The sequence below is a fragment of the Strigops habroptila genome, chromosome 4 (genome assembly GCF_004027225.2).
Source record: "Strigops habroptila isolate Jane chromosome 4, bStrHab1.2.pri, whole genome shotgun sequence".
Lineage (NCBI taxonomy): Eukaryota > Metazoa > Chordata > Aves > Psittaciformes > Psittacidae > Strigops > Strigops habroptila.
Window position 1 is genome coordinate 51,242,075 of NC_046358.1, and position 119,908 is coordinate 51,361,982.

The 119,908-nt window shown below is 48.5% G+C and overlaps 3 protein-coding genes across 5 annotated transcripts; 2 read left to right on the forward strand and 1 right to left on the reverse strand.

The window, feature by feature from the left end:
• Window positions 1-37,274: 37,274 nt before the first annotated feature.
• ASCL2 (achaete-scute family bHLH transcription factor 2) lies at window positions 37,275-38,968 on the reverse strand. The gene is made up of 2 exons (XM_030483009.1): window positions 38,181-38,968; window positions 37,275-38,072 (listed from the first exon to the last, which is right to left on the reverse strand). The coding sequence occupies exon 1, from the start codon at window positions 38,723-38,725 to the stop codon at window positions 38,192-38,194; it is 534 nt and encodes a 177-aa protein (XP_030338869.1). The 5' UTR covers window positions 38,726-38,968; the 3' UTR covers window positions 37,275-38,072; window positions 38,181-38,191.
• A 6,861-nt stretch (window positions 38,969-45,829) lies between these two features.
• TSPAN32 (tetraspanin 32) lies at window positions 45,830-82,522 on the forward strand. 3 transcript variants are annotated; one of them, XR_003990799.1, is made up of 10 exons: window positions 45,830-45,947; window positions 48,004-48,118; window positions 49,411-49,508; window positions 56,290-56,364; window positions 68,587-68,688; window positions 70,210-70,302; window positions 71,921-72,004; window positions 74,232-74,355; window positions 78,127-78,221; window positions 81,718-82,522. XR_003990799.1 is itself a non-coding variant. In XM_030481318.1 (9 exons), the coding sequence occupies exons 1-8, from the start codon at window positions 45,882-45,884 to the stop codon at window positions 74,325-74,327; spliced, it is 729 nt and encodes a 242-aa protein (XP_030337178.1). In that variant the 5' UTR covers window positions 45,830-45,881; the 3' UTR covers window positions 74,328-74,355; window positions 78,127-78,472. The 3 variants fall into 3 exon arrangements, 2 of the variants coding, with proteins under 2 accessions (XP_030337178.1, XP_030337177.1); XM_030481318.1 differs by lacking the exon at window positions 81,718-82,522 and having other exon boundaries at window positions 78,127-78,472; XM_030481317.1 differs by lacking the exons at window positions 78,127-78,221; window positions 81,718-82,522 and having other exon boundaries at window positions 74,232-74,564.
• A 2,435-nt stretch (window positions 82,523-84,957) lies between these two features.
• On the forward strand, window positions 84,958-119,299 carry CD81 (CD81 molecule). Its single transcript, XM_030481319.1, has 8 exons — window positions 84,958-85,147; window positions 95,586-95,700; window positions 107,822-107,919; window positions 110,848-110,922; window positions 113,590-113,697; window positions 114,636-114,734; window positions 115,088-115,177; window positions 115,854-119,299. Exons 1-8 carry the CDS (start codon window positions 85,082-85,084, stop codon window positions 115,914-115,916), a joined length of 714 nt encoding a protein of 237 aa, XP_030337179.1. The 5' UTR covers window positions 84,958-85,081; the 3' UTR covers window positions 115,917-119,299.
• The last annotated feature ends 609 nt before the right edge of the window (window positions 119,300-119,908 follow it).

Here is a 119,908-nt window from a genome sequence, read left to right on the forward strand (position 1 = left end):
GTTCACCTGAACGGTTTGTTCCCAGACACGAGCCCATGTGTGAAGGCTGCTGACAATGATCTAAAATGGAAACGCTCCTTCCCTCTCTCCAAAATCAGGCTGCCATCTCTCATCCTGACCCACATTGGCAACTTCTGCACGCAAAGCTGTGGGGTTGCAAGTGCTCAGGCGTACCTGCAGCGTGGCTGCTCAGACCAGCATGCCTGCCTGGGCAGAGCCGTGGGCCAGCAGTCAGGGCTGGATACCGAAAATCCCCTCCTTGCTTCATCATCTGGCTTTGCATGCCCCTGCCACTGCTCATCCCCAGGCAGACCTCACTGAAGAGCTTAAAGTGTGTCAGTTTTTGTGCTCATGCAGACTGTGATGCCCTCGATGGCAATGCACCAGGCACATATACATGCTGTGTTGCTTTGCCGGGGGATGCGGAGCTTTGCTGCTTAGCCAAACATATACCTGGAAGCATGTACTGTTTCCATATGCCATGTATCTACACTCTTTTGATGCAGGCATGGCATGCTTAATGAGGGAGGTAAGCAGTACATGGATGTGATGCTGTTGGTATCCACAAGATAAGCAGCTGAAAGGGAGATAAATCACAACTTACATGTCAACAGCACTGTGTCCAGCACATGTCTTCTCTGGGATTTCTATCACTCCAGATCTCTGAGATGTTTGATGCAACTTACCACTTGAAAACAGGATAGGGCTTCAAAACTTTCTTAAAAAAACCCAAAATTTGCGTCTGTTTAAAGCATGACAGAATTGTCAAGATTGCTTTCAAATATTCAGGATCTTACATATTTGTAATATATTTGTAGAAATAAGAGGTTTATGTTTTGTTCTGTTCTTTAACAATGAAGATAGATAGTGCCGGTGTATTGGTTTGTACCTGGATATGATAAAGCCTGTGCCGTGCTCAGACACAAATGTATTTGGGAGTGGGTCAGGCTGCAGGAGTTGGTGAGCCCACAGGTGAGGTCAAGTGTAATCCCTGTTTGCTGGTCAGGATCTGGCCCCTGCCTGGTATGAGTAAGATGTCTGAGCAGTTGGCCAGAAAATATTTTAAAACCCACTTAAAGTGGCAGTGGGCAGTTACATGTTACCACACCTTGTTTTCTTCTGCGAGTCCCTGCGACTCCTCTTGGAAAAGTGGTTTTAGCCCAAGTACAGATACAGAAGTCCTCTTGTGCGCACACAGGCACGTACAGAGGTGAAGCCGTAGGACTTGGCACCCGTGGAGAGGCAGCGTGCAAGGCTCGGTGGATCAACACGTGCCCGAAACGATGCCAAGTGCCATCACCTTTTGGTAGTGGCAAACAGAAAGCCAAGCACCCCGGCCACCCAACAGGAAACATCTGCAATCACTGAATCATAAAGCAAGCCGGTCGTGTTTTATCCCCTTTCTTTTTTTTTTTTTTGTTTTTATGACAAAAATAAAACGATAAGTTCACTTTGAAACTCATTCTTGACTTTAGAGCCTAGGAACTTAAAACAAACTGGTTTATGGCCCCCCCACTCTGATATCTCTTCTTGCAGGTGGCAGAGGCAGGCTCAGCCTGATAAGATTATTGATACAGGGGCAATGCCGTACTGAGCAAATGTGCTCATTAAGCAGGAATCTTAAGAAGTTGGTGATATTTGCCTAATGCCCTCCTCCTCCTCCTCCTCTCCCTCCCCATTGTCTCAGGGGCCAGGCAGTGGCCAGTCACACAGGGAGGGAAGCAGAGGGGCTAGGGGCAGAGCCAGGCTTGGCCAAAACTCAAGCAGGCACAGGGGGAGCAGGATTCAACTGGTCCCTTGTCATCAGGATTGCAGTCCAGGCTGGATGCAGGTTCCAAAAGGTCTTCAGGGCTGTCCGGTGAGCACCTACATCAGGCTGGTTTTGGGACTGCGGGTCTAAAGAGACCACTGCAGAGTACTTCCAGATTTAGGATCATTGTTATTGCTCATGGAGAGCAATAACTTGCTCTGGGGGGTAGCGCATGATAAAAGTCTTAGTCATCGGGAGCAAAGATAGGGGAACAGGCATGCAATGAGCACGGCTCTGTTCCACCTTTATTTGAAGACCAGCAGTTAGGCAACCAACTTTTGTTGGCCTTTTTAGTGGTTTAGTGGTTGCAGTAGGCATGTTTCGCTCTTGCCTTTTTGTTTTCAGGAGGGGATAAAACTGCCACTGTGAAAGGAAATCAGTTCCTCGAACTCATTTCTCTCTTGTTTTCTGCTTTTTGGCCAAGCATTTTTATATGCCTGGATTCAGAACTTCCTTCTTCCTTATTTATTGCTAATTAAAATAATAGTAACTGCCAGTTGTTGGGGTGGAAATAAGGCGGGAGAGGCTCAGAATGACTGCCCATGAGGGATGGGGTGTCCTCTTCCTCCTTGCTCTGCTCATTCCCTCCTCTGATGGAGCAGGTGAGACAGCCAAGTATGCCAGGGCTCCAAGGCTCCTTCACCTTCTTCAGTTTGGGGTTGGAGTTTTACATGACATTGGTGATATATACCCCTAAAAAGCATAAATGTGGAAGGTTTCAGCTGAGCTAAAGGATGATGGGGAGAACATCTCCAGGTGAGAGAGGGCACAGATCTGGGAAACTCAAAGTCCTTCATGAGAGGATTTCTGGTATCTGTAAGAGTTTGTTTGCTATCCAGCAACAGTAACACCACGAAGAGAGAGACATCTGGAAATGTAAAGTGGGACTGCTATAATTTGACGTATCTATAATTTGGTTTGATTATATTTCTCAGCTTGGCTCCAAACTTCCTTTGGGAACTTACCGAAGGGAGAGGATAGGTCCCAGTCTCCATGGCTGCACCCATCTGCATGCAGCATGTCCTCTTTCCGGAGAAGCCTTATAGAATCATAGAATCATAGAATCGTAAGGGTTGGAAAGGACCTTAAGATCATCTAGTTCCAACCCCCCTGCCATGGGCAGGGACACCTTGCCCTAAACCACGTGGCTCAAGGCTCTGTCCAACCTGGCCTTGAACACCGCCAGGGATGGAGCATCCACAACCTCCCTGGGCAACCCATTCCAGTGCTTCACCACCCTCACTGTAAAGAACTTCTTCCTTATATCTAATCTAAACTTCCTCTGTTTAAGTTTGAACCCATTACCCCTTGTCCTACCACTACAGTCCCTAAGGAAGAGTCCCTCCCCAGCATCCTTGTAGACCCCCTTCAGATACTGGAAGGCTGCTATGAGGTCACCACGCAGCCTTCTCTTCTCCAGGCTGAACAGCCCCAACTTTCTCAGCCTGTCTTCATATGGGAGGTGCTCCAGCCCTCTTATCATCCTCGTGGCCCTCCTCTGGACTCGCTCCAACAGCTCCATGTCCTTTTTATGTTGAGGACACCAGAACTGTACGCAGTACTCCAAGTGGGGTCTCACAAGAGCAGAGTAGAGGGGCAGGATCACCTCCTTCGACCTGCTGGTCACGCTTCTTTTGATGCAGCCCAGGATACGGTTGGCTTTCTGGGCTGCAAGTGCACACTGCCGGCTCATGTTAAGCTTCTCGTCAACCAACACCCCCAAGTCCTTTTCTGCAGGGCTGCTCTCGCCTCGTCTCGTCTGGCAGGACCATTGCAATTACTTAGGGCAAATGCAAACACGTTGTTAGTATTCAAAACACCCTGCAATATCAGCTCATGTAACCACTATATAACAAAGCACAAAGACCGCAGATTACAGCCCGTGACACAGGGCATTGCCCAGCCCTGTGACTTGCAGAGGGAAGCAATACCAGATCTAAACAAGAAGGCAGCATGATCTCTTTTGCATGTTAACCGAGCAGCCAGTGCAATCACGGACACAGCATGCCGGCTCGGTTTCAGTCAGCCTCCTGGTTTGATCCCAGGGCCTGTACTGGGCGATGTTTCACCTCTATGTCCTCCAGAGTTGGGAGGCTTATCCTCATACTGGCTCAGGTACTTCTTCTCCTTCACCCGCACAATCAAAACTACCAAGATTTTCCCCATCACCAATTTCTTGGTGAAATGCATGGCAAAACTCACCTCCACTAGCAAGACATGGCTTGAGTGGACAGGGGGAAGATCTTCATGGACCCCTTGCCAAAGAAAGAGTGGCACCTCTTTATATGCCATGCTGATGATTGCACAACTGAGTTGCAGGTGACAAAGCAAGTTGTCATCTAACATGATAAAGCACAACCCTGCAAAGATATGAAGCAAACAGGGAAGGATGTATGGAAACAGAGAGTGCAAGTGAAGGATGAGAAAAGGAGTTGGTGTGGCCTGCAGGGATGGAGGACCAGATGAAGTTGCTCAGGGAGCACATGGCAAGACAGGATAGGAAGTGCAAGGAGGAATGAATGGCACAAACTGGCTCCTTCCCTTTCTAGAGCCTTGACTGCTGCCTCCACATACACGGGCTGGTGGGGGAAGTGATGTACATCCTGCAGCAGCGGAGATGTGGCAGAGAGCACTGCAGAAGCAGATCCCTTTTGCCCAAAAGAGCGCAGTGTGGTAGCCATAAACAGGGTATCAGTTGGTCCCTTCTAGAAAACAAACAAAAAATCACCCTGAGTGAAACTGACATTCCAGAAATAACAAATCTGCATCCCTCAGTGTCTAAATCACACAGATGGGAGCTCAAGCTGGAACACGCTGGCTGGTTTCTGCCCTGTGCTGTTTTAGCCAGCTCTCCAAAGCAAACCGAAAGCCCTGGCTCCTCCTCTCAGGGAGTTGAACAGCCAGCAATAAAGAAAGACACCCTAAATTACTGTGAGCAGAAGAAGTCTTGCTCAAGGCTGTGCAGTGCCTCGGCAGGGATCCATATAAAGCAGCCGGCATGAGAGGACGTGACACAACCTGCCGCAGGAATTGTACTGAAACTCGAAGCGTGTCAGAGCAGGAGAGCATCAGGGCAATGACTGATGAAGATTAGCCGAGATAGCGAGGAGGAATGGTATGTCAAAGAAGGAGGGGGGAAGCAATATGGCTATGGGGAAGGGAAGGCAGGGTGGAGCCAGTGATTTGGGCTGGTGCCCTGCCAAGGTACATATATGTTAATTGAGCAATCCTGTTTCTCCGCTTCCCTGGCAGCTAACAAAAGGCATGCACACCTCTATGGAAAGGGTAGATGAGGAATGTTCCACCTGCAGCATGGATCTGGTCCCCAGTAAAACCCTCACCAGACAGGATCCCCCAGCCCCAGGAGTGGCAAGGGTTCATTGCAGATGCTGCCAAACCATAGGGGAGCTGCCTAGAGTAAAATGAAATGAAATGAAATGAAATGAAATGAAATAAAATAAAATAAAATAAAATAAAATAAAATAAAATAAAATAAAACAAAATAAAATAAAATAAAATATCAATAAAGGCCAGTAAGCTGACAGCAGGTGTGTATGAGAAGGGCTCACAGCCGCTCATGGAGGGATGGGGATGGAAGGGCCCACAGGGGTTTCTGGGTTGCTGAGGATGAGGGAGCTGGCCAAGCAGTCATGCTGCATCAAGGAGATGCTGGCTACTGCCTTGGCAAGGGCCACTGTTTCACCCAGCCACCTTTACACCCACAACTGTCCCCATCACTGTTGCACAGCAGGACCCTGCCATCCTCCTCTGTGGTGGCCTTCAGCTGCAGAACTGCTGTCTCTATGTATTAGCTTTGGCTCTCCAGTCCAGCATCTCACCAAGCAATGAGTATAACTGTGATTTTTATGGCATAGAAGAGGAGCTCAGCAATATGCCTTCTCTAAGTAGAAGCTGTGCTCTGCTGTACCAGCAGGCTCAGTGCTGCACTCTGGCATAAGGAGTATTATCCTGCCAGTGCAGCTTGGTTCACCTGGCTGCAACACTCCTGTCACACACCTTTCTCTGTAGGTTGGCTGCTGATATGTAGAAATACAGCAAAGCTGCTTGAATATCCCTAATAAGTGAGAAAAAGCAAAGGAAAAGGTAGGGAAAGGAAAGGAAGAGAAGGCTAGAGAATCATGATCTAAAGTTAGGGGTTTATCAAGACCAGGATAGGCCATTGCAATCCATTGCACCCCCCTACAGACCCAACTCAGCCAACTCAGACTCACAAGCCAGCACATAAAAGATAGTGAGGGAACCTTTTCTTGCCTTCATAACTTCTGTCTCTACCCACATACTCAAATCTTCTTTTCAAAGTCTTTCTTCCTAATCATCTTGGCTTAAGCAGGTCTTCACATGGCCCCTAAAGTTGCCAAGTGCCTGGTAGAAAGGTGTAAGAGAGGACCAACACCTCTCTATCGCAAAGCTGCAGTGTTGGTGCCCTTTGGGACCCAGGCTGTCCTCCCTAGAGGACCATGAATGTCCCCAGGTGTGGCTTAGGTCTAGGGGTGTCTTTGAAGGGCTCTCACAGACTGCAGTGGCACATAAGCCATGTTGTCAGTTCTCCTTTAGGCATGCACTGTTTTCTGTTGCTGTTGGCATTGTTAGGTTTGTTTTCTTATAGCAAATCCTGATGGCAGCATTAGGATGCTAGGAAAAACTCACCAATCTGAGGCAGTGAAAAGAAGGGTATTAATTTGCTGTGTTGCTTGCCCACAGCCCACACATCACTGCTGATTCTTTCTGATAGAAACCCAGGACTGGGAGCCATGGAGCAACCAGAGGAAGGTCCTTCTGCCAGGCAGCAGCCCTGCCTGCAGGAGGAATGGGGCTGGGGCCAGCTGGTGGGTTAGTGAGCACAGGGAACCCCCAGGACCACTGCTGTTCATCAGGGAAACATGCCACAAAGCACAAATTAATCCAAAGTAGCAAAGGTTCGGGTGGCAGCTCGCTCTCCATCTTCCCAGGGATTTCTGTGTGTGTCTGCAAGCTCTTATCAGCTCTTAAAAGCACTTACCAAATAGGAAGCACTTGTATCTCTCCACACGAGCATATATTCCTGACAAGGGGGCTCTAGAAGCCTCACTGCCTTTCTGTGCTGCTGGGAAGCACTGGGAAGGCTTTCAAGGAGAGAGAATGAATGCATCAGGCTCAGTCTCTGCTTTGTTGTTGTCCCTTGCCCAAGGAGTGCTAAAATACAATTAGGGCACCCAGAAATAAGGAATCCTCAGGTTTGCACTGCTCCATTCCTAGAAACAGTGTAAATCACTACTTTGCTGGTGCCTGGCACGGGGAGAGTGAAATGCATAACGCATTGAGCGGTGCCACCGTAGACCAAGAGGCATCCCAGGCTGGAAGCTCCCTCACTGTGGTGAGATACCAGTGTGGTCCCTAGTCCCACCTCTCGCCCTGTGGGAGTGTAGACTACCAGCTCACTTGCACCCAAATGCTACCAAAAATGTATCTCTTGGGGGAACAGAGAGATGGATGTAACAGCATGAGTTGTGCTCAGAATAAGACATGACCAACGTGCGTGCTACATGACCGGGTATTAAGTATAGACTGCATTGGGCCGCTGGTACCTTCTCAGCTAGCCCAGGTCCACCCAGAACAACATCAGCCAGGAGTAACACCCGGGACTGCAAACAGACTTCCCACTGTCCTTCATCAAAGCACTGTGATCTGTGATGTCCAGGCATGCAAAATGTACCTTTTGCACATGCGTTGCAATTCTTGGGGTTGCCAGCAGGTCATCCATAGGTTACAATGTACAGGTGCCTTTGCATGTTTCAGCAAACAGCACTTTGTCCTTCTGTGAAACATCCATAAAGACATAGCTGACACCCAGCATTTGCATGGATTTGATTATATGGAAGAGTAGACTCAAGACAGAGGACATCTCATTTGCCTTCTCCTCCTGTTCACTTCCTGCCTCTGTGCAAACTAAGGTTTTTACTGATGGTGCAATGAAAGACCCCCTTGGCAAAGCATGGCTCAGAAAGAGGGCAGGCCAGGGGAGATCACAGGGTTGCCATTCATGACATTTCCTCACTGTGTCGTGTTGTGCTCAGACTCCTAGGTGTGGCGTGCAAGGCAGCTGGCAGCCCAAGTTCACAGGGTCCGTGCCCAGCCACCAACATTTCTGCATTATCCTGACCCAAAAGCAAAATGGTAACGATGACTTGCCAAGAAATAATTGCATGAATTTTCATGAGCCCTGTTTTCTTTCCGTTCTTGCCTATCTCCACTATGCCTTGGGGAAGAGGCATAAATGAAGATCCCTTAGATAGGTCTGTCATGCTGATGGATCTATTTTGCCATTTGAATGCAGAAAAGAACTGATGTTTTCACATTAATGGGGTGAAATATGCTCTGTTCTTTGAAGACTAATGCAAGAGCAAAGCCTCTGAGCTTTCTGCTTTCATCAGCTACACAATGCCAAGACCAAGTGTAAGTGACCCTCAATGCAAATTATTTGATACTGGAAGAAAAAACCACTTCTACCAGAAAGATTTTAGCTATAAGTAGGAGAGAGGCTTGTTTGCTGGGTGGAAAGCATGAATATGAGAAACCAGGTGCAGTGCTTAAGCACCATGTGTCTACTCAGGTCTTGCTTTGGTTTGACACCACCTCTGCTTTTGCTATCTGAACCTTTGACTTGCCACATGCACATCTTCTCTCTCTGTTTTATTTTCAGCTGAGATGAACAACAGCAAGTGGTCATAAACCAGCAAGATGGGAGGGGAGAAGGAGAGAGGACATGCACACTCATGGGTAGTGAAACAGCATTAGCATGAAGGAGAGTGCAAAAGGCACCACTGCAGACCTAGTAGAGGGAAATCATATTCTGGGACCTGTTTAGGCTTAGAGAGTTGTTTTTAGCATCGGTGTCATTGTTAGCCCCACATGTCCCATAAACAGACAAATAATGTGGAGCAAGATGTTAGCAGGTCACCATTGCAGGGGGTAAATGCAGCGGGACAAATAACAATTGTCCGCATCTAGGGACACAAACAGGCGAGTCATCCATACAGCAAGTGCAACAGAGACACAGAATCAGTGAGAGAGCCATTTGATCTCTTATTACAGTAACATTCAGTCAAACTGTATGAAGCTGGATTTCAAAAGGTAACTTAAGTGGCACCAGACTTTGGGCAATCAAAATATGTACTGTTCAAGCAATGTAGGTAGTGTGTTCACAGGGCCCAGTGCTTGCTGCACAGCTCTCTTTTGGGATGTCCATATTTTGTGACCATATTTGAGGCACCTGTTTTCGAAAACGTAGCCCCAGGGCTTTATTTTATAGCTGCCTTCAGTGATAAACACTACCTTCAACCAGCTGAAGAATGCAGCTACCAGCGTGGCCAGCTGCGAGCAGAGCAATAGCTCATGAAGTCTTTCATACTTTGCAAAAAGATATCAGCCTCATCATCTCTGTTGGTATTAAAAAAAAAACCAAGGCAGGGGAAGGTGGAGTCTCAGGGATTGTGCAATAAATCAGTGGTGTAGTGTGGCACCTTGGTTGCAGACATTTGCTACACCACTGATGCGTTTGCAGAAAAGGTCTCAGAAGCCACCCATAGGGCTGGATATTTCACTGGGCACATACTGTGGTTTAAACCCCAGCCAGTAACTAAGCACCACACAGCTGCTTACTCACTCCCCCCTCAGTGGGATGAGGGGAAGAGAATTGGAAGGGTAAAGGTGAGAAAACTTGTGGGTTGAGATAAGAACAGTTTAATAACTGAAATGAAAAACAATTATAATGATTATGATAATGATGAATTGTAATGAAAAGGAAAATAACAAAGAGGGAGAAATAAAACCCAAGAAAGACAAGAGATGTAAATGAAAACAGTTGCTCACCACCAACCGACTGATACCCAGCCAGTCCCTGAGCAGCAGCCCCACCACCAACCTTCCCCCTAGTGTTATTGCTGAGCATGACATCGCATGGTCTGGAATGACCCTTTGGTGGGTTTGGGTCAACTCCCTGTGCGGCCTAGCCGACTTTCTGGTGGGGAGGTATGAGGAGCAGAAAAGATCTTGATTCTGTGTGAGCACTGCTCAGCAATAACTAAAACATCCCTGTATTATCAACAGTTTCCAGAACAAATCCAAAACACAGCCCCATACTAACTAGTGTGAAAAAAATTAACTACCCCAGCCAAAACCAGCACAGCAGCAGAGCAAGTGCAGGGATCTTTCCAAAACTATCCCATTGGGAGGGCTTGAGTGCATTTATAATACAGTTCCTCACCGCCCCTGTAGATGAGGTTTCATCCACCGAATTGCACCAGCCCAACCAAGCTGCTGGGACCTTTCTTTAGGAGATTTAAAGAGGCTCAAGGAGGGAGCAGAACTGGAGCTGCACCCAGGCGGGCAGCACTGTTGCCCTCCAGCCCCCTGCCCCGGGATATGTCTGATGCCCCCTTAGCCCAGCAGGACACATGTGCAATGGTAAATTGCCTGGGTTTGGGGTTAATAGGAGGGACATTGTTTTAAAGGACTTCTTAAAATTATAAAACTGAGTCACATAGTAAACTTTGTATATATGCATACATACAACAAAGCTTTAGAAGTCTTTAGAGGATTCAAAAGAGGTTTAAAGGCTGAGGTATTGACTTGGGTGCCTAAAGACACAGACAAGTCAGTACCTAAAAATGTAGATTATAATCTAGTAGGCTTCTGAAAAGCTCAGTAGGTGCTCAGCTGCAATATGGGCCTGAATCAGTTAGCAAACCCAGCCCTGGGTCAGCATTGCTAATATGCACTTAGCCAATATAACATGTCTGAAGAAACATTTTCTCCATGTTATACTCAGTAAAATTTTATAGCATCAGTATAGCTCTGAAGAGAAAATTTAAGCATACAAGTAGCATGGAAGCAGAAAACTTATCTCTTATTGCAGAAGCTAAAAATGACAGGTTCTTGTCATGGTCCTCTGCTGCAGCTGGGGGTGACAGATTTTTCTTCTCTGAATCATTCGTGGGTCAGGTTTGCTGACATCCCGAATCAGAGAAGCAGAAACTCAGCCCATGGTGAGGTTCCTCTGTTTTCTTTGATTTTGTTTCACTCACACAACACAAATCAAAACTTCAGCTCCTGCCCAGCAATGCTCCTAAGAGCAGGCCTGGAAAAACGGCATGCTCTGCTTTGAAGTGTTTCTTGTGAGTAAGCTTTATCCACTTTGGCAATGGGGATGAAAAGTATGCTTATTCTGGTCTCGGTGTAGTCTAAACTGAATACTAATTTCACAGACCAGTTATTATGGTAGATTTGTAAATGCAGTGGAAGAAGCTGTTTTGAATGAGCGGCTTATGGTATTCATGCTTTCAGTAGGGCTTTCCCCTTCTGTTCCCAAAGACAGCTCTCAGGATAGGTTAAGGTCTGGGCATTTTGGGGTTCAACCTTCATCCCTTCTCGCAGAGGTTGGCACCAGGCTTGTAAAAAGCCATGTTGCACACATGAATCAAATTATAAACATCTTCACTGAAAATTGATGGGACCACAGTGGTCCAGCATCACTCCAGCAGGACATAGCTGAAGTAAGAAAGGCCTCTGAGACAGCAGGACAGGGCTTAGCCTTCCCACTGCAGAGTGGAGTGTACCATGTGGCTCAGGGGTGACAAGCAGCATGTCCCTGAGGGAGAGCTTATACTACTATGTGCCAACATTGCAACCCATTCTCCTCCTGCCCAGGATGGAGGGGACCTATGAAGCCTGGAGGCACCTGCAAACTCAGGGGAGTGGTGAGGAACATGGGGACACCAAAGACCATGTCCCCTCACCTGGGCCAGGAAGGATGAGCGGTCAGGAGGGCCAGTGGTGGGGAGGGCCAGCCAAATAAGTTAAAAACACATGCTCTCCCCAGTCTGACTCGTGTTTCCTGGAAGAAGTTTTATTGCCACTGAAATGCTGCATGTTCTGTGAAGCCTTTGCCAGCTGGAATCGTCTCTTTGCACCTGTCTTTTTGTTTGCACAAATCCCTTCTCTAATAGAGCTAATCACTCCGCTTTGATAAATCTGCCAGGCCCCCGATATGAGCTCCCTCGGCACTAAACAAACAGACCATTGTCTCGCCAGGGCCAGCCAGTCTGTTAATGGTTAAACTGGGAGCGGGCGGGATGGGGGGAAAGGCTTTGGCTGCAGGCGGGCTTTTTTTTACCCCAACCCTCAAATCTGCAGGTTTCCCCATCCTTTGCTGGGGCTTGCAGCTCTGCATGGGTTCCTGCTGCCAGTTGGGGGTCCCAAGTGTGGTCTCTAACTGCTTAGGGATGTGCAATTCATTGGGAGCACCTAGTGCCAGGCTCTGGGGTAGGATGGCCATCCCTGAAAGAGGAGTGATGGGGCAGGGAGAAGTGCTTTAGGATGTACAGAGCAGGACATTAGGAGGGAAACAAAAAGTTAAGGCAGGCTGAGAACTAGGCCAAGAAAGTGAGGTCTAAGAGTGTCTGAAGTAAGGATGGGTGACTGTCAAGAGGAGAAAGTTGGACACAGAAAACAGATAGCTTGGGTGTAAAATAACAAAACCTAGTTTTGAAGCAAGGGACGGGATACATTTGACTTCAGCAGCACTTCTCTCCAGCAGCACTTTCCTTCAGCAGCTCTCCTGCAGCTTTGTAGACGTGATCAACGCTGAAACCTCCATCTAATGCAACACCAACAGAGCATCGCTTTGATCCCAGTGCTCTGCTGCACCCACATAATCCTAGTGTAAGGTGGGTGATGCCACCATGAATACAATTTTGCTGCAGATTTTCCTTCCCTGAGGATGCCCTACAAGAAATGCTCCATGTCACAGGGCTTTGGCTGGTCATTTCTCAGCTTGTGCTGCCAAACCAGCTTTTTTGGACAGTTAGACAACCAACTACCCAGACTCTCTGCATGCATAAGATGAGCAAATGCAGCAGTTTTGATGTGCTGCTTCATGGGAACTGAGCAATGCCTACAAAATTTGGTCTTGCAGTCCAGCTCCAAGGTAGAGCAGCAAACAAACATTAGCCACCAGTCCTTACTGGTATTAGCTGCATCTCTAGGAAGATCTTTGAATGTAACAACCAGGAAAGCTCTTTAGCAAGTTGTAATCAGCTCCATGGTATTCACATGAAACCAATATACCCTTTACACCAGCTAACAAATCCATCAGCACCCGCAGATGATTTCTTGATTGCTTTGCTTGGGCCTGCTGTGTGCCTCAGGCAAGTGTTATTTGTTTGAGCAGGGAGACAGTAGGTGCCCTGGAGGCAGCTCTGGCAGCCTTAGTTACACTCCAAGCACCAGACAAGGATTCAGCCTCTGTCCCATCTGCATCTGTGTCCTGTCCAGCCCATTCACAGCCCCACTGCCATCACATAACCCTGTGTGCCTTGTTCTCCTCCATGGCTAAGAGGGAAGAAGCAGCTCCCAGGCTATTGTTGCTTGAAGATGCTGTGTATAACTGGTGCCCTTAGGGTCTCAACCTAAATGCATGCACTGGTGCATCAGTACTTTAGGTCCTCAGAGCCACGCGCATGAGAGGCAGAGAGCTCTTCAGCCAAGGCTGGCGCAGGTTTCAGGCTGGAAAGGAGGAAGGGAAATGACACCAGAGTTGCCACAGCATCATCTGTCCCTGAGCCCCTGCAAGCACTGGTGCTGCTCACTGGAGGTGCGATGCACTTGAGACCCAGAGAGAAACTCCCCACCAGGAGGGGTGAGGTGGATTGCCAAACCGTATGATTAGGGACTTGTTCATACACAGCCTAATCCTTCACCACTGCTTGTGTGGGTGCAGGAACCTTCCAGCTCCTTAATACCCACCCCCAGAACAGGACAAAACTTGCGCCTGAGGAACCTGGCAATGCAGCAGAGCTGCGAGGTCAGAAGCCTGGCAGCACCCAGCAAGGGATTACACATGGTACACAGAGAGAAAATAATAGCAGGAACCAAGTGATACAAGATGCTAGGAGGTTTAAACCACCAAAAGCTTTAGAAAGCAGGCAGGTTCTTCCTCATGCATCACTCAGGAATGAAACAGTAAGGGGAAGGTGGAGCAGATGCAGGGCTGGCTCCCGGAGGGTTTGGGTGCAAGGGCTGGCTTTGTCACAGCACCCATGGACTCGCTCCACACCCTGCACCCAGGATCGCATCCCCTCCTGCCTCCGCAGGCGCGCAGCACCCACCACGACACAGCCCCAGCCGGCTCGGCTCCCTGGCTGCTTGGGGCACAGGCACACGGCCGCACAGGCGGCAAGAGGAGTTCTTTTTCTTCTCCTTCCCCAAACAATTAATGTCAATGTGGAGAGGCAGGTGCTCCTGGCACGATGCCCTCCGTTTGATTTACAGAACGCTCCTTGAAGATTATTTGTGTTGAAATCTTTCAGCTTTTTTCTCTCTCTCTCTTCTTTTTCCCCTCCTTTTTCCCTCCCCCTGTCTTGTTCGTATTCTTCCAGCCAGTTTTCGTGCCCCGCGGGCCCTGGGCGACAAGCCCGGCTGCAGCCTGCAAAGCGGTGGGGAGCCCTGGCAGGGCTCGGCCCCTCGCTCTGCCCCAGCCCGGGGGAAAGCGGAGAGGGCGTCCCGGCAGCATCCCCCTGTTTCTTTGTGGCTGCTGGGAGCAGAGCAAAGGGGCCATTGTCCAAGGGCTGCTGCTGACCCCACTATTTCCATCTGAAAAGCCTCTTGTGAAAGGGGCAGCTCCACATCCCCTCCATCCCCTCTGCTTTGCTGCAGACCCCCTCCTTGCCTCCTGGACCCCTTCCACCCTCCTCTCCCTCCCTGTGTGCTCAGACAGCCTGCACCCTCCTCATCGCTCCTGCCTGTCCTCTTCTCCTCTTCCTCCAGCCTCACCCTGTACGAGCATCCTACTCCTCTTCCCCCTCTTCCTCCAGCTCAGGGAGGACCAGCACAGCTTGTCCCCAGTGAAAGAGAGGAGAAGGAGGTAAGAACAAGTCAGGCAGCTCCAACCAAAGCCTTTGGGGGGCTGCAAGATGCTCGTCTTGCCCTGGAGCATGAAAAATCCCAGCTGTGGCTCTGCAGAGCCTTTCACTTGCCTTTGTTATCCATCTGGGCCATAGAAATCTTTCAGCAATGTTTATAAAGGGATAGCACGGGGTCAATGGAATAAGCACAGCCTCCTTTCTTCAAACCCTCTTAAAAAGCATGCCTTTTTAATGGTAAAATGCATGAAAAATTAGGTAGCTCACTGTACCACCTTCCTGACAGATATGTATAGCAAAACCAGGGATTAAAAAAAAAATAATCACCCAAGTTCCTGCATTAAAAGCCTTTATTGCCTTTCAAATCCATTCACTTGGGTGCATATACTCATCACTCCCACCAGGTTCCAGGTGGATGGGGGAGAGGCTTTGGGAACACCCCTCACTCCTATCTGCCACTGCCTCATACTTGCTTGAAGTCCTGCTTGGGGGCCACAGGGCCACTGTCACAGGCCTGTGGCATTTTGGAGTGAGTCACCCAGGTGAGACAGACAGATTATAGGGAGCTTTATGGTCATCTTCTCACCATTTCAAAACAGAAAGCGGCCAAAACAGGTTTGAGGCAGTGTTTGAAGGTTGCAAAAGACTGAGACAAAAGGAAACAGTGCACTCATTTTTGTTTAAACAAGGAAAGAAGAAGTTGGCGGCACTGAAATCTGTCATAAAAATTCACATTGACTTCACCCCCACCAAAATTTTGCCCCACGTGCTGGGGATGGCTCTGCTCAGCAGCAGCCTGTGCTCCTTGCTGCAGTGAAGAGGGGGGCTTCTGGCAGCTCCCCGTCTGAAGGAGTCCATCACAAAATGCCAAGAGAGCATCCCTATTACCCACTCAGAGAGAGAAGGTGACCTTGAATGGCATCTGCATCTGCTCAGCTCCTCCTTCAGGCTCCCAAGCAGCGATCACTGGGCTGAACTCTGTTCCACCCAGTCACTGAGTTCTGGTAAACAATGAAGGATGCTCTGGATAAACTGTTGCTGCAGCATAGCTCATCCAAATATTTCTCTGCAATAAGCAAACAAACAACCATTTAAGTTGATTGGTAGGAAAAAATGGCACATTACAGAATAAACTCCCCAGGCATTAAGAAACCACATGGAGGAACTGCCCAGCACAAAATGAGGCATGCAAGTTTTTATGCTTTGCAATGTATAGCCACCACGTTAGTGGGACATCTGGGTGTAGTGGCAGTGGAGAAGAGATTTACACAGACTGGTGTGATAATTCCAGCTGGGTCTTTAGCAAGAGAGATGTTTAAATCTTCATCTCAGAATGACAAGCCCAATGACTTGCTGTCACTTCCTTATGGTCATGCCGCTGTCTCTGTTGCTGCTGTTGGTCGTAGTCCAGCAGCAAGCACTTCTGCTGGTGAAAATAGGTCCAGCTATGTTGTTTTGGTAGCACTTTATCCCATTTACCCTGCTGAACTGGGTTCAACATCTCTGGCAGGTTTATCATGGCAGAAATAGTCCAACCAGCCAGGCAGAGAGAGCAAATGCCCCACAAGCCCCTGGGCAGCAGCCCAGCAGCTAAGGCAGCCAGCAAAGAGCTGCCCAGCAACCTACAAGTGGCTCCTCCGCTTGGCCGAGTCTCTCAGATGGCCTTGCAGGCAGAAAAAGAGCTCTCGAGGCACCAGCAGCTCCTGGAGCCATGGTTCCCCCCTGCCAATGCCAGACAGCGCCTGCACCTGCAATTCCATGGGTCAGATTGTTTCCTTTGTTTTTAGCTCCAAGTTTCTTTTCTTACTCGTCCTGGAGCACCGTGGGCTGTGCCTTTGTGGGGGATTACTGCACAGCTTCTATGCTCAAAGTCACCCTGTTCAGGGTAATGTGAAGCCCTGGTAGCAGCGTGCTGCTTGTCAGGTTGCATTGCTCACACGAAGCACACAGTGCTTCCCCTCACCACCGCCAGATTTACCCCAGCAAAAGCAGCACTGCTATACCACACTGCGCACAGCCACAGCATCCCTCCTCATGCCAGAGCCATCGGTGCCTGCCCATCATTTATGTAACCTTACTCTTGCAATCCTCACCCTCTTTTTCAGAGCTGAGTTTTGATACATGCTGGTTGCAATGCAGAAATATTTCTTGCTGAGCAGATAGCAATGAAGACCAAGATGTTGGTCTTCATTGAGGAAGGCAGCTATAGCACCTTGAAGAGAGGCCAACAAGGCATGCAGCTACCATGTCGCAGCTTCCACCTCCTCAGCTGGTCACAGCCATGCCAGCCCTGATAGTTCTGCCCATGCAAACACATCAAGGGAAATGAGACTCAGCCTCGTCCATACCCTTGTGTGACAGTGCAGTGGGGACAGAGACTGTGCCCACAACACAGGGTCTTCTTTGCCTGTCAGAGCCAGGGAAAGTGCATTGCATTACATATAGCGTGTGCATCCATGTGCTTGCTCATTTGCGTGGCTCTCAGGGGTAGATATTTTCTAGGAAGAGAAGCTGTTGATGTTGGAAGGTTTTTCAGGGAGCTCCCTCCACCTTCAGCTGGACCATAGTGCTCATCCAGCCTGCACCCCACAGGCTTTAACCCTGGGGCCAGACAGTTGGGCAAGTTGGATCTGTGCTTTCAAGTAGCCATCCTGCAACTTCCTTCTTCAGGCATCTCCATGCCAGCACCAGGACAGGGCAAGAGAGGTTCCCATTGCAAGGCTCTCCACAACTAGGCAAGCAACTGAAGTGTTTCAATAGCGGCTTCCTTTTGAAACCAGAATAAAAGCCAGTGAGCAGTTTGAGCTAATCCTTCCCTTGGCACGTATGTTGTTTGTGTACATGCACGGCTGGCTGGCTCTCCACGTGTGCACAGGGGAATGTTAACCCCCCCCCAAAAAAGAAGAAAGCAAGGCAGAAAACCAATCCCCCAAGGAGCAATGGAAATCAGTGGATGGGTTTTAGCTGTGCATTCTTTTTACCCAAGAAAGGCGGCTTTGCAAAGGACTTTCTAACTCATCGTCTGGCCCAAGACTTCCTTGTACAAGGCTGTTGGGCTTGTTGCAACATATTCCAGGTGTGTAAGTGATGCCCTGCCTTGCGCCTTTCACAGTATGGAGCCTGGGGCCTCGAAATGAGCAGGGAGGAGGAGGGAGGGAGAGGTGCGTGTGTTCAAATTAAATGAAGCAGAAAGAGAAAGCTGGAACCCGCAGCGCCTGAGGCACCACTAATTGAACAGGTTGAACCTGATAGCAGTGCAAAGGAGGCAGCAGGAGGAATCTTCCAGCTCCTGGCTGGTGGTGCGGAGCCGGGCATGGTTCAAGAAGCCAAGCTTGAGAAGCTGAGGTGGTGGGAGAGGGGGGACAAGGTGAGGAGTCAGCCGGTTTATTTGGGGCTGGAGGAGGGAGACTTCAAAAGAAAAAACAAATTATTCATTAGCATGGCAAAGGGAGGCAAATGAGAGAGAGGGCAGGCACGTTCTTACTCCGCTTCCTCCTGAGGTCCCTAATTATCGCCCAGGACTTGATGGGTACCCCCGTTGCTGGGATCAGCTATGTCACACCAGGGTACCTGGGGATGCAGAGATGTGTGGTGAATGAGCAGAGAGCCACTCGGCTGTCCAGTAGTCTGTGGGTCTGGGGGCTCCTCCCTGGCCTCATCCTCCACAGATCCCAGCTAACACTACCTACAGAATCCACTCCCCTTCCTTTGTCAGCGGTGCCCCAGCTGCAAGGATGTCATCCATAAGCAAGGGCACAGGGACAGCTGTATTCTCCTCTGAAGCCTGAAATTAAATTAAAAAACACCAAAACCCAGGAAGATTCACATTTTCAGGCTTTTTTTCAAGACAGCCTCACTAGACAGTTGCCTGAGGTTTGCCAGCTATTCATTCTGGAGGGACTGAAGGTACAGGCTGATAACGTTTTCCTTCCGGCTCTGATTTGAAGAGGCAGCCAAAGAGGGTGGGAGGACCCTGTGGGACAGAGAGGTCCTGGAGCATGAGGGCTTGCCCTGGAGGATAAGGAAAGGTGGGGAGGGCAGTGGCAGCAGGACTTGCAAGTGCCTGCAGAGCTCCAGTGCTGAGAGCGGCCAGTGCCCTCCGCATCCCTCTGCTGTCCTGGGCACACCACAAAGGCTGCTGCCTGCTTTTTAAATAGTGTCAGCTCATTGCAAAGTGGGATGACAGGGGGAGAGGTGGTCAGAAATGCAGGAGCTTTGCAATTCAACAGCAATTCACCACCACTGCTCAAAGATGCCAGGCAAGGGCTTGACTGCCTTTGCAGCTGTGATGGACGGTGGCTGGAGGAAATACCCCTGTTTAAGTAATGATGCTCAGGAAATTAGAGAGCTGCAGGAGCTCTGCAGATGGGCTTTGCCATCTCCCAAACTCTGGGATTGCTGTTTCAACCCCCAGAGGCTGCAGGAGCTGTCACCCATTGCCACTGCCCAGGGCTACAAGCCACAGGCTGTGGGGCTTCACTCGCTCATCCCCTGGCTGCCTCCTGCCCTGCACAAGAGCCACATTGACACTCTCACTTGAAAGGTGCTCCCTATCACCCTGTCCTGCATGGGAACCAGAGGTGATGGAGGGCTGCAGAGGACTATGCCCACACTGCTGTTATGCCCTCGTATCCACTTCCACGTTCTGCTCCTGTCTCAGCCGTGTTTGGAAAGAGAAAAAGCTCCCTTGGTGGGAGAGAAATGGCTCCTAACTGCAATGCTTGCAGGGCCTAGAAGGTCATGCCTCTTTGGTTTTTCCTTTTTTCCTTTTTTTTTTTTTCCTGCTGCTCCCTTTCTGTGGCCTCTGCATCACAACCCAGTGAAAAATAGCCAGAGGGGAGAAAACATCGCATTGAGGAGACAAACCCTTTGCTACTAATAACTCTGGCAAAAATAGGTGATGGGTAATTCATTGTCCTTTCTGGACTTGATTCCAAGCTGCTTCATGAGCTCTGCAGGTCTCCTCACCCTGGGTCCCCATTGGTGGCCCCATGGCAGAAGCGGTCCAGCATGCTCCTCCGGACAAAATTCACCAACACACCTCTTTCCCCTGCTGCCTAAAACAGGGCAGTCAGATGCACCCCAAGGTGCAAAGAATTGTTTTGTTGGGACTTGGGCTGAAAAGCCGGGATGACTTGTGGAGTTTTTGTGGGTGATGTTTTCAGGGCAGGGACTCTGCCCGCCTGAGTGCTTGCTCACCGGACAGTACAGTGACTCCATACTGCTAATTCAGACCTGTAGGCATTACTGCAATATAAATTGTGAATAGTCATAATAATAATTAATAAACATGCTGAAACAAAACTGTTCTCCTTGTTTAATTAGCATCGGACTTCAGCAGCTTTATCTTGAGGTGAGTGGCTACTTGGTTGGCGTTCTGCCTTCACACCATGTCTTGCCCTCCGTGGCTGGGACAGGCAAGTCTTTGCTGTACAAATGGGAAGGTCTCTTTTTCACTCCAGCTCCTACTGAATGACTTTGAACCAGCGTCTTGTGGACTGTCTCTCACCTGAGACAAAGGCTACAGAAAGAGAAACAGCAGCTGTAGAAGCCCGGTAGCTATCTTCACCTTGCTGGGAAAAGAGGCTGAACACATCCAGGGACAAGCATTAAGAAGCAAAGGAAAATAAGAAGTGGAAAGCTTTTGGGTGAGCAGGCTTAGAAAGAGGCTCATACATGGCTTGAAGCGAGAAACTGGCAGTCCCCTGGAGCAAGGGACACATGTTTGTACACTGTACGTGATTCCCCTAAGGAGGAGTGCTGCAGGAAGGCATTGCAGATTCAGGAGCAGTTTACCTGGGGGCTGCAGAGCCTCCTTAGTATAAGCCAGGCATTGGCTGGTGACATCCAAAAAACCTTCAGGTATAGCTGGGGAGCTACAAGCACTGGGTGTCAAGTCCTCACCCTGAGGTGACAGCCAGGTCTCTGAGAAGCGCTGAGCAGCACTTGGGCGAAGTCTCCGGAGCAGGAGACCTGCCATCCAGCCACCCCATGCAAATGTATTCCTGGCCGGAGACATGGTGCTGGCCGCACTGAACACCAAGCTGAGGCAGCTGGAAGCAGGCAGCAAGTTCCAGCTTTGCTCGTGGCTCCCTCCCACCCCGCTTGTCGGGGGAGCTAAAGGCTCAGCCCTTGACCCCTCGCAAGCAGATGAGGAAGAAAGGCATCCCTGAGGGTTCATGCAGCCCCAGTGGGAGCAGAGTGAGCATTCTCTGCCCCACACTTCAGTCTCTGCCGCTTTGAAGAAGCACATCTGTAATCTTTATGAGGCCTTGGAGATAGGAGCACCCTGGCTACATGCTAAACCACACCAGCCATCTGTTCCACTCTCCCTCTGCCTTCCCCCCAGATCACTCCTTGCTGACCCAATCTGAGCCACAGCTATTGCCATCACAGTGAAGATTTATAGGGCTGTACCTGCCAACAGCGAGCCAGGTAAATTCAAGGTCCTGGGCTCCTTTCTAAAGCAATTGGGAAGGAAGTAATGGAGGGGTGGCTGTGCCAGGAGCCCAAGCAGCATTCACAGCTGAAAGGGTGGCAGGACAAACAGACAAGCAAGGCCAGTGCCCGGATGTCTCCTGCTTGGCCTTAAGCTGCCATCACCCTAATGCTTTGCACCTCCAATAAATGCCCTGCTCTGCTGTGGGGCTTATTGGGGAAGTATGAACCAGGGAGGCCATCAGAGGTGGTGCCAGGGTCCAGGAGAGCATCTAATTCCCAGGGTCCTGTTGCTGTCTGTTCAAAAAGGGATATAAAATGTTCACAGCATGCCTTGCAGAGGGCAAAATGGGGAATATAAGGGAAAGTAGAGGGCTCTTGACTTCTGAGCTGCCTGGCCGCGTTGGGCTCTTCATCCAAGCTGGACATCGTGGTGGCCCCGGAGGCATTTCTCAGCAGAGGTCACCCTGGGCAGCATGAAGGGTTTGGGCTTGCCTAAACAGGGCCGAGCCGGGGGTACTGTGGACCGGCATGGTACGGGCAAGCTCCACTGGTCCGCTGGCCATGCCCCTCTGTTGAGATGCAGGAGATAGGGCTGCAGCTCACCCAGCTGCCTAAATACAGTGGGGATGCAGACATACATGCAGGCTCTTGCAGGCTCAGGCTTCCTGATGGTGATCTGCTGTCCTTCTGTTTTTTTAATGAGAACTTCTTGTAATCACCCCTGTAAAACTCAGGGTGGGGAGCTGTTACTTATTAACGTCCGTTGTCTCCAGGGAAAGTGGAACTCCAGGGACCTGCTAGCAAAATCAGTCAAATGGGCTGCAGCATGGTATAGTATGGCAGAGAGTTACACACCCTGAATGTGCATGTACCCACACACACGCGCACATGCTCATCCTCCACCTGCCTGGTATGAGATGCCATCACAACTCACCTCTGCTACCATGTCCTTGGGTCTCTGCAGGTCCTCAAAGTTCTTTGCAGCAGCCTGCAAAGCAGGAATGATAGAAGAGGTGCAAAAGTCCTTTCTGGTGATTAATACATCATGTGTACAAAGAAGGTCTGTGGTGAACGGAGGCTGGAGCCGGGATTAATTGCATGCCTTGAAGTGGAGAGATTTATGTAAGGAAACAGACTTGGCGGGCTGCCCCACTCCAGGCTGTGTTTACCTGCCTGTGCCTCCACACCTGTCATGCTGCAGCAGCAAAATATTATTTAATAACATTTGAAGGCAGATCTTAATAGCTGAGCACCCTCTCCACCTTGCCCCACCTCCCCGGGTGCTGTCGAGAAGCTCCGCCTCACTTTTCCAGCCTCTTCAGCAGGCTCCTTGGGCAGGGGGTCAGCCCACTCCCCTCCAGCACTCATCTGCAAGGAGGCAGCCCCACAGCACTCTTCAAGCACCCACGATCCAGGGTGAGGAGGGATGGGGTGGAAGATGAAACAGGCTAATGCTGGAGGCTGACCCCTGAACTGATGCTAACTCAAGTTGCTTCCCCAAAAATCCACAAGCAAAGTGAGCTTTCCTCCTCCTGAACTTGAAAACACCAACTGGACACCCAAACATTTGCATGCACGCAGGACTGCATGTGTGGCTTATACACATATATATGTGAACGACACATTTCAAAATGTTCATAATGTCCATTCAAATAAGAGACAAATGTTGGATAAAATCCCATTCAGAAATGCTCAAGCGTGAGGCTGTTTCTTGAAAGGGATTTGGCTATTGATTGCAGTTCGTTTGTTAATTTGCATATTTATCACCAAAGGGCAAGACCAGAAAGTGCACTATGGGCCTTTATGGGAGCACACACAGCTTTATTTCTTACCAACAAAGCCTCTTGGTGATTATAAGCAAATGAGGGAGCACTAAGGACTGTTGGAGGAGGGAAAGGAGAAGTGCATCCCACCTGGGGGAGCATAGTCTTTTCTGCCAGAGCTTCCCTACTGGGATTACAAGCCCTGGGTTGGTCTCCACTGAAGGTGCTGGCTGTTTCACATACTCCCCTGCTGCAGCAGCCGGTGTGTGACCCATCAGATGCTCACCTTGACTCAATGGCTTTGCCTGCCTGAGAAATGCCAACCCCAGCAAGGAGCCACCAGCACACAGGCAGGCAGGCCAGCAAACCCTCTCACCCAGAGGAGTAAACTTTGGCCCTGAACACCTTCAAGTAGAAAATACCCTGCATTAGCACGCAGCACGGCAGTGAAACACTGGGTGTTAAGTGCAGGTGTAGTTCAAACAGTCTTGTCGGCTTTTCCTCCTCAGCCTGCTGCAGCGTGCCAAACCGCAGTGCCCGGGAGCCCCATGCATGCTGCTGAAGCTGATCCCAGCTCAAGTCAGTGCCTCCATCTTAACCAGAAACCTGAAAAAAATCACAGGAGACTTGTTTTCATATCGGTACACTACTTCTGTACTGAAGGCATGCAAGGTGCACAGTGTCGCACCAGGGCAAGCCACGCTGATGTTTGCAAGGATGTCAGTCTAGGTTCAGCTGAGCAATCCCAAATATAAGCATTTGGCATAGGCAGAAATGGGAGAACCTTCCCTTTCCACCCCCCTCCAGTGGCAGGGATGAACAATCCCAGCTGAAGCAAATGAATTATATTGTAATACACTAAGAAATCATTGCCATCACTTCTTGAAAGCAAGGACTATATTTCATCTGTGTTGCTACAGCACTAGCAGAACCAGAGTTGCCTGATGCTGCCCAGACAGGAGGCAAAATGGGGAGAGGTCAAATGAAACTCTGTCCCCATGATAATTGCCCCACGGTTTCACACTTTCTTTTCTCGCAGAACACAGGCAAGCTGATTCCTTTCAGCACCGTCATTGCCACTAACCCCAGTTGTCCCAGTCCTGGTTCCCTCCTGCATTATTGAAGGAAAACACTGGGGTTTGGGGATATTTTTACCGCTGCAGAACAAACTTCAAAGCAGCGATTGAGACCTTGCCATTTCAATATGAAAAGACCAGGAGACCTGTTCTCCAGGGCCCCGCATACATACGCATCCCGCCTCATTTCACCCGATAATCTCAGCAGGGGGCTCTGGAGGGGGATGGCTGGCAGGAGCAGGGGGACAAGGTTCCCCAAGGTTAATCGCAAACTGCCCGCCGCATTCATCACAGCAGTGCCTGATTGATGGACACCATTAATCACTGCCCAGAGAGGCTGGAGGTAAGGCAGGAGCACTGGGAGGGCCGTGGGGACAGGGAAAGGGTGCCAGGATGGGAGGACTGACACCCAGCCAGTGTGGGTTGGGAGACATGCAGCTGCACATCTGCTTGCCTATGGAAAATATATATGACAGGGCTGCTTTGAAGGCAGAGAAATGTATCTGTCCGTTCACTCGCTATGTTGTATATACGTGCCCTCCTGCAGTGCAAAGGGCAGAAGCAGAGGAAAAGAGAAGTCTCTCCAGCTCTTTGAAATTGCCCGTGGCTTTCAGTGGGGGATAGGATTTGGGATTCTAGCAAAGAGGAGGGCTCAAGGTGAGGTAGGGGTGGACTTGTCTCACAGCTGTAAGGCAATTAATAGAGTTTCCATTTTCTTTATGGACTGAAATCCATCTAAGTTTTTACAGGAACAATGAAGGCAGTTAAGCCACCCAAGTGGGGCCAGATAAGGAGCTTATGTAGGCAAGTGACTCCATTTAGAGGCAGGATACCAGCATGTGCATTTTCTATCAATCCCAACAATTTAATACACTTTTTCTTTCACACTGGTCTTATCTGATGCTCACATTTCTAGACAGGCTGAGCCTCTGCCTATAGTAATGAAATCTTCATCAGTGTTAACTATCTGGCTTCAAATGGTAGCAAGGCCCCAACAGGGCTTGACACACTGCAACAGAACGTGCTGCGTTACAGAAGCATGCCATGCTTTCCACTGCAGAGGTATGAGCCATGCCCACACAGCTGTGCCAGGAGGCTTGGGATGATTTGCTTGTCCCACTGCCATTGCTTCTGACATGGGCTGCAGAACAACCTATGTTGATCTGACATTTCTCAGTTGTCCTCTTTATCCCACCTCCTGATATTCCCTGCATTGGCCACAGGAGTTAGTGCCTCAAGAACATGTGCACATACCAGTCGTTCTCCTAAGCCTCTTGTCCAAAGCAACAAGAAGGGAAGTGTGGTTTCTAATAAAAATATCCTGCAAGCTCAGTTTTTAAATTTCTTTCCCATTAAAGTGTGTGACATTTTCAAGTTTTGCTCTTGCAATGTCAAAGGCAGTGGCATTTGAATTCCATACAACTGCTAGGACAGGCAAAACGTATTATCCAGCTTTTGCTAGATGCATTTAGTGTCACTTAAAGATGAAGACTTGATGGCCAGTGGATGAGACTGTGGGCTGCTTCTTGTCTTATCTATGTATCACATCAGGTATGGTCACCACCAGCAGTAAAGCGTGGTCCATTTCTGATACTGCCTCAGCTAGTACAGACATGATGCAAAGGCTACTGAAAGCTACAGCAACCTGGACTGCAGTGATGAATTCATTTGGGATGAATAGGTGCTATTTCAGAGATGACTTCTTGAATGGGTGGAAGTGCTTCAGCCTCCATGAGCACTGAGGTACATAGGGCAGGAGGCAACTCATCTACCTGTGACCACTTAAACCTGGCTATGACTGGTGCATCTACTCAACCACGGACCCACCTACAGCCATCAGGAGGGACAGGCATCACCCAGGGGTGGCTGATCCCACGTCAAATAGTCATCCTACAGCAAGCAGAATGAATTGCTCTTAGAAAATGCCTCTGTCTTCGTGGGCTATTAACATAGATGAATAGTCAAATGACTAACTTAAAGTAGACACCACAGTACTAGATGGCCAAAGGGAGATATTTGGGCTGGTTTTTTATCCTCTCCCACTGCACCCAAGGATGCCTTTTTCACCACAGGCTGTTGACTTTCAAATGGAGTTTCTGCAACATCCACTGGCAGAGAAGAAATCGTCATAAAACGTTGTTTTCTTTGATCTTTTTCTTTCTATAACTAAGGCTGTCAGGCTTGTGGACATGGTCATTATTTTAAGTATAGCTATCTCGGATCCCCAGGTAGGGATTGTAATTCAGGAGTTATGCTGAATTAATTTACTCTACATCAGTTATCTTCTCCCAGAAGCACTTCCTCCCTTCTTTTTGCTCCTGGCCATGACTACATTTAGTTCTTTCACAAAGAGCATCTTTTAGTATAAGAGTTTTTCCCTAGAGAGTTAATAATCAAGAGCTACCTTACTTTAAGCCCCTATTTTAATCTGAATTACATTCTCTGTGTAGACCAGCGTTAAAGAAAAAAAAGAGCTATAAATCCTTGTTAAAGTGAGTGTCATTGCCCAGTCGCGCTGTGTCTGGGCATTTCCATGATGGTCCACAGGTCTTTGAGTGTCTATGGAAAAATTCAGCTCCATTGGGAACCTGCATTTGCTCACCAGCTTTGGCAGCCTGGGTGAATCAACATTTTTTACCATCACAGTCATGCTATTTTACTCCTGCCTTACAAAATCTGCCTGTTGAACTGCATCAACAGGGATGAGGATGGGCTGGGCATCTTGGAGCGTGTAGCTTCTTTGCGTGAAGGGAGGCATGGTCCTTGGGCCTGAAAACATCTCTAAGTCATGGTTGTTTTGCCATCCTGGGTGCATGTTTCAACGGCAACATTATTGTAAAACAGCTTTGTGTTTACCTTGTGTACAGAAAAGATAAAATCAGCATTTATATACAAACATGAACCAACAAGGAATTTCAAAATCCTGCCATTTCACTCCTCTGCGAAGGAAAGCCAGGGTTATTGTGTAACCAGACACATCTGAAAGCCAGGGATTTTCTGAGTCTAAATTCAATTTAGATTATAAGAGGCTAATTTAGGATCTGACTGTATCATCTTGGGCAGCCAAAATAGGATCTGAAACACGTGGAGACAAGGACTTTGGGGTGGAGAGCTCTCTGTTTCGGACAACCTGGGGCATTGCATGGATCTAAGCTCTCTCTGTACAAATAAAGACAGTGAAGTAACACTGGACAGATGCTCAGCCAGGATGAGCCACTCAAGCCCACTCTGATGTCCCCATCTGCCCCAGGGGATGAAGGGTGTTCATGCTCCCACCTCAGCCCTGCCTTTCCAAGGCAGCCAGCATGCACAGCTGGAGCAGAGCTTGGCAGAGGTGTGGCTGCTTGAATGTCATGGCCTGAAAGCATCAAACATGCAGAATAAAGGATTTTACTGGGATTTCATAGCTGGAGTGCTGTATCATGCCTCCATGCATTTGTGATTGACGAGGGACACGTGTCAGGCTGAGTGGGTGAAGGAGAAGAAGCTGGGAAATAGGGGGCTCACAGCAGAGAGCTGTTCATGGTTTTCTAAAAGAAAATAGCCACTGTGAAAACTTCAGGGCACAGGTTTATCCATCTCTTGGAGGTCTTGATGTCTTTTAAGTACCCTGGAGAAAAAGGCTGACTCCATTTAATGCAGAGCTTTAGCCCTAGATATGTAGTCTCAGCAGTGGGGAGCATGGCCCTGCCACTGGCTGGTCAGAGCCATGTGCCTCTTGCTCCTCCAGTGCGGCTACACCAGGCCCAGGGCATCATTTCTAAATACCTTCACTGGCTTTAAAAATTAAATCTAATGAGAGCCCAATGAAATAGATGCTTACTTTCAAGGAGAAAAACAACCCTATGGGAAACACTTGTGAACACAACCACCTTCCTCATCTCATCCAACACCGTGCCACTGGTGCCAGTGGTGGGTTCCCATGGGCAGAAGCCCCCATGCAGGAGCACAGCTCCAGCAGGTGACTTAGCTCTGCCAAAGCAAGCAGAGACTAATAAAGATTGGTAAACCAGCAGGAACTGAAGGGAAACAAATGCAGGGGGGAGAAAAGCCAGGAGAGAGCAACCCACAGGCTCAACAGGACAAGCTGTGGGTAGGCTCTTGCTGCAGCCAGACCAGCATGTGTTTTTTCCCTCCCCTAGCGAACATCCCCGGTGCAGGCTGTGGCTGGATATTTGCTCCTCAAAGGCCCCTGTGCCCATGTCTGAGTGCCCTCAGCCACCCCAACCTAAACCTGGTTCTTTCCCCTCCCATGGGGCTGGCTGCTATTGGCATTTATAAAGGGTGAAAAAGGGGACATACTGTCTTTTGGGGAAAAATCTGCAAAACTTCTCTGCAACTCCACCTTGCTGCAAGATGCTGGGCAGATCAATCCACCCTTGGGCACATGCCACCCTGTAATAACTTCCCTATGCTCATGCTCCTGGTTCTATACCTGCCTCGAAGGGGCTAGTGGGGATGTAAAAGGGAGCATCTGCCCAAGGGCCAGCAGTCTCCCTCCCATCTTCCATCCTCCCCTCACCCCGGGGTTTATTTACCCGGGGTCACGGGGATAAATGGGGATAAGGAAGTAGAAAAGGTCGCCTGGGTGGTGGCCACAAAAGGGGACATTGTGCCTCCAGGGAGGGGGCGGAAAGTCCCGAGGAGCCGGGAGCACTTTGATGCAGTCTGGATGAAAGCGGGGAGAGGGGACGGGAGGGAGGAGGGGGAGCAAACAGGGGGAGGGGTTGACACCAAAACCCAAAAGGCAACAAAACCTCTTCCAGCTGGGACGCAAGTCAGGACGGTCCGTTTATTTAGATGGATAGAGCTGGGCACAATGTGGGGTGGCTGGGGGCCACCCTGTCCCTGTCCCCCACCAGCTCTTTCAAGACCTCCCTCCTCCCCTCCCTCCTCAGCCTCTCACTTTACCCTGTTTTTTCCATTTTCTTTCTTTCCTTTGCTCCCCCCACTCCACCTCCTGCTTCCAGCTTTCTCCCGTGGTGAAAGCACCGAGAAAGAAAGTGAGGTTATACATGATGTAAAATTTAATTTTAAATAGAGGTGAGGAGGGGAAGACCAAAGGGCAGCGGTGGAGAAAAACTGGCTCAGGGAGCCTAAGAGGAGACCCTCTCCATACACACGAGCCATGACATCTGTGTTTCAGCATGGTTTTTTTTGGTCCCCGGTGCAAGCTGAGCACTGCAAATATATGACAGGGCCGAACCCTGGGCAGAGTGCTTGGGGCTGCTACACCATACAGACCCCTGCCCTCTGAGATGATCTAGGAGCATAAAGCTAGACCTTAAAGGCTACCCCAATGGCTGGAGGAGTTCAGAGACAAGCTGTCCCACGCATCCACACCTCTACAGATGCTCTTTCAGAGTTTGCTGGGGACAATTTCTTGCCATGGGGTGGCTGCAGCCTGGGGCATTGCCCCTCACATGCCCAGGCTCATTCTTGCCTTGAATCTCCTTCATGTTTTTAGCCCCTCAGTAAAGAAGGAGGTCCAAAGTCCTACTGCCTCAGGTCAAGACATGAGGCATGGAAACAAAACCAAAACCCCACCACACATGCTGCTTCTTCCAACCTGCTGGCTTTCAGCTGGCCACCTGACTTTTTCTAGCACAGACTTCCTAGCACTTGGTCAAGTAGAGGCAGAGGGAGGCCAGGATTTTGCTGGTAGCTCAGGTATCATCACTGTACTTTGATTCAGAGGTGCTTCAAAATTTCCAGAAAACTGAAATTTTAAAGTAAGTTGACCCAAAGTGGAGTCTTTGCTTCTGCAAACAGCCTGTTGCACATCTTGACCATGCAGAACTTTGGAGATTTCAGTAAAATGTTTAACATTTTGGAATTAAAAGACATTCCATTAAACAACTTCCAAAATGAATCATTCTGTAACCCAAATGCTAAAATCCTTCTTAGTCACTACATCTGCTTTTTTACTGAAGAAAAAATGCTGTATGGAAAACCCCCTCAATTCAGACAATAAATTATCAGGGGAAAGAAAGCAGCAATGAATCCTCCACTTAGTTTATTTTCAATAAATAACTTTATCAGCTCTGGCAAACTAATAGGTTCCGTAAGGCTAAGCTCAGAACTTAGTTGGAAGTTCCTTACTTGCTTTGTTGCCCACTAGCAAGCAATGTTTGAAGTGAATTATTTTAACTTTCCAACAGAAGTTTCAACTTCTCTTATTAAAATAGAACAAAACAAATAAAAAATAAATTAACACAAGAAATTTACTTTGCACTTATCCTAACTCTTCTGGCTCATAGCAATTTGCTAGAAAAGAGCTATACAGCTGTTTAGATTGTTCGTGTTCAAGCAGGTGTGTGTCACAACCCACTGCCCGGCTGTGCAGAAGCCCACTCTGGAGCCAGGGCTAATCCAGCTGTGCAGTGTGGCTTCGTAGCAGGATGAAGTAGCTTATGCTGAGCTCCTTCAGTGTTGCGTAAACTGTTCCTTTTCATCTCTGTACCAAGTGCCCTCCTCAGTGGCTGAAGAGAGCAGCCGCAAGACCTCATTATTGTAACTTGTACAAGGGTGCAGTGATGATGCTACTTCATTGAGTCAAGGCTGACAGTGGTGAGAAGCTGGGACGGGAAAGAAGCAGCACAATGAGGGTGGCTGTTTGGTTCACTTGCAAGGAATAGTCCCAGTCCTGTCCCCCCAAATGCAGTAGAAGCAAACAACTTGCAGGCAGCCTGTCTTGCCTCCTGCCCCAGCCCGTCCCCCCAGCAGCCCAAGCAGCTCTCTTCCTCTGCTCCCTGCACAGCTCTCTGCTCCTTCCCTAGCTGATTTCTGCCATGCACGCATCAAGTACAGCCCCTGTCCTATACCCCAGATCCCACCAAGGGCCCTGTCCATGTATCTCAGGCCCAAATGGCTATGGGATGTGCAAGACATGGACACCGCCTTTGCTTTCTCCAGCAGGTTTTACTGCACAGATGGGGTTAGTTATGATTTCTGCTGGGCCCAAAAGAGTGCTCAGAGGTCCCTTTAACACATTGCGTGCTTCTGTTTAATGGCAAGTCTTGCCTGCCAGCAACCATTAGCTCTCTTCAGCATCATAAACAGAGTCAAGTTCAGCTTACACCAGGTCTGAACTTGGCTTAGGCACCGGTTTTTCTGCCAGTACATCACTGTTTTCAACTCCAGTCAGTACTGTTTTGAAGTTATTACTGTCTGGTGGTTGGGGGTTTTTTTGTGGTGTATGCGTCCTAAATGAGCTTTGTGGTCTCCCCACTTCAAAAGCGTCTCTGCTCTCACCCCTCTTTACTGGCTGTCCGCTAGCAAGACCAAAGACCAAAGGATTATAAACTATCTCAGCAGCATCCCAGCTCCCTGCAGCATGCAGGGGATACAACCTGCAGGACAGTCATACAGGCTGCTGGACAGGGTTTTTGGAAGAGTCGGGCAAGGAGACAGTGCAGAGCTGTGTTGCCAGGGAGCACCCAGACCTGGTCCCCATCCTTGCCTCTATTCAAACCAGACCCTAACACATTGTGCACTGAAAGCTTCAAGCTTCTTGAAGCAGGTTTCACCCTCTTTGTTGGCCAGTTTGCTCTGATGCCAGGTGTCCTAGGTGAGGAGAAGCAGCGATGGGAGCTGGCTGGCCATGCTTCACCAAGGCAAGCAGCTGCTTCCACTGACACCTAATGTCTTCCCTTCATTAGGAGCAAGGCCATAGTTGTAGGCAGACTGGTGCTAGGGATGTGGGAGTTGGCATTTGATGAGGAGGGTTTTGCAGGTCCTGTGCAGGTAAGAGGATGATGGTATTTACTAATACTTCTACACTAGATTTTTATTTACATAGTGGGTTTCACCTGCCGTTTCTGCAGGTTTATGGTTCTGCTAAAGGGACTGTGGCTCTTTTGTGAAGCCTTGAAGGAATTATGTGTGGGAAACGGAGAGAAAGGGAAAATGTGTTGCAGTATTGCAACACTTCCTACTAGTATTTAATATGCTGACAAAATTCATAATTAAAAATAAAAAAAATAAATCTTGAAGTACTTCACTCAAGGGAAAGATATTTATTGTGTTGTAAAAGTGTCAACATTTCGCTTACAAATTGGTCATTCTATTAGCAGTGACTTTAACAGAAAATTCCCCTTGGGCTATCGTGCCTCTCTGTTGGTTTTTCTTCTCCTTAAAAAAAAAAACCCACCAAAACAAACAACTTAAAAAGCAAGCACAATTTACTGAGTCTGGTGACTGAGTAACTATTGTACTGCAGGCTTCAAGTGGTGGGGCTGAGACCAGGAGATGAAAGGAGATCAAGATGGGAGACACCTGAGGTTTCTTCAGTGGTAAGGTGGATGCTCAAAGGTCAAAGCTTGAAGTACTGCAGCAGTCTCTGCAGCCATACAACTGCCTTACCAGAAGTTTCTCCTTTTTTAGTGTTTATACCTCTGATCTTCCTAACAACTACCCATAAGGAGAAGCATTTATAGAGTTGGGGGAAGGGGCTCACAGCCGAGTACTTGAAGTCATTTCTCTGTGCTTCTTGCTCTGATTTAGTGCACTATACCTTCCACTGCTGACCGCTTTCTTGAGCTTGTTTCTCCTTTTCATTTTTATGTTCCTCTACATGACTGTTTATTTCCCCTCTATTGTAAAACAGCACTAATAACTTGGGCAGATATAAATATCTGTCTTGTCTTGGTTTTTTCCTGCTCATTCTGTGTGGATGCTAGTGTTGGAGCCTACCATGTAGTTGAGGTTTCTCTAATGATCTCCCATCTGGCTCACCTGTGTGTAGCACAGCCATGCTAGGACTTGTGTGGGTCACTTCACTTATTCTTTTGCCACCTTATTGTGCCCTGGGACAAAAGAGAAGTGTCAACAAGAGTAAGGGGGCAGGCAGCACTCTGCTGAAACTGAGGATTTATTCATCCTGATCTGAACAATGATCTCTGTCTTACTGTAGTTTCTCAGGAACAGGGGAGAATGTCTGTTTAAAATACAGTGGAAATACCAATCTTCAATGGTTTTGACACACTTTCCCTAAGCTAAGGATGCTGATGTTCCCCTTCAATTTTCCACTCTTGGTGAGTGACAGCAGAGGTGCAAAGCAGCCCTTCTTACTGGCAAGTGCCCTAGCTATGTCAATTCTCCCATTCTTATATTAGCTTTAGCCTCTTCCTCACTAGATCCTTATTATGGGAAAATAAGGGAGAACACTGAGCACTGATAAGTGTAAAACCTTTCCATGCCCTCACCCACAGGAGCATCTACTCGCTTCTCCAAAGAGCAAGCCCAAGGGACCAGCTTGAGAAGACCTGTGGTGAGGTCCCAAGGGATGCTCTGAAAGCACCTGACAGAGCTCCTCCATTCATGTGTTCTAGGGAGTGCCCAGATCTCAAAAGGAGCTGGGAGTTCATGGTGTCCCCAGGATTTTAAGTCATTTGTTATACTGCCCAATAGCCTCTTAAGGGTGCAACACTAATTGTGATTACAGCTGGTGCTGCTTTAATATTGATAGTCCCGTTATTCCCAGGTATACTTTTGGCTACTGCTTCATTGATGGTAGTTTCTGGGAAGAAAACCGAACCCTTGTTGGCTGATGCCCAAAGCGGGCAAAGGTAGGCCAGCTCTGCCTGCCATTGACTGGGCAAGGGGCTGCCTTTCTCTCTTAACTCTACACACTCCCAGGCTCCTGGCCAACATCTCATCCAGGTAAGAAATGACTGAAAACTGTTACCGTTAGCCAGCTATATTGTGACCTGCATGAAAAGAATGAAATTACCTGGGACTAGTCTTAGCATACAGCCGTCTTCCCACAAACTGTGACAGGTGAAGAGCCTTGGTATGCAAACCTAAGGCTGGCAAGACAAGTATTTTCCTGGTGGCTGCTCCCCACAGGCTGGAGGGGAGGCAGGAGCAAGCTGATACGCAAAAGCTTGCCTCACTGCCTGCTGTGCTTGGTCTGTAATGAGACCATTACAACGTGTTAATGTAAAAGTGAGTCGTTGTGAACTGAAACCAACCATTGGCTGATCTCTGCAGGAGGATTAGTGGTAAAGCTAGTATTTGCTGGTGATATCATGTGGTGGTAGGAAGAGGAGAAAGCTCTCTTCCCTTGGACTCTTTATTTCTCAATATGCTCAGAGGCAGTGCTCTCCTGGAGACTCCTGTGGTGCTGGGGCTCTGCTGCAGCCACTTGCCCTTCAAGGAGGACCAGCAATGCCATCCTGCCATGAAGATGCTGCTGGGCACCCTTGTGCCTGCTTCCTAGCACTTCTTGGGGTGCACAAGCCTCCAAGCAGGCTGCATAGCTGTTTCCTACTAAACTACTTTTTTTTTTTTTAATAGCACATGAAGGAATTTGGAAGGAGTGTAGCCATGGAGCTGAACCTGAGGTTGCCCATGAGGAGTGACAGCATCGTTTAAACACTACAGTGCAATAATGCATGGTTCACTGCAAGAAACCATGTGCTTTGGGTAATAAGGAAAACTGCAGCCTGGTCAACTCAGAACGCCAAAGGAAGGGACCATGGTTGAAAATCGAAGAGTTCTTTCAGCCCAGGGAGGGGGGCAGCTAATCCTGACACCATCCTGGAACTCATTTCTGCTTCTTTAGACGTGTTTGTGACCTGTGGAATGCTGCTCAGGAAAATGGGAACTCATCAATGAATGTAGACATGAGAGGTTTGCAGAAGTGTGTTTTGTAGCTGCACATTGACAAACCTGTGCCTCCCGGTTTGCTGCTGCCTTCCTTCCCCACCCCCCCTCCTCCCTTAATTCTCAGAATTCCTCAGCGTATTTCTTCTGCCTGAATCTGACGCTCCTGCAGCCCTGTCCCTTATGGCTGGGTTTGTGTCTTCCTGGGGAGCTGCAGTTTCCATTTTTGGCACTGAATTTCTAGCTATACATCTAAAGAGAAATGATGTGCTCATCAGAGTCATTCACCATCCCTGCTGCTGGTGTTTTGGGTAGCAGTTTAGGCAGGCACCCAGCCTTGGATGATGACAGCTAACCTGGACCTGACGGTCTCACCATCACACAGAGGTGACTGCTCCGAGCTGAGAAGGCAGATCTAGTGTTACTCTTGCTGCTTAGAGGCGACTCTCATGGTCAGAGGGCTTTCATCTCCAAGTCTTTGCTCTGGCACTATTTTGCGTAAATGAAGCAGAGAGGTCTAGGGGTGAGCTTTTAGAGTCAGGCAGTCTTCTCAATGTGAACCATACAGCCTTCAGGCAGCTGCTGAACAGAACAGGCGTGAGATGGGCAGGCTGAAGGTACCTGCTGTCTCTGCAACCAAAGAACCTACCTTACATCCTCCTTAATACTTTCTTAAAAGGGCAGAATGATTCAATACCCTTCTCTCTGGTTTAGCCTCTTCAGCAGCTTGATCTCATAATCTGCTAGTGACTTGTGGCCACCACGGTTGGGGAAAGAAGTCCCTCTGTCCATCTTGTGTTTTTAAAACAGGCACACATCCTTCCCTCTGCACCTTCTTTCCTCTCAAGTGTTTGGAAGATCCGTGACCACCTTTTTTTTTTTTCCAAAGTAAATTGTACATTCCTGATTTTCCTCTATTTAGTTTCTACTGAAACACTGGCTGACAGCACTAAGGTAACTTGTGATGCTGACTAAGCTTCCCCCCCCGCCCAATATTGCTGAAGTGAAAACTGTTCACAGCTAATTTCTTGCCAATACAGTTACTGTTGATGCTGCTTTAATGTTGCTGCAATAGTGATCTGATGAATGTAGTAACGATGCTGGGAGTTATTTGACTGAGGGCCAAATATTGCTTTTGGAAATATGAAAATGATTGGTACTGCTACAGAAGGAAAACAAACATGCTGCCAAGCAGTAGTAAAACGTTCTAAACAAATCCATTCTGCCATAATGAGACACTTGTGCAGATAAATGCAGCAGTCCTGATTTCTAAATTGCTTGGAAAAGATAGCATGTTGTTGCTTTAGGCTGAGAACAAGTATGAGGGAATCTGCATGGGTTTATGCCTGAATGAATTTTTGGAGTTCATCTGTGAAGATGAGGCCCTTAAGCCCTTACTGGGAAAGGTACCATGTCATCCACTGCACCAGCTTCTGCTGCTGCCAAGCATAGCAGATCACTTAACACACACGTCAGCTCACAGCTCTTGCTCCTACCTGTGGGGCTGTTGAAGAGCCATACAGGGCACAACCTTTGCAAGCAATTTATGAAGCACTTGAATTCCCAGGGCTTTTCAAACAGACTGTTTATTGCAGCAACTTTGATTACGGAGTGAACTTGAAACACAATAACTATTGCTCTTGTTTACAGGCTGCTAAATGCTACTTGCTGTTAAAGCCTGCATTTTCCCCTGGGGATTTTGTGCTCTTCAAATGGAACCATGTATGTGGAATACTCTTGCAGATCTGGATTACAAAGCACCAACTGCTGTTATTGAGTTGTGGACTCCTGAGTGATAAACTCCTGGAAACTTCTCTTTGCTGCGTTAGTACTGGGAAGGTAGATTATACATGCATTCTCTGTAAAGTAGGTCAATTTTAATAACCCTTTTTCCTTTGTGTTCATTCATTATATTCTTTGGGCCAGCCTGTTTTGCTCCATTCGGCTATTAGCATTCACTAGAGCTATTTAAGGGAAGTAACAGCTTCTGCTGTAGTTTTTCATGCCACCATCAGAGTGTTTTGTTTCACAGCTATCTTGCTTCGGCATGAGCCTAAAGTAAGGGGAAGAGCTTAGGAGTCTCTGACAGTAGTTTCTAAGGAGCAAATCATGTTTGCTTATTGCCTTTAGATAAAGTATATGTACATTCAGCTGAATTTGGAGCAGGTTAGAGTGGGACGTGTGGTTTTCGAATGACGATGCTCTCCTCAGCGATGCTGCTTCCCTGAATAAAGGCACCCCAACCTAATGACTGAGAGTAGCTGGCGGAACAAACAGACTTCAGATACCTACTCCCCCTTTACCTTCCCATGACTCTCCCATTGTTGTAGGCCAGGGCAGCACAACCTGCAGCACATTCTGCATGTCCAGCAGATGAGTTACCATCCCTGAACTTGCCTTGCCTTCTATACACATCTGCATTTCCCCACACATCATCTCTGTGGTACTTGCATTCAATGCTGAGTTCATAAAACTTGAAGGGGGGAGGAAAGCAAGCCTCGAGGTTACGCTGTGCTGCTGCTTATTCCCTTCTGCACATGAAACGTGGTCCAGCCGAACTTCTTCTCTTCTCTGTCACTCATTACTCTGCTCTCCCACCCCCTTAGCCTGAAGTTACCTTGGGCATTTCTGGCCAATACATGCATCTTAGAGCCTCGAAGCCATTTATAAATAGATTTTTATTTATAAAGTCCATTTACATAAAATATGATACTGTCTTAAAAACTGCATATATACAACTTAAGAAATCCTAGCAAGTGCATACAAAAATGCCTTCAATACATTTTTTTTTTTTTTTTTAAAAACCAAACTTCAGTTTTCAGAGAAGTGGACCTTCACACCAGGCAAACTCAGACACCACGTTAAGACACAACATAACTTTACAGTCTTTTACTAAAGTGTTCAGAGAGAAAAAACAAACCAACAAAACACAACACCTTTTTATCTAAACCGTGTATGTTCCCAAAACATTCTAGCTGGCAGTGTTCAAGAACAAGGGAATTGGACTTGCTAAAAAATAGAACCATCTCCTCACCCCTTTTCTCTAAAGTTTCTTGTACAAAAATAAGTCTTCATACACCAGTGTTCCCATAGACAATTCAAGTTACATGTAAAATAGAATCTGACATGTTAAAAAATTCCCTCCCCCTCCAGAAACAAGGAAGCATCAAGTGGTTTTCTTTTTTTCCACCCCCCTAAAGCATCACCAGAGAGCAGCCGTGGGGGGAAGCGGGGTCGCTCGGGCCTCCTCTCTGTCGGCCGCTCCCGGTGGGCAGACAGAGCCGCTGCCCAGAGCCGGTGGCGGAGCCCCGCAGTCATTTACACCATTGCACTTTCCATAGCCCGAAGACAACGGGTGAACCCGGCGAGAAAAGCAGCCAGCGGGGAGTGAGTATTTTAGGGGGGATGCTGGCTGCTGCGAGTGCGAGGGCGCAGAGGTACTGCTGGCTGAGCGCGGCTGCGGAGAGATGTGCAGAGAACCCCGATGGGTATGTGCCCCGCTGCCCCGGGCGCAGGGGTCGGGGGAAGCGGCCCCCCTCCCACCGCCCCCCGGCCCCCCCCTCACCTCCCGCCGGGTCAGTAGCTCCCGAGCCAGCTGGTGAAGTCCAGCAGCTCCCGCTCCTCGGGGCTCAGTGCCGCGTCGTAGCCGCTCTCATCGGAGGAACAAGGCGAGCCGGGCACAGAGGAGGCGAAAGAAGGCGAGGCGGAGGAGTAGCCGCCGCCGCAGCCGCCGCCTTCCCCGACGGCCGCCCTCCCGCGGCCGTCGGGGAAGGCGGCTGCGGCGGCGTCGTGCTCGTCGAGGAGCCGCTGCAAGGCGCGGATGTACTCGACAGCGGAGCGGAGGGTCTCCACTTTGCTCATCTTCTTGCTGGCGGCGCCGTGCGGGACGTGCTGGCGGAGGGCGGCGAAGCCCAGGTTGACGAGCCGCACGCGGTTGCGCTCCCGCTCGTTCCGACGGGCCACGGCGGCCGCCGCTGCCGCCCCGGTGCCCGGCAGGGCGGCAAAGGCCAGGCGGCGCTTGCAGCGTAGCAGCTCGGGGGACGGGGGCCGCCGACGGCCGCGGGGGGCGGCGGGGGGCAGCGGCGGCAGCGGCAGGGCCCCGCCGTTCATCGCCGGGCGGCCACGGCGGCGGCTGGCGGAGAGCGCGGGGAAAAAAAAAAAAAAGTACAAAAATGTATAAAATATGAATATTTTTAAACCCCCTAAATTTAACACAGAGAGGGGGCCCGGGCAGCGGAGGCTGTTTATTTCCACACACACACACCAGCCCCCCCACCCCGTCCTCTCCCGCCGCCGCTCCCGCTCTTCTGCGGCGGCCGCCGCCGCCGGGACGGCCCTTATCAACGCGCCGCCGTTCGCGAGCCCCCGCCGGCCGCACGCGCCGCGCACGCCTCGCCACGCGCGCCCGCCGCCGCCGCGCCACCCCCCCCCCGCCCGCCCAACCCGCCCTCCCCCGAGCGCGCCCCCGCCCCCGCGCGCGCCCGGCGCGTGGCGCCGCCAGCCCAGGCAAACCCCAACACTGCCCCCCCCCCCACCCTCCCGCCGCCGCTTCCTGCCCCCCGTTCCCGTGCCCCGGGGGTGCGTTCACACACACACACACATACACACGCACACACTTTGGAACGTTCGCCTTTTCTCGCCCCGTCTGTTTTTTGCGTTTTTAATATTTTAATGTAATTTTCATTATTCACCGAGGGAGGGGCTCCTCTGTGGCCCCCCCCCCCCCCCCCCCCAGGTGCTCCCCCTGCGCCCGGTGCGGTGCCAGCCCCGGGTCCGGACCCGTCCAATGCGCCGTTTCCCCCCGCAAACCGAACCGCGCACCCAGAGGGCCGTCAGCGTCGGGGCAAGCGGGCAGCGGCCGCGGGAGCGCGGCTGCCCGCGGGGCTCTGCCCGCGGAGCGGTGAGGTGAGCAGCCCTGCCGTCGGACAGCGGTTGGTTTGCTTTGCAAAGCGAGGGGATATACCGGGGCTCGGCTTTGTACCAAACAAAACTTAATACAAATCTACAGCAGTTGCGTGAGTCACCTCGCCAAAGCCGTTCTCTGCAGGCCGACTTTTAAGGCTTAAACGAGAGTTTCAAGGATAAAGGTGCGGAGAGGAGAATTAAAATGCAAAGCCTGTGCAGCCAGGCTCCCCTCTGCCGTGGCCAGCAGTCGCTCCTGCTGTCCACCAAGCCAGCCTTGCTTCCAGCTCCGGGGGGGAACAGCAATAGAGTGCAGTGGTTTCGGAGAGATGAATTTAACGGGGAGGACAGAGGAGCTGTTTCTTCATTTCTTGGGAGCTTGTGGTGAGAAATAACTTGCAGGGTGTTTTGCTAATTAAACAAGGTGGGTGAAGGGGTTGCTACGCACACCCTCTGCCCAGGGGTTGCAGACCATTCTCAGCTTCAGCACAGCTTGCCAGATGTGCCACCCCTGAGGCTTTGCTCCTGCCCAGCCTTAAAAAAAACCCAACCAAAAGCAGTGTGATGCTAAAACATCTCTGCCAGACCCTTTCTCTGGCTTTGGTGCGGTGGGCTCAGGCCCTTTCTGCCTTGTCCCCTTGCCAGATGCCAAGCTGCACAGGTAGGTAACAGTGAGGCTCTGATTCAGGTATTAACATAAGCATCTGTATCCCTGTGGCTACCCTGACCCACTCAGGTGCTGCTCTTAGGGTGTATCCAAGCCAAAAATAGTAATCCATGATTTCTAGATGTGACATAGAGGGGGCTTTTTTCTACCTGCATGGGTATTTAAGGAGCAGTAAGGCTCCACTGCATTGGGAGAGGTATATTTTTCCTAGGGCTCGACTGCAATGGCCGCAGGTTGGAGGAGTGAGCCCTGCTGCAGCATCAGAGGCAGCCGGGCTGAAATTCCTGGAAGTGACAGGAAGGAGCCTGCTAGTGTTTTGCATTTTTGGCAATCCCCCTCAAGCGCACATCAGGCTTAGCACCCAAATTCAGTGGCTTTTGAGACATTCTTGGCCTTGCCATAGACCTGGAAGGGAAAACCGTGAGCAGCCGCATGGCTCCTCTGAAGGGTTTGGTGCAGGTGGGAGTGTTTTGCCTGGTGGGTTCCTGGGAAGCGCAGTCTAAACACGGTTGTGTTCATGATCACCTGCTCAGATCAAGCCATGGTGCTTGTCTTCAGTGCCTGCAAAGCTGTCCTAGCTGCCACAGGGGCTTCCCTTGTGCCCACCACCTGCCAAAAGTGAGAGTAAAACCCAACTAATTTGACACTGGTGTCATCAGGAACACAGCAGACAGATGCTGGGTCAGTGCCACCATGACCTATGTGTTACAGGCAGCTGAGGTGAGATTTTAAATTTTTTTTTGCCAAAACTTTCTGGACCTCAGTGGAAAGCCATACAGATCCTGTTGCAATAAGGCTTGAGAGAGTGATTGCCAGAAATAAATGGCAATGGGCAGTTGAGCAGCCCCATTCTTGGTGAGCCCGTGAATCCCTTTTTGCCAGGCTGGGCTCTGCTGACGTTGGTGTTGCTGGGAGCAGGGCTAGAGCTGTGTTATCAGGCCTGTCACTTGCACAGCTGGCTCCTGGGCAATTAGAAACATAGAATCATAGAATGGTTTGGGTTTGAAGTGACCTTAAAGATCATCTAGTTCCAACCCCCCTGCCATGGGCAGGGACACCTTCCACTAGAGCAGGTTGCTCAAAGCTCCATCCAACCTGGCCTTGAACACTGCCAGGGATGGGGCATCCACAACTTCCTGGGGCAACACATTCCAGTGCCTCACCACCCTCACAGTAAAGAACTTCTTCCTTCTATCTACCCTAAATTCCCCTGGTTAGGTTATGGTTTACAATTAGATACTGTGTGGAAAAGAAAAAAAGAATCTATTTTAAGTAGGGGGGGTGTGCTTTAGAGCTATGACTACAGTTGTTTCATTTTCGAGGAGGGGGGAAGAAGTTTACTTGAGTTTATTTTTATCAGGGAACCCCCTGCCTTCAGCTTATGCTCTTTTCAAATGGAATCTTTCTTGGGCTTGCTGTACTTTTTTTAATAACTCTTCTGACATTTTTTTTGCTCACCTATAATTAATTTCAAAATGCCTAGGAATCACTGGAGAATTTCTGGGACACACTTTGGAAATAATAATAATAAATAAAAACATCCTTTGGAGATGCTATGATTTCTCTCCGGTTTTGTTTCTTCCAAGGCAGCCTCCAGCCAGCCTTGTTTCCATTCACAGAGGAGTCGTATGGTGCATCTGAAGCTTGGCAAAGCCCAGCACCTCCCCCTTTTCTCCTCTCCTTCCCTTCTTGAAAAGAGACAGCCTGCGTTTAAAAGTTGATTTTTAGCTTTCATTGTGCATATGTGCTATATGAATGCTAAGCAGCCTTTACAATGCATCCTTGTGATGAGCCTGGAAAGGCAGACACAGGCTGTGAGGTCTCCCTGGCTTCCCGTCATTCATACAACTTCGGTGCAGTTTGATATGGACATGTTTTATTTACGGGTGAGCTCTAGGGTGAATATGGGCGTGTTACGGGCAGTAGCTGAGGGACTGAATGGCCTGAGCCAGTGACACTTATAAATCTGCTACAGCTGGAGCTATTTGCTGCTGTGCAGGAGAGGTACTTCCCTAATGCTGGTGTGGGCTGGCAAAGGAGAAGGCTCCTGAGAGGCAGAAGGAGCCTGGCATGGATGTGTCCTGCCTGGACAATGGGTGTAGCTTTGCTTCCTGGGCCAGCTTCCTCTCCTCTGCCTCCAGCCATCCTTTTGCGGGAGCACGAGTAGCAGCACCCCAAAGCCAAGGGGGAGGTTTCTCTCACCTGCTGCCTTGCTGGTGTTCGAGTAGCCGGGGCTGGGATACTGCTGTTGCATCAGTGGCATCTGCGCTGACGGAGGGAGAGCCAGAAAAGTGGATGTCGAGAAAGCACTAGCATGAATTTAGCCTCTTCTCCTCCATTTGTGCTTAGTCTCCCAGATTCGACCCATGCAGCATTAACACATTAAATCCCTTGGCTCTTTCCATCCATGGCTCACTATCCATCTGATAGTGTGGGCAGCAGTTCCCTCCAGCTCAGAAGAAGGACGGATGTTTTTAGCTCTGCAAAAAATATGATCTGGCTTTGTTCCTCTTTTTAAATCAATCCTTTCCTCCTGGACAAGGTGGCACATCCTTCTGACACCCGTGCAGCTGGGGATGCCGGTGTGTATTTTCACAGCCTAACAGAGGGCTGCAAACAGCCACAAGGCTGGAGGAAGAGGGCACCTGGGCTCCCCGGGGCATTTTTAGCCTTGCTACCCTCTTTCTGTGCTCTGGCTGATAACCAGAGATAAGAGAGGAAGCCACAGCCAGGAGCTGTAGTCGCCTGTGGTTTTGCACTGCATTTGAGGGTGGTAAGTTGTGTTCTTGCAAAGGGAACCAATTGATAAAACCCAGCAGGGCGGGCAGAAGGCCGAATCTTGCCAGGAAAACCATGCTGCCATCCAGCCCATGCGCTGGCTGCAAGGATGGCTGCCCGACATGCTGCCAGCCCTGCTGCTCTTCCCGCTGGGATGGGGCTAGGGGGACACCCTATTTCTCACCAGGGCTCCCTGTGCAGAGAACTGCCAAGGCAGGTATATGCCAATGACAGGGCACCCAGAGGAAATTTAATCTTGCAGAAAGTGTTCTAAAGATCTCCATTCCAGTTCCACAGGTAAGATGAACACACGGGCTCCCCCTGCACTCACTTTTGTAGTGCCTTTGCATGTGCCAAATGTGCCTCCCTCAGTCAGAGCCCAACACTTTCATGTCCAGCTCTACTAATGCTCCTACTGTTGGCTTTCTTTTGGGGGAAGGAGTAACGTCTTGTGCTTTTATCAATTTATGATATTAGAAATCCACGTATGTTCTGTCTCAGACAGAAATCTTTCAAGCCATACCTGTACAGGGTAAAGAGTAAGATAGACGAAAGAGAAACAGCAGAAAATGCCTCCACCTCCAAACCCAGCACAGCACTGGAGCAGCTGATAGAGGCCATGGTCACAAAGACAGGGCGCTGAGCACTGGAGGTGGGAGAAGCATGGGCCAACTACCCAGGAATAGGCAACCATACCAGACAACCAGACAACCATACCAGAGAAACATCTGTTTAAGCCCAGGTGTTTAACGTTACAGATCTGCTTTGAGAGCTTAGTGAGGCAGCGACGGTGCCTGTTTTTATGGCTGGAGACAAAAGGAGGTAGAGCACCTTTTGTGGAGAGACTAGGAGCCCGTCCAAGGGGTGTAGATGATGATTTTGTGACCTGTCAGGTGAGGCGCGGGGCTCCTGCAGGAGCAGATGAGACCCTTGTGGAACTGGGACGGGAAGCTCCCAGCCATTCCCTTCAAAAGTCCACTTGAATCACCCAGGCCTTCAGGAAGGGTTTCTGCTGGCCTGTGGGGACCTCTAGCGTGAGATCAGGCTTTGCACAGGTCTCTCCGGTGGCATGCGTTTAGGGCTGGTTAGGAAAACTGGGGTGTAGGGGAAAATGAAGGTGGGCTGCAAGGTTTTTCTCTTGTCCCTCACTGTGAAACAGGCTCCAGGTGTGCTCACGGTAGGTGGCAAGGCTGTCCCTCGCTTCTAGCTGACCATTGCTCTCGGCTGGGCTTCCCTAGCTGACCTGTGCTTTGTACCTTCTTGCAGCCCTTCCAGATTTAACCTGTAACTCCACCTGTGGACCAACCCTGCTGCTTTTATACCACTGGTCATTCCCCTTGAAAATGCAGGTAACAATGCAACCATCTGTCTCGTAGTGCTAGAAGTAATGGGTGCTAACAGCTCTGTGTTCAGACGCAGTCCTGACTCCACCACAGTGTTTTACAAGGCACTTTCCCACCTTGCCTGTCCCCTGCGGACCTGCTTCTGGACATGGGTGTATGGGCATCAGCTGCATCATCAGCCTGTTACCCTCTCTTTGTAGTCCTCTCCCTACTGCTCTCCTTCTCCACTGTCCATCTGGTGGTCTTTCTCAGGCGGTTTCCAGCCGGTGGCTGGAGGAAGAAGGTCTCCGTGTGTAGATGGGTACATCAGCATCCCCTGCTGGATATCAGAGATCCCCACCAGGGCAGTAACCCACGAGCCATGGGGGACATCTGGTTTTGGAAAGAGCTGTGGCAGCTCTCATTGCTGCCTCGGGAGGTTGCAACCAACATGTTTTGCAAGAAAGCTTACAAGAAAACTAGCGATGTAGTCAGAAAATCATGACGTGCTTTTTCCTGTTTACATGGTTTTGTGCAACACACCTTCTCTTGCTCCTATTTGCTCTCCAAAATGTGTCTTCCTTCCTTTTTCACTCCCCTGCACCAACTTCTTTATAATTTTCCTGTAGCTACAATTACTGTTGTGGGATGGTTTTACTTTTTCTCCCCCTTTCTTTGCCACGTGGGGAGAGTGCCACTATTTTCCACTTGTCTAGCTCTGAAAGTAAGGATGATTAAGACATTCAGTCATTCAGTCTCCCTTTGGCCAGATTGTTCTTGAGGCTTTTCTGTGATTTACTTTCAGGAAATATGCATCCAGCAGGTAGCTGGTTTTGAAGACCAGAAGTCACCTGAGTCTTCTGTAGCCATGGGTCAATGGGCTCTTCAGTGCTACGAGAGGGGAAAGAACAGAGTCAAAATGCCTGTGGACAGTGAAGGTCTCCTGAGCAGGGGTTTACATTTATGTATAGCCATTTTCCTAAATACAATACTACCAAGGGGATTTTTTCCCTCATCTGCAAATAAAAGTTTTAGTAGAGTCTCAGCCAAAGGTTATCACCATGTGGTGATTTTTAAATGGAGAGGGAAGACTTTTATGCAGATCCTGTTTGGGAGGTTTGATCTCTTCTTTAAAAAACAGGTTGGGGTTGGTTTTTTGCTAATGTTTTCCTAAACTTTTTCTCAAGATAATATTTATGCAGATCAAAAAAAAAAAAAGTAATAATGTTCATTAAATAAAACTGCAGCCTAGCTAAAGTGAAAAAAGGAATATTTTGATACTGACTCTTGACTGAACAGTTTCAAAAAATTTTAAGGACCTTTGCTCCAAACTCCATGAAAGGCTGTTTTTCCTTATGCCTTTCCTCCTTTCCCAGCTGGCTGCATGTTGGACCCGATGGCAGCCCACCAAGAGCCCAGGCAGAAGGCAGCTGCTCTAACGAGGATTTAATAGTCGGGCAGGAGGAGGTGCAGCAGCACGTGGTGGGGACTACACTTCCCGAGAGGCCCCGCTGTGGCCATGCCTCCCTTCGGGGAAACCCAGGCTTTATCAAGAGCCGGAGGGACAACTGCCAGCTCTCTCTGGGGACAAGCAGCCATGGGACTGAGGTGCGGGATGAGGACCACCAAGTGCCAGCTGCTGGTGACTAGCCTCTGTGTCATGGTGAGCGGGCAGTTTTGGGGCGATCTCTGCAGAATCGAGGTGAACCATTGCCTTTCGTGTCCCTGCTCAGGGAGGGTCAGGCTTTCTCACATTCTGTTTTTCATGGGTGGAGGGCAAGCAAAGCTAACTGCCTGAGTTATCGTGGTGCCCTGTGCGGTTATCGCTGGCCACCAGCATCACCCCCCCCGCTGATAGACTTCTGGTTTCTCAGGGCTGTCATGCTGCTGCAGCTCTTTCACGAGCCGGTGGCCACCTCGAAGGAGAAAGCAAAGGTCACTGCTGGCAGAATGGGTGGTTTTCAGCCAAAAGGTATTTGCTCCTGTCTCCTTGGGGCAAAACAGGTAGGATGGACCTGCTGCAGTCACACTTGTTGCTGGGAGGATGGTCAGCTACAGGTGGAATTGGTGAGGATATGAAACCACAAGGCTTCAATGGATGCATATGTGAGAGACCTGTGGGTCTGCACCACAAAGTGAAAGCAATTCTAGGGATCCTTTTTATCAGCTTTTGAAGCAAGTTCAAGGGGAGCTTCTTAACATCTTCTGTTAGAGCTGATGTCAGACAGTGGAAACTGGGAAATGCTTCTCCTGGATGTTTTTGAGTTGTATGTGTTTGTTGCCTTTTCACTTCATCAAAACTTGCAAGCTTAAAAAATAATAATAATCTGTATTTATTTCAAAGAGGGTTGGTGGCTTGGAAAGAGTGTAATTTAAAGGTAATAGCTTATTTTGGGCCATACATGAAATGTATAGTTTGTCCAAATTTCAACATCTCAAGTCTGTTGGCTGTAGTAACTGTACATTGTTCTCTCTTCCAAATAAAAAATACGTCATTTGGAGGAAATCAAAGGAGGATTGCTACCAAGCATGTTTAGAAGAGATATTAAGGCACAGCTGCTGTGGATAGCTAGGATCACATTATTGCTGTTGGGAGGATTTTAGAGTGGTGTTTCTCAGATATCTGAGCTAAGTTGCACTTAGCATTTTGCTGGGTGTGCGTTGAGATATGCAGTAATGTGCAGCATGGAGGATGAGTAGGTGCCAAAAATTAGGTTATTTATAAGGAGAAAATGCTACGTTTTGGATGTATTTAGTCTCCAAAACTGTAAGTCTCCAGCAAAAGCTACTAGAAAATGTCATACAGAGGGGATTATGTTGACACCGGACTGTCATATCTGACACAGGGATAGCTGCCTTATGTTTTCATATTGTAAAGGCAAAAAATTATGAAAGCTTATCTTAGGAGCTAGGAGTGGCCTCACATCTTGTATTTTCCAGGTTCATTACACTAGAGTTGGAGGTGTTTTTAACTGTGCTGCTGCTGGTGCCTCCATGTCAGCTCTGCCACCAGTTGTGCTGCAAGGCACATGTGCCATCAGAAGGCAGGTGCCATCAGAAATGTTCCCTCTCTACTGCCTGGACTGGCTCTGGGCAACATGAAGGGTAACGTGCTGGTAGCTACCCATGCCTTAGGCATGCCAGTGCTCTCAGGGATGGGACAGAAACACGGGTGGCCCAGCAGCACGTTGTGGAGACAAAAGCCAGCACAGATTACTTAGGAGTACTACAAGACTCAGCTTTTTGCACTTTACAATAGGAAATAATAGCCAACAGCAGGCAATGGGACTAGCATTGCAAAGAGCAATGCAGAGAATATCACCCCTGCCCAAAATCAGTACTGAAGCTGGCAGCCCTCATAACTGCACGTGCATACTCTGCAGAGCAGGTGAGGCTGCACGAGTGTGCTGCAAGAGGATCAATCCTCTGGGTTTTCTTCACGTGGTGGGAATTTCATTCACTGGCACTGGCCAAGAGACTGTGGACTGTGCAGTGCCACGTGCACTCATTATGCAAGAGGTAAAATGAGCTTCAGTATGGTTGAGTGTCTGGGGCTTGTCGTTTTATGTGTATTTTAGGGTACATGCAATGGTATTTGGATTATCAGGCTTCCTGTATCTGCATGAGCTCAGGAGTATCCAGATACACCTCAAAGCTTTGTGTGTGCTCAGCAGGAACTGCTGCCTTGTAAATCCTTTCCTAAAAACCTTCTTTTCCAGCTGCTAGGGTTGTCCATTGCCACGCTGAGCACAGTCACCCACTATGGGCCCCATTTCAGCCTCATCAGCGACATCTCCCTGGAGAGCAACTCTTACAGAGTCATCCACCACACAGGTATGTCGTGGTTACATCCCAGTTAAGACCTTTGGTGAATGCAGGAGGTGCAAAATCCCCTGAAGCAATGGAAGAAAATGCAGAGGTATCATAGGAGGAGGCAGGGGCTGACTTTTGGAGGATGCTTCAGGGCTAACACAGTCCCACAGGCACTTTTTTTCTTTATCAGATCTGTACGCCCGGCACAGAAAGTGCTGCTGCATTTGCTCCTGTCCCTCTTTTCACTGTCTCCCTAACCTTCTCCTTCCCTTGATCAGTGAAAGCTCAGGGGGAGCTCAGCCACAGACGGACCTAAAAGTGCTGTGGGGCTGGAAGAGCCCTGGGGGCGTGGGGAGGGGGACTCTTACAGGAGTTGAAGCAGAGCTGAAAATTGAGGCTGGGAGCTGAAATGCATGGGAAGACCTGTTTTTTGGAGATAATGTGGGGGGTTGCCCCACACAAGGCAGAAATACAAACTGAGTCTCAGGTACAAGGCTAGAGCAAAGAAATGAGAACAGCCCAGATCCTAAAATGCCCTGCTCGTCTCTGCTGCACTTGCATCTGCTGCTTTTCCTGAGCTATACTCTGGATTTAAACAAGCTCATACCCTCTCTAGATCCTGGTTTTCAATTTCAGTTTAACACAGCTGGTATAAAAACAATGTTAGCTCAAGCTTAGGTACAGCGTTCCCCCTTTCCTACACATAGCAGGTTATATAGATTGGCACTTAATGCAGCTTGCAGGTTCTCGCTTCCCAGCTACCCCTCTCCAGCAATGCTTCCACTTGCTTTGCTTGCGAGTACTGACTCTTCGTAGTTAGCTCTGAGTGAGGTTTGCAAAGCCATTTGCAGTGCCGTGGCCCCTGGAGTACCAGCTGTGACCCTGCCTTAGCAGGGAGGAAACCAGAGGGCAAGTGTTGCACCAGATTAGCAGCACACAAAGTGCTGATAGGGTCTGTGGGGCAGCTGCAGCACAGCAGCACCCCCCATTCAGGGGATCCTTATCAGAGTGCTGAAATAATTGACAGCTTGTGGTCTGTTGGGTGGACCAACACCCTTTTAGGGTGCTTCCCTCTGCTGGAGCTGTGGGAACTGCTCAGGGGTTTACAGCCCCGCTGGGCAACCACAGTGTACACAGATGGGGGGTATTGAATAAATCAGAAAACAATTGCAGTTCTGCAGCCTGGTCCCCTCAGACCACCTCCCCAACATGCACTTTCTGGTCCCTCCTTGGGCAAAAGCATCGGACCAGGTCTCTGTTAGCCCTGAAGTCTTGGTGTCTGACCACAGCTCCCATGTCTGACTTCCTTCCAGCTTTCTACTTTGGGATCTGCCTCAGCATGACCCTGATCCTAACAGCCCTGCTGAGCTGTGTCGCCATGGTGCGGGAATCGCAGAGCCTCACGGCCATGGTGCGTATTGGGCGGGGCTTTTTGTAACCTTGGGCTGGTACCCTTAAAACGTGGGGGTTTAAAATGGGGGGCTGTTCCACTTGTGTCGGGGAGTGTGCAAGCCTGGGGAAGGACATCCTGTTGCTCCACCCTGTGCTGCAAGGACACACTTTTGTAAAAGGCATGACCTCTCCCAGCTGAGGATTGCACCTTTCTGCTCCTTGTTTCTTTTGCCAAGGCGCATGTATGCAGCTTCCAGAGCAGGGTCAAAGGCAGGTGCTTCTCTGCCAAAGCAATTGCAGTGATGATGATTCCCAGTGTATTTTTTTTCTCAACAAGTCAACACGTGGTTTGTGTGGGGAAACCTTAGCAGCGCCATTTTGAATCCCACGTTGTTCCTCTAGCTTGTGACATCAAAGTCAGCTTCCCTCCTTCCCCCCTCCACCCACCATCAGTGGTGGTGCAAGGCATACAAAGCATGGCAGCAGGCACAGGGGCTTTGGGCTGGACCCTCAGTTTCTGCCTCCAAGGAGAAGGTGGAGGGGTACCAGAAAAGCCGAAATGGCACCTTTCTCCTCTCCATCATCCACGAAGTGCCTGTTTTGGCCTGGAGCATGCCAGCATTAGTAAACCAGACTGTGAGCTCAGCCTCATTTAAAAACACAGCCTGCACACAGGGCTTGGTCTGAAGGGAGCAGTTTCCAGTCTCGGGGCTGGAGGGATGAGCAGAAAAGCACTGCTCACTGCATGTTTGCCCATGCTATGTGAAGGGCAGGAGTTAACAGGTACATTGCTGTGCATGAAGCCATACTTAATATAAAATAATTGCACTGCTGTCATACATAAACTAGCTTTAGAGAGATTTATCTCATCTGGGTAATTGGAAAAAATTATACTGATGGCAGATATGAAAAGCTGACACCTTAAAACTTGGCGCAAGGCAGCTACTGAAGTTAACGTTCTCACCTTCTCAATATGCAGCCTTCCTCTCTCTGTCTGAGATATTCAAAGAGGCCTGAGTGACACAGTTCCCATGCATATGGCTAGCAGAGTATGTATAATTTCCCTCTCTTTTGCTGATGTATATTTTAACGTCTGCCTGCAATTACCTCATCTAAAACAACAGATGAGTATGCAAGGGCTAGTGGAGATTGTCACAGCTGCCTGAAAATACAGTTGAACTTCTCTATAATGTTTACTTGCCTTACTCTCTGTGTGGTATGGTTTGGGACACGCCAGTAGGTAAAACGTGCTGTTAAAATTATAGCTGTTTCCTGAACAGTTAAATTAAAACATAGCAGCAAACTCCAGAGTTGCTGTCCTCCGAAGGCACCTGATGCTGCTCTCCCTTTCCCTTGCCATGGGGACGAGCACCTGAAGGTCCTTTGCTCCAGACATCCATTGACTCCCCGAGGCTGGCTGGTTTGGTGTAACACAGCCAAGAAACCCAGCAAAGAAACCTCCCACTGACAGAACCCCCAAACTAGCCATTTACTTTTGTGCCTCCTGGTGTGTCCTGTTTGCTTTGCTTTAGCATGCACAGTTTGCATCCTTTGAGAGAGTTGGCTGTCTTCATTTTGGATGTCTGATGATACCATTGCAGTGAGGACACGGTACCATTGCCTTGTGGGAAGAGGAGGAAGGTGCGAGGTGCCTGCCCGCGGCTGTGGCAATGAGGCATCCCACTCTGCTCTCAGCAGGGGATAACGGGATGCCCCTTGATTGCCTTTAAGCTCCGTTTTCGCCGTCTCCGGCAGCGTGAGGATCCCCAGGGCGTGTGAAGCTGCAGGGCCGGGTGCCGGGGCAGCAGGGCCAGCCCGCTCCCTGCCGAGGACCTCCGCCGCCGCGCTTCCTGGGAGCTGCCTGCCCGGCTCCGGCTCCGGCTGCAGCTCCGGCTCCGCCGCTGGAGGGGGCCGCGGCCCCGCCGAGCTCCGCGGTCGCGGTCCCGGCCCCGCCCTTGGCACCGGGAGATGCCGGGGAAATGCAGCGGGCAGGGTCGCTGCAGCCACTGCGGCCATGGTAGGATGTCCCCAACCCTCCAGAAATTAGCCGGGGGGCCTGGGAAATACCCGGGAGCGTGTCACCAGCAACATTATTCTCTGCTCCTCTGTTCAAGCAGCTCATCAGCATCTTAAATCCCGTAGGGGAGCTTTGCTTATTCCTGTAAATTGCCAGCCTTGTACTATTATTGTCTTACAGCAAGGGCCAGCCCACTGCTCGTTTTCCCACGAGATCCTACCCCCTCCCAAGGCTCCTGTTTAATCTCTAATCTGGAAACAAGACATGCAGGCAGGGAGAGACAGCCCAATGTAATAGCAGGCAGGAGTGCGGTTCAGCCTTGTGGGGCTCTGAAACTTGACATTGGTGTCACAGCCTGCCCTGCTGATCCCCGCTGGGCTGTAGCTTGCAGAAGTGATCAGCAGCCCCAGCTTGAAGCGTTTTTCCCGCTTGTTAATAGGATTTTTAACCTTCCCGCACTATTGATTTTAAAGGACTTTCCCTCTCCTGCAAAGTGGGTGTCTTGTGTAGAAGACCATTTAATTCACTCTTTAATCAAAGAGGGGAGACACCAGTGTATAGGTGCCTGACATCTGCGGCTGTATAGGAAATGAAGCTGCGCTCAGGGGAAGTCTGCATAGCTGTGGGTAATCCACCACAACGCCGCTTAGTAAACCAGCTACCCTGGGGAGATGATACTAGCAAGGATGCAAATGGGCTTAGAGCAGCATTGCCCTGGTCACTGACCTGTTGGGTTTATCCCATCTCCTCCTTGTGTCTTGGTTTCCCTACTGTCTTTTTTTTTTTCTTTTCTATTTAAATTATAAATGCTCACCCTGCCTGGCTATCTGGAGGTTTGTGTATATGCAACAGGTCTCAGTCTTTGCAGGCCCTAATGGTGCTGTCCTAATAACAATAGTGGGTGCACAGTGGTTAGAAACCAGAAGAGGTCAAACTGACTAAAGCACTCATATCTTAGGAGCTTGTCTTGCAGCTGCATTAGCAGGATCAACAGACCAGACAGATACTACTGCATATTCACTGATGCTTGCGAGGTTTCTAGAGAGTAACTGAGAACTTAAGGATAAAAAAATTATGTTCTAAAACCTGGATATTATCCCTAAAGCTCCTCTTAAACAGGGAGAGTAGTGACAGGTTTATTGACTGTCCTCGAGTTCTGGCAAACCCTGCTTTTTGGTGATCCATGGTCCATCATGCAGTCAGTCCTGAATGTAAACATCCTGCAGCTCTCAGGGCCCCTGAAGGCCATGTCGCTATTGAAGGGGAGGAGAAGGAAGGAAAACTGCAGTTTTGCTAGTACTGCTTGTACAAAGGAAAAGACTCTGGCTCCAGTGGGGTTTAAGGCACCATGTGCTGTTATCTGGTCAGATGGAGACAGGGGAGATATAAAAAAAACAGGCAGCAACTAGAATATCCCAGGTGAAATTCTTATATCTGAACTTTCCAGCCTAAAAAAACCCTCTGTAGAGCAAAATTTATATTCAGGATGGAGCAGCTATTCCAAGCACCAGTTCCAAATAATTTCTGTGGTAAAAAAAGCCTTAATGAAGGCCCGATATAGCCCAATTTTTCACCCAGAATGATGTCAGTGGGGTCAGCACACAGCACAGGCTGTGTGCTTTACTGTGCCCAGGTGTATCATTGCAGACAAGTGTGTAGAGACTCCTTAATAACACTGCAGCTCACTTCAGCATCTTGCTTGCACAATGAATGTGTCTCCTGTGCACTCCCTCTTGGTTCAGCACTCCCAAGCAAGGCGTCCAGTGGAAGCACACATAGGCAGAGCCAGTTTGCCAAGCTGGAGCTGAGAACAGATTCCTCTTTTGGACTGAGATCACTGTCTCATATTTGCTGCATGGAAAGGCAAAACCACTGTGTGTTCTTAGATGAACTGGGTCAGGAAGAGAGGGATACAACCTGACGGGTGCAATCTGAAATTAGCTCCCCTCTTCGTCGCCACGGGGCTGTGAAGTCTGGCACGGAGCTGGCTCTTACAGTGGCCACAACAGCACCAAAGAGCAGCTGGAGCTGAGCAGGACACAGGTCGGCTCCTTCCCTGGGAGTGCAGGGGTTTGGCAGAGCTGCTGAACCCAGGCTGAGCTAAGGGACCCCCTTAACTGAAGGGGAAGCATCAGAAAGGTGAATTACAAGATACACCAGCCAACAGAGAAGCCTGGGGATTCTGTCAAGTCTCTCAAAGACAAATTGTTCCTTGTAGCAAGGATGGAAACAAGGTAATTCATAAAAGAGTAATTGATCTCTGGCTGGTGGCAGCCCTCCACGGGGCTGATGTGGCTGCCTCCTGCAAAGGGAGCAAGCAGCAGCTCACAGTCGGCTCCGAGGAGCTCCAGGGGTCTGGGAGATGGTGAACCAGCCTTGACCTTTCCACATGTTGTATGCAAACTAGCACTGCCTTTTTCTTTTGTCTTCTGAATGTCTTCTAATGTAATTAGAAAGTTGCTCTTCCAAAAGCCTTTTGGCTGGGAAGGGAAAAAGCAGCCTATAATTCATTTATAAGATGTTCTCAGAGAGGTGTAATTGCTCTGCACTGGCTGGTTGGAGCAGGAGCTTCCCGAGGGGCTGCCTCTTGGTATTCCCAGAGAAGCTAGACAGAAATAAAGGGAGAGCTGATGCTGGAGATGTGGGGTGGAGCTGAGGAAGGGAAGATGGGAAGGAGGATTTTAATCAGCTGGGGCTTCTGGCCTCAGAGAGATGTTGTAAGAGCTGGTGGGGGAAGGAAGGGAAAGCATGGGCAGAAAACTGGGTGGTGCTACTGGCACACTGTTTTCATCCCCAGGTTCATGGTGGGTCCCCTCAATTAAAATCTTACTGGAACAATGTGTAAGAGCTTTCACATTGCTATCAGCGCTGCTTTTTTCATCTGCTATTATTTTCTCTTTTTTTTTTTTTTCTTGTCTTGGAGCTTGATTTTGGTGAAAACATTGACTTTGTTATGCCTTTTGTTTGAGAGGGAGATTGCTGGAGGAGGTGCAAAATGCAGGGTCTGGTCCTAGTGAGAAGCAACTTGAAATGCTCGTGTAATCTCACCTCCTCCATTCAATTTGTGCTGTACCTTCAGAGGTTAAACCACCTACCTCGGCTGGGTTCGGGCTTGGTCATGACGTGCTTCAGTCCATGCCATCTTACCCTGCGTGCTCTTCCCTATCTTCACTACTTGCATCCCCCTTGTCACGTCAGTGTTCAATCAGACTTTCCTCTCATCTCCTTTGGGGTCTCCTGTTATCCCGTCTCAGCTCCTGGCAAGGCAGCGAGTGATCTCACCACCTATACGGCCAGGCAGCTGCCAGAAATTAAAAGGAGAGACTGGACATACATAATTTAAGCTTTTCTTAAGAGCAGTACCAGGGTTTTCCCCAGCGTCTGATGCAGAGCCTGAAACAAGGCAGCCACAAAAAAGTGGTGCAATGCCAATGGCAGTCTTTTGCAGGGCTCATAAAGCCCCCAGGCAGGGCATTGTCCTGCCAAGCAGAGAAACACAGCAGGTAGCTCATGGACAAGAACCAGCAAAAGGCAATTTACTAGCATGTTCTCATTCATTTCCAGGATTTGAATTAATACATTTTCCTTTTGTGCTGCATATGGAGGAGTTTGGGAGTTTTGGGAGTTATTTTAGTTTGTTTGGGTTTTTTTAACCACACTTTTTAAGCAGAAGTTTTTTGTTGAAGCAGGATTGGTAGCAGCAATGTTCTTCTTCCTCTCCTTAAGCTTGAATTTGGTAAACTTTTATGAAAGATTTAATCTTTTTAAAATCATACTATCAAAAAGCTCATAGGAAAAAAAAAATTGGAAACCAAAATAGTCTGTAGTCAGTTGGGTAACTTTCCCCCACTACGTAACTGTGTTGGAAGAGGGACAGTTTCACGGAAAAGCTTGTAAGGACAATAATTTTTGACTGGTGCTTATTCATCATCTTTTGCCATTCCAAGACTAAGATCTGGATTCATGTTTGATGCGCCCATTTGGCCTTCAAACACTTTACAGGCACTTTTTTTTCCTTCATTTTTTTTATGTGAACGAAATCCTTTGGTCCAGCTGTCACAACAGGCAAGTGCTGTTTACATCAGGGTATTTTTTTTTTTTTTGGACCAGATTTGTTCAAATAAAGAGACAATGCACGTAACTTCCAGCTCTGCAAGCTTAGGGAAGAAGACAAAAGTCAAGCCATCTCCTGCATCGTTGCCATTATTGTTTAGACTCCCCAAGGTCAGTTGCTGGCCTTAATTATATTTCTGTCATTCTTTTGTCTAACTAGGATGGTGCTGATCTAAGGAAGGATACTTGCTTCAAGGAAGGGTACTTGCTTCTTCATGGACTATTTGTGTGGGTTTTCCTCCTTTGAAACTGATAGCCAGGTTTTAAATATGGGGGATTAAATCCTGTGAGTAAGGAGATGCTATTCTGGAGCATGGTCCTTTTGCAGAAGAGGAACTTACTGTAACTATAATGGTTTTATCTTCTTTTTTTTTATCTTTCCAAGGGGAATTTGGGCAGAAGAGGTTAACCGCTCTGCAGGAAGCTGGGTGCTTTTTTGGTTAACCTCTTCAAATGACCACAGGTTAATTAGAAGGCTCCTGATGGAGGATCATATTATTGTCCGTCTAATTTCTTTTAAGTAACCAGCATTACGAGGAATATTAAAAGAAAGTGATGTTTAACTAAACTTCTTCAAACGAGTGTATTAAATATATCCTGATGATGTTTTCAGATGGATATTTTCTTCCCCCATGCTGTAACTGATGGTATTTTTCCTCTTTATCCTCAGGGATTTTTCTGTTTTGCTGTGGCCTTCTGCGGATTGATCCCAGCTGCCTGGTGGAGATACACGCACAGCACGGAGGTAAGCATCGGCTGCTAGGAAATACCACCAGCATCTCGTCAGATAGGGATTTTTTTTTCTAGCAACACTTTCTCCCATAAAAAGGACATCTGGTGGTAATTAAGACATCCAAGCCAAGGCCTATCAGATGCATGTTCTGTTCCATCCGTCCTTTGCAAGAACAGGGCCGCCTTCATCAGCTGCCTCTCCAATGGAGTCGTCTGAAGGGAGAAGCCATGGAAACCCTCACACAGGGCAAACATTTTGTCCTGAAGGCAAAACAAAATGCAAGTCTTGTTTTAAATAGCTTTGGGATTTTTTTTGCACAGGATATTTTGTTTCGTTTCAAATGAGATGCTTGACTTTTGAAAAACCATTTCCAGCCAGCTCTAATTCCTGCTAATGTCAGTTGGGAGCCTCTATTCAAAGGCAGTGGCGGGTTGTGACAGTTCAGGTTGTCTCTGGCAATGGCCAGGAGAAATATCCAGGAGATCTGTTTGTTACCTGGCAGCAGTGGTACAGTAAAAACACTAGTGTGAAAAATTGTGTTTGGGCTGCTGTCATGCTGGACCAGAAAGAGAAGATTGCATGAGCTTAAATATACAAGAAAGTTAGAGTTTGACTTGTTAACCCAGAGCTTGCTGGTGCTGTAGTAGATGGATGGTGTAAGAGATGAAGGTTCTGGGGAAGCTGAGTTGAGGCACGCAGGATTCCTAAGGGACAGCCCTGGGCATTGCAGTGAGTATGCACATGCAGGGGCTGAGATATCCCTGGGGCCAGAGTAGCAGGCTGCTGGGGAAAGCAGAAATTGAACTTAATATTTAGTAGCCGAAATTCTCTGTTTCCTAAATCCAGAGAGAAACAGGGAATATAAATGAGGAAAGATTTAATTAGGCATGTCACTTACAAAACATACAGAAATTTGGTTTTGCTTGAAAGGTAACCTGTCTCGCCAGCGATAGAAATGCAGATGTGAGAGAGAAGTGCAGATGTGACTGTCCCTCCAGGACAGAAAGACAGGTAGTGCAGTGGTACAGAACTGAGTGGAGCAGGAGGAAGACTCCTGAAGTCTCATTATAGAGCTGTTTATTTGTCTGACTTTCTAGAAGTAAAGAGCAAACTTAAAGCAGGTGTTCTCGCCAGCCTCCTCCTTCTGACAGTACTGTCAGAAATAGTTACTTGTGGTAGTACAAGGGAAAAAATCAAACTCAGCCAAACTGACAGGTGTCTTGAAAGCCTGATGGGATCTGTGCAGCTACCAAGAAAGGAAGAGGATTTGGGGATGTAAAACTGAATGTGGATGAATATGCCCATTTCACGCGCCTGAATCTGAGAGCAACAAGGTGCTATTGCCTCCGTGTTCATAGCTAAAACAAATTTGCATTTTTCCCATGCAAAATACATAGACTTTCCAGTGAGAAGAAAATCAGCCTGTTCAGTTTGGAAATGCCAGCTGGGAGCTGGCATCAGTAGGTCCCCTCCTCTCCTTCCACGTGGGTGAGATGCTGAATTTAGGCAGTGCTGAAAGCAGAGCCCTCCCCTCCTTCTGCAAGCCGGGAGATGGGATATGGGAGGGCCCTCCTGCACCAAGCCACAGCAAATGCTCTCAGTGTTTTATTCCTCTCCATTACAAAAAAAAATAAAATATTTAAATTCTCAATTTCCTTCAAAAGCAGACCCTTCTTACAGAAATTCATCTGAAATGAAAAAGCCAGTTGAAAAATTGTTTTGATGGTTATTTTCAAGAGGCAGTGTATAGAAATGTTATTTGAACATGATGAAAGTAAGATGCCCTTTTTGCCTTTGAGACTGTTTCAGAGCCCTGCTCACAGCACTTCTTACAGAGCAGCTATGCAGGGTGGGGAAAAAGAAAAAAAAAAAGAGTTATTTTAAAATATTTGATATTCTCAGAGCTGGCACTATAAACAAAATGTGAATCTTCTCATTTCCCATTCTTCTCTGATTTTGTGACCTTCTGTAGCTCCTGAACTAATTCTTTCAGACAGATGACACTTGTTTAAATTTCAAGTTACCTGCATTCAGATAGACTTGGTGTCACGTGGTCTTTATTCTTAAAATAGCACATACCAGACATGCAGAAATAATCAATCTGAGATTTATCATGCTTTATCCTAAAATGTTCTCTGTTCAATATTGTAATTATTCCTCCTCTGTCGACCCATACATGTGGCCAGTGAATGAGTTCTGTCAGGTCCAGGTCTCCGCTGTACTGTCTTTTCAGGCTGCTTTGCATCTATCTGTCTGCATTAAAGTACATTTAATGAGGAACTAATAACCTACCCATTCCCAAAATGTGTTTGTCTGATAGGTTGCAAAGAAAATGGTGTACAAAATGGGGAAGAACAAATAAGTCAGAGTAACATCCCAGATCCTCTACCTGTTTTGCCAGCACGTATAATGCAGCCTTTCTGTTAGGGTTTACCCCCAGTTTACAAAGAAACACTTTGCCTCTTAGCCAAGTTCACCAACAGAAAAGGTGCTGCTGTCACTTGGAGAGATGTCAAAACTCCTCTGGGCAGGTTGGCTGCTTGGAGAAAAATCTGAAATTAAACAGTTGGAATCTGGATGTTGTTAAATACCTTTTTCCTGCTAGCCATAGCGCTGACCTGTTCACATTTCAGTATTTTCTAGCTTGGCTTGATCCTGAGCCCCATGCTCACCTGCTGCACACAACATTCCTCCTTCACCTCTGTCCCATCACATTCTCAAGCCCACAGCTCCACAAACACCCCATACCAGCTTCCAAGCCCCTGTGAAACTCTCATGTACTTTTCTGCCTGGCCCACATCACTTGGGAGAGTTGATCCCTTTCCACGTCTTGACCTAGTGCAGACAAGGGTCTCCCGAAGGGTGAAGTAGCACATTTGGTTTCCCTCCCTGTCCGGCCAAAATGTGGTCTTCATGGGAGATGTGGTCTTGGTAGAAAAGTGTCACAAACCTCTCTGAGAAATGACAGTGGTGGTGCAATCAAAGTGAACAAGAGACCAACATAAAAGGGAGGGCAGGGAGGATGACCTCTACCTGAGCACCTTTGATGGGACAGCTGTGGTAGCCACAGAAACTATGAGTTTTTTGCATGGTTTTCATCCACATTAGGAATTCCTGGTTCCTGAAGCCAAAGAGCTGAGTCTTGCTTTCCAAATTTATATTTATGGCAGCATCTTTCCCACAAGCCACTGCCTGTTTAGGTGATGTCTCTTTGCCATTACCAGCACCGCTCAATGCAGCTGGGACCTGTGATGAGGAGAAAGATGTAGAAGATACTTATGCCACATCTGACAGAGGTGGTGGGGCAGGCTTCTGCTGCCTCCTCCTCAGCTTCCCTTCTCTCTTATCCATTAGCTGCTGCTTTAAAAACCTGCCCACAGAAGCTGGAGGAAAGGGTAGCCTTGCAGCTGCAGTATAAGTTTTATATCACTTTTAATTACGGAGATTCAGAGGTAAACATTCTCTTAAAACCAATTAAATTATGATTTCCCAACTCAGGGGAAAATTTGAAACCAGTGCAAATAGTTGCCATACTTCTGACATAAAGGCCCAATTTCCCATGTCCTTTGAATGAAGAGGTCTCTTGGATTTGCACTGACTGCAATGATACGGCAATCTCTTAATTATCAAATGGTTTTTCAGATTACTGGATGATTTCAAAAGGAGGTTGCACCAGTGGCTTTCAGCTCTGCATATGTGGAAGGGCATTAGCCTCTTTGCATTGCACTGCTTGTACCCAGAGAATAAACATGAGGATTTAGCTTTTTATGGGCAGGGAACACAAGCCACACATGCACACCCTGCTTCTCCTGCAGTCTTACTCTACTTGAAACTTTCTTCAGAGGAACCTGTTTGCTCTTCCGTTCTCCTGCTGGGAAGGGGAAATGAATCTTTTATGCTTTGTAAGTGAGCAAGGTAGTATCTTTTGAGATGGTGATTTTCTAACAGGGCCTGGGGTGCAAAGCTGGAATTAGCAGTTGCAGCTATTAAATAACAAACATTGCTACACCTGGGGCTTGTTCTCGAAAAAAGCAGCTTCCCTGCTCCCTTCCCTGCATATGGGATCAGTGCTGGTCTTCTATCTCGGGATCTTCCTTCTAACCAGCACCTTTGCAAAGCCAGGCACAGCATTGCCTGGGTCTCCAGGAGGCAAATCCTGACTTTGCACACACAAAAGCAGCATGTGCATCATTTTGTTTCTGCAGATATGAAAGGAGTGACCCAGCACTTCCCAGGTAATTTCTTAAGTGGGATTCTGGAGATCCTTCTAGTGGCAAACCGACCCTGTGGTTTCTCCAGGGTATGTTTGTGTCTACCACTGCTGCCACTGGTGTGTGTTGGAGCAAACTCATACAGAGTCCAGTCTGTTTCATATGAAGTCAATGCTTAAATGCAGGCTTAAGTCCTAAAGACTTTAATGGGACTTGAAAACAAACCGAAGATGCATTCAGATGTTTCCTGAAAGCAGACCCAAAGCATACAGGTAGTTTTCCTTTGGTTTACGATTCAGTGGTGCTGGATCAGGATTGTGGCCACTCATGGGGGTCTTATTTTCAAAAAGCCGTGATTTAGCTGTGATAACACTCTGAATAATCTGATATCCTCCTTGCTGTTGCTGTTATTCTGCCAGGCACACTCACTTTAAGGTAAGCAGAAAGCTTTGCCCAGTCTCTGAAGTCCATGGGAAAGCGAGGAGGGACCCCCTCCGCCTTCTATAGTGTTTTTAAATATCGTGAGTCTTTCCTGGTGTTTATGTTCTCATCACACAATAATGGCCCACTCCCCCCGGCAAGACACTGCTCTCTTTTGTCTGAGGCGCCACTCAGGCATTTGCACTCATGGGTTTATAATTTATCACCGTCCTGACGCTGAACCCGCATGGCCCCATTTCTGCTGCTTTCTGCAGCACAGTCTTAGCTGGAGGTCCTGTCTCCAGCAGCCTCAGCCCATGGTACCCGAGACCACTCGGATGGTCACCATCACCGTGGCACCATCCAACCTTCACACTGCTGTTAGGATAGCCAGCACCAGCTCGGAGGTGACAGTGCTCCCCCAGGGCTAGCTCTCTTGCTGATGCAACTGGTTTTTAAGCTAAAACTATTTTCAATGTTTTTCAATACTTCCTGTTGGGAAGCAGTCTAAAGTGGCACTGGTTTCAAGTACTGTGGGTGAGAGACTAAGGATTACTGGGATAATTTTCCACGATGTTGGGAGGTTCATAAATTGCTAGGTTGGTTGTCTTGAATGATGGGAGCACAAAGGGTTGGTGTGGGCCCTTGGCAGCCTGTTGGTTTTGCAGTTCTGTTATAAAATGGACACCTTCCATATGAAGACAGGCTAAGAAAATTGGGGCTGTTCAGCCTGGAGAAGGGAAGGCTGCGTGGAGACCTCGCAGCAGCCTTCCAGTATCTGAAGGGAGCCTACAAGGATGCCAGCGAGGGACTTTTCATCAGGGACTGTAGTAATAGGACAAGGGGTCATGGGTTCAAACTTCAACAGGGGAAGTTCAGGTTAGACATAAGGAAGAAGTTCTTTACAGTGAGGCTGGTGAGGCACTGGAACAGGTTGCCCAAGGAAGTTGTGAATGCCCCACCCCTGGCAGTGTTCAAGGCCAGGTTGGACGGAGCCTTGGACAACATGGTCTAGTGTGTGGTGCCCCTGCCCATGGCTGGGGGTTGGAGCTAGATGATCTTAAGGTGCTTTTCAACCCTAACTATCCTATGATTCTGTGAAATACTTCGTTTGGGTTTTAAAAAAAAAAAAAAAAAAAACCAACAACAAAAAGGCAAACAATTCCTCCCCTCGCCCCCAACCCAAAAACCCGGGAGGACCTTGATACACTGAGGCTGGTGCCGCTTGCAAGGGGTGCAGCCCCAGATCTGGAGGATTTAACGGGAAAAACTCATTGGAGTTGATTAACTTCCTGCCTGGGTTTTCTATGCTTCCCTATAAAGTATTTGGTGCTCTGCCAAAATCACAAAGTAGTGCTCCTGGCTGAATCTAAGTATCACAGAGATGGCCTTGGGGGTTTATGGTTTGGTTGAGCACAAGGCACTGATGCACCCCTGCCTGCTGTGTGAGTGGGATGTATAGCACCTATGCAGCTAGAATTCTGCTGTTCTTTTTGAGACCTGGAGGTAGGAAGTGAGGAGGAGGTGAGACTGTAACAGCTCATCACTTTCTCTTGTTTTAAATGATTTGTGCAACGACCTGATGGAAGCACTAGGATAAGAAGGAAACAGCTTTGTAAGGCTTTTTTTTTTCCTGAATTTTTTGTTCTATGATGGTTTTTCTCCTTCTGTGTATTCCCTCAGTGATAGACCATAAGATGGTCAGGGTTTGCCTGGTCCTCTTTCAAAACCAGACAGCGGGGGGAAGTCCATTTATATTAAAAAAGTTTACATATCTATATATAGATATATATCTTTAGATAGATATTGGAAAAAAAAAGTGAAAACCGTTTAGCTAAAAGCCTCTTCTGAGTCTTCTCGCTTGAGCGGTCCAATGACCACTAGCAGCCAGGGGGAGCAGCACCTGCTTATCTTGTGCAGTTTTCCATGGAGGGCCTCAGAGGCCGCTCTGGTTTGCAGCACTGGTTGTATTTCTGCCGCTGGGATTTATTGGCTTGAGGAAGGCTGGAGAGGAGGGAAGCTCATATGCTGTGAAGGAAGTGCAAAGCTGCAGCAAGCTGTAATGACTGTGTTGGATAAGGCAAGGGCATCCTGGTTGAGCATAGGGTGGGGGGGAGCCCAGCTTACCCAGCTTACCATGTGCTCAGTCCAAGTGGTGGGAGTTGCTCTGCTACTTGACTAAAGTGCCCAGAGCAGTTTTACCTCCTCTATTTCATTGCAGTTGCACCATTGCTTTATTGAAACCCAAGCAGTTGCATCTTGCTCCTCTAACCCCATTTCTGACATGCTGTGAAGGTGTGCATTTCTGTATGCCAGGGAGGAAAGGAAGACAGAGGCAGCAAAAGGTAGACATATGGTGGGGGTTTTTTACTGCAGCAAGGAAGGATTTTGAGTGAATTAACCACTTTATTCCAGTTTCCCATCTTAACTAACTTGCAGTTTATAGCTAAGCAAGGGAATCTGTGGTAGCCACTGCTGAAGGGGTATTCCTGAGTGATGCTAGTGAGTATATCCTTCTTGATGACCCTGAAAGAACATGAAGTGCTGAGGTTGCTGTTTCTTCTGAGGCTGCAGTACATATGCTTGGTTTGGTACCTCAAAGGCATGAAGAGCCACAGGAGAGAAAGATCCCCCCTCTTGCTTGCTATGCTTCTCTTCCTGCTCTGCTTCGTCAAGAGTGTTCCTGTTAAGCAGAAAAGAGAAAGACAGGCTTGTCTTTGAGATAATTCTGACATCTCCTTTCACTATATTGTCCTTGAGCTCCAGCTTTGCAGAGGGATTTTTGGCTGCTGACTGTTGCAAAGATGGTTCACTGAGTAAGTCTCAGACCATTGTTCTTGATACCAGTCTACGTTAGTTTTCCAATGTACATCTAAGTGACTAGCTCAGGTTGCCTAGGCACAGGCATTTGCTGGCAGCAGGATTCATTGATACTCCGGTTTGCAAAGGGATCAGGAACTGAAGGCTGACCTCCTTGTCTGATCTTTCTGTTCCAAATCCAGTTACAGGTTAAAATTATCCTTGATAAATAACCTGAGTCAAGAATGTCAATTTTCCTCTTGAAGGAGGTAAGAGTGAAATTTGCTTTAGTTTCTAATAGCCAAGGGTAAGAACACTAATGGTTTAGAGTAAATGCCTTCCTGCAGTCATAAATTTTGCTTCTTGGGGGATAAAGGATTTAGAGGATGATAAACAATCTCAAAATTCCTTCTTTCTTTTTTTTTTACTTTAAGTGAAAAAACCTACTCCACTGAGTCAGCCTCATCTATCTTGGTGGTGATTTTCCATTTGTTGTATCCAGCAACCCATCGATGTCATGATATAATGAATGTTTCATTAAGGAATGCAGGCAGAAATGGGAGGCAGCAATTATTTTACTAATTTAGAGCTGGAACATTTCACCCACCTTCTTCCAGGAAAAAAATTGCTGTAAGGTGTGACCTCCATATTGTTTCACATGGAGATTTTTCTTAAGCCAGAGTCTAGATGATGCTTCATCTTCAGCTTTTGGTATTTTTCACTGACGAGCATCGCAGGCACGGTCTCCTTCCAAGGGAGAGCTTTGTCCAGTAATACTCCTCCAGCAGTGGATCACAACATGTCGCTAGGAACAGGAAGATACACTCGACCATAATGATCCTTATGTGTGTGGAGAGTGTAAGACCTTTTAAAAAGAAGCTCAGTCTTTCTCTTCTCCAGCTGTGTTGGTCCATTATGTGCTAACTACAGTCTGAGTTAAGGGATGGGGTACAGCTGTGTTTTTCTTAAAGCATGTTATTAACAGAATCGGCATAACCACTGAAACTCAAAAAGCATCCTGTTGCCTAACCAGAAAAGAAAGCACTCTGATTATTTTTATTTATTTTTTTTTTCCCTCCAACACCTGGCGTAAGCAACAGAAAAAGAAAATAATTTTGAGGGAATGGACTCAAAGTAGCCCATCAGTCGAGTGTGCAATGGGAATCTGTTGTGGGTGGCAACTGAGTACGAAGCAGTGCCACAGTCTAGCTCTTCACTGTGTTATGTCCCAGAGCAAAGGAAAATATAGGGATGAATTTACATCTGCTGGATAAAATAATGTTGCAGATAAGGACAGGCTGTGAAACCATCTAGTGACTGTCTCATGCTTTCAGGTTTTATTTTTTACATTGTTAGGCATGCATGAGTTAGCATGGCATTTTGGCCTGGATAGGTGCTCCCATGTGTGACCAGTGCTTCAGAGCTCAGCTATAGCTCTGAGTATATACATCCCAGGCAGAAAAGTTGTTAAGGTGATGGTTCATTAGTGCAACCTTTTGCTCTTGTATGTCTCTTCTTATTAAAACAGACCTCTTGTATGTTCTGTGGCATAGTCTCCTGCATAGAAGGAAAGAGCCAGTGATAAATACTGAGATTTAGTACTTTATACCTACATCTGAAACATTTAAATGAGGAAGATCTCTGCAGTAATCTTTGAAAACAGACTGCTGTGTTGTATGAAGACAGCAATTCTCCCCTTCAAAATCAAATGATCCTAGCAAAAATCAGAAAGATGACGTAAAGGAACTACAGTCAATTCACTCCTTTAAAAAATGGCTTTGTAGTTTGATATTCCCTTACCAGGATGTGAATAGTGTATTCAGATAATGGTTGGATAAAAATGCTAGATATAATTGCTAGATAGAAATGCTGAGAACAACTAATCAGCAAATTGTACTCTTAGGCTTGCCCAGACACACATTCTAAGAGAAAATTACTGCTACAAACATTTTCCATTTAATCCCTCGTGCTTTCAGTTCTTTCAGGCTGCTTGACAAAATGGAGAAAAAAGATCAGTAAATAACTGAGAAGCCAACTCACAATCAAGCTCAGAAGCAGGGTGCAAGTGAAGTCTTTAGCAGTCATTATGTACCTGGAGATTACCCTCATCATCATTACAATCACTGTAGTAGAGCTGGTGACTGCTTGTGGTTTCTTCCCTTATTGTTTCCAACAGTTGGAGCAATTTTATGCCATAGCTTTGTTTTGGGTGTCTTGTTCTTTCAGTTCTTTCCTATCCACTCTTATCCTTCAAACAGCCTTAGTCTCAATATTTTGTATCCTTGCACAGTACAACGAGGAAGGTTCAAGCATGCACCACTGTGTCAGGCAGGACCTCTCATGATCAAATCAATGCTCCCGTGTTTTTATGCAGCTGGCAGGAGCTTGCCTGTCTGGCAGCTGCCAACATCTGGGCTTTTCACCTGCCTTCCTTCCAGGTTGCTTTGTGCAGCACAACCCACCGGAGAAGCTGCTGAGGGGGATATAAGCCTCAGGTGGGCCCTGAGGTTTGTTATCAGCACAAAACACATAATGAGCATTGACCTCCCTGTGTAGTAAATTGGTTCTGGTGGCATGGTCAGAGCCTGCTTTGCTGCTAGGGAGCCTGTGGCTGTCTTTGCAGATGAAACATCACTGAACAAAGTCTCATCTTCCCTTGGTTTAAGTTGAATATGGTTGTAAAGTAAGCAGCCAGATCCAGCCCAAAACTCACTGCAGTTGAGCATTTTTGCCAGTTTTCATGTGGTTTTGGGGAACATGTCCAGCCAAAGCAGAAGGCTTAAAACTACCTGTGCCAACATTTCCTGGCCCAGAGTTCAGTAGAACTTTAGAAGTAGGTTAAACTTCTGGATTGCTTTCAACCCTTGAACTGTTGCTTGAGTCTAGTAAGTTGATTGAAGCCTTTCTTAATTTTTAATTTTTTAAGTCATCCACATGTATTCCTTTTGTAGGGAAGGTCAGCATCCTGAGCCTAATGATAAATATGAAAAGGAGAAAATGGCATATGCCACATCACTACCTTACCAAGATCCATTTGTATGTTGTCACAACACAAAATAGTCTTTTATTCTTGCATCTTAGACTGGGGTTGGGATATTTGAAATACAGTAATCTCTTGGGTTAGGGAGCAAGCTGCTCTGTCCTTCCTTCCTTAGTAACATGAGGCCATAGGAGGAGGTCAATAGATTATTCTTTTTTCATTATTCTTTATTCAATTCTTCAGTGGAAATGGATGCTCTTTTTATTGAATCCATTTATTTCATTGCTGCTGCTGGAAAGGTGTTTCGTGTCCCACAAGAAGTTAGAAAAGCTTGGATGTTCTCATTTTTATTGGGGTTTAAGGTTTGCTCAGGGGAAGGATGGTGCACAAGTCTGCTAGAGATCCTGTCTTACTGCTGCACCCACCCCACTCGATGCATTCTGATACATGGGGGTGACAAAATGAGCATCCTCTATCCTTACCTGAATGGGAAAGCTCAGCATGGTGCTGAGCTTGCTGGGGAGGATTTTTTCCTTGGCTCAGAATATCTGTGTTAGATCCACCACCGGATCTCTTGTTAAAGCTGGATTGCTCCTGCTTCACCTACAAATTGCACTGTGACACGTGATGGAGCATCCTGGAGCAATGGCAGCTTTGCTGCAAACAAATGCAGAGAAACCCTCAAGCCCCTCCACTTCTATGCCATAATACCTATGGAACTTTTTCTGTTTTTAAACTCTATACCTGGTGGCACAGAGATGAGTTGGATACAAGTAATCTTCTCAACCTGTCTCTCTCTTCTCCCTGGTTATCAGCCTCTGTTAGTTGCTTGCATTTTAGGAAGCTGAGCAGGGTAGAGCAATATTGCAGTGATGGCTGTAATGACCTCGGATGACCCTGGTTTCACCCCTGAGCAGACAGCGTTGGGGTTTTTTTTCCCATAGAGTAATTTTCAAGTTCAGCCCCTTAAGACTGAGCTGAAAAGCCTCACTTTCAGGAGAGATGGCTCTGCTCCTGGAGTGTCTGTCCTTCTCTGTGTGGCCACTCACTCCATCTGTCTCACCAATCGATTTTCCCTCCTGGAAGCCAAGTGCTGCCTGCAGGCCCCCTCAGATCAATGCTGCTGAGGAAGTGAGGGAAAATGAAAGCAAGAAATAGAGGTTTGACTCCAGGCACTGAAGGCAATTGTCATATTTTTTTTCTTCAAAACCCAAGTGGGAGTTGGCTGGGATCTGTCAAGCTGCAAGTTCTCACACATTGAGTAAATATTTAGGGTCTGATTCACCACTGAATCACTCCGTTATTTTTTTGGCTCTATTCAGGGGAACTGCTTTGTCACTGGGATAACACCAGCTCTCTGAGATCCTCTTACCTTCATATTTTAGCACCTCATTGTCTTGTGTGCCTGTCCTCACAGTGCCACATCAGGATGGGGAGATGGTGTCATCCCTGCCTGGCAGAGGGACTCAGAGGCACACTGGTCACAGACACCTGAGTTCTTCTCTGACACTAAATCCAAAACTGGTCAAAAGCTCCAGCCATCAGCTGGTGAGACCCCAGCTTGATGCTGAAGCTTCTATGCATAGCATAAGGTGGTACACATGCAGTATCACAGCCTCTCTCATGGGATTCACCATGTTTTAAGTGCCCCTTGGTGCATGGAGGTCATACACTAGCTCCTGCTGCTACGTGGTAGTCATTTAATAGCTGCACTGCTTGTCTTGCTATACCTGGGAGAGCTTCTGGGGGGATGCAAGAGTGTTTTCCCCTCCAGAGACAACTGTGCCAGTGTTTTGCGTCTACACATCTCTGCTTTCTTTTCAGGTGGAAGACAGCATGATGGATGTGTATGATCTTGTGTATGAGGAGGTGAGGAGGAATGCCTCCAGCTTCAGGAGGCACGAGCTGACTGCCATCCACAAAGCAGTGAGTTGTCTTTCAGCCTTAGCAGAAAACCTTGCCCTGGAGTATTTTCCCAAGGTTTCAGCAGGCTGGGTCTAATGCCTGTGCTCTGCGTCAGGAATGCTGCGGTGTCATTTTCCCTCAGGAAGAGAGTCCTCCAGCCTGCTAAGAAGTCTGTTTCTCCCTTCCTACTTTTCCTCTTCCAGGTCTGACCAACCAGATTATCAACAGTAGGAGAGGGCCACCTCCCTGAGCATCGCTCATATGCAATATCTTCAATTCTTCTGCACTGTAGCTGTTATACATACTGTCTGTCTCAGCAGGGCCTCTGCCGTGTTCCCTATCTGTACTGCGAGAAAGTGGACATACACCTCTCTGATGTCCCCAGTCAGGTAGAGAGAGGGAGAGAATTCCACATTGTCTAGCAGAAGTATTTGGACTTGTTTATTTCTGTTTATCCTTGAGCCTATGACTGAGGGGTACTGGAGGCTACCTGACCTCTTGCAATGCTGGAGACAGCTAGCAAGCTGCCCAAAACCACCACCTAGGACGCTGTTGGCACAGGAGACTTCTCTGTAGCTTGGTAGGTGGGCAAGGGTGGTGGTCCAGAGCACAGGGAGGATGCTTGCCCTCAAAGCCGCAGTAGATGAGTGAGGGTGTCCCCCGTGGTGAGAAACTTCCAAGTTCCTGCTGAGTAAAGGAGATGCAGTCTCCTTGCGCAGCAGGGCCTGTTTGGGTAGTGAGCTCATGGCACACAGCAGGGCTGGATGGGAAGGTCAGCTCCGATCGCCTGTCTCCAGACACCTCCCACTCAACTCCCTTTGTTGTTCTGTGTTTTATTAAATCATCATAACAAGTACTTTCTGAAGCTGTTTTCATCCGTGCTTCTCAAAACACAGAAAAGGGCAAATGTTTCTCATTGCAATGATGGTAGTGGCCCTCAGAGTCATAACCAGGCAGAGTGGTGGTTGCTCTGCAGGCTTTTGGAGCAGCACACCCAGAGTCCTGCTTGGCAAGGAGAACCAGGCACAATACCCAGCTCCATCAGTTCATCAGTTGCTTATTTTAGCTACTTTAATTGATGGAGAAACAATTCTTCTACTCCCACCCGCATCCCCTTGCTAGAGCTTCAGGCTGGCCAGTTCACCCCAGCTATAGGAAGCCATCTCCACGGTGGGTGTTGCTTGGGACCCTCCCAGCCCATACAAGTGCTGGGCTCCATGCATCCCTGGGTTTTCCAGAGTAGCCACTGTGAGTGCTGGTGTGACCATGAAGGGAGGGCTTGGCTCCAGCCCCAGGCAGCAGGCCTGGAGGAGCACAGGCAAGTTTGGGACCAGATCCATGTGCCTCCTTTGAATTTAACCCCCATGGCTGCAGTTGTTGGTTGCATACCTACATGCTTTGCTCCTTGCAGCCCTGCTTGTATAGCACTGCTTGTGGCAGCAGGGGGGAAATGTGGCCCACCACTGACACCTCCTGCTGTGGCAGCTGGTGGTGAGGAGAAAGCTCCAGTGGGTGGCTACCAGATCTCTCCCTCTTTTCCAGTTCCTGTGCTGTGGGAAGCACTCTCCGTTTGGGGACACAACCAACGTCGAGCGCAAGACATGCCCACCCGGCCAGGCGCACGATGCTGGACAGGTAAGGGAAAGGTTTCCTTGTCTGCACAGTGGGGCTGTGCTGCTACTCACTAACTGTTAATGAGAATTGTGACTTTTCCATGGTTTGGGGTTACTATGGGTTTGGATTTGTTGTAGTGGGGTTTTGTTGTTTCAATAAGGAGGTGTCTCACCTGCCGGAGTAGCCTCAGTGGATCAGAGGTGTCAGACCCGCAGATGTGGTTTCCTTTGCAGCTCTAGAAACCCTTCAAAATGCCTGTGTTTGCAGCCTGTCACTTCCCTCCAGCTTCCTCCTTGTCTCCTGCGTATGCAGAATGTGAGATATCATGGGCATGTATCTGAGCTCACATGTTGGACTTTTCCACATGACACTACTTTCTGAGGCTTCAAAAGTGTCGCAGTGACAATAAATGTGGAATTTGCTGTAATTACTTTACCCCAGGGCATTAAATAAGTGTTAAAATTAGCAACTCATGAAGCAGGGTGATGATGCCCTGCAGTAGCTTCATCAAGTATACTTCATTCCTCCTCTTTGCAGTGTCTCAGTGAGGTTGATGGAGAAGCTACCAGTATTAGACTGCCTCTGTGCTGAAGCCACAATGTAGACTTCATACTCTCTGAGCAAAGCTATTGTATGATTATTTTTCTTCCACGGGAGTAGCCAAATCAGCTGAAGTAGCTGAAGCCTCCAGCATCAATATGTGTGTTGATGAAAAACAAAACCGTGTTGCTACAGCTATACAAAAACAGTGTTGTTAGGCAAAGATGTCATGCACTAACAGGACACCGTGATGCACAGGCACATGTCAGCCGGTGGGGCAGCCTCTCAAAGCACAGCCTCCAGGAAGCAGGGTCAGAAAAGACCAAAGAGCTCAAAGAGCAGGAAGGGAGAGCAGACTTAAACCAGGCACTGTGTGGGTGACTCTGTTCGCCTCATTCCCCTCCCTGTCCCCTCAAGGTTTTGTGTTCTCTCTGGTAGCGAGCCAGGGGAGGTGGGTTGGGAGGATGCGTTTTGCAACCCAGAGAACTGCGGTATTTGGTAGCTGCACTACATTCACTCCTGGCTTTGAGTGCTCTTTGCTCTGCAAATCACTTCATCAAGGGCAGGCTCTTGCATTTTTTAAATGGCTCTCTTGGCTAGCACCTCCTGGATTTCCGTGGGGCTGCTGGCATGCTTAAAGCTAATGTATATTAATGCATGTGACACCTTGTGAAATGAGGAGTTCATTAGTATCTATCTTTGGGGAATGTATTTAGCATTATGGTGTGCTCTGCTTTTCTGTCTTGTCTTTTCCCTCTTTTCATTTTCCAGTGGTTGGAAAGAAAAAAATGTTTGCATGACCACATTTACATGTACATGCACACATCCCCCACAGTCCAAAACGCACAATAGCAAGAAAATCATAGGTGTATTGTAGCAATAGAAAATATATTGCAGGTATTTGTCTGCCCACATTGCAGACAAATACCTGCTGGTATTTGTATTTGCAGCAGCAGGATAAAGGAGACCTGGTCACACAGCAGCCCAGCTGTGCAATGCTGCTTCCCCCTCTTCTCTCCCTTTCTATTTGGGGTTCTGGCAAGTGCTCTGCACGGGGACAAAGCTGCTGCTGCACTGCAAGGGGTCTCTCTCTGCCTAGGACTGCCTGCGAGAGATCCAGTTCTTCCTGAAGAAGCACATGGACTTTGTCACCACACTCCTGGGCATCGCCATCGGCTTCACGGTATCTATGTTTGTTCCTTCTCACTTTGGCCCCAAGAGGCAGGCTCCAGCATGGAAGCATATCCTAAATTAGCCCCCAGAAGCTAGAATTTTGGGTAATTTTGGAGACTGGGGCAGAGAAACAATCAGTTGTGGACTGCAATGTGGAAATTATGAAAGGGCCAGGACCTGTCTTGTTAAGGCTGATGGATGGAGGTTTTCTCCTGCAGGAATAGTCTTGCTGCATGGCTTTTCTGCCCAAACCAGGCATGACAGATGGGAGTGGGGAGCAGTGGGAGCTGGCTGCAGCAGCATTTGCATTTCACCCACTCAGGTTTGCCTGTGCGTCCCCTCCTGCAAGTGAGATGCTGTGTCACCTGGTGCAGGGCTTGCAGATCAGGCAGTAGCTGTGGAAAAGGAGATGCAGTAAAAGCTCTGTATTTTAGGAAACTTGCTGCCTCTCCTTGCCCAGCACTCACTGGCTGCCTCCCAGTTCAGCCTGGGAAGCCGCTTTGTGCAGCCAGAGCTGGAAGGTCTTGAAAGCTATTGAGCACCAACGGTGGAGCTGGAGAGCTGTGCGGGAAGGGAAGGTCTCATCCTATTAATGACCACTAATAAACCCAGTAAGGTGCATCTTGGGCAGTGCGTGGGTAAAGCACAGGCTCGTAAGCAGCAGAGGAGAATAGCATGTTGCCTAGGCTCCCAGGCACCATATTTGAAGGAGGATCTTGCAGAGGAGAGGAAGGATGATCTTTGCAGGATAATTTGGGTAGAAAGGGTCTGTACTGAATTTGTGAGTCTTATTTGGGTGAAGTCAAAAGGAAAAATGAAATACTGCAAGAGGAACATGTCCTTCAGTGGTGAAGGGGCTCAATGGCCACGTGGGGAATATCCCTTCAGAGCTGGAGAGTGCTAATTAAAACAAGCCTGCTTGTAGGCTTGGCAGAGGTGTATTGCTGTAATTACCTCTACACAGGGGCCCTGCATGCCTGATGAAGCACACCAGGAAAGAGTACACACCAAGAGATTTGCTTCTTCACTAAGAAGGGAGGTTTGGACTGCTGTGGTGTCTCTATGCTGCTCTCCAGCGGGGACAACCTTTCCTCACTGTGTATGTGGAGATTAATTCCTTGTGTCTGCCTTGGCACAATTATGAGTTAGAAGACTTTTCTTCATCTAAATAAAACCCAGAGGAACAAACACTTTTGTATTTTATACTGCTAGTAGTAAATTAGGAAAACCATCAGGCATTGCTGTGGATCTATAAATGTAAAGTCGTGTGAATATTTGGTGTCACTTTCTAATTTTTCCCAGGTATAGGAGGAATTTCACTGCAACTATATTCAGACAAAAGCAGGAGCGGTTTTTATTATATATATCTCTTTTTCACAGCTTGATGCTATAGCCAGATAAGGCAGCTCTCTTTTAAGTGTGTCCTAGAGGAAGTCTCACCACACAGTTCACTATTGTGATGGCAGGATGCAAGGGAGGCATGTGACGAGGGCTATAGCTGCTCTGATGTCATTGTTCCTCAGCCAACAATGCACACATGTCCTCATATCAAGCCACAAGCAAAGGCACTTGCACGTTAAGGCAGCAGACTTTTCCTTGGTATCCTTCCCACAGCAGCCTTACCTTTGATATGTTGCCTGTGTAATCCTGGTGTGTGGTATGTCAGGGAGAATGTTAAAATACAGAGGAAACATACTGTCCTCTGTATTCTCAAGCGTGCATTGCATGGGGTGGGGGTTGGACTTTTTTAAGGGCTTTTTTTTGTTTTGTTAGGTTTTTTACTCCAAACAATACATGAGGATTGTTTGGGGTTTTCTTTTTTGTTTCTCTCTGTTATCTTTACAAAAGGATGTTATTAAGAGAGAGATATGTTTGTCTGAGCAGAGGAATGTTTTGTGGTCAGAATTTCAAATCTGAATTTCCTGGTTTCTTCTCATTTCTTGGTATTTTTAGAGCCAGGTTTGAGCTGTACTGTGCTAATTATTATAAGATGCTTTTTAACCACATGTTAGTCTTTCTTTTTTTCCTTTTTCTTCCTCTTCCCCTCCAAGGTTGGAATTGGTGCTCACGATTCTACCAGAAAACAGCTCTCAAGAAAAATGTGACATCCCAATACATAAATTCAGAAGTGCCAAGTGGACTAATAGGCAACACTTAAGATCTCTTATTTGCAGAAATGGAGCATCATAGTTAGTTCAGCATTTAATTGTGTGCCCATCTCATTTATTTCCTTTTAGGTTTATGGAATGATCCTGACTTCATTCCTCTGGTTCTCCATCCACTTCAGCAGCAACCTGGACCGGAAAGGCAAATACATTCTGCGAGAGAGGTAGAAACCCATCACCTGGGCATCCCTACCAGGCAGAGCCAGCTTTTGGCACAGGAAGATGTCTGAAGTCACACACAGAATCCCATGGGAAGGCCTTACATGTGCTCAGGCAGTGGGACGTGTGTCACGCATTTCCCCTCCCTACACTACTAGCTGTTGTTCATTTCTGAGCTGGTCAGAGCAGATGGTGCTCTGAGGAGGAGCAGTCCCACACCTTCACCGAAAATGAACAAGGCCTGAGGCATACTGGAGGACTGAGAAACTGGAACAGGTTGCCCAGAGAAGCTGTGGCTGCCCCATCCCTGGCAGTGTTCAAGGCCAGGTTGGACGGGGCTTTGAACAACCTGGTCTAGTGGAAGGTGTCCCTGCCCATGGCAGGGGGTTGGAACTAGATGAACTTTAAGGTCACTTCCAACCCAAACCATTCTGTGATTCTATGATGCACCCAGGCTTGGAGATGCAGATCAACTCACCAGGAGATGTATGGGCTGTAGCTCCACAAGCTGGACACAGAACGCCCCTTAGGACAAAGATGGAGAGAAAAGCCCAGCAAAAATCACAGCATTAAACCAAACTTCTCTTGTGCTGTCTATCATCTGAGCATTCCCTGTGACCCCCAAAGATGTAATGTTTCTAGGAAGATGGCTTTGGATCACAGCCCAGGATAATCTTGTACTATAGGCAAATACATGGACACAAGGTGTGTCGTTGCTGACGGGAAATGTGTTCTCGTAGCTTGGACACTTGTAATGGTTGACTTTGGGCACGTTTCTGATCATGTTCAAGTATGTAGGCAGCCAATGACTGTCAACTGGTTTTCCCCTGTTTTCAAATATTGCCAGGCTTACAGAGCTTTTGGTAGAGATCAGGAAAAAAAATCAGAGAAACAGTGCATGAGCTTTCAAACAAATAACCAGCATAAGGACACATCTCTCTGTTATTCCTCTTCGTTAATGCAATACACCATTATTTTTTAATTCTTTGGATGTAGTCAACTTCCTAGAGCTTGATGCCACACTGGTTTCACAGGGGCTTGTTCAACTTCTATCCTTAGCTCTGTGTTTATCTAGCTTCACTAACCCACAACACTGCTGCGCAATACAAAAGGACTTTGATATTACACATACACGCAGGTCTGAAGTTTAAATCTGTAAAAGAACAGGACTGATCTCCAGCCAGGTCAAACAATGCAATGTCCAACTTCACGTCCCCTCTTTACATCATCACCTTATCAATAATAAACAGAAATTTTAAAAGCCTCCATCAGCTCTCAGTCTAGCTCAAATGATGGCTCCCTGGTGTGCTTTGCCCTCATTGCAAGGAGGCAGAGCTGCCTCTGAGCTGAAACCCATCATTGCAATAGATATAGCACCTGCTGGAAAACCTGCTGTAAACTATATGGCTATGTGCAATGTTTTTTGAACCAACAACTGCTTTCACCCCTCTCCTTTGTTGTGGCTTTTAGCCATGAGAAACAGTAAGTAGCAATTGTTTATTGAGATAAATGTGGAAATCCCTGTGCTGAAGTTCAGGACAGGTCCTGGCCTTCAGGCAGGGGCTGCTACACATGCAAGAACAGCAGTACAGTCTACAGCACCTGGTTAGTATTTTAACATGGCTGCAATTACCTTGCATTGGAAGGAATTGTGCTGGGGGGGAGGCTATCAGTCCTCATTCCGCTCCTTTGGAACCAGCGGAGCTTCACCACTGACTTCACTGTAAACAGCATCAAGTTCAAACTGCTCCAGAATATTACTCAAGCTACCTTGTGGCAGTCACCAACATGCCTCAGTCTAGCAGGGATTTAGAGGTGACATACACTTGCCAACATACCCACATTCTAGTTTATTTCTCTCCAGCGAGAGACAATCTCCCTTGTGAGCTCCAGCTGCTATTGTCCAGGCCACTGCTATTGTTATTCCTTAGCCCAGCTGGCAGCTCATGTGACTCATGGTTGCTTCAGTAAAGATGAATTTCTTGCAGAAGGCCATCATTCCTTCTCTTTTTCTGCTGTGCACGAGGCTGCCTGCATTGCTCGGGGGTTTGCGTCATGCAGAGCCCTCAGTAATTCTTTCAGTGCTGGGAAGAGATATTCCCCAGGCAGCTGGTGCTCGCCTGCCCCAGCAGCATGCCTTAGCACCCAAGAGGGAGAGGATGGCATTGGTCCTTTGGAGGAAAAGGAGCTGCTCATCAGCCTCATCCTACCCTTGGCCAGCCAATGGGACAGCAGGCAGGTACTTCATGAGGAGTAATGCAAGCAGAGGCAGGAAAAAAGCTTAAGAACAAACTTAAGCAATAAAGACTTGAGTATTTATATGAAAGAGACCTCTACAGTTTCTTTTTTAAAATGCTATGTAGTCAGCTCTTGCCCATCACTCTGTGTTGGCTGGACACCTGATGATATTCTACACTGGAGATCAAGCAAATCAGTGGAGTCTGTGTTAGTGGTGTGGGTTAGCTGCTTAAGCCTTATCAAGAAGCAGAAGAAATCTTTGTTAAAGCTTCATCACCAGAACTGCTTAAAGCTTTAGATGTTCCTCCTTCACAGGTCAATTTTTAATGTAAGGAGACTATTATGGACAGGAGTAGCATACATACGATAAAGTAAACCTGAAAGGCTATTGTATCCCCCTCCCCCAGCTCTCTTCTCCCTTGAATCATTTGTGGCCACTGAAATGTCACCAAAAGCAGCAGGCACCTCTCCAGCAGTGGCCATATAGGGGTGTGTGTGCATAGCTGCTGTTTTCACACTTCTGTAATGATTTCTGCTGCTTGCGGCAGGGATGAGAACACAAACTGCACCAACCCATCTCACGAAGGGAATAATGCACCTGGAGAGTTGTCGTTTCTTCTTCCAAAGCACGGGAGACTGGAAGCATGCAATTTTTTGTCCCAGGGAGCTGGAAGTTCCCTTTCTTCCTCTGACAGCCAACCAGCCGGCCATCTCGTGATCTGTATTGCCATTTCACCCACTGCTGGAGTTCCCCTGCAAGGAGCAACGCTTTTAATGAGCAGGTGCCTGGCCAGACACACTCTCCTACCAGAGCTCGTGCTGTGTGTAGCACAGAAAATGGCATCTGCTATCGTTTTAAGAGCAGGAAAGTGGATACCTTCAACTCCTCAGTTTTTAGAAACCTACTGCAGAAAAATGCAGAGTTACCATTTTGTTTGCAGTTGTAGAAATGGCAGCACCCAGGGGATGGCTGGAGGGGTGCTGTGAGGCTGGAGGGGGGAGTTGAGCAGGTTTCTTTATACCTATGCCAACAAAAAATCCCTGTCCTGCAGGGGTTGCTTGCACTCCCTAGTCCCTAATTTGCTGCTTGTTATGGGCGAATTACAGCTCTTGTGCAAACCAAAGCAAAACTCCAGGAACCTATTTGTAGGTGCCGCCAAGATCTACCCAGCATTGAGAAAAGTGAGAGAGATTTCACTGGGATAAGAGCCTGGAGCTGAGCAGAGGGGATGCAAAGCCAGCAGCCAGCCAGGCTAGGAAACACCTGCAGAGCCAGTGAGTCTTACTGGGGCTTGCAGAAGCTGGTTGTTACAAGCATGTCAACGCTCAAACTCTGGTGGGGAAGAAATCCCTATTTATGTAGGTATATACAGGAAGAAAAAAAAAACAAAAACAACCTAGAGAACAAAGGTGTGAAGTTAAATATTTAATCGTGAATTGGCTCTAATTAATTGCCAGTTAAGCCCCAACAATCATCAATTAGTTCCACTAAGGTTACCTGAGCAGTTGCAGTTTGGCCTCTCTATGGGTAGGCATTAGCTTGTGCTCATGAGTTACTCTCTTGTTTTAGACAAACCTCCAGCTCTAGCTGAGGACTTGGGAAGAGGAAGCACCCTAAGGCCAGGTGATCACCTACATGGCTGGGGAATATCAGCCATGGCAGTGGTAAGAAGCCTTTTGTGCTTCTTTCCAGCTTTGCTGCCCATGTACTGCTCCGGTCCTGCTCTGCCAGTGGGAGCATTAACTTCCCTTGAGGCTTTACATGCCCTGCATGCCCATGGGTGGCCCGACCACAGCTTGTTTATGAGCGAGGAGAGCGCTCTCAAGAGCCTGCTCTGATGGCAGCAGATGCTGTTTTTCCCAGGTACTGCTCATGCAGAATTGCAGGTGAGCAGGGTGCAGCTTTGCGCAGCAGCCAAGGACACTCAGCGCTTCTGCAAAGCAGAAGACAAAACCTGAGGATCCCAGAGCACTTGTGAAAAGCACAGGTTAAGCAATTTACTGACTCTTTAGAGGGATTCGATGGCAAGGAGAATTGGAATCTTTCAGCCTCATGGTGCACTAGCTTGGCTCCAAAATGCTTTGCTGTTTCCTGCCGTATTGACTGCTTGTGTCAACTGCTGGTTCCGCTGCCATCAAGATACAACTTTTTCATGCAACAGCCCCTTTGCTGCACAACTCTCATATCTGCAGCAAGCTCCTAGAGGAGATGCTACTGAGCAATTCTGTATAAGCAAGTGTTGGTAAGTTGGCAGCAAGCTCCTAGAGGAGATGCTACTGAGCAAGTTCTGTATAAGTGTTGTAAGTTGGCAAATTTGGGTGAATCTTTGGGTGATGCAGAAGCCATCTCCTGCCAAGGTAAAGCTGCGTTTCCAAGCTGCAGACATACAAAATATTTTTTGAAAAAATAGTTGCTAGACATATATTTTCAACCATGTGCAGAAGCAGCTTGTTTGCAAAAGCAGCTGGCTATAATTCTTCTCCAAAATTACAGCCAGAAATGGTAGATGTTCCATGCAGGAGAACTCCACCAGCACAGCTGAAGGCGGGTAAGGTCAGAAGCTGCTTTGAATACACAGTTGCATCACACATGAAGTGTCATTGCAATTCTCTCTTTCAGTAAAATGCTGTAGTAGGGTGAAAAGAGATTTTCTTTTTCTTAACTGTGTAGTTCCTCTTCTGGGAGAGTGAGCAACTGGCAGTGAGCACCAACCCTGTCCACTGGGAAACATAGCACTGGGTGGGATGGAGGGGGAGACTGCGGGATAGAGGAGGGAGAACCCTGGAGGAGCCTCGGAGGCTGTTTTGGAAAAACACAGGCAGCGTGTGTTTTGCAGCTTTTGGCTTCAGCTGCCAAACCCATGACTGGCTGCAGGCCTGATGGTGGTGAGGCTTCTCTACTGCACACCAGGCCAGACATCTCACCCCCAGCACAAACTCACTGCTATCTTTAGTCACATGGCGGTTTGGGGGTCCATCAAACACATTAATGCCTGGAGGCAATCTGCATATCTATCCCTGCTAGGAGGGTAGTGAGGAAAAAAAAACCCATCTCTTTATCTGCAAGACATACAAGGCTGTTGCTCAGCTTGCAAGGAATCAGCACATCTTGGAAGAAATACTTTCAGATGAGCCCAGAGGTGCCTACCCACAGCTAACACCCTCCTGTCTAAGCAGATGCCATTCCCTTAGACTTCAGCAAGTGAAAAGGACAGGTCCTTCACAGCGTTCTTGCCAGGAAGATGCATATCCCTGCATCACTCTCCCTGGACTCACTGGCAGCCGGCTGGCTGGGTTGTTTATATTATCCCAAGGCAAAATCCCCCCTCTCTCCCCTCAGCATCACCCAGTGCTATTGTTTAACCCCCATGTGCACCAGCTTGCTCACGGATAGGCTCACTTTCTTTTTAGCCCCATTGCATCAGCAATGATCTATTCCGTCTTTATTCACCTACTAATGAATTATACATTGATTATACAATAGAAGCTCTCTGCATCGATGGGATGGGCTCTTGCTCTCCCACATGGCATCTTTCTAAGTGCAGCTAAGCCCAGCTGCAGCTCGGCCCTCTCTGATGCCCCGAGAAAAATGAATGTTCACTGTGTGGGCTCATGAGCTGAGGAGAGGGAGTGTGTCTGCACAGGATAAACTCGTTTGGGTTTGCTCTCCCTCTGCCGCAGCCCTGGTGGGAGTTGATGCTGTCCTTCCCCACCACCCTCCCCTTCCTCCTCCTCCTTATATAACCTAACCCATCACCATAGATACGTTGACATAAATATTTAAAGATGGCAGAGAGACAGACCATGCAGACGAGAACCATTTGTTGAGTTTATTAGAAACAGAAACTTCAGGCACTGCTACAGGTTTCTGCTTGCCTCACTGTCTCCCAAAGGCTGCCAGGCAGATACAACCTCCCCAGGCTATCGCGGTGCTTCAGCTGAATTTGCAGAACAGGGCACAGGGAATTTTGGATGAGCAGGTGCCAGCTGCTCCTGCTGGGGCATAGAAAAGGTCTTCTGGAGATGTCCCCTTAGATACACGGATAAGATTCTTGATACTGTTTTTCCTAGTCAAAATGAGGCTGTTGGCTGGCTGCCCAGGGGTGCAGGCGAGCCTCTTCTGAGGTGATGGAGATCCACCTTCCCACTGCCATAGGCCAGTCCACGCCCTTGTTCAGGTCCCTGCCTTGAAAGTCAGTATTGCAGGGTGTTGGCTGCCTACTCGTATGCACTCTGGGACTATTATCCTCCCACAGAATGAATTTCTGAGGTTCTTTTCATAAATCTCCAATCCTATTCAAAGATTTTTGGTGATGCTGCTGCTGTTTAGGGGTTTTTTTACCAGCACAGGTAAATTGGAAACCTAGGCTATTTCTGTCATATTTTCCACAGAAAATAAGATGCAGTCGTTAAAAGCTAACTAGCACCACCCACAAATGACATGTTTTTTATTCTCATGGTTTGTCCATCATTTTTGCACTGGCTGTGAGGACGGCAGGGGGTTTGCCATGCAAGCCCAAGCCATGCAACCAGACTACCACATCAGCAGCCATCCCACGGTCTCCAGTGGATGAGGGACTCCCATCTACTTTCCCAAATCTCCTGGAGGCCCTGGGTGTTAGGTGTTTAGAGCCTGCCTCCATGCTAATCCTTCCACAGCCTGGTCACCAGCTCCCCAAGCACGTGTACGAGGTGGACAGGATGTGGGTCTGTCCTCTCCCCTTATAAAACACAAGGGTCTTTTGAAGTGGAGCTGCTGGCAGGCTGCGGGCATCTCCCTAGAAGAAGCAGGATCAAAATCCCAGGGACTGAGTTTTCAGAGTCCTGCTGGTAAGGGACAGCCTGCTAAACCCAGGGCTGGGAGGAGGCTCAAGCCATCTGCTTTAACAGACACTGGTGGCTCATGCGCATAGACATCAGCTATCCCCAAACCTACAGGCATCATGTCTGACCTATAAACAAGTTCACAAAAAACCCCCAACAACGCAAGCGCAGCAGACGGAGGAAAACCACTGCAAACGCCTCCACTCTCTGATGCTTCACTGTCTGCAAACGCAATTGTGAAAGCAAATTCAAATGGCCTGGGGAATTCTATTTGGAGCTTGGGGGCTTTTGTTGGTGTTTTTTTTTTTTTTACTTTTTTAGTGTTTTTCTCTTACAGTACACAAGGCCTGGGAAGTAGGTAGCTTTTTCACAGGCCTGCCTGCAGCTGCCTGCTCTCCAAAGGACTGCGCATTAGCATGGTGCACGGCTGAGCACTCGAACTCAGCCCATCCTCGCAAAGAGGGAAGTCATCAGCCCTATTCATAGCACTTACACTCGATACCCGCATGTGACACCGATACATGAACTGAATGTGTGCAAATTAGTTTTACTTATTTATACAGCAGCATTTTATAAAGAGCTGATAAAGCCGCTGAGAGTCTTTGAAATGCAGTTCTGGTGCTTTATGGACTGTACAGCAAGTAGTACAGCATGACAAATGAATATACAACACCTGAAATCACACATAATCTTGGGAAACAATATCTATTATCTTGACACTGTATCACAGTGGTGTTTTTTTTTCTTCCTGTACATTAAGGTCAACGTTTTCAAAGGTACCCAGCTGAGCTCCTAAAATAAATAAATAATAATAAAACAACCCTAAACAAAGCAAATAGAAAGATGTTTGGACAAATCTTGAAATCCTTTTCCACTTCCAAGTTTTGGAGATGACTTTGTTTGTACAGCCAGATGGGTGAACCCAGTTTAGACCCAGTAGGTTTTAGCCTGTAACTGGGAGCTTCTTGATGCAGGAGATGATGGGGCTGTGCCCCTGCTCCCCCTGTCAGAGCCACATCTGTGCCTCAGCCCTGCACAGGATGGGCTCCAACACAGCCTGAAGGAAGGTCCCAGAAACAGGGCTGTGTTAGCTCCAAACCGGCTTGTTTGCTAATACAATTTTTGGAGGGTATGAAAAGGTTTATTTCTTGTTTTCTATTTTCCTTCATTTCCCAGCATAAGAGAAAAAAAGGCAGAAAGCAGGAAAAGAAAAGCAGCAGTGACAAAAAAAGGAAGCAATCCCAAGCTCCCCAGAAGCAGTTTCAATGCCAACTTTGTGGCAGTGATTGCAGCTGGGGTTGCCTACTCTACAGTGCACAAAAGTTGATTTAAGAGTCATTTTCCTTCATAGCTGTGGGGCTGCTGATGAAGGTCTTATCGGTTTGCAGCTGGTTCCTTCGTCTCCCTCACACAGGCTCTCCAAGCAGTGCCTCCGAGAGTTTTTCTGGAAACTAATGCACGAGAGGCTCCTTGGTTCATGCAGACTCCTATCTTCAATGTCTGTGTGTGGTGGGGGGTATTTTCATTTTGATATTTATAGCTGGAAAGGATGAAGGTGCAGAAAAAAAAAGATGTTGTGAGATGCTATGGTGTATCAAGTGAGCAGCTTTGGGATCCTGCTGTTATCCTTTGGATCAATGAGCAGGAGCCACACAGGATTGTGGCTATTACCATAACCAGATGGGTCACGCTGATAATGTGTAGCAGTTACGTGCATAAATAGCCTTGTGAGCCTCCGACTTCATTGGTAAGGCTGGATGAGTGAATGTGGCTTAGAGACAAAGGGTTTATGCATCCATGGCAAGCCTGCAATCCAGGACGTACTCGGCATAAGTAATTGGGGAATGGGGCCAACTTCTACTCATTCCCGGTCTCTGCCGCCACAGAGCATCGTGGGCTGTTACTGCAGGGCAAAGAAGGGTTTGGCGAACATGACAGAGCTCTGGATCAACTCATCCTTAAGGGCAATAGGGTGATTTTGGAACAAGTTGACTCATTTTCAGCATACATGTAAAGGAAATGTGTGCTTAGCTAACAGCGCATTCCTGCTTACAGGATGCATGGCAGGGAAGACTCCATTGAGTGTGAAAATGTTTGGCTCAGAAGCTTTTGCTAGAGGCAAGTGGCCAGGCAGAAAGAGGGCAGGTTTCCACGTACAACACTGCAGGCGGGCGTCGGGTTCATATTTAGCACAGTAAAGTCCTGACCTTTGCTGGAGGTGCGAGCTGCTGCCTTTACCAGAACTCCTCTTACACTCTGATTATGTGACTTAACTAGCGTGCCCCTGGAAGAAGTGAATGTGCTTGCTGGAAGCATAGCATGGGGTGAGAGCAATTTATATTTCTAGGGATGAGCAAGTGGGGCAAGGTAGGTTTTGGCCAAAAGCTTGGGAAATTTCATCATGTTGCTGTTGCACAGCTTTGGGGGTTTTTTAACTAAAATCTAACTAAGATTTCTAAGCCATAATGTGAGGCTTACTTGCACTGTTGACATGTGTGACCTCTTCAGTGGGCAGCCGTGAAGCCTCCCAGATGCTCATGTGACCCAGTAACCAATGGAAAGCCTCCTGAGTGGTTCTACTGAACCTGAAGCAATTGCTTGCAGTGGTAAATCCAAAAGCTCAGGCAAAAAATGTTTGCTGATCAGAGCTTAGGATAAAATAGGTGGGGGGAATGAAGGTAAAAAAGAAATGTAAAAATGTAAAAATCTTTTTCTCTTTTTTTTTTTTTTTTTTGCAAGGATGACGCCTCATGTTTGCACCCCAAAACTTCTGTGTATAGAAATACAAATCCTGCTGCACCCTGCACCCATTCACGGTAGCTTCTCCCTTTACCCTGGGCTGCCTGGGGAGGCTTAAGGGACGACAGTGAGGTTTAAGGGATCGTAGCCGGTTTAGGAGATGGTGGTGATACAGCCCCCAAACAAAAAAAAAAAAAAAAAAGGAAAAAAGGAGGAAAAGAATAAAGGAAAAAAGAAGAAAAGGGGTGGGGGAAGACAGGCTGAGAATCTGGGCTTGTTCAGCTTGGACAAAAGAAGAGTCCAGGGAGACCTTAGAGCAGCTCCCAGTGTTTAAAGGGGCTGACAAGACACCTGGAGAGGGGCTCTTTACAAGGGCATGTAGTGACAGGACAAGGGGGAATGGCTTCAAGCTGGAAAAGGTTAGATTTAGATTAGATATTAGGAAGAAATTCTTTACTAGGAGAGTGGTGAGGCACTGGCACAGGTTGCCCAGAGAAGCTGTGGACGTCCCATCCCTAGCAGTGTTCAAGGCCAGGTTGGATGGTGCTTGAGGCAACCTGGTCTAGTGGAAGGTGTCCCTGCCCCTGGCAGCAAGTTGGAACTCGATGATCTTTAAGGTCTCTTCCAACCCAAACCATTCTATGATTCTATGAATATAATAGAAAAAAAGAAAAAGGGAAAAAGGAAAAACAAGAAAAGGGAAAAGAGGTGAAAGAGAAAATGGAAAAAAGGGGGAAAAGGTAAAAAGGGGTAGAAACCGGAAACAAATAAAAACCGGGATGGGTGGGGGGGAAGACAGCCCTACGTTTCGGTGGGGGGGGTCGGTGTGCGCCGACCCATCACTCCCCCGAGGGGCGGGGCCTAAGGGGGGCGTGCCCGGGGGCGGGGCGTTCTCTCCTCCCGCGCCGCCGCCGCCGACGCCGCTGCCTGAGCCGGACCGCAGAGATTGAGGAGCCGCCGCTATGGGGGTGGAAGGTTGCACCAAGTGCATCAAATACCTCCTCTTCGTCTTCAACTTCATCTTCTGGGTGAGCCCCGGGGCGGCGGCGGGGAGGGGGCTGAGCCTCACCAGCGCTTGCAATAGCGGGGCTCCAATATGGCTCGTCTGCCTGCGCCTGGTTTTACCCCCTTTCCCGCTCCCCCAGCATTAAGACTTGCTGCCTGGGATGTGTCTTAAGGGTTGGTTTTTTGGGGAGCAAGGGGGGGCTGTTTATCCTTTGCTTTTTTTAATGCATGCATATATATATTTATTTGCACGTGTTTTTATATTTTTTCTATATAGATACGTATAGGTATAGAAGCATAGATCGTTTAGGCTGGCAAAGACCTTTAAGGTGGTCGGGTCCAACCGTTGAATGTGTTTGTACGCATCCGTTCGGAGCGGAAGGGCGGCGGGTGCTGCGCGGGGACCGAGCTGGGGTGGGGCGGAGCGGAGCGGAGCGGAGCGGGGGGCTGCAGCGGGCCGGCATCCCCCCAGGGCCGCTGCTCCCAGGCCCCTCTGGCTGGGGGGCTGCGCTGGGAAAGCCGGCCGAGACGGGAGGCAGGGATGGATAGGATGGGTACTGCCAGGCGGAGGGAGGGGAGGCGCTGGCCCAGCCGTGCCTGCAGAGGAGTCGGAGAGAAGAAGGTGTTCGAAAAACACGGGGCTGGTTTTGCTCTCCCCAGCCCCAGAGGTGGCAGGGAGTGGATGAGGCTCGATGGTCCTGGTACCGTGTTTGGAGCCGGCCTTGACACCCGCGCATGGATAGTGCCCAAGCTGGGGACTGCTGCCTCTGCCTGGGAAGTTATTCTAGGATGCAAATTTTGCCCAGGCGGGAGAGCTTGCCTTCCCTGAGAAAGTTTCTCGTGAAATAATCCATCCAGACATGCGGCTAATTTAGCAAAAAGCAGCGTATCCCCGGTTCCTTGCAAACCGGGTTTCTCCTGGTTAGAAATTGCCTCCGGCAGCCAGGGGCTGGCGTGGCAAGCAGTGCTCTGTGCCTTCTCCAGCGCCCGCAGCAACACAATGTGCCCAAGCAGCTCCGTTTTTTGGTTTGGGGTTGTGGGGTGTTTTTTTTTTTTTTTTTTGATAGGCTGTTTTCCATTCCCAAAAATGCTCTTTTTCTTGCAAGCAAGCCCAGCCCCACCCCACAGAGGCAAGGCACCGCTTGCTGAGCGCTGGCTGCATGGCCAGGATGTGGCCCTTGTCAACACCCTGCTTTGTTAAGAGGGAATTTGGGGGTTTTCTTAATCTTTGCTGGCAGCAGTGAACACAGCGAGGAGGGCTGGAGAGGTGGGGATGGGAGCAGTGCCTTCCAGAGCAAGCCTTCATTTAGCATGGGGAGTACGCTGCCCGATGGGAGCCTCTGCCTGTTGCCTTCTCCCCGGGTGCACGGTGAAGCTGTTGGGGGGGTTCCCACGTCTGGGAGGTGTGGGGCTTAACCACTGCATGGGAGCGAGCACTGCCAAATCCAGCCTGATTTCAGGCCTCCTCGCGTTGTTTCTGGGTATAATGCTGACCAGGGGAGAGATGACGAGTTCTGACGACAGTGTTAATTGATACCTGATGCGTTGCCAGCTGCAAGATGAATGTGGGACAGTCCTGGGTGGGTTTTTTAACCTTTCCTCCACCCTTAAAATGGCAGGATGGAGGCGGGTAGGCTCTTCTCTGAAATGTTGTTCCTTCTGAGTTACCATGCTTATCCCAGGGATTCTTCTTCCCTTCTGGGCCCAATTTCCTGCCATTCTTGTCACTGTAGCTGCCGGGTGGGTATGTGAGGGAGGAAGGGTCTCCTGGGTGGCAGGAAGGATGCTGGGGGCTCTGCACAGCTGCTGTTCCTGAGCAAGTTTGCTTGCTCACCCCAATCTGTGTTGACAAAACATCTTATCTTTTATAAATGGGCATTTTGCTTCCAAGAGGAATAGCCGAGCTGTTTAATTTCCCTGTTAGACTACTGGTGCCTTGCTGTACCCCTTGAAGGGAGCCTGATGCCTGCTCCCTGTGAGCATTGTGGAAAGATGCGCCAGCTCCTCCCAAGGAGGGGTGCCTGTGAGCTGGGACCACCCAGCTCCCCGAAACACTGCCAGTGCTGGGCTCCCCCATGGCCAGTCCCCTCAGACCACCTCCTGTGTGATGGGGAACCTGGGCTTCATTTGAATTAACGATGCATTCTGCAAGGCTGGCCAGCTGGAGGGTGGTTGAACACCAGGTCCTGGGGTTTTCAAGCCCTTTTGTGGTGTTTTCTAAACCAGTAGTTGAGGGGAATTTTAGGTTTACCACGAAGCGTATGCGGTTAGCAGCCAACCTTGTGTGCCGAGCTCTGGAGGGATGCCTTGATTGCCACCAAAGTGTGAATGTCCTTTTCATGGGGTGGCATTTAAAGGCTGGACGTGGTCCTGAGCACCCTTGCTTGCAGGGTGGCTGTGTCAGGACCCCAGCAAGGTGCGAGACTGGATGCTCGCAGCCCTGTGGCCTTGCCAGCTGGTTAGCATGCACAAGCTCTTGGGCTCCTCACGTGTGTTTGCTTATCGCATGCCTTGCGTCCAGCCGAGGTCGGGCGCTGTTGATGAAAACAAGCGGGAGGCAGAGCTCAAAGTTTGGCAGGCATCGCATTGTGCAGCATGGGACCTTGCTGCAGCTCCCAAGAGGAAGAAAGGAAGCAATTCCCAGCCTTAACGGTGTTAACAAATAAGACAGAAACTCTGATAGCTTTTTAAAGTAGCCCTGCTCTCCTGCTGGACTGTAAATAAACTGAAACCCCTCTGGTTTCCTCCCCTTTCCTTCCTCTGTCAGCACAGGGGGTTTTACAAAGCTGCTGTGTTGAAAAGGAAAAGGCGGCCCTGCTGCCAGCTCCCCGGGGCACCTTGGCAGCCCTCTCTGCCCAGGATGATATGGGTTTATTTTATTTTTTGGGGTTGTTTTTCCTTTGTGCATGCATTTTTGAGAAGAAGATGCCATGTGCTCAGTCCAGAGTGGCCCTCAAGGAGGAAGCTATACAGACCACACATACAGATGGGTGCCCATCCCAGGAGTGAATGTGGCCAGAGCAGGACTGTGCTGGGAATGTGGCAAGGTGGAGCTGCTTCTCCATCCCGCTCTTGGTAGACAGATGGACTTTAATTGCTCTCCTGAATTATCTAGATCTGATGGCAGAGCTCAGTGCATGGGGCTGAGCTGACCACTGCTGCAAAGAGTCCCTAGGGAGGACGAAGGAAGACAGAGAGCTATTTTAAAATTTAATTAAGCATAACCAAGGAGAAATTGGCTTGCTCGGAGAAGGATCACCCAACTTGTCAGCTAATACAGCCCATGGCAGCCTTCCAGCTCTAGAGCACTGCTGACTGCCCTACCAGAGAGGTGCCTAATTAAAAGGAAGAGCTTGCTCCCAGTGCCGTTTTCCAGGCACTGCCTAACTCTTCTCTCTTGCTTGTGTTGAGGGGATGTGGTGCAGTTGGGATGCAAAGGGAAGGGCAAGAGCAGAGGCAAGGTGGAAGTGAAAGTCTGTCTGTACATTGGTGATCGGAAGGGATGGCAGAGTTGAGTATTTTCGTGTGCAACACTGGAAAATCTGTCAGCTGTCCCTTGGAGTCCACAAAGCGTGCACAAAGAACCTTGGCTTTGGTGATGGCAGGTGATGGTGGAGGGAGGTGGCAGCTCTCTGTGGTGGTGGTCCCGTGGTGACAACGCTGCTGAGCAGCTCATGACCCTCCCGATGTGACGAGGAGGGCAGCTGGGTACCGCTGTGCACAGGTTTAAACAGAGAATGGTGGTTTATGTGGCATGCAGCTCTGAAGCATGGGTTTGAAATAACTCCCTGGACTAACAAATCAGCCTGCACTTCGTTCTGGGTGCAGGCTTGTGCTGAGCACTGCTGAAATGCTGATAGTGGCTACCAGGAGCCTCTGCTGCAGAGTACGGGATTTCCTTTGCTTATTGGTCTCCCTGGGAATCGCAGAGCCTGGCGAGCAGCAAAGATGTGATGCTGGCCCAGCATCTTCTTCCACCCACTTTGGGTTCCGTATCCTGGGATGATGTACAGGCAAGAGCATTTCCACATGTGCTTTACCTTGCAGCTATTTAATGCCTGTCTTTGAAGGGCAAAGGAGAGGTTTTCTTAGGAGGCCTCGTACGTGGACCCAAGTTTCTCTGCTGATGGCTCTCTGGGATTTAATCAGGTCTTTTGAAGGGACTGGTGCCCTGTCCTGCAGGGCTACCCAACTTCAGTTAATGGGCTGGGCCTCCATTGGGAGGAGGGAACATCACTGGTGGCTGGGGTGGAGATTGCTCTGTTTTCCTGAGGTTATTCTTCTGTCCACCACCCTAATGCTTATCTCCTGCAAGAACGTTAACCCGTGTGCAGTGCCTTGAGAAACACTTTGATCCTGTACTGCGCAAGTGCCTTTCAGTATAGTATTAAAAAGGGAAAGCATTTTCCTTTTTAATAATAAAAAAGGGAAATTTAACTACAATTTAATTACCATCGTAGTTAAATGCGTATGTATGGGGCCAAATTAATTTTAAAGCAATACCTGAAACTGTTTTCCTCTCTGCCGAGAGCGATTAATACCTGCTGGTAGGAGTCAGTGTATAGTGATACTCCTGTCCACAGAGGGGATCAGGCTGTGGCAGGCAGGGAGCAGTCTGCAGGCTCAGTGCTTCCCACTGGAGGACCCCGCTCCTGGATTTTGGTTCCAGATTCCCGCTCTCCTCCCATCCACCAAGCTGTACTTGGCCTCTGGTGTGCTGCTCCTTGGGGAGTGTTCCTCTGGAGCTTGTTTTGAAAAGCTAGCAGTGTTGTGGGACTGGTAACTATAGGCACCAGCAGAGAATTTCCCCCTGGCTGGCAGCTCTATTAATAGCTGCTGCTGGAAGGTGGTGGCGGCTGCACTGCTGGGGGCGGAACCCTCCTCCTACTGCCTGCAGACCACAGGGCTCTTCCCAAACGCCCATTCTGCGGTGCCTGGCAAGGCCTTGCCTGCAAAGTTTCCCCCTGACTTTCGGTGGCTGTTGAGCGCAATTGCCGCGGAAGGCAGCAGAAATGCCTCGCCTGCACTTCCCAAGAAGAGCCCTGTTCAATCACTGCAGATGGAGAGTGCCTGTGCCGAGCTCGGCAGAGAAGCTTTTACATTGTGTAGCTGTCAAAGTACAACTGCTTTTGTCTGATTTAAGTCACTTCTCCTGCTTTCGCCCTTCCAAGAAGTCTTGCCGGGGATCCAGACGTGTTGGTGTTCCAGGGCATCCCACAGTCCATCCCGACAAGCAGTGTGGGCCATCTGTAGCACTTCTCACCTTAAAATTGTGAGTTTTTGGTGTGAAGTCCTGCTGTCGTACCACAAAGACCATCACAGCATCAAGCCAAAGTTCCCAGGTTTGTGGGCTGCTATTCAGCTGTCAGCTGCACCCTGAGCCCTTTCAGTGCTTCTTCAGGGTACATCTATTTGCAATAGAAAAGAAGTTCAACTTGTGCTTTCTAGGAAGGGTGCTGGCAGGCTTAGTGCTGCCTGTATTTGTGTGCCTGCCACCAGCAGTCATGTGCTCTTCTCTTGCCTGCCATGCTCCTCGAGGCGGTAGTGCAGAACGTGAAAGGTCCTAGCACACATCTTGCAAGAGCTCGTATTGCTCTTCCAAAGATAATTTCCATCCAGTTATAAATCTCTAGCTTCTTGCTTTTTTCCCTGCACACACTAGGTGAGGTGACAAAATGATGTTTCATATTTACGCTGCACATATTGGAGAATATGATATCCGCTGCTCTAGATGTTCACAAATAACCTGGAAGCAAAGCATTCAAACCCAAATTAGCAATTCATTCCTGGCTGTGCAAGTGGCTTCTTGCATGGCAAGATACTTCAGCCTTGGCAAGCCATTTTGTCCTTCTGTGCCCCACTTCCCCACTCTTAGAAGGAGGAGAATTCAGTTTTACTCCATCTCGGTTGCTTTGCAGGTTGTGCTGAGGGGAGCTATGGGGAGCCTTGAGTGGGGTCCAGGTGCTGCCCCTCCACACCAAAGGGCTCAGCTTCGAGACAGTGTAAGGGAAGCTGCAAGCCTGTGTGTGTGAAAACCTGTTAAAAATCTCTAGTCATCTACCTGAATCATAAACCAGCCTAAATCTGATAAGCCTTATTGGCAGCATCTGGTTTCTTGTTGGTAACTGTGCTGCTCCATCACTGGCAGTGTTCAAGGCCAGGTTGGATGGGGCTTTGAACAACCTGGTCTAGTGGAAGGTCCCTGCCCATGGCAGGGAGTTGGAACCAGATGATCTTCCAGGTCCCTTCCAACCCAAACCACCCAATGATTTCATAGGCATCATGTTGTGGGCTCCGCCAGCGGCATTTTTGCAGCAGGGCGGGAGGTTCTTCTGGCCCTGCGGCTCACGCAGGTTGGGAAGCATCTCGGCGGCAGGACTGGCCGTGGCTGCGGGAAGCAGCACTGCTAAAAATATAGCATTGTGAAACTGCTGGCACCTCCGCTTCCCTCCTCCACGGCTTGAGCCGCAGGATGTCTGTGTTGCTTTGACACGCCTGGCAAGCCACCCTATAGCCAGGATTACCTCTTCCTCCTCCCCCCTGCCAGGAAGCCTATTTTGGAGAGGGGCGGAGGGAAGGGAGCAGGAGGAAAAGGGCTGAGGGTAGCGGAAGGGACAAGGGGGTGATGCACATCCTGGCGTGAGTATCTGGGCAGTAACAGGCCAAGGTGGGGGCAGCTTGAACATGGGGTGCCCCACATTAAAGGGGGAATGGGGCTATTCCATGCATCACTAAATCATGGGCATTTCTTGGGGAGGGGAGGAGTGACAACCCTGAAAATGGGCTTGTTCCCTTGCCCCACAGCTGGATCTAGGAAATTTTAGGGTAAGCATATCAGTCAGTGAGGCTCAATCCGGGAGGGAGCCCCGCTATGTTCACGGTGGATGGGGCAGCAAACCAGGGCTGCACACCTGCCATCATCATGACGCTCGGACAGTGGTACCCTAACCTCTTAGGGGGCTGCTCTTCCCCTCCCCTGCACAGCATCCGATGGGGGCTTTCCGCTGCCATGCCAAACAAGAACAGCGTCCCTTCAAAAAGCAAGCCTTGGGCAAGCAGGATCCAGCTGGAAAAGTCTGGCTGGCTGTGGAAGAAGCAATAAATCTCTGGAAGCTGGAAAATAGCAGTAAAGAGGAAAGGCTGGAGCCTGATGCGCCACCTCTGCCGTGCCGGAGGGCTGCTGGGGCGCCATCTCCAGGGCCGGCTGCATCCTGGGGAGCCCTGGGGATGCACCTCTGACAGTGCCTTATTGGCAGAGGAACGGCCAGCTGGGGAGGTTGGCTTGTGGAAACCAGATCTAGAAGTGCTGGCATTGCTGAAGTTGCACGTTTTAGATTGTTGCTTTCATTAAAGTAGTCCCCAAAAATTTAACTGGGGAGCTTGGGATACATCTGTGACGAGTGATGGCCCCATCCTCTGGCGCTGCCATCTGACAAGCTGGGCACACAGAAAGCAGTGGTAGCCTGCACGAGATCACAGATAGCTACAGCAGAAAAAAACAGGGACATTTAATATATCGGGGTGTGCAGCCTAGAGATGAGCATGGTGCTGCCATAGGTGATTGGAGCTCTTATGGCTTTCTTATTGTCAAACAGCAGCAGTTGCCGGATGGGGAGGGAAGAAAATACCAAGCTTATATCTGGAACAAGTTGTATTAAAGTGAGATTATCCCAAGCAAGGTGCAGTGGAAGGCAGGGTTACTGTAGCAAGCTGACAAGGTTTTCTCCCTCCTGTCTCCTTTCCTTTGGGAAGAAAGATGCCTCAGTTATGCCCTGTGCTTCTTGGTGGTGGAAGGGATGTATGGATTTCATGGAAAAAGTTATTCACCGTAGCTTAAACCCTGTTTTCATTAGTAAGCGAATGTTGTTTTCTCTTTAGAAATCCAGCTGCTGTTGGATTAAAACTTCCATACAGAAGTCCTCTGTGCTCTGTTAAAAAAGCAAATGGAGTCAGGCAGAGCAGGAGGGATGTGGGGTGTTCCTGGGGCGTATTCAGAATGAAACCAGGAACATCTGGAGATGGTTCAGCTGGCTGCCGTAGGCAGACCTCACTGCTGGGGTGGGTTTGATGAGTCTGAAGAGGCTCTATCCCTTCAGCTCATGCTCCCAGATGATTAAGAAATATCTTGAGGATAGCTTGCACCCTGCTTTCGGTTCTGTGTCAGATGTTTTAGGGCAAATTTGATTGGAAAGCAGCTACTACTCCTTGCATTGGTGTCGCCCCAGCCTTGCCATGGGTGGCAGGGGGTGCTGGGGTGGGTACTGCTGGGTGCAGAGGACAGCATGCCAGCGCAGAGCAGTGTTTCATTGCATGCGGAAAACCAAACCAAGAAGGGCTGCAGCCTTGCCTTCACCTCTCCCAGCCAGCACAAAACCCCCTAAACTTCCTTAGGATCTCTTTTGCCCTGGGAGCCCCTAAGAGACCTTTACGTTAAGAGTGGCACTGATTAATTTGGGGACATTCCTCTTCTCCAGAGAGGATAAACACGGGCTTCGTTATGCCCTCAGACAATGAACGAGTCGTGCCAGACTGGATTTGGGTAACTTTCTGCAAAGCCACAAGCTGCCTTATTTGGAGTTGGATTTGAGCACAGGCCGGCTTTCGTGACTTTTCTCCACAGCCAGTGTTTGGAGAACCTCGGGCTCTCCCAAGTGTGAGAGGGGTGATGGACCCTGCCAGTGGGGAAGTTGTGCTGGTTGCTGTGGGAGAAGTGTTAAAAGCTGATTATTTTGGAGGCAAACTGTGCTTGTAAAATCTTCCCTTCCTCCCCAGGCAGCTGAGTGGGGATTTTCTCCTTCTGGTACATAGAAAAGCCCCAGGGTCAGCTTGCCCTGTGAGTTTTGTATTAATTGTGTGGTTTTGCTACAGCTTCAATGGCACCCCTGTAAAAAACCCTTGACTGGGATTTGCAGAAATGATCAAGGAGGAGAACCACCAGCTGACCTCCCAACAGGCTGTCTTGCACATCCCAGTCCCTGTGCGTTCACTGAGGCTCTGCTGTGCCTCACAACTGGGGCCTTTGCACTTTTACTGAACAAACTCTTTCTGTGCTCTTTTTCAATGTGACGGTCATGGGGCCTCTCATGCCCGTAGCTGACCTGACTCGGAGCCTTTTGAAAGAAATCATGTTTGCACTTCTCTACTCTGGTAGTTAACTTCCCTTTATTAAGATGAGTGGCTTCTGGGGTTTAGGACACTCAAAATTATATCGTCATTTCAACAAGCACTTCCAGCCTTTCGTAGAAGTGATATCAAATTCTTAAGGGTTTGTTGTTTGGGGTTTTTTACATTTGTGTTTATATCTCCCCCCCCTCTCGTGGTTTTAAATAGAAAAGGGGGTGGGTGGCATGGAGAACACAGGGAATCCTGCTGGAACTCTGGCTGGAGTTCCTCACTCTGACACCTTCCCTACTGCAGTGTCCCCAGGCTGCTCCCATCCTCCGCTGCCATTCCCAGCCCCTCCCTGAAAGGGAAAGCAATGAGGAAGTCAGTCATCAAACTTCCCATTATTTGGGCATAAGTATTCCAGTGGTAAGCTGATTCGATGCTCCATGTGCAGAACATCTCCTGTGTTGGATGTATGTTTTTACCTTTGCACTGGGGGTTCTGTCACATGTGTCAGTGTGTGCATGTGTGTGAGTGCTCTCCTCTTCCGCTGGACCACAGCAGCAGGCAAGGCAGCAGTTTCAGCCTTGTTGACTTACAGAGCTGCTCGACTCTTGTGGAGCATCTTCACGGTAGCCTCTAAAAGCAGCATGGTAGTGCCTTGGCCTGTACCAAGGCTTTGCTCTGCTTCAATCCCTGTATTAGGACATTAAGGAAAGCCTTACCTGCCAGAGGAGCACTAGGTCTGCTCGGAGTGGAAGCCTGACCTTGGATGGGAAGTAATTTGCACATGGGACTGGGGGCAGAGGGGAAAAGCTGATGATCTTCCTGCTTTCTAAGCTACAGTCTCCCCATCCTTCCTACCCAGTTCTCAGCAGATCAAACAAAACCCTCTTTGTACATCACAGAGAAATGAAATGGGATGATAACAGCCTGTTAGGGAAAAAGGCCTATTTGGGGCTGATCCTAACTTCTGTTGAAAAGCTCTCTTAAAAGCCTGAGTTGCATGTGTCATGCTGCTTGGATAAGGCTGAGCCTTCCATTTTAATTGAGTAATAAAATAGCTTTTAGGAAAGAAATCATCTGCAGGAACTGGAAGGGGCTTTGCACATCCCCAGAGTGACGGTTTTTTTCACAAAGCAGGGAAGATTGTGTGGCTCGTGTGGTATGGGGCACAAAGCACGTTGCAGGGGTGGAACAATGGTTGGGAAGGACGCTCTTGTGCGTGAAAGGAGTAAATAAGATTTTGCAGAAAGATGAAAAGCAAGCCTTCTGCTCCCACCTGAAAACTGCTGCTCGGGGTCCAGCGCAGCTGGAGCAGTGGGTAACATCTACTTCTGTTTGCTTTCTTCCCAGCTGGCTGGAGGCATCATCCTGGGAGTGGCCCTGTGGCTCCGGCATGATTCGCAGACGACGAATATCCTCTACCTGCATCTGGGTGAGAAGCAGGCCCCCAACACCTTCTACGTCGGTAAGTAGGTATGGGGATGCTGGCGTTGCTGCATGGGTATCGTGCCCCAGGGGGGACTGCAGCGTACCCAAAAGCAGGGCAGGAAGCTCCGGCTTAGCAGCAAGGAGGTCAGACCAAAATTGCCTCCTGCTTCCCCTATACTCCCCAAAACATCCCCTGCCATGCCAGTCAAAGTGTTGGTTGAATGTTGGCTATGTCCCAAGCACAGAATCCAAAGTCATGGCAGCTAAAAGCACAAAAGATGAGTTGCAGCATAGCAGGTTCTCCCGCTGTTCTTCGCTGCTGTCCCCAGAGCCACGTTTGGGAAAAGGGGGGACTTTTTGGAAGTGCGTCTCGTTTCCTATCCAAAGGGATGTAAAAGTAGCAGCTGGCAATGGAAAGTGAAGCTCAGTGAGGTCATGACGCATGTTCTCCAGGAGGGGCAGGTGGAGCCTCTGTGTGTTATGGTTAGGCTTAGCACGATTTTTATTAATTTGACAGCATGCTGGCTTGCTGGAAGATGAAACCCCCTATTTTTGCCCTGCTCTCCAATGATCCCTTGCAGACGAGGGGAAGACCCTTGCAGGAGGGGCTGGCTGCCAGGCTGGAGCCGGCTTGGAGTGCAGGCCGCTGGGGTCGGGGACAGGACCCATCTGATCCAATGTCCTGTTCTCACCTAAAGCTGAAATTACTTTCTGGAAAGGGTTCTTCTTTGGTTTTCCTTGCTTGCCTACAAAACTGTGTGCCTGAGCCCTCTCCCTGACTGTGCCTGGTTACAGTCCTGCTGTAAATAGCAGTGGATTTCCCTCTCTTCTTGTCTCCCCTCTCCTGCCTCAGAGCTGTACTTGCAGCATTTCCCCTTTGTAGTTTTCAATTAAAAAAAAAAAAAAAAAAGAAAATGGAACTCTTAAGAAGTTAAGCTCCTTTCCAGGAACCAACCCAAACATCTCCTTCCTTCTGGAGGCCAGCAACTGATGTCTCCCTAGTTAACACATTTCTCCCAAAACCTGGGGGACCTGGAATGCAGGAGCCAAGTCCTTCTATCCCACCTGTTGTGCATCTGTTTTGTCTTTGTTCTCAGCCTTTGCTATTTAGAAGGCGATGGGGAACAGACCATGGGTCCCATCACTGTGCTGGCCTTGTGGTGCCGAGGAATGGCCCATGATTTGAGGTTGGATGTCTTTTTAAAGTTATATTCAGCAACAGATTGGCCCAGATTCCTTCTGGCGGCTGTAATTTCCATGCAGCAATAACAGCAGAGCATTTCTTTCAGCTGCTGCCTCTCCCAGCCAGCCCTCTGGAGTCTGAAGGCTGGGATTTCTTTTTGCCTTTTCTTTTTTTACCACTTCCCCCTCTCCTCCCTCAACTGATACTCCTCCGTCTTCTCCTCTGGCATCCAGTGTACACATGGACATGATGTTTCAGTGTTGGGAGTGGAATCCTCTCTGGGGTTGGCCTCCAGAGCTGGGGCTTTTTTTGGGTTGGGGTTTTTTTTTCCCCTTCCATTTTCCCCTTACAAACCACTTTTTTGGTGTCTGTCGTAGGCCCCTGGTCCTGGGATCTGTCAGGAGGCTTTTAAAAGCCGGCCAAGCTTTCCTGCAGTGCTGCAGGACAGGGGGAAGCAATAAAAACTGTCAGAGGAGGAAAACTTGTACCATGGGGTTTGTACTTAGTGAGCAGAGAGAGCAGGAAAGCAGTGTTTTGGTGTCTCCTGATTTCTCTCTGTGTCGTTTCCCCTGCCCCAAACTTGGAGCTGCTTTGTTAAAAGCTATTTTCCCAGGTTGTCTGTGTGTTACAGGAGAGGGACAATAACTAACACAGCTTGTCGGTGCGTGGGAATTGATGGCAGTGGGGAAATAGGAGAAGGAGGATGTGGGGAGCAGGGCAGCTACTGGAGTACCACACGTGATACTTGTATGCCTTCAGCCTGCTGTGGGAGCAGGAGAGGAGTGGTCCCTGCTCTCAGCTTCCCCTGCAGTCAGACTGGACCGCTGAAGCAGCTGCTCTTGCAGCCCCATGGACACAGGCAACTGTTTGCCGCTCACTTATCCACCTGCGGGAAGGGAGCTCCTGGGGTTGGGGTTGCCCACAAGTAGTATTTCCACTCCAGTCCCCTCCCCTTCCCCCCCAGCACCTTGGCACTGCATCCAATGAGTTGTCTTTTGGGCTGGCTTAGGAGATTAATAAATGAGCTCTTGTTCGTGGGCTTTTCCTCAGCACGGCTCACAAATCCTCTGATCCCTAACCACTTGTTGCAGTCTTGGCTTTTGGCACTTCCATTTTGGCTGTGGACCCAATGCTCCAGCAGATGGCAAGTTAACTGCTTCAGCGCTGTCAAGACCAAGTGCTACCAGGGATGGGGATAGCTGGAGCACCACACTTTCATGGTTTTGTGACTATAAAGGGAAATACTTGCTCTTCATCTGAGCTAGGCTTATGGTCTAATATGCATTTATTTGCTTTATTTGTAGATGAAAACCTAAAATCCTTCTTGCCCTTGTGTACCACTGCTTCTGAAATGCTCTGCGTGTCTAGGCAAGGTGTTGTTAGTGGGTCGGAAAACATCCTTCAAGATAGCTAGAGGCGTTAATAAGTTGGATGCTGACAATTGGTGAACCACTTCTTAGATATTTATTGACCATGCATTTAAAGTAACATTTAAAAACAAAACAAAACTGTGATTCAATTGGTTATGAGAGCTCGTGGGAAAAGGCTGAGCTGGTCCGTCTCTGCACATACCGGTACAAACTGGAGCAGTCTGATCTCTCTGCTGCAAGTTGGTGCTGCGGCTTACTGGTTTTAAGAGCCCCTGGGGATCCTGAAGAGGCAAGTGACACTGAACTTCCTGCTTTTGCGCTATCTCGGTGGGATAATAGTGAAGATAATGTGACAAGGGAAAGCCAGGTTCCCTGCCTTTCAAGGATTTGGTTATGTCATGCCCGGAGATGGCCGCTGCGGGCGAAATACTTTCAGGAGGATAGGGACAAAAGCCCTGGCTCTTGTTTGCCTTAGCCCCTCACCCTTGGATTTCACACTTCCCCCTTGTTGGAGTGCCTGTGCGCTGGGAGCGTTGCCGGGCACTCATCTCTGCTGCCTGCCCTTCCTGTGCTTTCCCTGACACTGCCCGGTGAGGAACGGAGCGCGGCAGCCGGATGGTCCCAGCTTCGCTCTCGCCTGCCAGATCCAAAATAGGAAATCTGCCTCCAGCTGCTCCCAGCAAGTGACAGGGTGACACGACCCGTGGCTCCAATTAGCTCGGTCCTGGGAGTGGGGCCAGATGCGAGGAAGAGTGAAAGGCATCCAGAACTGGGGTGTGGTTTTCCGTGTAGCTTTAGGGGTGAGGAGGGGTGTTGGGTTTGCTTCTGTTTAGTTTTTTCGTGTTCTATTAGTAAATCCTCTCGTGGGCAGTGTCCCAGAGCATGGCAGCACTGGCGCTTCGTGGAAGGGGTGCAAGGTTTCAGACAGGCATGCAGTGGTGGGTTAAACTTGGCTGCTGCCACCACTCCCTTTCCTCACCATTCTGCTGGTTATCACTGCCTCAATAGAAAGGCAACAGGGTTTTTTATCTTTTTATTTTTGTGTCTTTTTCCCTAGCAACTAGGTTGATGATTGTGGATCCAGCTCCCAAGCAGGTCAAGCAGCAGCAAAGCCTCTGGGAGATAGCAATGGCTTTGGGCTGATTTGAAGGCAGTGAGTGTGCCTGCAAAGTGGTGTGCTGCAGTAGCACTGGAGAGGAGACTGGCTAACAGGAACACAGGCTCCCTTCACCGTCCTGCTCTGTACAAATACAATCTAGGATAATGATTTCTGTCCTGGAAATGAGTTCGAGCTGCTTTTCATGTAGAGTGGGCTTGAAGAAATGGGCCAGAAAGCACAGGGATGCTTTGAAGTCTTTCTCACACATGAGTACACATGTGAGTTGAAATGCAGTTGCAACTGTGCACTTGTCCTTGAAGTCAGCATGACATCCATTGCTGGCAAGCATTTGCGGATGTCCTCAGGATTTTTGGAAGTGCTGTTCTGAGGCTTTGCTGGCCTCAGGGGGGTCTGACCCTTGCAGAGAGGAGGGACTGCTGTGCAGCAGTGTATAAATGGGTAGGGGTCAAGATGCCTGCCTGAGCTTCCCCAGGCCTTGCCTGCTGCCCTTGCAGCATAGGAGGATGCTTTGGCCACTCTTGCTGTGGGTCCCAGATGTGGCCAGCAGTGCAGAGCATCCCAGAAATCATCTAAACAGACTTGTGTTGGCTAAACGGTCATGGAGGAGCTGTCCCTTCTATCCATAACAGCTTTTTTTCTTAATTAGCCTTAATGACCTCTGGCAAAAAGCTGTGATTTCCAGGGTTTCAGAGAGGTTTTCATTGCAGAGAGAGTTGCACTGAGCTCCGGTATGCTGCCAAGACTCTGAAAGCCAGCAGTGCTACAGTAAGTGTGGACCTGATGTGAGCAATGGGAAGTTCTTGGTTTCTCTTCATGCTCCTGTCCTTGTTCCCATCCCTCCCTAAAATATTAGGCATCTTTTAAAGGTGGTGCCAGCTTCTGTATATGGGAAGGTTAGACACAACAGCAAATCTTTTGCTAAACTTGTGAAGGGGCTAGAGAAGAGCCCAAGAGTCCTGGTCTCTAGGTCCTATAATAACCACTAGCAAAAAAACACCTTCAGTTTTGAGGTGCTGTAGTGATCCCTGTGGATGCACACAGCTGGGTCAGCACTGATTCTTCTATCACCCTTTTGTGCTCAACTTTTCCAAGGCTCTGTGTGCCACTGGTTTGCCAGTAGAGACGTGAGCTGAGGCCAGGCTTACGTGCTTGGGAATGGAAACCACGGTTTGTATTTGGCCCTGAACCACAGTGAGCAAAATGGATTATTTAAAAAATAATACATATGTGGATTTTTTTTAAAAATAGGAATACATGCGGTTTTTTCTCTTGGAAATGAACTTTTTTAAAGTTAAGGCCAATTTAATCATTTATTCACTTAAAGGAAAAAAGCTGCAATTTACTGGTTCTGGATTTTTCTCTAATCACTGTCAGATCAACTGGATGTCTTCTGACCTGCTTCAATAATACTGGAATTCTTCTTAAGATAGTTCTGAGGCAAAACACTGTCAGTACTTCCCTCTTAAGTATCTGGCTTACCCCTTATATCTGACAATACAAACAATGCTTTTTTGTGTGTGCGTATTCTTATCACAGAAGTCAATTCCTATTAAAAAAACAACTTGTATTTAATTGCATTTTGGTCTACCTTCATCGTGACTAACTCCTGTGATTCATTTAGTCTGTAGACTAAAATTGGTTATGATTTAAGGTCATAAATTGGTACCACTGGGTTATTTTGGGTTCACATCTATCCAACTACAAATAATGTAGCTGTCCTCCTTCTTTGTCCCCTCCCACTGGCCCTGTCACCAGGGACCTGTGCCAAAGCTGGCTTCTTGCTCTTCAGAGCTGTTTAAACCTGTAGCTTCGACAGTTTTCCTTTGAAAACCTGCCATGTATTTAGGCATGCAGAGCCCACAAGAAATCCTTCAGTGGGATTTGGGTTCTGTCAGTGGCTGAGACCTCAGGACACGTAGAGATGTCCAGAAGTGTTGTAGGCTGGGGCAGCAGAGGATGAGCCAGCATGAGCATGTTCCGGTTTGGATTTCCTGTGCTGCACCACTGTCATCCATCAGAGTCCTGGAGATGCGCAGTAGACCTCCTCCCAGCTCTCACAAGTATGCTGACGTTAAAAAACTCAAGTCATCTTCCAGTGTTTCCTGGGTAGGCAGAAGAGAAGAAATCTGACTGTCATTTTGGGTACAAGAGGACATTGTTTGAGGCTTTTCCCACCTCGCCCTTGCTTTTCTGGCAGAGGTGTGTCTTTTGCTTCCTTCTTGCTGCCTTCTTGCAGCATGTATGGCTTTCATCTCTCCGTGTGAGCCACGCTGCTCCAGAAGAGCTCTCCATGCTTTGCGACCCTGTTGCTCCATCTGGAAGTCATTAGCAGCCACAGAGCAGCAATGTTTTTCTTGGGAAAGAGGGTGGATGGGAACGGAGGGGTTTCCCTGTTGTCGTCTTCCAGCAAACGTTCTCTTTTTCCACCCCTTCTCTCTTGCCCCCGATCTAAGACAGCACTGTTGGCTCTGCTGGGCCAATTTCTCTGGGCATCTGGACAAAAATGTCTGGGAGACCCTCCCTCGCTAGTTGGTGGTGCAGCCACCCCTACCCCATCCTGGAGGGACTTTCTGCTCCCTGCCTCTATGTTGCCCCCAAGTTGCAAGGAAGCACACCATGGTCGTTTTCTTCAGCTATGGAGAAGGTGTTCTTCCAGGATTGCTGGTGTGGGGTAGGATGGAAACTCCTTCCCACCACCACCATCTGATGGTCCCACCCTTCCCTGCAGCAGGGGTGGCAGCAAGCCCTGTGATGTTCTGCATCTCCAGGCCAGGAGCCACGGCAGGGTAGGCATCGCAGCCTGCCCTCCAGCCATCCCTCTGAGGCTTGCAGAACTCCAGGATGTGCAGAGTCTCCCCACTGGGAGCCTGTCTATCAAGAGAATAAACATGAAAATCTTTCTTTCCTCTACTCTCAGCCCCTTTTTAGAGCACATCCCGTGGGGAGGGCAGGCATGGCTTGGAGAGCTGCCCGGGCTTGGTGTGATGCTGGGGGGGCCGTCTTTGTTTTGTTTTTCGTCTTTTGGAAACATTGCCATGGTGACCTGGGGAAGAGACTGGCTTCCATTAGCTTAATGAGTTAAAGCTGCTGGGAGAGGATCAAAAGGGAGGGAGAGGTAGGGCGCTGCCCAGGAATGCCCATGCCTGGAGCTGCACAGCATCTCTGATGGGGATGGTGGGGCACAGGAGGGGGGCTGGCCCACTCCCTGCTTGTTTTAGAGGGACTCTGCTGTGCTTGTGCCTCCTTTTATTTGTTTTTTCATCATGTCCTTTTTTAAAGTCTGGTTTTTTCTGCTTGGTGGTTTGGGTTTTTTTTTACTTCCCAGCAGGGACAGGATATGGGGTTTACTACCCTGCAGCACCAGCTATGTTGCTTTAATGCCAGCGCAAGTACTGACGTTGCATACTGTCATACTCTCTCTTCCCTTGTCCCAGAACTGAGCATCCTACTTCCTACCTGGGCCAGAGGCAAAGGGCCTTCCATGGAGGTATCATCTGTGTGAGCTGGAAGCTAAGCTGGCCTCTTGGCTGCTTTTTTTTTCCCTTTTCACCCTAGCCCCATCCAGAGAGAAGTGCTCAGTTACTATCAGTCCCTGAGCCTGATGTTCGGGGGCTTTCTGTGTGGCTAAAGCTTTAGGAAGTCCCTGCAACCCAAAGCAGCACATGCATTGGTTGTATCAGGGAAGGGGGGATGATGTTTGGTCCATTGCTGCTGCTTATTCTGATGCATCATGTCTTGATGCTCTTGAGTGAAGAGATGGTTGCTGTGCTACTGCTTTGAATTCAGGTAGGACCCTGAATCTCTCTGTCATGAGGAGGTGAAGCAAAGACTGGTTGGCCCTCTTTCCTAAAGCTTTCTGTTTCAAGGCTCTATCTCAAAAGGAGGTAAGGGGACTCCAGGCACTGCTTGTCTATGCGAATCCTTTGTGACTTCCCTAGACCCAGCGTACAGGTCCTGTGGCTCACAGTGTGCTGTGGTGAGTGGCTGGTTATGCGTGGCAGCCTTAGCAGCCTTGCTTACTGCTGCCTTATTGGAGAAACATGCCGCAGAGCTAGAAATCACACTGTGGTGTTGCTCAAGAATTTGGAGGCAGGTTGGTACTGTGAACCTATAAATCATTGCTTAATGTACCTGTTGCTGCAGCTCCAGCTATTCCCAGGGTTACCTATTCCTGCTTTTGGAGGGAGCTGCATGACTGTAGGCACTGCAGTTTGCATTTTATAGCTCTCTAATTCTGTTTGTTTATGGCAAATAGCGTTTCTTGTTTGAAAAGCCCTGAGAAAGCTGCAATACAAATGAGCTGGGAAGTGGCATGTGAAAGGCAGATGGAGCCTTGCTCATGCAGAATTGTGCCAGTTCAGGTGGAGCCCTGAAGGAGCGAATACCGCTTTGGTGAAGATTTTCTCACCCAGGACGGGCTAGCAGGAGTTAATCTGTCTCTGATTGCTTATATAGTGGGGAGGTTTGTTCTGGGGGGAGGCTGCTCTGACTTTAAGGAGGATAATGTGCCATTCAGGGTGGGGATGACAGGTGCCTTGCTCACAGACACGAAGCCCAAAACCATGCTGTCCATCATGCTTGCCATCTGCCAGGAATGAAAGCTAAGATGTGTCAGCCTTATTTCTGGGAAAAGGGCTTAGTCGTTCCTGTCTGGGCTGTGCCAAGAAATAGACCATCAGCTGCCTGGCACCCAGTAGGAAGGCAGAGACCCCCCCCACCGGCCCCATCCCTTGAGGGGAAGGAGTGGTGTGGGAAAACAAACACCATCCAAAGTGTGTGGTTGGGTGATTTGGTTGCCTTCGTTTGCTTTTGCAGCCTTCAGCGTGGCATTTCTGTGGAGAAACACTGCTAGCATTCGTTGTACAAGATGCTATTGTTGCATTAAATATTTTGTGCTTGTTTTTAAATAAACCCTGGAGCAGAGTCCTGCTCCATTGCCTCCCAGGAGGCTGTAGTGCTCTGGTGGTACTCAGGAACAAAAGGCAACTCCATAACGGCCACTTGTTTGTGCCTGGGAATGAAGCTGGCCTTTATCCCAAAAGTCTTCCAGGGTTTTCTGTGGTTTTCTGAGTTCACGCCAGTCATTGCTGCCCGCTCCCCTGCCTGGCTGCACGTTCCTGCTGCTCCCACCCCACCAGTCGCATCCGCTGGGCTCTGCTCAGGAAGCTGCATGTGGTGCACGTCTTCTTCCCTTCCCTCCTTTACTTGCTTGCTAGACAGCAGCGCTGGCGCTGGCGAGGAGTTGACAAAGCACGAGCTGGGAGGGGAGCGAGAAGCCAGGATGTCACTTGTCTGAGGTCTGCCTGGGGTGGGAGTTCAGCAGGTCAGGTTTGGTTTTGTTTTATTGAAGCTGCACAAAACCCAGCAAGAAGCAAGTACAGAGGCCTCTGGAAGACTTCTATAGAATGGCAAATGTCTCTGTTCCCTCTTAGTCTCCTCCATCAGTTGAGGTTCTCGCTGGGCTTTTATCTCCTACTTTTCAGAGCAAAACTTTTTTAGCCACCAGTGGCTCCTGCATTTTTCTGATGTTCTCTATATAAGACAGACATTTTTGACAGTGAGAACAATAATTCGATGGAACAACCTCTGCAGGGCCATGGTAGAGTCCATCATTGGAGGTTTTTGGGATATAATTGGTCAGGGTGCTGGATAGTCTCATTTAGGCTCCCTTTCTCACAAAAGGTTGGACCAGGTGATCTTTCAAGGTTCCTTCCAACCTGGGCAGCTCGATGACACTGTGATCTCCTGGCTATATTTTTTCAGGCTAGAAGTTTCCTTTGGTGTTTATTTTGCAGAATCTGAGAATAAAATCTTCTCTGTGGGAGTGACCTGGTCATTGGGGTCCCTGCAGCTTCATGCTGCTTGGTCTCCAGATGTGCTGCATCTGCTTGTTGTCCACCTACAAAGGTGGTTAGCATAAGTAGTGACTTCTCAGACGTTGAAATTACTTGCCCCCAGCCTAGCTTTGTCTCCTCTCTATTGGCCTAACAGTAGGAGAGGTCAGAAGCTGCTGCACTCAGGGATGAGAAAAGTTGATTTTCCCAGAGCAACTTCTTATGAAGACTCTCCAATGGAGCCACCCAATGCTATAAGATGGAAAAACCTGATGCAAGTTTGGGTTGAGAACCCAGACCAGCAGCATCCCTGGTACAAGCTGGAGTGGTGAGAGCTGGTTCTTGGGCATTATCAGATTCTGGTGACAACAAGCAGACTTTTTTTTTTTTTTTTTTTTAGAGGTCACTACTGATATGTTGTTCTTCTTGAAACAGCAGTTTTGTAGCCTCCGAAAATCTCTGTCTGTCTCTCTGGGGCTTGGCAGGTGTCCAGCAGACAGCCTTCATTTCACAGGATGTGTTCATGTCTTCCCATCACCCCCAGCTCCTTTGGGGCCTGTCTGTCCCACTGCTCACCACGTTGGCTCTCTGCCAGGCTGCCACCACCACTCTAGCTCACATCATGTCCAGCCGCTGGGATAAAATCACCCAGTTCTACTTCAGGCAGACCCACAAAACTTCAGCTGCTGGCCTGTCCTTTACAAGAAACTCCTGGGAGGTGTCTTCTGCTTGTGTTTTCCTTCTCTTCATGCCTTCAAGTAAGGGGGTGTTTCATCCCCACTTGAGGATCTTCAACAACCCAAGTGCCTGTTGGGTTTTTGTGGCTACTGGCCGCTGCTGAAGCCCCTTAAGTACACGTCAGTGCCCTCCTGCTGGCAGTGTTGCCGTGAGGATGTTGGTGTCGCCGGCCACAGATGCTGTCAGGTTTTGTGAAGAGGGGCTTCCTGCGGGGTCAGCACGTTCCATTGTACTGGCGCTTCCCCTGCAGCTGGCTTCCTCCCTCCTGTGGCACCTAAATATAGCAGGAGGCATTGTGCAAGCACGGTGCTGGTGAGAAAGGCCATCCGGAGGGTCCCAGCCGGGCCTGCTGGAGTGGTGGTTGTGTCACCACCTCTCAACACATAGCCCCTTGCATTGGCAATTGCATTGTTTGGGTGCTGGTGACTTTTGTTTTAAAGAGGGAAGAAGTGGAAGTCAAAATTCACCCTTTCCCAAGTTTGACGTATCCCTAAGGGGATTTTAAACAAGTCAAGACCGTTGTTATGTATCTGTTTTTTTAGAGAAGGGTTTAACTTGGCTTAACTCTGCTCTAAGCGCATGCCCTTTAGACTTTGCACTTCAATTATCAGAGATTGTTTAAAAGGTAGAAAGATAAGAAAAACCTTAAACATGAAGGGCATGTACAGGCAGTTTTAATCTTGACCTCTGTTTATACTTTAGTGCTGTTCCTAAGGGGGAGTTGACAGACTGATTAGTAATTATGAAAACATTTTGACTCATAGCAGAAGAAAACGTTTCATTGAAGGGACGTGTCTCCCAAGCACTAGCAAGATTCACTGTGTTGCTGTTACCTCTGGATGCCCTGTGTATGTTTATTCTCATCATGACTTCTTTTTTTTCCCCCTCACTGTCAGTTAAAAATGGTGACTGCAGTCTTGCTTCATTTGTAATTATTTCTTTATTTTTTGCATGTGTCAAATTGCTTTTGGATGGAAAGTAGGTTTCACTTACAGAGTAGTGGAACCGCAATACTTGAGAATATTAATTAACCGAAAAATGCACTAAATATACAGGGTACACCAGGAGAAAGCTGTGTTTTTGGAAAAGCAAACAAATTTAAGTGAGCTGGGAGCACTTAGCCAGGTAATCACCACAGCCTCACCAATCTCGTGGTTGGTGAGACCATGGTGATGACTTGCGGCAGCAGAGCTGAGCCTTGAGCAGAGCTCTTGTTTCCTGAATCAATAAACTTTCATTCCTGTGTTTTCTGAGCTCCCCTACCCAGTGCCTGGTTTCCAAGCTTTGAAGTAGTTGTGGAGTAAGATGGCTGTGCAAATTTAATAAGTTGAAGTGAAATATGTCATCTTCTCTGCAGATGAACTTATAACAAAAGCCATATTATATTAAATGAGATGCTTAAGCAGTGCTTTTCTCTTAGTTTTGTGGCTAGTCTGTCTTTAAAATGTTAGCTGCATAAACTTGTATGATGTTTAACAGAAATAAACCATATGCCTTATTGTTTATTTTAAAGATATGCTAACTAATCATTTTCATCTCCTCTGTTTTAAAATATTTAAAATATTTAAAACAGTATTCTATGGGAACTCACATACTATGGCTTTGAGGACACTGTAAAGCCCTTGTCTTGCCTGCTACACCCTCTGCCTTTTACTAGTTGAGCTCTCTGTTTCCTGATGGGATGATGGGGTTTTTAAAGTTTTGTTGTTAGAAGCCTCAGACAGTGTGAGACCTGGTTCATGTTACGTTGTGGTGTTCTACTATGTCTGCTGCCACCTCTACTTGTATCTCCCAGGCTTTAATTCTGCACATATGTAATTAGGCTGCCCCAGGGACCAGAATGGCCATCCAGGAGCTGGGATGCCGCTGTGTACAAAGCTCTGCAGTAACATGTCTGCCTCTCTCCCTTGCAGGAATCTACATCCTGATCGCAGTCGGAGCTGTGATGATGTTTGTGGGGTTCCTGGGATGCTATGGCGCTATTCAGGAGTCTCAGTGCCTTCTGGGAACGGTAAGAGGTGCAAAGCTTTGGATGCTGCTTGGCAGCGTGGTGTCCTGCCAGGCAGTACATGGCCATGCCTCCCTTGCTGGAGACTTTGTCAACACACAGGGCTGGGAGGTGCATGAGCAGGGGTGGAACTAGCTGACCTCTGCAAGGAGCAAGGCAGCGCTGCTTGGCTGAGGGCGTCTCTGCCCAGCCCGCTGAGCTCCAGCTGAGCTGGCGGGCATGCTGCAAGCTGCTGCTTGTGCCTGGCTGCCAGACAGAGGCTGAAGCCAGCAACATAGCAGAAGAGGTGCAAACAGCAGGATCCTAGGAGATTAATTTTTTCTGTTATGTGTGAACTGCCCCCCTTGCTTTTATTCCCCCCACACAGTCTGGCTGTCTGACGAAGCACCTACCAACCCTTTTTCCTACCTGCTGTCCTCTATGGCTTCTCCTTTCACTCTGTTTTAAGGCTGCCTGTGGCAATTCCAGTTCTTTTAAGGAGTCATCCACTATTTTTATCTGTTTGGATGAGAAAACAGCAAAGATTTCCCACAATATCTTAGTGAGGATGTCCCAGAAAATCCATTACTGAAGTGCTGCAGGCGTCCTTGATGTGAGGCAGCAGCTCAGGATTCCTGGCATGGGATAGCCGTAATTGTATAAACTGTAGCCACACCAAAAGCCTTTGCCTTGGGGGTAGGTAAGCGAGACCCATTTATTTAAAGCAAGTTCTGACATGTAGTTCAGCTTTAAACTCAATTGAAAAAAAAAAGAATAAGAGAGAAAACAAAAAAAGCCCACAAACAACAACAGCAAATTGGAAGGATTTTTCAGCGCTTGGCTGTGTTGGGCTGGAAGATTCTTGGTGGTGGTTTAGTGACCCATGGGTGTGGACACAGCTGGGACAGAGGGAAATGGAGCTGCTTTCCCTCATTCGTTCAGATGGCTTCACCTCTGGTTGCTTGTTTCCCAGTAAGAAGGGGGTGCTTCTCCCCAGCTTTTATAAAGCACTTCTGAACACTGGTGGACGAGAGCTGCGGTAGGAGTTTGTAGGCATTATCACTGGGCTGAGGAGGAGCCCATGCACAAATCTGACAGGGGTGGTTGTAGCAAGGTCTGGCAGCTTTGGATTATTGTTTTTGTTAGCACAAGTGATTACAGAACCTGAAATACCCCTCACTCCCTCCTGAAGTTGGAAGAAGGATTTGAAGGGCAGATGGTACAGCATACCTGAGGTCTGACAGGGAAACTGGCTGCTTTGGCTGAAATTAGCAGCTCTGGCCGCTGTGTGCTTGCCTGTGTTTGCTCACACCTTGGCCTGCCAAGAGAAGGCTGGAGATGCCTCATGGTGATACTTTCCGCTGGCCAAGGCTCCCACCATGCTCCAAGGACGTTTCCAGGCAGCATCCTCAGGGTGTTGCAGGGAAACAGCCACTTCAGCTCTCCTGCAGCCAGCAATGAAGTGACTGTAGCCTTACTGCAAAAGGGGAAAGTACCAGAAGTTCCACGCTATTAAAATCCTGTGCCGAAGGTGGCATGGAAGCTGAGCGGCAAGACCCAAGGAAGGCAGGAGGGAGCCACTCAGCATGGAGGGCACATCTGACCGCTTGGCCAGGAACACGCTGTACTCACATGGTGGCAAGCTGCATCTCTGGTGCTTTGCAGCCAGCTTGTAGAACTTCTGCAGGAAGTTGTACCTCCCGATCTGGGATAAAGGAGCCATCCTTCACTGGAGGCATCCTTCACAAGAGTGAGCCCTAGTGCTTAACCAGAGAATTACAGTGGCATTTTGCCCACAGTTTAGGGTGATGTGATTCCTTGGGGGGCATGTGCGATCCAGTCCCCCAAAGATAGTCCAGGAGATTCAGGGATATATAGGTATTTAAATAGGAGTTGTTTATTTGGGGACTGGATACGGATGTTGGGAGTTTTTTCCTGCTGTCAGGTCAATAGTCATGTTTCCATTTTGCTGATAACCCTCTGCTCTTGCACATGAGAGCCAGGTCATAGCATCATTCTGGAAACTTCTGTTTAGTCTGTTTTTGAAGAATATGTACTGAATGTGTGTGGAACAGAGACTGCCCAGGAGTCAGGGGCTGTTGTCCCACCCCATACTGTGATTTTGTCTTCCCCTAACTGCATTCACCTCTTTCGCCTCTTTACTTCCATGGCAATTCTCCCAGTTTGGGGCTTTTCCCAGGAAGAAGTCACTGAGGGTGATGTTATCACGGAGATAATGTTGGCTGCGTGTGGAGCGTGCCTCTCTGTGCCTTCTCACTTGACTCTGATGTATGAGCTTTATGGCTTCCCATTCCCAGTCTAACAGACTGACCATCACAACGTGTTCCTGAGATCTGAACAAAAAGATGGTGGGAGGCTTTGGGGGAATGGCAAGGAGGAGTGTTGGAATTGCACAAACAGGGTGGGACTGTAGGAAAACATCAGTGTTAGTATTTATGCAAAAAACTGCAGTAGCCTTGCAGGATAGTGGCTGCCAAGAGAGCTGGCCATAAATCACACCCTGACACCCCACAGCTCCTCAGCAGCTGAAATGTTGCTTTTAACCCTGCACTGGCAATTCCCATCCTTGGAGCATCTGTGGCAGAGCAAGAAGCTTTTCTGGATGGTCCTGCAGGTTCATGAAGAGGAGAGACGTGTCTTGCAGTGCACTGGGCATCCTCATCCATGCCAGTCCCTGTGTGGGAAGGGCTCTGCTAATCCCTACTCAGCCATCCCAGTGGGACGTCTGGGCATGGCGTGGCATCCAGTGGGTTATAGGAAAATGTGTTTGGGCTAAGCATGTTTATGAGTGATAAAATGGTTTTAAGTCAGGCGACACCTTGCTCCTGTCTCTGTCAGTAGAAGTGCCACTCTACACCTTTACCCACCTAACTGTTGTTTTTGCCTGTAGCCAGTTATGTTAAATGTCCCTCTCTTGATTTGTCTTTGCAGTTCTTCACTTGCCTGGTGATTCTGTTTGCCTGCGAAGTTGCGGCTGGAATTTGGGGATTTGTCAACAAAGACCAAGTAAGACAACTCCAGAGCCTGCATTTGTGGGACTGGGAGGCTGGGGCAGAACCACAGCAGATCCCAGTGTGAGTTGTTTTGCTCACAAGCTGCTCTCAGACTGAGTCACACGGACTTAGATTAGCTGTGTGACCTGGGCAGGTCACCTAACTCCTCTTGGCCAGGCTGATGAACTTTGAATGTGAGCACTTGATGGTAGCAGCTGCCCCTTACAGCATGTAGTGCAATGTCTGGAATAAAAATAGCCCTTTCTCACTTGAGTCTCCTCCTTGCTGCCACACTGTCAGTCACAGTGTGAGTTGATTCATGTATGAAGTCACGAAGGAAAGCCATCTGCATGTCCTAGCTGCCAGAGAGCAAAGAGCAAACCCAGCCACTTGGCCCCAAAGAGAGGGAATACCGTATGGAGGGAGCCTGTGTCTGTGTTAACAGGGTTGCTTGGTGCTTCCTGCTCTTTGCCAGTATCACATAACCTACTTCTGGCAGTTGGTCAGCCAGGACTGAGCTTTCTGGTGATCAGTATGCTGTGCCTGTGTGAGGGGTAGAAGTTCCTGTCCCAGGCACCCTCCTAGAGACTGCTCAGATAGGTCTTCTGGCCGGAGGGGGATAGCTAAAGGGTAAGACTGAAATTGCACCTGTTCACCTTCTCTTCACTACTGTCTTATGTGCTCACACATACTGAGTTTGGTCTTGAAGAGCAAAACAATCAGTGTATGGGAACTGTGGCCATGTTGTGGGCTGGGTGTTGATCCCTCAGCCATCAAGGCTTTGCACAGAACACAGGTTAGACTCTCTGGCAGAGCAGGAAATGTGTTTACTAAGAGATGTAAACCAGACGTGTAAGTAGGTGGTGGCCTGCTCAGCTTTCACATGCACGTAGGCCACAGATGACCAGCTCAGCCATGAGTGGGAACACCCTTGTAGTCATTCACCAGAGAGTGCATGACTTCACCGGAATAAACTCTTCCGTGGCTAAACATATTATTATGCAGGCAGGATCTGTTTCCTAGCAGCTTTGGTGAACTAATTAACCTTTGCAGACGGGCCGTGCTTCCTGGAGATGTTAGTTTGTGAAACCTGAAGAGTCCAAGATGTGCGACAGCAAAAAAAGCAGAGCATGAGTAAGGAGGCAACACCACCCTGTGTATGTTGCTTTCCATCCTGGGGAGAAGGTGCTCGGCCATCAGAGCATAAAGCTGAGAAATTTAGGATTTGCCAATACAAGAGCGATGACTTCAGTCCCTAAAATTAATTTTGCAGTTTAAAATGAACAGTGGCAGTCTGTTGGCATCAGCTGCTTTCCCAGCCTGGGTGATGAATGGGCTGGTTAGAAGTCCCTGCTCACAAGGCAGGTGGCTTGCTTCTCCCCACCTTGGTCGGAGACATCTGGGGAGCAACACGGGCTGGAGGGAAACGCTGGATGATCCCAGCCACCGAAAGCTGCTCCCAGCAGGGACTTCATTCCACCTGGGTTTGCAGCCCCTGGGGAGACAGTCATCTCCTGTCACACGGGCACAGGATCGCTCTGCCACAGATGCTTTACATATAGGATAGAGAGGCAAGAAGTAGGATTATTATTTTATATTTTTCATGTACCGGAATCAAATGCTTTGATTGGAGAACATTGCCCTCCAAAGCAAACTTTTTTGAGCAGTGACAAAGAAATGCTGGGATAATTGATTGAAATCGTGCTCCTTCTTGCCGCAGTGTCTTTTTTCATGTGCTAATCCACCCTGCGCTGCCAAGAGCAGATGTTCTTGAAAGCATTTTCCCTTTCATACTTGCTTCTATTTTTTTTCTTTTGCTTTTCTTGCATGTCCTCTTTTCATCTGTCTCTCCCAAATTATTGGAGGGTGTTAGAAGAGAAGCCACAAGGCCAGTTTCCCTGAAAATTAGGGGGGGTTTTGCACTGTGGAGCAGACTCCCATGGGTGGCTGCAGTTTACCAGCCCAGGTGGCAGGGCTAGAGTACAGATGAGACTTTTCATATAACCATTTACAGGATGGGGGTGCCCAGCTCCAGGTAGGGACCCAGCCAGTTTGACGTCCATCTAAAAGCACCTCAGCTTCCTGACCCAAATGAGCCACCCAAATGAGGCTTTAGTGTGCAATACCCCCCAAATTCCTGCCAGACAGTAAGCCTAGGTGCCCATACCTACCACGGCCTTGCTTGCACGCCCCACCTCCTCCTGACTTCCCCAGCGTGTCCTGCCTGCCTCTGCAGTCTCGGTGGGACATGTGTTATTTGCTTGCTTTGTCTCCATGTGTCCGTTGGTTCAGAACAAGCTGTTTCTGAGCCCAACAGCAAATCCACATGGGCTGAAGGCTATCTCAGGTCTTGTGGTTCGCCCTCCAGGCCTTGTCTGTCTTTGCCTGATAGAGAATGCTCGTGGAGCACTTGGATAGCGCTAGCTGGAACCTGCTGGGTGGTGGATGAGGTTCTTAATATTTGCTGCTCTTAACACCCTACGGCTGGAGGGCCTTCAGCCCTATGAAAGACAGGCCTATTTTCACACACCTGTGCAAATAAACGGGGTCCAAATCTATTTAAAAACTGCTCTTTTACCTGTGTGTGCCATTCCAGGGAACCTTTCTCCTTCAGGCACATCCACTGGATGGGTTTCCTTCTCCTCTTCCTGAAAGGGAGTTTTTCTCCTGTCTTTCCTAGATAGCCAAAGACGTGAAGCAGTTCTATGATCAAGCGTTTCAACAGGCGCTCATGGCAGAGTCAGATACGAACAACGGCAAAGCTGTGGTGAAGACTTTTCATGAAACGGTAAGATGTCAGCGGTCTTGCTGCACGCTCTGCTCAGGCTACCTGCAGTTGGCCAAAGCAGCTGCTGATGGATAGGATCTTGCATGCTGCGAATGACACCCATTTAACTTCCGCATGTGGTTTGTCAGTGGTGAGCAGCGGCTGTTGCTGCACACAGACTGATCCTCCCCACTGAGGCAGAGGCAGTAAGTTGAACTACAGGTCCTCGGGCAGGGAATGAAGGCAACACTGAATTTTTCAATGCTTAGGAACTGGATCAAGTGTGTTCTCAGCGCTGGGATTTTTGCGGCCTGCTTACCAAGCTCTATGTAGAAATCTCCTCTCCACAGGAGTTTCTTGCAGACAGAGGAAATGAGAATGTGGGAGGAAGGAGAATTAAGAATAGGGGTCAGGAAAATGAAAAAGGGAAAAGGAGGGTCTAAAGCAGATGGTGCTACATGCAGGTCTTAGCTTGTAAAGTTTGCTGTTCTTAAATGTCAAGAAGCAGAGTTGTGCCCTCTTCAATATTCTGCCCTTCACACTGTGCTAGGAAGTCTGGCCCAAGCTCTAATTAAGTTGCTTTTCATTTACCTTAGCACCCCTGATTTAAGTAAAATTAAATGGAAGAAAAATATTGCTCTGAGGACCTATTTCCAACACTTCCTCTGCTCAGCAGGAAACAAAATCCCTGGAGAGAGCTGGGTTCACTCTCCTCCAGGATACCAACACCGGGCCTGTCTGCCACTACTGTAGGAAGCAGCTGCATTGCATGGGAAGAAAAAAAATAATTTGGAGAATTATTCCCCCTCCCTTGTTTTCCCCTCGAAGATGCTTCCTCAGTCTTGGGTAGCTTCAAGGATGTTTAATGATGGGGAGAGCACTGCATGAGTATTTGCTGTCTCCTAATGATGTTTTTTTGTTGGGTTGTTTGGGGTTTTTTTTCCCCTCTCCCCATGTAGCTGGACTGCTGTGGTCCTGATAATGTAATAGGAGCTACCGCTCCCCTGTGGAGAGAAGACCTCTGCTCAAGAAAGGACTCCATCCAGAAAACCTTTGAGGTAGGCATGGTTGCTTTTTGCTCAGTGCAGCTCATGTGGGGAAACGTGGCTGCCAGGGAAATTTGGGGCTTTATTGGGAATTAGGTTAAAGGGTAGAGATCTGATTTGTTTGGGGATGGCATAGAGGGATGTTGGAGGTTCCTGGCAGTTCTTCCTTTGCCATTCCTGCTTGAGGGGGCTGACAGGCACAGATGGGTGAAGTCTGGTGGGAAGGCCTAGAGCCATGACCCAGGAACATAAGCGGGCCTGGGCGAAGCAGACCTGCCTCTCTGAATGCCAGGGGCAGGCGAGGGGAGAGCATGCTTCTCTGACCAGAGGCGAGGTTCTCTGACCAGCATGCTTCTCTGCTTCAGACCGTCAACTGCCACAAAAAAATTGATGAGCTGTTCTCTGGGAAGCTGTATGTGATCGGTATCGTTGCCATTGTGGTCGCCGTGATCATGGTAAGTGTGACTGTGTGTTGCCCTGCTGTTGTGAGATGGGGAAAAGCCACCTCAGGGTGCCCTGGCCCTGTTCCAGCTGGGCTGGATCCATCTCTCTCCTCCACATGCCCCTGGGGCTCAACGGCAGTGGCAGCCCTTTGCATGCCAGCTGCGCTGGGATCTGGTGAGACAGAGGGCTTCGTCATCCCTCTGCCGAGTTGGGATGTTAAGAGCAGGCTCCTGCTGAGCACCTGCAACCCCCATCCAGAAGGGCAGAGCACCATCGAGCCTTCCCGCTGCCTCCAAAACCCCTTGTTTCTCAGGCTGCCATGCTTTGTCACTGGGGTCTGCAATGAGAAGGGATTTGTGTTCTTTGCCATGGTGGGATTGCTCCCCCATGAGCGGTGGGTGGCATGGGCTGGTAACCCAGTGCCTGCACAGAGGCTGGGCTGTAACACTTGGGGGGATCTTGAATCATTTGCTGCGTAGCTGCCAGGCTTGCAAAGTAACCACCACTGCTGCCAGCTAGAGGGGAGAACATCGTCTTACCTCCAGTTGACCAACTGCTAATGAAAATCGCAGTGAAGACATAGCCCCTCCGCCCTTATCTCTGGCATGAGAGTGTTTAATGTGGCGTGGAGGAGCTCCTGCATTGTTCTGGTTGGTGCCTCACTGGTGTCCCTGTGTCTCCCAACAGATCTTCGAAATGATCCTGAGCATGGTGCTGTGCTGCGGCATAAGGAACAGCTCCGTCTACTGAGCCGTGAGAGCCGGGGAGGGGAAGGGGGGAGCAGGGCGGATGGCGCTAGAGGGGACCCCAAGTGCCACCAAGTGACCATGAGACATTTCAACAAAAGACAAAGAAAACCATGTATATAAATACTTCAATAATACCGTACAGTACTTACCATTTTTATTTTGAAGTACTTTTTTTTTTTGTTTTGTTTTTTAAATAAATGAAACTTTCCCGTATCCTTGTGGCTGAATTAGTTACACATCAGTTTTGTGTGATGGGGAAAGCAGCTGTAGCAGGAGATGAGTCCTTCCTCCCCCTTCCCCACCCTCTGTAATTCAGAAATAACGCTGGTGGAAGATGTACAGAGGGGAAAGCTGCAGCCTGTTATCAGAAAACTTTGCCTTGATTTTTACTCTTTTTCAACACCAACTTTTTTTATACACGTAATTGGATGCTGAAGCAGAATTTAGTGGTTTTGTTCATTTGTACTCATCTTTTCCTACCATCACCCCAACTCCCTGGGAGAGTGGAGAGGAAATAGCCCCCATCGCCTCGGTGCGATGTGTTCCAGGGGAAAAGCAGGTGCGTTGTTCCTCTCCAACCTGTTTGCATCCGTATGTCAATTCTTAACAGAAGTCATTCTTCGATTCTTTTACTCTCTGATGAGTGGGAATGTCTTTGGCTTTTTGGGGGTTTTATTGGGTTTGCTTTTTGGGGTTTTTTTTTTGGTTCAGCTGTAACTTTATAAATTGGCTCATTTCCATTGATTCATTACATTAAAGGGTCAGTGTCTGGGGGTGAATTTTAGTCCCAGTTTTTCAAATATAAAAAAAATTGGGTCACTTTTAACCTTCTCCAGTGTTACTTTATAGACATGTGTTTTGGGGAGAGTCTGGTTGTGTACTAAGTTTCCACTGTTAAGCTAATGCTTGCATACAAATGATATTGGAACAAAAGAGGAAAACTTTTTTAAAAAAAAAACAAGTCCTCAACCTTAGAAATCCTGCATTTATGTATTGCAGGATGATGCTTGGGGGTTCCCAGCCATATGCATATGTGTTTAAAATGTCATCTTTGCATTACTCTCTTGTTCAGTTCTCCTTACTTATAGCGTATTGTTGCACACTGTAATATTGCTGGGAAATTGTCATAACCTGATCTGGGGGGAAAAAAAACAGTTTATTTTTAAGACCTTCCATTTACATCAACGGCAGGAGATCAGCTTATCAAAGCAAGGGAATTGAGGATTTTAGATTGCACCAGGTGAAACGCTTTCTTGTAGCCTGGTAAGCTTTGATTGCCAATTCGGTGTACGTGGCTTCTGTTGCATGCCACTCCACTACCATGTAGATAGAGGGGGAGAATAACCCAGGAGCTATGTAATAAAATCAGAGTGTCTCTAAAAGATGATCTATATGTATAGTTCTATAGATATATATTTTTAAGCAAAGCCTTTTCCTTAGCCATACAAGCACTTGAGCTGGAAATTATAGTATCTCTCAGCTCTCTACCACCTCAAAGCAGATAAGGGGAGGAGTTGAAACCAGTGATCACCATCCCCACTTCAGGAATATTTCTGTTTCTGAAAGTATTTCACTCTCCCCTGTCATTGCAACAAAGAGCTTTAGACAGGATAGGGAGCGAGACCTGTGATTATTTTAAAGTAGTATCTTGTCCACTGCATGTGGCTGCCGTGGCCTTTGCCGCTACAGGATAGGAAATTCCTGCGCTGGGGTAAACTGATCCATTCGGAGGCTTCCCTCCCCTTCTACTCCCCCCTTTCCTCTTCCTACCTTTTAGTATATAGGGCCTTTAAAAAGTATATAGGTAAATATATATATATCTCTCAAGTTGTGCTGGGTAAGAGGAAGAAGTGCTTCAACAGAACTTCGGATTGAGGGGTTGGACATAAAAAGATTCAGCCTTAGAAATAGCCTTAAAGCAACACTGCCCTGAATGTCCACGCTGTGCACATCAACAATGAGACAAGTTTTGCAGTAGGTAACCCCTTCCCGGTTCCCCAGCGTAGCTCCTTCAGGTCATCTACTCTGTTCTGTGGCTATATGTATATGCATCAATCAAGCATGGGTGTTTACATATATGTGCATTGGGATTGTTAGCATACAGAATGGATGTGTAACTTGCCGCGTTTTTTGTTGACTGTTGATAAATGTGTATAAATATGCCATTAAGCATTTCAATTTGTTTTCTTTCCTTATACTGTATTTTTGATATTGTTCAGTATTCAGTTGATGCTGTGTATGTAGCCGGAGCTCTGTTTGAGACAGGCTGGGTCTCGGTGCAGGTTAGGTGTGTCCTTGGATATTGTAGCTTTAGGAGTCTGGGTTGTTCTAAGCAGGAGCAGTAGGGAGAAAGCGGTACTTGGAGAGAGGAAGTCTGAGAGCTGTGGGAGGAAAAAGAGCAGGATGTTAGCTCAGACAGTGTTCCACCTGGAACACTCGATTTTGCTCGCTGGCTCATTCCAGAGGTGGTTTGTCACTGTGGGCAGCTCTAGAGGCAGCTCCCTGGGCCACCTCCTGTCCCTGTGGCTGCTGCGGGAAAGGTGCTATACGAGGGGAACAGCCAGTGACTGGGAAGGTTGTGGGAAGGGGCATAGGAGTTTTGCGGGGAGAGAGTAATGCTTTCCTTAGAGTTACTAGCGGAGAGTCTCCATGTTCAGTGGTCATCAGCTGTAGCAGGAGGGGTCAGCCCTGGGAGAAGAGGCACAGAGAGGACCTATCATGCTTAAGAACTGAAGTAGCTCAGAAACCCTCACAGAAAAAAACTACTCACTTGTGTCTCCACTAGTTAGGCCTCCTGTGAAGCTGGACCCGAGTTGAAACAAGCTAGAGAGGGAGCTGTGAAGGGCTGAGGGGACTCATCCTGTTGGAAGCCCTCAGGATCCTAAAGTGACAGGGCTCTCCTGCCAGTTGGTCAGTCCCAAAGCTGGCTGAGGGCAAGGGGGAAAAAACACTAGGTAGGACCCCTGCCCTGCCTCAGACCCTTTCCTGCATACCTGCACATTTGTGCGGGCAACATGGGGCCTCGTCCTGCTCCCCTCTACACTCCTGAAAAGCAAACTACAGATGAAATTGTGGGCTGTAAATGCAAACCCTTCCCTCTCAAGGGAAGCATCCTCCTGGACCTAGTGACAGCTGAGAAAATGGCTGTAAGCTGAGGCAGGGAGGAGGAGAGAGGCTGGTGGGGGAGAGTCAACCGTCCAGGTCTGAATTGAAGGACCACATCGAAAAGTCAAACAGAGCCGCTGACAGCTTAACTGAATGCTTGGGATTTTTTCATACTGTGGAGCATGCCACAAAGCAGTGTGTTTAACTTCTTTCTGCCTTTTTTTCTTTTTTAAAAGAAATGAAACAAAAATCAATTTAATAAACATTTCTCATAGTGTGCATCGTGTGATGAACCGCTGCAGTTTTACAACCAGTTAACCTTAACACCAGGATGCTTTGTGAACCAGGCTTCAACAGCATGGGTTATTCCAGCCTCTGGAAGGGGGGCCTACAGGCAGGCTGGGGATGCATCCAGAATGGTGCTGAGGGAAGGCAAAAGGCTTGCTTGGTGGCAGCGGTGGCTGCTGCAATTGTGCCTTCCCTTAAGGGAAGGGAGGGCACAGCTGTGGGGGAGCTAATGTGGATTGCAAAAATAGGGCGATTGTGCTGAAATTCAGGGGGGCTGCGGTGGCAGTACTGCACACACTCCAGGTCTCCTGAAGTGACCCCAGATGGCCCAAAATGCCCTCTGCTGCCAGCCGCTTAGGGGCTGGTCCGATTTGCATGGATGGTTTGGTAATGCCACCATTGCTGCCACCACCCACCCCTCTGCACCATCAGAGGAAAGCCCGGCTGAGAGTGAGGGGGGAAGCCAAGTGCTGTGATCCCACAGCTGCCTGCCTTTCTCTGCCCTGGCTTGGACTTCTTGCTGTGTTTGAAGCAGGAATGTCCCACAGCGGCTGCCAGCCATTGCCCATGGTGGTATGGAGAGGGAGGGAGAGCGATGTT

Bases quoted from the DNA above. Each gene is read 5' to 3' on its own strand.
- ASCL2 (XM_030483009.1), bottom strand. From the start codon at position 38,725: ATGAACGGCGGGGCCCTGCCGCTGCCGCCGCTGCCCCCCGCCGCCCCC.
- TSPAN32 (XM_030481318.1), top strand. From the start codon at position 45,882: ATGGGACTGAGGTGCGGGATGAGGACCACCAAGTGCCAGCTGCTGGTG. The intron at 45,948-48,003 runs GTGAGCGGGCAG...CTTCTTTTCCAG, and splicing joins TGACTAGCCTCTGTGTCATG to CTGCTAGGGTTGTCCATTGC. The intron at 70,303-71,920 runs GTAAGGGAAAGG...CTCTCTGCCTAG, and splicing joins AGGCGCACGATGCTGGACAG to GACTGCCTGCGAGAGATCCA.
- CD81 (XM_030481319.1), top strand. From the start codon at position 85,082: ATGGGGGTGGAAGGTTGCACCAAGTGCATCAAATACCTCCTCTTCGTC. The intron at 95,701-107,821 runs GTAAGTAGGTAT...TCTCCCTTGCAG, and splicing joins CCCCAACACCTTCTACGTCG to GAATCTACATCCTGATCGCA. The intron at 115,178-115,853 runs GTAAGTGTGACT...GTCTCCCAACAG, and splicing joins TTGTGGTCGCCGTGATCATG to ATCTTCGAAATGATCCTGAG.